Genomic DNA, 144,179 nt, shown 5'->3' with positions numbered 1-144,179 from the left:
AATGGCTTTCCTCCCTTACAGTGCCTGTAACTGCTGTGTGCGGTGCTTTTCTTTCCCTCCGGTGTTGCATCTTAAACTCTCTGGGTCTATACATGTGGAAGAAATGAAGGAGCAGATGGACATGCCTTATAAAAATAGCACTGGGATAATATAATGCAAGCAAACTGACACTGAATGACCCATCTCATAGGCCCACTCTAAGTTTGCTTTTTTTTTTTGTAGTATCTGAGATAATCAACAAAACAAAGGACTTTAAGCAATAATATTGCCTATTCGTGCTTTGCTCATAACAATTGCCTAAGATACAAAGCAAATAAAATCTACCAGATGCAGCAAATTCTCTTGAGCCTAAGAAAGCAAAATTGTAATGTTGCAAATGTAAATGCTGGCATTGCAGCTTAATACACATATAAACCGAGCAATCTATATTGTGCGATCATCATTTTTTAAGAAAGGCTGGAGCCCAGAGACCGGCAAATGTTCTCATCTGCAGTGTATCAGCAGTTCTCAGTCTTCAGCTGCTGTACAGATAATATTTCTAATTGAAGAATCATCACATGAATCCATATGTGAATGATAGATGGGCTATAGCCTTTTGTTCACGATGCTTTAAAAATTGAGTTGCTGGTTTTACTTTTATAAGGCGTGATTAGATTGCCTTTTCCTTCCCCCCTCCTTTTTTTAATGCAACATTTTAATCACCCTGGTCTGACAGGATTTGGAATCTGAAGGGAAAACAATTTCTGTAGCTGACAATTTTTTTAAACAATAGCTATTTAAAGCTTTGAATTGGTTACAAAGTGACTCTCCACAGAGAGAACCTTTGTTCAAATGTTTTTAATTCTGAAACTAGTGCTTGAAAAATTGTGCTTGATGTGCTCTATAATTGTTTTTCATGTATTATACTCTTTTCCTTCAAAGATAACAGCATACACTTTAGTGCAGTTTAATAATCCTTTAAAAAATCATAGTTAAAAAGGCATTTGCTCTGTTACTCATCAAGCATCTGTTGTATCAAAGAACTGGTAATATATTTATCTTGATGGATAAGCTTCAGTGTTCTGGACCAAGTTCAGTGTAACTGGACCAAGCTTCTAATACTCCTTTGGGGATCCTAAAGTCGAGTTCATGATCTAATTAAGATCAGTGTGATAATTATATCTGCTGCTGAACAGGAGTCTTTCATCAAACCACATTTCAACTTAATTCTGTAATGTGACATCAAAGCTGATCCAGTTCAGAAACTGAATTGCTTTCTTAACATGGATGGTGAAATTTAATTTGCCTTTAGATCCTGGATTCAAATCCAGGCTGAGTCAGCTATAGCAAAATTATAACTGCTTGGGTTTTAACCTAATGTGAATAGAAAAAATACAGTGGTTTCAGCTGGGTGCTGCCTTTCCTATTATTTGTTCTCAAAGGGCTGCAAACATTAGGCTCCCATCTTACACCTACTGCAGGTTGGAATGGGGAGTTGGTCATGCACACATAACACGACAGCAACAGAGGTGTGTGTGTTATTGATCTTTTTCTAGACATCCCTAGTAGGAATGCACCACTTGAGAATTCAAGACAAACACGTACTGTTGCTGTTGATTTGTTTTCTCCAAAAACTGTTTCTCAGGTGCATTTCTTTTGATCGACGTGTACCAGAGGAGCACATGCACGAAATACAAGGAAAAGGAGCGAGGTCTCCAATATTTTGGAAGGTTTCTAGATTGGTTATAAGTGTCAGGCTTTTGCAATTAATAAAGCTTATATTATATGTATAAAGCTATGGAAACTCATGAAAAAAATGTTCGCAACCACTCTTGTCTCTTACCAAAGCTGTTTCGGAGCTGAATTCTGTGCCGTGACACCTCTGTAGCCCCTGGGCCAGGGTGTGCTGCTCCAGCACCACAGCTGGCAGATCACTGATGCAACTCTGAGGTCTGGCTGCAGGAGAACTCAGTGCCCAAGCAGGTGAAAGCATTCCTGCTTTGCTTTGTTAGTGGGCTGTCAAGCGGATATGAAGTAGAACTAGTTTGCAAACATGGACACTGTTGAGCAGTTAATCCTGCAACTAGTCTTTCTGGAGTCTGAGGAACTGCAGAGGGGAAGAGAGCTTCATTTGGTCTGTAATATGTCAAATTAAGAAATGTAGCTGTTGAAGGAAAATAATATGTCAAACGTAACTGAGAAGTATCTTTAAAAAAAAATTCCAACATACTATATAAACTCTTGATTAAATACAAGTCTGCTTCCTCCTCTCATTGTCTTCTGGATCTCTCTGTAGTGAAGCTATAATGCAGAGTCTAGCTTCTGGTTCTATACAGCATCTATTTCAAAAGTGGTAGAGGAGTTGCAAATGCTTTAGGGGGTGGAGGGGCCTGGGATACAGTAAAGATACATTTTTAAATGGAAGATGAGGAAAGTGTCTAGGAAGTTCATAAAAATAGAAATAACCTGAAATGCTTACTGTGCAGCTGAGGAGGTGGTGAGTCTCCAGAAAGATTGGAGTATGCATAGTAAAGTCTTGACCTTCTGCACAGTGCAAGCAGCAGAGAATACTATCAAAATGTAGCTCTTGTCATTGCAATGATAGCCTGCTCTCTAATACTGTGCATTTCCAGTACTCTGTCCTCCCCTCACCTCACTGAGTAATTTTGGCTGGGATTTTTTTTTTAGCAGAATCTAGTGTAATAATGCATCAGAAAAAGGATGGGGAGGGGGGGAAGGGTGCCTACCAGTGTATTGCCATCCCCACTGATGCAGAACTTCCTATGCACAAAGTCATCTGGAGCACACAAAGGCAGCAGATGCAAATGCACATGCCACTAGCTTTTTTTGTTAAAGGGTTTATAACCAGTAAATGCATTTCAATTCTTATTTTTTTTTAATAATGATATAACTGATGCCATTAAATCTGACACTCATATCCCATGCAGATGGCACAAGCTGTCACGCTCTGGTTTTCTCTTTGGTTTTGTTTCTAAAAATTTCAGCTGAATGTTAAATCTGTGTCAGGGCAGCACTCCAGGTTTCAGAAAAGACACATGCCATGTCGACCTAGCAGTGGATGGTTTCATTAGACCCCACACAGTTCTTTTCCTGCCTCTGAAGGCATGCTGAGGAGTTTCAACCTCACTGGTCCAGGGCCTTTTGAAGTAAGGTATTTCTCAGTAACTTTTTGTAACCAAGAAAGTGGAGGTCTTTGTAGGCTACAGACACTCTTCACAGTGCCTTGTGGTGACTTCACACACTGACTTCTGGATCCATGTCCTCATTTACAGGTAAATAGCTTTCATCTCTTTTTGCACTGAGATGAGTAGAATAAATGCTTCTTTATTGCTCTTACACTGTTATCGGTATTAAAAGTTATGGTGAATGAAACACTGCTGCCGCCTTCAGCAAGGCTGTAAGGCACGTGGGTATGCTAATGGGAGCAGAACCAGGGATCTTTCAGCTCCAGTGATGGTTTGCCTTGTGCTCTACGTAATGAAACGCCGTTAATGGCTCTGCCAAGTGAGGCAGGGACTGCGGTGGCCTTTCTGCAGGTGTCAGCTGGGCAAAAGTTGAGTGGGGAGCTGGCCTTGGGTTGTCCAGTCTACTGTTTTCTCTTTCCTAGATGTGATGGCTCTGCAGCAGCCTTAGGAAGAAGAGGCAATAACAATGTATTTTTGTCATGGAAGGCAGTAGCTGTGCCTCACAAGACTCCTGGGGCACCACTTAGCAGAGTTAAAAGATGCCCTTTTCATTTAGTCACTATATAACTGCATTTCTGAGTCTCCTGGTTTGCTTTGTTCTTGCATTTTTGAGTCTCCCTGTTTGCTTTGTTCTTGCATAAGCCCCTCTTCCTGCATTTTCAGGCCCTAATTTTCTCCTACCTTGCACTTTCTGTAGGTTTTTACATCTGTGCAAGTGGTAGGAAAACTCAGCTCTTTTGTTGTGAAAGCATTTAGGGTATATGCTGTATTTATTTGGCACAAGCGTAGAAGGCCATAGCAGGGGCAAGGCAGTGGGGAATCAAGCCAGTTGTTTACATCTTCCTCCAGAGGACTGGTAGGTCAAACATCCTTCTCCTGTCCACAATACTCTGCCATTAACAGCTGTTAGTGAGTGTTAGCACATCATATTTTTTTCCCTCGAGGCTGAGCACATTATCTCTACAACACTCCAGCACCTTGCTGGGAACATGCCACAGCTCTGTTTTCAAAGTGTTTTGTTAATGCTAGTGACCTTGGTGGTGTGACCACACCACCTGCTTTACCTGATAAGATCATTAATTTTTTTCTTCTCAGCCTTTGTGTTGAGTGTAAGCAAATCTTCATTTGTACCTGGAAAACACTGCCCGAACATCAGCTTACTGGAGCGCTGACCTGTGTCTCCCGGTATTTTTTAATGTGTTAACAGACAATTAGAAGAAATCACTTCAATAAAAGCAGAGTGAAAACAAGCTTCTCATTAGCTGCAATGGAGCAAGACGCCATTGGAATCAATCACAGGGCTTTTCAACTGTCACTCTGCCGCAGCAACAGCTGTCTGTCAGTTGAGGTGACAGGGGAGAGCTGATCTATTCTCTTCTCTGAGCTACAGAGATAAGCTGCACATGCACAATGAATGTGTTCCCAAAATAAACACATTGGGAAGAGCAGGGTTTTTTCTTCAATGATAAATCTTCGCACTCTTCTAACAGTTCCTCCTTCCTAGTGGATTAAGAACTGCCTGAAGGGCAGATCCCAGAGGGTCCTAATCAGTGGCACAGGATCTAGTTGGAGGCCTGTAACTAGTGCTGTCCCCCAAGGCTCAGTACTGGGCTCAATATTGTTTAACTTATTCATCAGTAACTTGGATAAAGGGGCAGATGCCTCCTCAGCAAAATCACTGACCACACAAAGCTGGGAGGAGTGGCCAATATCCCACAGTGATGTGCAGCCCTTCAGAAGGACCTCAAGAGGCTGGAGAGATGGGCAGAAAAGAACCATCTGAAATTCAACAAAGGCAAATGCAGGGTCTTGCACCTGGAGAAGAGTAACCTCATGCACCAGGACAGGCTGGGGGGCAACCTGCTGGAAAGCAGCTCTGCAGAGAAGGACATGGGGATACTGCTGGACAACAAGCTGTCCATGAGCCAGGAATGTGTCCTTGTGGCCAAGAAGGCCAATGGTATCCTGGGGTGCATTAGGAAGAGCATCACCAGCAGGTCAAGATGATCCTGCCCCCTTGCTCAGCCCTAGTGAGATGCACCTGGAGTGCTGTGTCCAGTTCTGAGCTCCTCAGTACAAAAGAGACATGGAGCTCCTGGAGCAGATCTACTGGAGGGCAACAAAGACAATTAAGGGACTAGAGCATCTCTCTTAAAGGGAAAGGCTGAGGGAACTGGGCCTGTTCAGCCTCAAAAAGAGACAACTAGGAGGGGACGTCATCAATGTCTATAAGTATCTGAAGGGAAGGTGCAAGAGGATGGAGCCAGGCTCTTCTCGGTGGTGCCAAGTAATGGGACAAGAGGCAGTGGGCAGAAACTGATGCACAGGTGTGGAAAGTATTACAGAAATGTGGTTGATAGAAAGAGGACATGAGAAAGATGCTATAGCTCTGGTCCCATGGTAAGGGAAAACTATTAGAAGGTCATTATATCTGTGAAACTGTACGTGACAGAAGAATAGAATAAAGCAGATGGGAAAGCAGAACAAATAGCAAACAAGTAACCATCAGAATGTGAAAGAAACAGCATTTGCACAAATATAACTTAGGTAATCAGAAGCCAATGATGAGCTAGCACTTGTAATATGCATGAGGCTAATTATTAACCTTTATAAGCTCAAAGCCTGCAGCAATAAAGCTGGATAAGTTATGATCAATTCTGTGGTCGTGTATTCTTTTCCCGTCGTCTACAACAAATGGTGACCCCGACTTCTTGATTTAAAGAAACGGGGGAATCACGGTTTTGGATGGCAAGGTGTCGGAGCCTTAGCAGCGAGGCTGGTCGGAAAAAGTCGGCATAAAGAGCGACTTCGGACCTGGAGCGTTGTATACACAAACTCTACCGTACGTGCTGCCGGACCTTGAAGGGCTGCAACAGCGCTGACGTAGGTATGGATAGGCAAGCAGCATATAGTTTATTTTCTGAATTTTTGCAGAAAAAAGAGGTTAAAGATTTAGACTTGAAAAAGGAACTCCCTGGGTTGCTTGATTATGGTTATGAGAAAGGGTGCTTTATTAATCCGCATACAGTACATTCCTTAGAGGAATGGCGTAAATTTGGTGATAAAATATGGGAGGCTGTTTTAGATGATGACAAAGTTGCAAAAAAGCTGGGAAAGCTTTGGAGGGTGGTTTATAATACATTGTTGCAGCATGAGGCAGAACGTCGTGTGGCCGAACAGGCTCAAAATGTGAGACAGCAGAACAAAGAGTATAACAATGCTGATTGGTTCTCTTATAAGCCTTCTCCCCCAGCTATGCAGACAGTTCACCTCCCCGCTGTGCCCCCTGATTTTTCTAAAATAAATACAGACGGGTTGCTGGAATCAGAGACATCTGCAGCTCCTACTGCACCACCTCCCCTGGCCGATGTGCCAAGCGGTCAGACCGACCCTTGGCCCACGCCTCCTCCTCCTGCTCACTCGACCAAAGAGCCTGTCCCCGGGGCATTCGGTGACCTGGTGGAGGCCATGGTGAAAGAGCAGAGAGAAACTTGGGCTGCATTTGCTAAGCACTGTATGGAGCAGGGTGATTCTCATGGGCTGCAGGCTGTAGATTCGCATGCTTTTCCCGCTATATATAATCAGGATGGGCACGGAGGAATGAATGCTGCTATCACTCCATTAGACTGGAAACTTTTGGCACAATTGCGAAGTACAGTCAGTGAGTTTGGATTACACGTGGAACCAACTAAACAAATGTTAGATTATTTTTGGTATACACATCTTTTGCTGCCATCTGATCTCCGATCTATAACTCGTATGATATTGACTGAACATCAAAAGTTGTTATTTAACACACATTGGCAAGCGTTAGTTCATGAAAGTGTAGCAGAACATCGGCCACCCGGAGACCCTTTGCATGGTGTCACTATAGATGAATTAATGGGTATGGGGCCATATATACGCCCTGAGGCACAAGTTTATCTTGGCCCAGATAAGATCAGAGAGGCAATGGATCTCGTTAGAAGGGCTTTGGACAAAGTTAAGGAGCCGGGGGGGTACCTTTATATATGAGCTTAAAACAAGGAAGGAATGAATCATTTGGAGAATATGTTGATAAGTTAACAGCTGCTATCACTCAAGCAGGGGTACCAGATTATATGAAGGGAACTATGTTAAAGCAACGTGTGTTGCAAAATGCTACTTCAACAATTAAACAAATAATAAGTACAATGGGTCCTTATTGGACTATTGAAGAATTGTTAGAAAAAGCATTAGTTGTTCCCACAGGAGAAAATGCATTTCTAGTTAATGCTATTCAAGATTTAGCTAAAGGACTTAAGGAGCAGGCTCAAAGTTCCCAGGCTCAGGTTTTAGCAGCTCTTGCACCCCTTCAAGCAAAGGTACATAATTCTACAGAAGGAAAAGCTCGACTAAGATGTTATCGATGTGGAGCCAGTGGACACATCCGAAAAGAGTGCCAAGCGACAGGAGTTTGGTGCCAACAATGTCAAAGTTCCACTCACAATACTTCTGCTTGCCGAAACCGCTCGGGAAACTTATGATGGAGCGCGAAGAACAACAGTGGCCGCGCAAGGACACAAGTCGTCGCTGCAGCACAGATGACTCCAACCAACAGTTTTTCACCGAACAATACATTTCACGGACAAGAAAACAGTTGCAACCTACCACAGCCAATAGTCTCGGATTGCAACCTGCCACAGCCGGTAGTCTCGGATTGGACTTGGCAACAACAGTAGAAGTCACCTTGCTATCCACCCAACCTCAAAAGATTCCCACCGGAATTTATGGACCTTTAATAATAAATAAACAAGTGTTTGGTGCACTGCTGATAGGAAGATCATCAGCTAGTCTTGCTGGCTTATTTGTAGTGCCTGGACTTATTGATGCTGATTATACTGGGCAGGTAATGGTCATGGCATACACCATTTTTCCACCTTTGAGAATTCCTAAAGGACAACGCATTGCTCAATTAATACCCTCACCCCAGTTAACAAAACCTTTGACCAATGACTGACAATTAATGCAACGTGGAGATTGCGGATTTGGCTCTACAAGAGGACTTACCTTATTGACACTAGATTTAAGCGAACGACCAAAACATAAAGTTACAATTATCTGGAAAGATCAAACAAAAACACTAGATGCTTTACGGATACCTGCCAAGTGGACTCGAACTGCTGTGAATGTTCCGAGCTCCAACCATAACGGAGACAGAAAGGAGGAGAGTGGAGGAGAAGATTCACCTGTTGCTTCTACCACGACTGTATGAAATTAAAGGGTTGCTCAAGAGCTTACGACTAAAGATTCGACAGTGTAGTGGTTATGAGGAGTATATCCAATTACTGAATTCGCTGTATCACTTTTCATTAAGAGATTTTGGTATAGAGCATTGCTTTGCATGCAAAGAGCCAGGTTGCTTGGCCTGGATTGCTTTTAGATGTAAAACCTGTGGAAGCAAATGGTGGCTTGAGCAAATTAATTTGTCAGGTATTTGGTGTAGAAACTGTGCTTTTACATTATCATTAGAGACATGCACACGTGAATTAGAGCAAACAACAGGTTTGCCAATAGCTGAGGCATTACGGTTATTTGAAGCTGAAGAACAAGGGGTATTAGCTTGTTTGCGCTGGGATACTAATCATATTATAAAAAGACTGAGTGTAATCAAAGGTATAAAAATAATAGCGACCCGGTGTGGGAAGGACACACCCCTGACGACAATATTACCTGTCGGTCCCTTTGAAGGCGATCCACAACGATATCTAGATTTTTGTGTAGAGGCACATGGTCGGAGATTTAGAAGAAAATGATGATTTCTTTATGGTTTTGGATTTTGAAGACAATTCTAATAACACAAGGACATCCTAGTATCCCTGTTGGGCCCAGAGAAAACATTTGGGTAACGTTTGCCAACCAAACAGGTCAAATGGACTTGTGTCTAAGTTTAGCCTCAGCGTCAGATCCTTTTCAAACGTGTTTGATTGGCATTCCTTACCTTGATACAAGGGATTTTGCAGGATGGGTTAGCTCTAATCATAACAAAACTGAGGTGCAATTAGCCTGCAATGTAACAAAAGAATGCACAAATGGCACCAAATATGCATGAGGCTAATTATTAACCTTTATAAGCTCAAAGCCTGCAGCAATAAAGTTGGATAAGTTATGATCAATTCCGTGGTCGTGTATTCTTTTCCCGTTGTCTACAACACACAGGAAGTTCCACCTGAATATGAGGAAGAGCTTCTTTACTGTGCAGGTGACCGAACACTAGAACAGACTGCCTAGAGAGGTTGTGTGGTCTCCATCATTGGAGATATTCAAGTACCATCTGGATGCAATCCTGTCCAATGTGCTCTAGGATGGCCCTGCTTGAGCAGGGAGGTTGGACCAGATGATCGCTGTGGTCCCTTCCAACCTGACCCATTCTGTGATTCTGTGATTCCTCCTCCTTTTTTAGTTTACCAGGCTGCTGTCACCCCCTACCTTTTTTCTTACAGTGGTTGTGTGTTCTGTTTTTTATAGATTTGGTTTTCTGTATGCTGCTGCTTTATATTTCTGCGGCTGCATCCGACCTTCTGCTTCATTCCAACTTCTGCTTCATCCCATCTTCTGCTATGTCCCACCTTTGGTCGAGGTAGGGTCTGTTTAAGGAGGATACACAAGTGATGCTGCCTCCTAGGCCACCATGACCATGGCTGGCAGTGCCATGGCTGCAGCTGGTGTCCATAAAATGATGGTTGGAATTGCTTGGATATGTTTTAAGTGGGTCTTAAACTCAGTGTGGAGCAGAGGAGCTGGAAGAGCTTGTGAAGGGACTAGTCCTACTTCAGGCCTTACCTCAGTCCTTTGTAAAGGCAGGCCTACAAGGTTTTTGCATTTGCTTTATTTCTTTATTGATCAAGCATGAGTTTAATAAATGATAAGGAGCCTTCAACTTTCCCCTACCCACTGTTTGCCCCAGTTTTGTTGTTCCTCCACAGCAGTGCTGATATTATTTTCATGTACAGGGCAGTGCTGCACCTCCTTTCTCTCTTCCTCATCCCTACGCTGGATGAAGAGAAACAGATTTCCTTGTCAAAAATCCTGTGCTTTGGGTCTTGCTACATGGCCCCATGCACAAGTATATCCTGGCTGTGTGTCCTGTGTGTCCCTGGTGAGTGCTGGGGTTCCGGGCTGGCTGCGTGTGTGTGGTGGGGTCCTGGCCTAGCTGGAAGTCCCCCCCAGCGCCGCGCGCAGCGATTCAGTCCCCAGGTGTGGCCGCAGCGGGAGAGGGGAGAGAGTGGGGGAGCCTTGCCAGCAGTTGCTGCGTGCCCGTGGAGGAGGAGAGAACAGCTTCGGAGCACACAGAGGTTTGCCGTTCCAAGTTTGGGGAGGGAAGGGGGAGGGGGGTGCAAGGGAAGGGGGTTGGGGGAATAGAGGGGTGGGGTATTCAAGCGGGCCATGGAGGTCCTCTGATTGGCGGGAGGGAGAGTGGGGCACTCCTGTAGGAAGTGTCACAGGTGAGCAGTGCGCCTGAAGATACGTGGTAACACAGTGGAGGAAGGATATGGTCAGGGTGGATAGTGGGATTCCTTTAGAGTGATGGGAGTCCCAGCCAAGCTGGGGCCTTGAAAGGCACCCCAGCCTTGGATGTGTACGGGGGCCAGAACAGTTGGTTGGTTTGTTTGTCTATTTGTTTTTGGCTCACCTGCGGCTACTGCCCAGGTTTGGCATGTTCTAGATATATTTGCTTTGCTCTGTTACGTCCTGAAAGGGTGAGCAGGACAAAGGGTTGTTCCTGGGTATCTCCTTATGATTGTATGTAAATAGGTGATAGTAAAGTAGGAAATGAAAGACTTGCCCAAACCGTTTTAACAGGAACATACCCTGTGTGCCCCTGTGTGGTTGCAAGGTCTGCTGGCAATGGTACATGCCTTTGGTAGGGTCGCCCATGCCAGACAGGTCAAAACCGTAGGGTCGGATACAATACAACCGTGGGCAGGATGAGCTTGTTAACCTTCTGGCAGTCATCCTAGGAGAAGGACAACTCTAATCCCAAACCCAGGCAGATGGAGCTTGCTTAGCCCTGTAGGGCCATCCATCTAACAGAAGGTCACTCTAATCAAACCTACGTCCTGAGGACCTCACTGCCACCATCCAAGCTCACTCGGCCCTGGTAGATGAACCTCAGGATTAAAGGGTGGGTTCAGTTCCGCGCATACTGCATCTCACCTAAAAATCCATTGCGCAGGCTTGAAGGCTTTACCCACAGGCAAAAAGTCCTGTAGCAACGGGCGAGGGTTGAAACAGCAGATGAAAGGTGCACTGGGAGCCGCAGACCCAACTCTGCATGCAGGCGGTTCAGGATATTGGTCATTTGAGACTGACCGGAGACGACAGTCTCTTGGGGCAGCACCCTGAACGACCACGCAGCCTTTTCAAGGACAGCACTGCTTGCTCCACTTGGAGAGGGGCCTAGAAAATGTGACCTAAACAAAGCTCATCTCCACTTTCACCCGGTTGGTTAACCACAGACCAACGGGCATCTTCTTCTAATGCGGTCACACAAAGACCAAAAGACAAAGGTACGCACCTGCCTCCAAAGGTGTACCTAAATTAACTCTAGCATGCTGGAATATCAGAACCATGCTCGATTCTGCGGATAGTGGACGTCCTGAGTGATGTTCTGCCCTAATTGCCCATGAGCTGGCTTGTCTCAACATTGACATTGCCGCTCTCAGTGAAGTTCGCCTTCATGAAGAAGGCCTCAGAGAACATGGTGCTGGTTACACACTCTTTTGGTCAGATAAGCCCAGAACCGAAAAACATCTCTCAGGTGTCAGCTTCATGATTAAAAACTATTCTTCCCAAACTCGAAAATCTGCCGACAGGTCACTCTGACTATCTCCCTACACCTTCCACTCCACAACAACCAACATGTCGTCCTCTTTAGTGTATATGCCCCAACTCTCCAAGCTGACCCTGCCGAAAAAGATAAATTTTACGCTGACCTGGGCCACCTTACCCAAAAGGTACCTGCAGATGATAAGATCATTATCCTTGGTGATTTCAAAGCCAGATTAGGTAAGAATTTTGAAGCATGGAAAGGTATATTAGGCAAGCATGGTGTTGGAAACTGCAATGATAATGGTTGACTTTTGCTAGAATTCTGTGCGGAGCAACAGCTCATCGTCACTAATACTATCTTTCAGCAGAAAAATAGTCTGAAGGCAACCTGGATGCACCCCAGATCTAAGCATTGGCACCTCATTGATTATGTCTTGGTGCGACGGAGAGATGTCCTCGATGTCCTCCATACCCATGTGATGCCCAGCGCAGAATGTCAAACAGACATCGGCTTGTGCACTGTAAACTCAACTTCAATCTTACATTCAAACCCAAAAGGCCCAGTATCCCAAGGAGAAGACTCCAAGTTAACAATCTCCAATCAGCCACAGTAAGAAAGAGATTCCAGGCTAACCTTCAAACTAGGCTCGAAAACCATTCCACAGATTCTGCAGATTCCTCCCCTGAATCAACTTGGCACCATATTAAAAACAGCATCCTGCAGTCCTCCAAAGAATCCTTAGGGTTCTCCCTCAAGAAGAACAAGGACTGGTTTGATGAAAACAATCAAGAAATCCAGGACTTGTTGAGGAAGAAGAGAACCGCCCACCAAGCACACCTTGCACTGCCATCCTGTCATGCAAGAAAAACAACCTTTCGTCTTGCATGCAGCAAGCTCCAACAGAAACTCCGTGACATCCAGAACAAGTGGTGGATTGATCTAGCTGTAAAAACTCAACTATGCGCAGATACAGGTGATCACAAAGGATTCTGTGAGGCCCTGAAAACAGCATATGGACCTACATACCAGGTCCAAAGCCCTCTACTCAGCGCTGATGGGAAAACGCTTCTAACAGATAAAACCTCCATTCTGAATTGATGGTCTGAACACTTTCAGACTCTTTTCAGTACCAACCGTGTAGTCCAAGACACAGCCATTCAGTCCATCACACAACAACCGGTAAAGTATGAATTGGATACTGCCCCCACTTTAGGAGAAACCCTCAAGGCCATACAGCAGGTGAAAATCGGCAAGGTAGCTGGGACTGATGGAATTCCACCCGAAGTCTGGAAACATGGGGGCCTTACACTCCATACCAAATTTCACGAGTGTGTGGTGCGCTGTTGGGAACTAGGCACTAACACATCAGACCTTCATGATGCAGTCATCATCACTTTGTATAAGAAGAAAGGTACTAAATCAGACTGCTCAAATTACCGTGGTATTACTCTGCTCTCCATTGCTGGCAAAATTCTGGCAAGAATACTTTTGAACAGACTAATACCCGTTAGAGCAGAAGGAATTCTACCTGAAAGCCAATGTGGTTTTAGAGCCAACAGAAGTACCACAGACATGGTATTTGTTCTCAGACAACTACAAGAGAAGTGTAGGGAACAGAACAAAGGTCTTTGTCGACCTCACCAAGGTTTTTGATACTGTGAGCAGAAGAGATCTGTGGCAGATTTTGGAACGTTTAGGTTGTCCCCCCAAGTTCCTTAAAATGATCATCTCACTCCACAAGGATCAGCACGGCCAAGTCAGATATGGCAACACACTTTCTGAGCCCTTTCTAATAAAGAATGGCGTGAAACAAGGCTGTGTTCTCGCTCCTACCCTATTCACAGTCTTTTTCAGCATGATGCTCCAAAGGGCCACTGCAGACCTCGAGGATCAGGACAGTATCTACATTCGATACTGTACTGATGGAAGCCTATTCAATCTAAGGTGACTGAAGGCCCACACCAAGACCTTAAACCATCTTGTCCAGGAGCTGCTTTATGCTGATGATGCCACCCTTGTTGCCCACACAGAAGCAGCTCTGCAGCGTTTAACATCCTGCTCTGCAGACACTGCTGAGCTCTTTGGGCTGGAAGTCAGTCTAAAGAAGACAGAAGTTCTCCATCAACCTGCACCTCAGGAAGTCCCCCATCATCCCCACATCACCATTGGCCAATCAGAGCTCAAATCAGTCCAGCAGTTTAATTACCTAGGTAGCCTCATCTCCTCAGATGGTAAGATTGACGGAGAGATAGACAACAGGTTAGCAAAGGCATACAGTGCTTTTGGAAAACTCCACAAAAGAGTATGGTGTAATAAACACTTGAAGAAAAGCACAAAGATCAGTGTTTACAAAGCCATTGTGCTGTCTACTCTCCTATATGGATCTGAATCATGGGCCATCTACCGCCACCACCTGCATCTCCTAGAACGCTTCCATCAACGCTGTCTCCGTACAATCCTAAACATCCACTGGTCAGATTTTGTGACCAATACATCTGTTCTAGAACAAGCAGCAGTCACAAGTATTGAGGCCATGTTGCTGAGAACACAGCTGCATTGGGCAGGGCGCATCTCCAGGATGAAGGACCACAGCCTCTCTAAGATCCTGCTTTATGGTGAACTTGCCACCAGCTGCCACAAGAGAGGAGCCCCGAAGAGAAGATACAAGGACTCCCTAAAACAACATCTCAGCCTTGGCCATATTGATCACCATAACTGGTCTACTCAGGCCTCCAATCGGGAGGCCTGGAGATACGCCACCTATAACGCTGCTGATGCTTTTGAGAAAGCACGCAGGATCACCCTTGAGGAGAAAAGACAACGCAGAAAGAATCGTGCCTTGCAGAATATACCACCTAAGGAGTCTTTCTGCTGTGCCTTTTGCAATCGGATATGTCTGTCTCGTTTGGCCTTTTCAGCCACCAACGCGCTTGCAACAAACGTGGGTAGAGCCCTTCCCAAATCTTTGTTCGCGAAGCCCAGCCATGAATGAATGAATGAATGTCCTGTGTGGCAGGCTGTGCAGGTTGCTTTGCTCTCCAGTCATGCTGGGGTTGAGGTTGCTCCTGGTTTTCTGCCTTACACTACAGTAAATAGGCCTTTGTATTTAGGAGTCTGTGAATCTTGGGTGATCTCACTTCCTCACTAAAATATAGCAGTGTAAGCATTGTGTCATGAAAGTGCAGAGGATGACAGTGACTCAGAAGATTGATCATGTCACTGGTTCAGACTAAGAGCACATACATCATGAGGGACTTGCTTCAAGGCCTTCCAAAAAGACCAGCAGAAACTAGCAACTGGCATTAAAAGAGAAGTGGATCTCAGAAAAACCTTTGCATGTACCAGAAGAAAATCCTAAATATTATAATTAAAAAATTCAGTTTAATTCTTTGTTTTATGATCTTGGTTGTACAACACTTGTGAATATTTTTATTTTTGCCTGAGGTCTACAAAGCATGGAGTTTTCCATCAGTCTGTGAGATGGAGCTGAGTAAGTATCCTTCCTATTTTATAGGTAAGAAAGTAAAGACATCAGGATCACCTCTGAGGATGGATTGCCTTTCATGTAGTTGTGCTGGTTCATGCTGGTTATGCCCTTTGGCTCTGTCTCAGAAGCCAGAAGTAGCAGGTCAAAGTGGGATCCTAGACAGGTAGCTGAGGACACATACTGTCCCTGTCCTTGCATCTCTCACATGCAGATTGCTTCAAGTCTTCCATTTTAAGCTGTTTTCTACTTAAACAAAGATAAATAAATTTTTGCCTGAATAAGGTTTGCTATAGGATTCACAAGACCAAATACCTCATTATGGCATATAGGGGGGTAAAATCAGCAGCTCCCACTTTTTTGCTGTTTTTGACTACGTGGCTCCTTTGATAATGTCAAAGGGCTTAAGATGAAAGGAGCTTAGAAAATACAAAGACCTCTGATTTCCTTCCAGAGGTACAGAGGAATAGCAGGGAAGTGACACTGAGCCATCGTCATTTCTGTAGCTCTCATTTCATTCACTGCATGAATATGCAGTGCAGAAAATGCCAGTTTTCAGGACTATGAATAGATATTTTTCTTAAGTATTTAAAGTTCCTCAGAAATGATAGTTACATGGCCTCTTGCATGCTGCCAATCCTACATTTGAAGTCTATGATTTTAGGAAAGTTTAATACAGCTTGCTGAAAGTTAAGCAAATAACTTATCCAAATGCAATGGAAGTCTGGTCATATTATAAAACATTATTTTTTTTAAACTGTTACTTTTAGTTTTCAAGAAAACAAGGTGTCTAAAATGAGATTTTGTCAGCAAAAATTTCAGTGCTATCAGTTTGAAACATTAATTCTCTTTCCGGTTCTATCTCAGACTAGATCTTTTAATTTTAACAGACAGAGTGCAGAACAGCAGCATCATACACTGCATCTATACACAAAGACTTGGTTTGTTTTCCAATGAGGTTATAATTTTTGTCCAAATTTAGGCTGCTGCTGAACTCTGCTTTCAGTTCTACTGCAAAGTCTCAACAATAAAATAAGTAGAAGACATACAAAAATACCTAAAATTAAAGGTAAAAATTACTGAGAGTGTAGTTGAATAATTAAAATATAGGTGCTATAAATTGTGGTCATCTAAGCCAAATTCATCCATACCTACACAAAAATTCCCTTGTGATTTCACATTTGACATGAAATGCTTTCAGAACACAAATACTTTTCCAAGATTTTTGCAAAATCCAAATAATAATACAGTTAAATAATTTATATCATAGCTATATTAGTTGTAGCTGTATATATAGTTATATAGTATAATAGTTAATAGAACTAACAACTGCATTCAGAAATGTCAAACCTAGAAGAATTAAGTCACTCTTCCTTCTAAGTTATATGCACATGGGGTAGACAGAGACGTGAAGGGTGCCCTCTGTGTCTCAGGCCAGCTTGTGTCTGTGTGAGGGCAGGAGCACCAGCAGGTTCTTGATCACACTGGGCCAAGCACAGGCAGGTACCAGCAGAGCTGCTCTCTCCTGCCTCTGCCTGTCATTTAACCAACTGTTAAACGCATGAAAGATAACTAAGGCAAGACATAAAACAATGCTGTTTGGGAATGCCATTGAACAAATCCAGTTATATGTTAACAGAGCTTGCAGGAGAGGGGCCTGATCCTACCAGCTGCTGACAACCCGCAGATTAACTTCGGGGAAAGATGATACTCTAGCTGGTGCTTGGTGTCAGCCTGGGCAACAGCTCCAGCTCCAGAGAGACCTTAATCAAGTCTCTCTACACAGGCTTTTCCTGCTACTTTTTAACCTCACAAGTCTGGTCCCTATGAGTGGAGGTTTCTAGCTAAAAGGCTAGCAATAAAACAAAAAACCCCACCCAAACCAGAGCTCCTCCCCCCACCACCCCCAAAAAAAAAGGAAAATAAAAGAATATGGGCACAGGGAATAGACAAATTGATGCATTTAAATTGTGGGCTTGCTAGGGCAGCACCTGTACTACACCATGCCCAGGTCACATGTGCCAGGATAGAAACCCCTTTACTGCGAGTAACCCTCCAATAACCACTCCTACAACAATGACAAGTGCTCACTGAGGGCCCCCAGAACAACCCAAGAAGTTCTGGCTTATTTCTAAACAGAGTGCCAATGCTGTGATGGATTGCTTCTTACTTGGAACCTTCTTTCCTGAAAAGCACAAGACTGCCAATATTTGTAAGCTTTACTCACACAGGTCAGCAAATATAATAGGCAAATATGCAGAGCAAAATACATTTTGATTGATTAGATGGTTTGAAAAGAAGGCACCAAATTCTTTATTATAGATATTTATCTTGTAGTCTTTTCCACTCTGCTGCTTGTTAGTGCATATGGAGGGGTTTGCATGTATTTTTAAATACTAATAAGTGTGAGAGACATAGGAAAGGTTTTTCTGTGGATTTTCTCTTATTTGAATTGAAATTAGGTCAGATATAATGCTGGCCTAATCATGTCTTGTTAAGCTCAAACCTATGTATTTTTTGAGTACTTAGGGCATATTGAGAATCTAAACTATGTCACAAGAAGTGCAAGTAAGATTCCTGTCTTCATAAATATTTCAAGTGTCCATTATAAAAACAAACATCACAGTAGCAGTGGCTTTTCTCCTTTATCTGCATAAGCATACTTGGGAATATGCCAGCATTTTCCCACCTAAAATGGTCACCAGTAAGTGGTGCTATCTTTTTGAATTCAGTGCAAGGTTCTTCCTGTTTGTTCCTCAAGCACAATTCTCCTGCCTGCCTCATCTTCCTGGCAGATCTTCCTCAAAGCCTTTTGTTGAAAAATATGCAATTCTCAACAGATTAATCTCATATTTTCATATTCCTTCTTTGCTGCTATGACCTTTAGTTGCTCTTGCATGCTGGTCTTTGGTTTTTCCCTATGCTCCAGTTGGTTGCAGACAGCTGTCAAGCAGGAACCTCTGGGAACGTGATTCCCACACCCAGAACTTTGGCTGCACTCCTGAAGAGCTTACCTTTGTCTTCATCCAAAGTTCTTTTATCATTACTGTATATTTCCATTCTTCCTGGAAATGGGTCTTAACATTGCTCCAAAACAAATGAACCATTTTCATTCAAACTCATATTTAATAGAACTTTCATAAAATTCTGCTTTTGAAAGCAGAATGGTGTACAATAAAGCTGGTGATTTCAGTCTTTTATCTTAATCAAAGATATTCTTTTAGCTCATTGATTCACAATTCAAACTGATAGGTGTTTTCTGTTTTCAGTGACTGTCTAGTTCAGGGTAATACCCTGTAACTCCAGCTAGCAGATACTGTAGTGATGATTCTCCTGATGAAAGCCATGACGTTGGATTTGCATTGATGGGGAGAGCCAGGCTTGTCACTACCCAGCTGTCAGCATTGCATCTTATGTTGCCCTGAGCCCTGTGCAGGAGCTGAGAAATGCCAGTGACTACTGGACCAGAGGGTTTGCATGAGTTAACCTCCCCACTGGAGACCAACAGACCTCCTTTTGTAGCTGTGATGCTCAGGGTATGTATTTGTATTTATAGTGGCTTTGGTAAGCCTCTTTTTTTTCCAGTGTTGCCTCTAAAAAGCAGTAGACTTAACACTGAGCATATGCTGACTGAGGTACTTCTGAGAGCCTGGGTCTGGAGTGGGGCATAATATGTAAGAGAAGGAAAGCTGCCAATTCCAGCACCCTGCAGCACAGTATGGCCAGTCCACATCCCTCAGCTGCCTCTTGATTCCTGTTAGAGGGTATGTCTAGGCCAGAACACTTTTGGTAAGAGACTGTTCCTCCAGAGGCTCAATTCCTAATGGTCAGAAACAAAGACATGAGTACCTCAAATCATAGAACCATAGAATGTTAAGGGGCTGGAAAGGACCTTAAGGATTATCTAGTCCCAACCACACCTGCCAGGGGCAGGAACACCTCCCACTAGACCAGGTTGCTCAAGGCCTTATCCAACCTGGCCTTGAACACTGCCAGGGTCGGGCCATCCACAACCTCCCCAGACAACCCCTTCCAGTATCTCTCCACCCTCACAGTAAAAAATTTCTTCCTAATATGTAACTTAAATTTCAATTTGTACCCATTACTATCATTACAGTTCCTGACAAAGAGTCTCTCTCTGGCTTCTCTGTAGGCCCCCTTCAGATACTGGAAGGTTGCAATGGGGTCTCCATGCAATATTCTCTTCTCCAGGCTGAACAGCCCCAACTTTCTCAGCCTATCTTCGTAAGGTAGGTGCTCCAGTCCTCTTACTAACTTTGTGGCCCTCCTCTGGACTTGCTCCACCAGTTCCATGCCCTTCATATGTTGGGGACACCAAAACTGGATGCAGTACTCTATGTGGGGTCTAACAAGAGCAGAGTAGAGGGGGAGAATCACTTCCTTCAACTTGCTGGCCATGCTCCTTTTGGTGCAGCCCAGGCTTTGGTTGGCTTTCTGGGCTGTGAGTGCACATTGCTGGGTCATAGTGAGTTTTTCATCAACCATCACCCCCAAGTCTTTCATGTGATGCTGTGCTCTGTGACCCCTTTGAATGGCATCCATAGACCCTAGGGTGTATATAAGGAAGCTGCCTGAAGTCCTTTTGACCTAAAAAGTATAGATATTCTGAGCCCTATAACATATCAAAAGGACTGGAGTGCTGTGCTTGGAGATGTGGGCAGCCATGGGAGCTCCCCAGCTGGGCCTCAGCTGGGACACCTACACCACTCACTGGGGAGCGGCAGCATCCTTGGAGCGCTGCCCTTTCCTTCCCCAGGTTATGAGGCCACAGGTTGTCAAGCTATTTGTTCCTTCTGCTCAGCTTAATGAATGTTGGGAGGATTTTTTTTTTCTGTTTGACACACCTGGAAAGATGAAGTACATCTCTCCTCCTCCAGAGGAGAGCGGAGACTCTAAGCCTCAGGCTAAGACTCTACCCTCAAGGCTTAGGGAATCCCTTGGGGCAACACTGAGAATAGATTTGTCCTTTTCTTAATAAATGATGATCAGAAAACTGTTGTGTGAGGGTGGAAGGTGGTGCTTATAACGATATTTTAAGAATAGTGGCTGGAACTGCATAACTGCATTTCATGAAGGCTTTGATCCCTTGTTATGTTAAGGTGCTTTAAGAATATAGTGGCTCAAGGCTTTCATGGGGACAGAGGCAAACAAACGCCCTGTTTCTGTGTCTCCTTTGAATTTAAGCATGCCTGATTTGGAACCCTAAGTCTTGGGCAGTTTGGGGCATGGGCATATTTTGTACTTAGGACCCACCAGAGTTGGGCAACAAACAAACTGTTGAGAGGAGGCCACCTCACTATTAAAAACTGTGTTCTGTACGCGATGCCCAAATTCCCAAGCTATGCAGCCTGTTTGACTAGAGACAAAGCACAAGAAAGAATGCCTTAATCTTGCACCTCTACATTGGGTTTTCTTTTTTTTGTCTCCAGCCTACCCTGAGCTAGTTGTCATTACTGATCTATCCTCCTGCCTGTGGGAAGAAACTGTCTTGTGCCCTCACTCACATGGGCTTCAAGGTTCATCTGATACTTTACTGAGGTTTCAGTGCTCTGCACCCAGACTGTGTACAGAGAGGTATTAGCTTACTTCCCCAGCCTGTCTTTTTTATTTCAACTGAAAAGTACAATTCCTAAACTGCAATTTCTAATGTGTGCATTGCTCCAGATAAGATCTTGCTGACCATGTAGGACACTTCACAATAAAAGGAATTATTTTGTTGCAAGAGTATGATTTATGAGTATTGAAAACTAGCACAGGAAATAGAAATCTGATATGAGGAAAAGAGGTATTGTTTGGGTACACATTGAGAAACATTGACATCCTTGTTACAGCTCTGGAGAAACCGGATCAGTTTAGCCATATGATCCAAAACATAATGGAGCATCCACATTAATTTTAAAGACCTCAGTAAATCAATAAGTGTCTTGAACGGTGAAACAAATGTCCTGAACATGAATATACATCTTTACCTCTGATAAGTTTCATACTAACCTAGCTGTTATAGAAATTGGTGAAGCAACTGTCTTCAACTTAGTATCAGCCCCAGACACAATATATGACATATGTAAATTCACTGAAGAAACAGAATCATCTGGGAAGAGGAACTTTTCTGATCCTTGACTACAGATGTAAAGGAATAGTAGAACATAGAACTGAGCAGCAAGTCAGACCTACTTTAAATAAGTGCGATCCTTAAAAAAAGACGAGAGAGGCAGATTTGGAAATAGGCTGCCTGGAAGAGACTTACTAGAAGCACCGAGACTGTCTTTGTTTTCTTAATCCCTCTAATGCCCAAAGGAACAGGCTCAGAAATTTTGTAAGAAACAGCATTGCATCAATTTCTCCTAAACAGAATAACTTGCAAAGCCTCCATATTTTTGGCCAGAAAGTCTTGGATTTGCTGCTTTGCAGTTGCTTCAGGATCAGCTTTTTAAACATTTCGTAACTGCAACCTTTTTTTCCCCAGTTTATTCCATTTTATCAGGCTTGTCTAGAGCTGGTACATATTGTCACTCCTCTGCCAGGTAGGAACAGATTTGAAGCTTTGCGGGTTGGTGTCCTGCAGAGCAAGAAACCTGTGCTGCAGGAGTACGTTTTTAAAATGTCTTTGCTTTACCTGCAGACACTGTGTGTGAGGATACAGATAAAAATAAATTCAAGAAAATACCCTGTTGAACTATAAGCCATCAACAGCACCTCATGGCTCCTGCTGCACAGCCTCCAGTGCTGTCCAAGCCTTATTTTTCTGTTTATAAATCACTGGCATGTACTGACTGCTATGTGTTTAGTTGCTTATTTAATATTGGTAAAGACTGAAGAGAGCAAAGGTTAAAATAGAGATGTGCAAATGATTACTTAGTACCATTAAATTTATTGTCTTTTCTACTAATAGATAAGACAATTTCTGTCTAAAATATTTTTGACTCAGCTGTATGCTATGGCAACAAAAAGATATTTTTAGGTCTTTCTACTGTTTCCAAGTTCAGATGCTTTTTTCCACTATTTTATTTCTTTACTTCATATTAGACAGTTCCAACATTTTCTCTTGTCTTTCCTGCTTCTCAGTGTTCCTAATGAAAACTGCAGCAATAAAAGACCAATAAAAGGTAAATTCACACTTCGCATGGGATTTTATCATATATTTTTCATGCATTCACAAATTCCTACCCCCAAAATCTACAAAGAGGAAATTGTGATTAAAGCCTAGGTAATATAGCAGAAGATACAGCTGAAGATGTCTCCCAAACTTCACTCACATCTTAGCCAAATAGGAATATCTGCATAGGTGCTTATTTTCTAAGCTTCCTGTAGAAATTGTTGCCTATTTTATTACTTTATTGTGGAATGACTAAACAGCTGTATTTTTGTTCCAGGGCTATTGCATAGGCTTAATGCTACTCATAAGACTATATGAGACACAGGAGGGCTGATGACACATAACAATCAGAGTCTTAAAACCTCACTGATAGACTCAAAAATCAACCATCTACACTTTTAAGTTTTCTATTCCTACCTATTCATTCAAAGGCAGAGAACAAGCTGCTTTGTCACAAGGTGACAGAGGCAGTGTCACAGGTGCTGCACTCGGTGGCTTTAGGGTTGGTGCAGCAACACCAGGCACGGTGGGCAATGGGGGTTTGACCTGACCTGCTTCTCCCTTTGCCAGTGTAGCCCTTTTGACAAAAGTGGGATGAACCCTTCCCTCACTTCCCTTGAGCACAGCTGAAGCATTTTGGCCCAGTTGCCAGGAGCGCCCTTAGCTGGGGCAGCCCTTGTCCCCAGGGCTGTGGTTGGCATCACATCTGGATACAGCAAGGCTTCACCATCCTGAACAGAGCCCACGGCTGATAGGTGCACATGAAGGCAGATGTAGTCATCTGCTTTTCTGATCTGTAACCTCTGTACTTTATGGGCTTCAGCTAATGAAACCAGAGGTCCCAAGGAATTAAACACAGATATAATTCCTTTCCTCATAGCAGGCTGGGGATCTGCAGACAGGGTTCAGCCACAATGCTAAACTTCCATTCCAGCAGAAATGTCATGTTATTTACTTACTAAAACAACACTCTTATTGCAAAGACATGTTAGGAGTGAAAATATGACAGCATCTATTTTAGGTTGTCATTGATCTTTAATTTGCTATGACCTGAAGGTTTTCCATGTAGTCAGTGCTTTTTGGCCAAAATATATGACTGCAGGGAAATGAGTAAATGAGTGCCAGAGATGTTCTTTTTTTCCTATGAAAAGACTGAAATTGCTTTGTGTAAATGTGTGGAAAATGCTGATATTTTGTTTCTATAAATACTTTGCCTCCTGCGTGCTGTATTTCATTTGTGCTGTTTCCTAGGAGTATTTGGCTTCTTATCACTTTTACGCAGGGTGCTGAATACAAATGAGCTACAGTTTACCCAGCAACCAAGCTGTGGAGCATTTGTGGCTGTTGTGCATTTCCTGAGCAAGGGTAACTACTGAATGAAGCAGATTACCCTGTAGCCTTGCAAAACACTGAGGATTATAAAACATGCATTTAGTGGATAAATACACAGAGGAAAATGCACAGACAATCTCTGTTTCTATATATATGGACATGTGTGTACATGGATATAATTGGGAGATGCAAAAAAAACCCTCTGAAGTAATCCATCATTTTATTGACAATTTAAATACAGGAAAGGCAAACTCTCTCAAAGTTGCATTTCTTATTCTCAGTGATACCACCTACATCCAGGCTCCTTGTTTATGAAGTCCATAAACAAGGCTCCATTACCACAGACTCGTATGATCACAGGATGATTCACACTTGAAGGAACCTCAGAAGATGACTAGTTCTACTTCGAGCAGGGCCAGCTCTGAGGTCAGACCAGGTTTGCCAGGGCTTGATACCATTGTCCCTTGAAACCCCTGAGCATAGAGACTGCACAGCCTCTCAGAGCAGCTGTCCCACTGTCTGATCGTCTTCCTGGGGAAAATATTTTTCCACATATCCAATCTGAACCTCTCTTGTTTCATCATCTGTTGTCTCTCATTCTCCTACCATGCACCTCTGTGAGTTAAAACCCTAGCCCTGCCTCCCTGATGACTTCCCCATAGTTGCTGGAGGACTGCTGTTAGGTGCCTCCAAAGCCATCTCTTCTCCAGGCTGTATAAGCCCCGTTTCCTTAGCCTGTCCTCAGAGGGAAGTTCTCTAGGCCCCAGTCAGCCTGGAGGCCCTCACTGAACTCACTCCAGTTCATCATCCTCTTCCTTTTATTTGAAAGGGGCAAAACTGGGCACAGGACTGCAGACATGGTCTCACTACTGCCGAGTAAAGGGATTTAGTTACCCCCCTGACCTCCTGGCCACGCTGTCAGTAGTACAGCCATGGTTACCCCTGGCCACACTTGCTGCCAGGGCATACTGCTAGATCATGCCCACCTCGTACCCACCGACTTCCCCAGGTCCATCTTGGGAGAGCTGCTTCCCAACCAGCTGGGCACCAGTTGTGTTCTCACAGGGGATTCCTCTTTCCCAAGTGCAGGATGTGGCATTCATCTGTGTTGAATTTCAGGAGATTGCTGCTGGCCCATTCCTTCAGCATGTCCAGGTCCCTCTGGATAGCAGACTTGTCCTCCCATTTACTGAACAGTCCCCTCGTTTGGACTAAACTTGATGACAGTGCACTCATGGTGTCATTGATGATGTTAAACTGGACAGGTCCCAGAACATATGCCTGCTGCGCTCCACCTGTTACTGGCCTCCAGGCATAGGATGGTCCATTTACTGCTACCCTTTGAGCCCAGCCAGCCAAGCAGTTTTACAGACCAGTTGCCCACCCATCCACACCATAATATCCTCACTTCAATGCAAGAATATCACAGGAGGTAGTGTCAAAAGCCTCACTAAAGTTCAGACAAATACCATCCATTGAAAACAGGTGTTCCTGGAAAACTCACTCCATGATTTTACCAGTAACCAAAGTTAGGCTAACTGGCTTGTGTTCCCCTGGTTATGCTTTTGGTCTTTTCTGAAGAGGTGCAAAATTTGACCTCCTCCAGTTCTTGGGGATCTCTCCTGCTCCCCAAGAACTTTCAAAGGTGACAGAGAGTGACCTTACAAGGGCAGCAGCCAGCACAGCGAGCAGCCTTGGACGCAGCCCATCAGGTCCCATGGACACCTATGGCCAAGTTCTCTTGAGATTCCTGACTCAGTCCTCATCCACTGCCGGTCTCCTCCTTCTCCTACCCTCTGCACTCCTGATGCATTTTGGCAGTGGGGTGAAACAAGACAGCAGGCCCTCTTTGCTGGGGATGGAACAGCCTAGTAGATCCAAGAAGAAAAATATAAATTTTGTCAAGAACATTTTAGGTGCAAAACAGTGAACAGCTTTTACAAGACTTCTTGAAAAATGTCAGGAGGCTTTCCCCAAACTGGGTAACTAGCCATGGGCAGAGGAGGAACGGAAAAGTGCACTCGGAGTTACACACTTAAAGTCATCATCCAAGTCAGTTTTAGCTTTTCCTCACGCAAAGCCTGAGCAAGGACGTTGTGTTGCTTTTGGAGGCAAATGGCAGTGCAAGTGCTAAGGTTGCCTCAGCCCTTCCCATACGTGTGCCACTTCTTTGATTGCTAAAATGCACACATGTATATGCCTGATCTTATTACACTAGAGCATTTGTGGTGTCTCAAATCAATTTAAATGAGCCTTATTCAACTGGTTGGCAAATGTAATACAGATGCACTTGGCCATTTTTGCCTTTGCTTAAATTAAAATCTAGTCAGTGACATAGTTTGCCAAGTTAGGCACAATGATGTTATGATTACTGTAAGTTCATGGTCTCTGTATCATGACTTCCATCTACTTAATACCTGGGGTTTTAAACCTTTGCTACCATACATTGGGATAAGCTTTTCAGTGCACTGGATTAGGTTGTATGTTGTAGTAAAATAGAAATATATTTTATAAATAAAGAACATATTCTAGCATAATGTAACATTATTGAACACAGAATATACTTAGTGAATATGAATTAGTTAACTAGAACATAATTAGTGAAAATACTACTTGCCCTCTGTAGCAGAGTGGTTACCACACACAGTTTTCATGGGATGGGGGTAAGAGAAAGTGAAGGGAGGGACTCTCACGTGGAAATGAGTATAAACAGTAACAGAGGAGTCTGCTTCCATCCTGATGCTCTCCACGCCAACAAGACAAGTGGGAGAGCATCCAACAATGAGCAACCCACCTTCAGGCAGTTGCATTATGAAGAAAGAGCTGGCAAGAGAGCAGAAACTTCTACAAGTATTTCAGTATATAAACACTGTGGTGGAAACGGAGCAGGATGGGGGAGAAAGGAACAGGCAGAGCTTGACTAAGCTCTAAGAGCCCTTACTGTTTGGTCAGCACTGCCACTGCCCCTTCACACTTCCAGAAGCATTTAGCATGCCCAGGCTGCACAACACACTGAAACCACACAGAAATTAGGTGGAAGACGAGAAAAATCTAACAAAGATAGTACCAAATGCTATACTGACAACACCCAAGCTGCTCTGCATCTCTTTGGGTAATCTTAGATTGTTCTGTCTGTTGTCCTTTGCTGAGAAAATAGAGCTTGACTTTTCTGAAATTCAGAAAATATTGCAACACTTTTTAGCATCACTAAAGATGTGTCAGATTAAGTCTGACTGATGTGTACAACCTACAAGCTAAGCAATGTCTGCCCAGTGATGGACATTATCTTAAGCTTCATCTCAAATGTGCAGAAACCAATTTGGGGTCATTTTCAGGGAAATTTGGACTGCAGAGAATTGATGCTCTTCTAAAATGTAGTGATTGTCTATTCCATGAGGGTGTTGTACCCAGGAATCCTGGTTTGAATGGCAAGGTTGGAAGGAGCTCAGTGCACATGAAATCAACAAGCAGAATTGGGGTGAAATGGTCAAGGAACTGCAGTTGATCAAATGGCAGTTGATAAAATTTGTTATCTGATTGTATAATTTGTCTATAAACAAATATATACAAGGAAAAATCTAGCTTTCTATCTTAATAGTCCCCTGCCATGATTCCCACAAAACCGACTTTCCTTCTTCTATGGCCTTCCTGTCTCTGTTTGTGGGTTATCTGAAATTATGGGGTATCTAAGTATTTATTTTCAAGTGCCTCTGCTTTTGAGGGGCTGCAGATTATCGAACTTTGTCCAAACATGGAAAAAATACACCCAGAGTACCACACTAGTGGTACTTCCAATTTCTTGCCCACCTGAAAAGCACAAAGATGGGGTACTGTTGGAAGGAGGGCAGCCATTGCCTGAGGTCACTGAAACTGGGGTAGTGAGGAAGCACAGATCCCAGGTGGGTGAGAATGCTGCAGAGAGGGAAGGTGCAGAGGGATGTGGATACACAGCCTTCAGTCAGATTCCATTAATTTTGCTCTTCAAGGAACAACTTGCAGATCCTTTGGTGTCTCAGGCATTCACAAGTGAAGACAGACATGTGGGTTGTTATGTTTATTGATTTTTTTATTCCTTACATGCTGCTAATATACTACAAATACCTCTTCTCAAGAAGCCTTATTGCAGGGTAGGACTATAGGTAAGGCTATGTGTGAAAATCTCTGGAGCACCACAACCTGTTCCACCTGTTGCTCTTTCTGCAGTGATTCCTCTCCAGATCTGGGGATTTGGAATCCCTGTTAAAGGGACCTTTGGAAAACATGAAAGCAAGGAGAGTACGTGTGAGCAAGTCCTCTTTTTCTGGTGTAATGTGAATAACCACTTTCACCACACATGGAATGCAGCACACCACTGGTGTAAGAGACCAGGGCTGGGGGGCATGGTGTCACTGCAGAGGACATGCTAGCTCCCACAAAGTAGGATTTGGCAAGCTGTATTTTTGTTTGATTTCTGAGAATATTTTTTTAAATAGTTTTCATGAAAGCCTATCTCGTAGTACTACATTTCAGCAAAGAAAATTGCTTCTGCACTTCCTTAAGGGAAAACTGCAGTAACATACCAGGTGTGTGATCTGGACCAGAAATCTTCAGGAGTCAAAAGCAAAGGACACTTAATCCTGACCAAGCAGACTAAACATTTGGTAAAAAAGCTGGAGTACATTCAAGATAATAATAACGTGCTCTGCATGTTGCAGTACATCTCCTCTAGCAGTTGGAGTCCAAAAAGGTCACACCAACCATGAGTGAAGAAAGAAAAGAAAACACTCAGCAAGATGAATATTGCTCAGAGCATTAATTTTCCCACACCTTCTTCCCCAGCAGGGTCACAAGCAATTAAGAGTGCACATAGTGGGAACACTTCCACTGACACACTTTCCTCTCACCCACAATTTTTTTCAAATCTCTTACTTTGGGCAGGTGGTGGGGCGTGATCCAACAAAACTCATTTTTATTTGCAAATTAAACTAGAAATTAAATTTTCTCAGACAGAAGGTTGAAATATTCTTCCCTTCCATACTTCTCACTTGGTATAGAGTGAGCTGATCAGCAGCTTTCTATCTACTACTGTCCATTTCTGTCAAGTTATAGGAAAAAATATAGTCAAAACCTTTATATTAATATTTATTCAACAGAGCAGGGGTTTATGAAACAGGGATTGAGAATCAAAAATGAGAACATATGAGAAAGACCTTCCTGGTCTTGAAGAAACAGAACAGACAACTTTCCCATCAGGATATTTATTTTAATATTTATGTGCTCCTATATGTTCATCTGATTCCATTTCTCTTTGCAATTCAAGATAAATATCCAAAATTTCAGAAAAGAGATAGAGTCGTTGTGTTAGCAGAAATGTCAGTGATAACATCATAGATCACAGGGGTGAGATGTCTCAGCTGTACTCACCTGGGAACCAGAATATTTTCCATTTAAGATCCACTGGGAAGATCATGTGCACCACTGCACCCATCTGCACTGGGGTACATGTTGTGTCCCTGGGGACACCCATGTTCCTCTGCATACTCAGTTATGGTGACTGTTGAAAGGCATGGCACAGTCTTGACATCTCTCGTTTCTGTTCAGGTTTTTATATCATGTCCATTGACACACTGTCTAAGTGCTTCTTTGCTTGTGTTACCCATCTGAAATGCCATTTTATCTATGGGTATTGGATAGCATAATCCTTCATATGCTGCTGACTGCATTTATTTGTGGCATGACTTGAATGGATGCACCTGCAAGTCTACATAAAAAATCACCTGAACATATGAACTGGAATTTGAAGGAAAGCTACGAAATGCACATTTCAATGTTATTTCTCATTCTTTGATGCTCTATATCAACATCTTTTTTCTTCTCAATAAAGAGAGAGGATTTCATTTTTATTAAAGGCTACTGCATGGATACAGTAGGCATCACTTTTTCAAACAAGCAATTTTTTTAATGTTCTTTTAAGAAAATTTACATGTGCTCATCTATACGCATATTTATATTTCTAACCCCCCAAACACCTGTTTTCTGTCATGTGAATTTTCCAGAACAATCACTCATTTTTAATATCAGCAAGACAGGACCGTCTGCTGCATCCTGCTGGCACTCCAGGCTCTCTCCTCAGCCTCTGATGAAGCCCTCACTCTTCGCACCTGCTCCTTCCTGCGCAGTACCCCAACCCTGCTGCATCTGCCTTTCATTCCTCCTCCGACTCATGAGGAAGGCTCCTTGACACTTTCAAGTCCTCTGGAGAGGGTGGTCCGTGCCTGGCAGCCCCTCACTGAGAGCAGCATGGATGCTGCAGACTAAGCTGCACAGAACACTCCAGGTGGGGAGAGCAGGAGAGAATCCTTCTTCCTCTTCCATGGGGAGGTGGAGGTGATCATCCAATAAATTGCTTTTAAATCAGTTAAATCAGAAAACACCTTGTCTGCAAAACGAATTGTGGGCAGTGCTAGCAGGTAAATAGTTTTCCCTTTTGAAGCGCCCTGAGATTTTTGGATGCCTGCATGAAACACTTTAGCATGAGTGAAAATTGAAGAACCGAGTTGTGGACGCAGGGTCCTAAACTCTTTGAGGTGAAATAGCTGTGTATCTTTTAGAGAAGATACCTTACCTGCCAAAGTGGCATTTGGAGACATTTAAAACCTTGTAGCAATACTGAACCCTGGAACTGTGTTTCTGACAGCATGTTGAGAGTCACTTGCAAAGGGTGAATGCGTAAAAGGCTTCCCCAAGTGGCATCCCTGGATGGCCACAGCAGTCACGCTTCATGGAGAAATCTCTTGTTTGGTTCATGTGAATATCATGACTTCATTGAAGTTTTGGGAAATTATTGTTGGGTCTTTTCTATTTCATAGAATCATAGAATAACTCAAGTTGGAAGGAACCCATAGGGATCATCAAGTCTGACTCCCTGTTCCTCACAGGTCTACCTAACACAAAACCATATGACTAAGTCACATTCAGATGCTCCTTGAACTCTGTCAGGCTTGGAGCCATTACCACTTCCCTGGGGAGACTGTTTCAGTGACTGACCACCCTCTCAGTGAAGAACCTTTTCCTAATGGCCAGCCTGAACTTCCCTTGATGCAGCTTCTTTCCATTTTCTTGCGTCTTATCACTGGACACTAGAAAGAGAAGATTCAGCATCTGCCCCTTTGCTGACACCTTGAGGAAGTTGTAGATTGCAATGAGGTCACTCTTCAGCCTTCTCCGAGCTGAACAATGGACCGCAGCCATTCCTCATAAGTCTTGCCCTCAAGATCTTTCACCATCTTGAGTGCCCTCCTCTGGACACAGTCTAATAGCTTTATATCCTTTGAGCCCAACCCGTCAGTCAGTTGCTTACTCAGTGTATTATGTACTTGTCTAGCTGTGTGCTGGATATTTTGTCCAGGATCATACTGCGAGAGACAGTATAAAAACTTTTTGATTTCTAGTAGTGTTCTTGTGATTTTTTTTTCTGGCACTTACAGTGACTTCAGGATAAAGCAGCAGTGACCCAGATGGACAAGAATGACAGGAAAATCCAGCAGCGTTCACGGTTCACAACAATTTCTGTCTGCTTGCCAATGAAATAAACATACTTAGATTATTGTGGTTGTAGAATTAAGATGCAGATGTAGTGCATAATAGCTCCTGCAAAGAGGTGTATTACACAAATCATTAAAATCACTGGAAAGATAAAACAAGGCAAACAAAACTGGGACTAACAATTTCTCTCCTTTGTTTCTGCCTAATCAGGTGATAAATTAATTAACCCATTATCTCGGGTGTTGCTCATGCTTTCTGAATTTTTGCCTGCTGGAGGGATTGTGTAAGTGGAGATGAAAAGACCTGGATCTGCTCAGCATGAAGGAGTCCCTCTGATGTTTTCAGTCACCTAATGGGAGGCTTTGCTGGAGCTGTGTGGGCAATGGTGAGGGGCAGCAGGCACAAGCTGCAACTGTGAAAATTGTCACGAGATTCTTGCAACTGGGCTGTGCAAGGCAAGGAGAGAGACTTGGAGAATAAAGTTACTGGAGTTACAAAGAGTAATTCTTTGATGTTAAAACACAAGTAACCTGTACCACAAAGTTACAAGAGTAATTCTTTTACTGATGTGAATGATGTGTCCAGTTCAAATTAGGGCCCCCCAAATGCGGTTTTACACACAGTTCTGAAACCTTTCGAGCATTCAGATACAACAAGATTCAATTAATCAGTACTTAACACACACATATTACCACAAAGCAAATGTAATTGTGTGGTGCCATCATCCATCTGCATCTTTCATGACCTAGACATCCCTGGAGTTGATCTTAGAACCACAGAATCACTAAAGTTGGAAAAGACCTCTAAGAGCGTGAAGTCCAGTCATTAACCCAGCACTGCCAGTTCCACCACTAAATCATGTCCTTAAGCACCACACCAACACATTAGGCTGCACAGTGAAGTTATGGATGCCCCATCCCCAGAAGTGTTTAAGGCCAGGCTGGATGGAGCTCTGAGCCATCTGGTGTAGTGAAAGGTATCCCTGTCACTATCAGGGGATTTGGAACTAGATATTTAAGGTCACTTCCAACCCAGGTCATTCCATGATTCTATGATTCCATGATTTTTTGAACACATACAGGGAGTCCACCACTTTCCTGGGCAACCTGTTCCAATGCCTGACCACCCTTTCAGTGAAGAAATTTTTCCTAATATCCACTCTTAACCTCCCCTGGTGCAACTTGAGGCCATTTCCTCTCGTCCTGTCACTTGGTAACTGGGAGAAGAGACTACACCCATCTCACTACAACCTCCTTTCAGGTAGTTGCAGAGAGAGATAAGTCCCTCCCGAGTCTCCTTTTCCCCAGGCTTAACAACCCCCCCAGGTCCCTCAGCCGCTCCCCAGCAGGCTTGTGCTCAAAACCCTTCCCCAGCTTCGTTGCCCTCCTCTGGACACCCTCCAGCACCTCAGTGCTCTCCACCCCTACTTTTTGGGGTAGCATCTCTCGGGAGCCACCAGCGGGGGGCCACCCTCGCTTTGCCGGGAGGCGGAGGGCGAAGGTGTCCCCGGCCGCGCCTCGCCCCGCCCGCCGGGACCCCCCCTCCGCGTCCCGGCGCCGCAGCGGGGCGGCGCCGCGCCTGATGTCAGGGGCGGGCGCGCGGCAGCGGCCGTGCGGGATGGCGGGGCCGCTGCGTTGCTGTCCGCGCTCTGCACCGCCGCGCTCGTCCTGCCGCCCGCCGCCCCGCGCAGGGCCCCGCGCTGCGGGCCGCCCTGCAGCTGCTGGCGGGAGTCCGCGCTGTGCGTGGGGGCCGCGGGGGCGCCGCGCAGCCTGCCCGCCGGCCTGGGCTCCCTGTGAGTGCGGGGTACGCGGGGCGCGGGAGGAGGAGGAGGAGGAGGAGAGATGATGGAGGGGAGCGGGGCAGTCCCGCCTGATGGGTAGCATCTCTTTTTCCAGGAGCCTGGTCAACGGGACCTTCTCCGAAGTCAAGGACAGGATGTTTTCCCACCTGCCCTCCCTGCAGCTGCTGTAAGTATGGCACTGGAAAGGAGCACGGCCAAGTAGCACTTCGCCCGTTTCTCCTAGAGTCCCTTTAAGCATAGAGCCCCCCCGTTTCTCCTAAATAGAGTCCTTTTCCCTTGTGAAAAAGGAGGTAACAGCTAAATCCCCAGCTTGCGCAGCCCCCCGATGTAGCCACCGTTTCATAACAGGGATGCATTTTCCGCTCATAAACTACTTTGTAAAATGTGTATTTAGCTACTGAAGTAGGGCAGAATGTTTTCTGACGCCCTAAGTTTCTCTTTTTTTAACTTCAGCTTTAATTAGTTTAGGGCTGAGTTTTCCTCTCTGGAGTCATGTGGTGGCTCTAACTCCTGTTCACTTTATGCCAGGGAGTCTGACAGTGGCTTTGGGATGTTGCAAGCAGGATGGGGCAAGCAGAGGCTGCCGGGACACACTTCAGAGGGAAGCCTTTGTGTGTGAAGTGCTCGTGTTGTCTGCAGCATGACTCTGCTTCAGTATCCAATTTGGAGGGTGGCCCCTCGGATGCCTTCTGACCCAGTGGTCCACTGTCCCAGGAGACAGTGGTCCTGCTCCCAGCACTCTGCAGCCTTCCCTCCTTCATGTCCTCGGGCAAGTCACTTTGCAGTGCTCAGGTTGTAGTTAGGTGCATGCCTGAAGCTCGAGGAGCTTACCCAAGCTTGCTTAATTTAGCTGTCCTGGGAGGCAGTAGCAGGGAAGGTACAGACACAGACTGCGGTACAAACCCCCTGGGGAGCCTGGGTACTCGTTTCTCTGGTAGTCTGCGGCGAAGCCGAGCTGCAGCCTGTGCCCTGCCTAGCCCAGTGTAGGCTGCCAGGAACGCCTGGATACCAAGCAGACTCTCTATGCCTCCCCCTCCACCCCATAAAGACTGGCTTACCCCCCAGGCAAAGACACGCTGTGAGGAAAAATTCAGCAAAAAGATCTGAAGCCTGCCAGAAACCTAGGCTGAGTGCTTTCCACAGAGTTAGATGTTAAAACTGGTCTTAGCAAGAGGTGCCTAAAGGCATCTGGTAGCATGATGGCCAACCTCCTCTCCTCAGGCACCCCAACTTGTTTGACTCAAAGGCCTATCTCACTACTAGGGGCAGCAGCATCCCTTGCAAAATGCTGGGGAGAAGTGGGCAAAGCAAGGGGTGGAAACTGTCATCTCCTTTATTGTGACATCAGTCCCAAACCCAAGTTTTTGTGAGATTTGGGGATCAGTACAGAGCCCTGAGCAGAGGGCAGGAGGACTTTGCCCATGGGTGAATGGGGGCAAACAAACAGCTGTGCCAGCTGGGAAAGAAAGGGAGGAATCCTAGGGTGAGTTAAGAGAAACTGTGGGTGAAAAATTAGAGATGGGGGAAATCTGGCTTTTTTTGGATGGTGGTATTAGGAAGAAGCAGGAAGAGCAGAAGAAAGTTGTCCCTTTTCCTTAGCTGTAGTAGATTTCCAGGAGAAGATGTTGGGGTGAGGGGAATGGTGGACAGAGGTCAGTTGTTGAGGAAGTCAGAAGTCATGTCACTTTATGCGGTAAGTCAGATGTGGCAGTGAGAGGGTTTTGTCACCGTTGTGACTGCCTTGGGCCCTGACAAATTCTGTCAGTGTAATTTGTGACTATTCCCTTAAACATGAGAAAAAATAATGATTAAATGGCAAAAGAGCTGCATGCATAATTGAGCACTTGGGCACCTCAGGACAATGTCTTCTGTGGCAGCAGTCATGGTAAAATAGTAACGCAAGGATTTATTTTTGATGGCAGTCTGCATCTTTGTCAGATTTCTTTGGGATAATTTAAGGAGCATTTGTCTAGCATTAGCATACTATCCAAGGACCACAGGGAAAGTTTGCATTTCATGTTCATTAGTCTTCTAAATTAATTTTAGTGAAATGCCTAAAACCATACAGAAAGAGGATTAATAAGTTGCTCTAATAAAGCGATTAGTGCAGACATGTTCATTCATAGCAAAAAATTCTTAGATTTTCCAAAAATTATTTGTTTTGAGTAGTGTTCATTTTTTATACCAAATAAGAAGTTTTGCTGTTTTCTTGAAAGGAAATCACTTTCTGTGCCTTTGAACACCAACACTGGAAATAGTCCACTGTTGTACTTTGATACAGCAAGGAAGGAACTTTGCTGACAAAGCCCCTGTAGCATCCTTCTCCCCGATTGCCTTGTCCTGGCTCAGGTGACAGCCACTCTGGTGCAGTTCTAATATGTTTTGCCCCTGAAGTTCACACAGGAGGAGGGCAAGGCAGTGCCTGGAGGAGGCAGCACCACTGCTCCTCCACACCACCTGCAAACACAGGGCTTTGCTTTATCAGGATAGCAGGACTCTCCATCTCTGGTGGTTTGGGTATGTCTCTGTTTCCAGCTGACAAACTGGGTGCTGTCCTCCCACACCGTGGGCTGTACCCCATCTGCAGGTCAGGCTTGGAGCATCTCCCTGGGAGCACAGAATAAGTAAGCACTGACCCACTGCGACTGCTTAGATGAGAGCTGGTGCTTCTGAGCTTATGATTGGTGCTGAGATGATCTTAAAAGTTGTCGTTGGGGCAGGAGGGGTGATAAACAACTGGCGTCCACACTCAGCAGACCTACCATCCCATAATGGCTTGTCCTGCTCAGGGGACAGAATTGAGGACCAGGTTGCATTTAGCCAAGGTCAGTGGCACAACAAGCATTTTCCTGGGGAGTAGTGGACATTAACTGCCATCACATAATGCCTTTGGGTTTTTTTTTTTTAATAGACCATTCCACAATATTTTATGTGTGCTGCATTGGTGGGGCAATATGGGCTCAAGTCAGTAAGATTAGTTTGGTCATGGGCAATAAACACAATAGGCATAATCCAGTGTGTCAGGTTTTAATGTGCTTTCCTAATGCCTGCTCTCCATTTTCAGCTTGCTGAACTCCAACTCCTTCACTATTATACGAGATGATGCCTTTGCTGGTCTCTTCCATCTAGAATACCTGTAAGTTTGGTACTTTATGTCCCCTATAAATAAAGATATTTTGATAAGTTGCCAAGGCTCCTGCTGTGGAGTCTTGGTCTTTACAGTGATTCCCAAGAGCAGGGGAGATGAAGGATTTATGTTTCACTCCTGTGCGAATGTTCTTTACGGTGGCTCACAATCTTTCAAAGGTTACAGTGCATTGTTAAAAGATGCCATGAATGCAAGGTGTCTCTGTGCAATTACAGCACATCAAAAAGGCATTGTTAGCAAGAGCTTGTCTTGGCTTTCCAGAACAGTGTCATCACTGCCAAGGGGATTTGAACCTCAGACAAGAGGTGGGAAAGCCTGTCCTGACCTGCAGGCAGCCTGAAGAGGAATTGCAGAGTATCTGTGTACTGCCCAGAGCAACCTTGATTACCATCCTCTTTCTCTTCCCCCAGCTTTCTTCTCCAACTTCTCCTTTTTTCTGATATCCCATTTAATGCCCATGTCATTTATGTTTGTATATTAATTATAAATACATAAATTATTGTAATTGTTTATATTATTATTTAAATTTGGTTTACATAGTTCACTTACATTTTTTACATTGCTTTCATTTCCTACATTACTTTCATTTCCTGATCCTTATTTTTGGTTTATTTTTAGTTCTTTTAAATACTTTCTTTTAAAAAAAAGTATTAGCCCTGCTACAAGGTTGTCTTCCCTTTGTGCTCCAAAGGACTGGCATTTCTCTGTGTTACTGGATATGAGCTGGTGTGTTTGAAACTATGAATACAACCTCAAAAAAATTCCTCTTTCCACCCACCTTTCCATTTTGAAAGATAGCTGTGGAAAGCATTTGTCCTTTTCTAAAGACAGATCGATGCTGATAAAGCTGACTCTTGCTAAAGTCTTGCAGACAAATAGGTATTAAAGTTAGAAATATTCAGGGTTAATAGTCTGATACCTGCGGAGCAGCCACCAATGGAATTTGCAGACCGAAAACCAGAGGATAATGGCAAATGGTGTATGCTAAAATCCATGATTCAGCTACACCTGGATTTTTCAGATAGGAAGTTATCTAAGTATTCTCTTTTACTTGTGTCTATAGGAAAAAGAATTATTTACTGTATGTTTGTGAAGAGGAAGAATAACATTTTTATGTTGTATCATTAATTACTTATTTTCAAGTGCTGATGAGCTTATCCCTGCAGTTGTGGCCATTGCACTGGTGACTGCAGCCAGATCCCTGTCCAAAAGAAACATCCTACTCTCCTCAGCTGTCCCCAGCCACCAGCTGCAAGCCAGGGAGCAGGATGAAGATTGGTAAAGCCTTACAGTTTCAAATTACTTTAGCAGCGGAACGAGTGGTCTTGGGTACTGGTTGTGGTTGCCCTTCCAGTCCATAGAGCTCTTCCTCTTCCTAGCAAATCTACCCTACACATTTTGGGAACTGGCTGTGAGTAGCCTTTCTCTGTGGTTCGTTTTTTTGGCCGTGCAGCCAGGAAGACTATGACGGCTTCCATAACTCATGTGTCTTAGTTACCAGGGATCAGACTTTATGGAGAACGAGGAAACCTCACTGACAAACAAGAATGACAAGTGTCTTTGTGTACAAAGCAAAGTCTCTGGATGAAGAGCAGCTGGGGAGCACCAGCTGTGTCCTGTTGCACTTGCAGCACTGATAATGACATTCAGTGCACTCTTAAACTAATTGACTCTGTGTACAGAGTCTGGGTAAAACAGGTCTGATAAAGACGGGAGCTTTGCTGGTGAACAGAGTGGTGTTCCCAGGGTAGCACCTCTTGGAGACCAACTTTGGTGACTTATGAATCCGGCAAATTACTGAGCCCAAATTTGCATCATCTGGCTGTGCTGTTTGCAGTGAAGCCTTATGTATTTGCACGGACCGGTGAGCTGGCGCTGTGCAGGGATGCCAGGTGCCAGTGAGGGTGTCAGGAAGCAGTGTGGCTCTCTGCTCTGCAGATTGAATTCATGTCCCCAGACAGCCTTGTAATGGCTGACCCTCTTCTGACACTTTCTACCTAGACACAGCACCTTCTCATCCAGTCAGGGTCCCAGTCACTTTGTGAAGGATCTTGGCTACTTCTAAGCTGCAGAGCCAAGAGCACTTGCCATCTTCTGCATTCCCATCTTGACTCTTGAGAGAGGAGAACTTGTCTCACAGCATTTTTCTTGTAACTTCTCTGGAAGGCAAACCAGGGTGCATAGGAGGAAGGGAGGCATTTTTATCTCATCAAACCTTTTATAAAGTCAGCATGCAGTTGTCTTCATCCAGGTACAGCTGTACCAAGCAATATCTTGATGGCCACCTGGCTGCAATCGCTTTGCTGGGCTGATGGTGTATTTAGGGATGCGTCCTTAAGTGCTTAGGGGTCAAGATGCTCAAATATCAGCTCTTTCTTTAAATGCTGACAGGCAGTCAGGAGGAGCAGCGTGCTCCTGGAATCGATATGTGCCTGTCATTATTCCCCCAGCCCACAGGGCCGTGACTGGTGTGCAGCTGGGCACCCTGCAGAGGTGATGTCCCAGCTGGAGAGAGCTGAACTGTGGCAGCCGGAACAAAACCAAGGCAATGGTCGTGCCGTTTATGCAGACATTGAATGTCTGCAGCTCCAGTCACAGCTGTGTGTGTGTGGAGGTGGCACTGTGCATGCAGCCACGGGAGCTCCCCATCAGTGTTGGTCTGCACCCTGAGCAGCCCTAGCACCTCTGTGCTGCCCCATGGTTTTAAAAGGCAGGTGATTTGTGAGGGGAAGGTAGGACTTCAGCTTCTAAAGCCCATCTCAGGAGCCCCTTCTGTGCAGGTCTCTTGCCTCACACAACACGTCCCAAGAGGATTAACCAGGAGGAATAATTTTTTTTTGCCTTGTTCACTTTGTTCCTTTTCTGTTGGATGTTTTTTGTTATGTGTTGTCCCTTGTGCTGCCTGCTACTTACATCGTTCCTTGCAGTCTGCCCAAGGAAAGAGGATAAGGGAAAGTGAGCAGCTCCACTGAGACTTCCTACCTTTCAGTCTGAAGGAGCTGCCCAGGAACCTGCTGAGTTTGGCAACCTTAGCTTAAAGCACTAGTGATGCTAATAATAATGTCAATTAAAGTATTTTAAAATACTTTTTTCCCCCCTAGATTCATTGAAGGAAACAAAATTGAAACCATTTCAAGAAATGCATTTCGTGGCCTTCGAGACCTGACTCACCTGTAAGTTGTTTAAGACTTGATAGAGTAATTCCTGTTTGAAGGAAACTCCTCTGGGGGACCACTACACTGAAACCTTCTCTTCCCCCTGTGTGTCAGCTTCCTCCTTCTGTCAACAATGTGCCTTTCATAAATTAAGAACTGGCCTTAAAGCAGTTCCTGCTCAGGCAGCACTGCAGCACGTTGGGGTGGGGTGCAGCTGGTACCCCCAGTGCTGCAGCGGTACAGCCACCACACCGTGACTAACATTGCTGCTTCTTTTCAGCATCTCACTGATTGCTCTGTGTGCTACATTTGCATTGCGGCAATAAAAAAGCTTTAAATATTTTACTTTTATGTGATCTTCGAGCAATCCCCATTCTTGAATGGGAATAACTAACACCTGTTCCTGGTAACTACTAACAATGCCAGTGGCAGGACAGTATCAGATAATTAACAACCTGTAAGTGAGCTCAGACTTGGTAAGAGCCACCAGCAAAGAGTTAGCAATGATACTAAGCTCTAACTTTCTTTTCCAGTTCTTTGGCCAATAACCACCTCAAAGCCCTGCCAAAGGATGTCTTCAGTTATTTAGATTCTTTAATTGAACTGTAAGTAATGACAATCTTTCTATTGAATGCCTGCTTTTGTCACTCTCCTGTTCTCTGTTCTAGGTTTCTGGGGGTGTGGTGCTGTATCTGGTAACTACACAGAAGAATAGAAAGTGTATTTTTTTGTTCTACCTTTTTTCATTTCATAATTATTTACTTGATAGACTCCTCTAAAGTAACTCCTTTTTCTTATATCACTCTTGCTCCTCACGATACCGTATACAGCTTGTGTCATTGTACTTCCTTCTGCTATTTCATGTAAATTGTTTTTTAGGGAAAGGGAGACAATGAATTTTAAAACTACAGTTTCTCTGAACAGTTTTCCCTGTTAATATTGCATGCATTCCCTGAGATTATTTTAGTTAAAAGCATTAATTAAAAAAAAGCTGTTTTTCCTTGGTTTTGGGCAGTTGTAGCACATTGCTAATATACTGTCAGCGTTTCCTTGTATAACTGAGCTGCTAGTCGGCTTCCCCTGTTTTTGGCCTGGCTTTCCCAAACAGCAAAGTATAATTGTAAGCCACGAAATTTGCCAAGGGATCAAAGAACAAGTACAATGTTGAAATTGCAAATAGGTTAGTAGAGGGAGGTTAAATTGACTCTACATCAGTAGCAACTTAAACAATACAAGCCTTACATCTGCATTTTAATGTAACTCAGAGATGGTGCCAGCAAGGCCACTCGGTCAACCAGCAGTACTGGAACAGCTTAGTGAAGGAATGGGATTTATCCATGTCAGTGGTAGGTGGTGTGAAGGAGGCTTGCAACAGATAGCCTGACTGTCAGGATTTATTTACATTACAGTCCTAATCCTATAGAAATTTACCAAAAATTACCTTTACACATGAATCACAGTGTTCTATTACTATGATTATAAGTGAGAGTAGACTGTAGCAATTTTTCAAAAAAACTCAGTGAAGAAGAGCCCATATTAAGAGTCCAAATAAAACTTAAGAGACTTCCCTGATCTCAGTTCAGAACAATTCAAGGATACTCAGATATTTTGAAATTCAGCATGTCAAGGTGATAACAGTTCTGTAGTACTCATATTGCTATCAACCTTTTCAAATATGTTTATTTCTGTGTGTTTTTTAGAGATTTAAGGGGAAATAAATTTGAGTGTGACTGCAAAGCCAAGTGGTTGTTTTTGTGGTTAAAGATGACAAATTCCACTGTTTCTGATGTCCTGTGTATTGGTCCAGCAGAATATCAGGATAAGAAGTTAAATGATGTGACAAGTTTTGATTATGAATGCATCACTACAGGTATTCAGAATGTATATTTCTAAGCACACTACAAATGGTTAAAAATATCAGACATTTAGACTATACCCTTTCATTCTGTGAGCATGACCTGGGGGGAGGAAAGGGTTACGTACAAAGCACATCCAAGTACTAGAACAAGTATAAAATGGGAAAATTACATTTCAAAGCCGAAGTAAGTACTGAGTTTTTATTTGGATTAAGTGATACTGGGAAAAGAGCTCTGACAATTTGTATTCCAAAAGACTTGATTATGACTCACTTTGTGGCTTAATTTTCATCACAGAATGCTTTCTATTATCTGGAATGAAGCCATATAGTTATGGCAGATGAGCTTCACAAAATCTCAGTATTTCACAGAAAGCAATAAAAATAAGTTCAAAAATGTGGCTATATCTGTTATATTTATTTAATAAGCCACGACTTATTAGCATCAAATGTGGTGGCAATAGTGCCAGCAGTTCTTCATGGAACTCCATTAAGTTGGAGAGAAATGTCCAATAATACTCTGACTACTGTCTGTTTAGGATCTTCATTTTTTTTGGTAATGTAAAGCATGCTGAAGGAAGTGAAGAGAAAGTTGCATGTGATTATGCTTATATTTTATGACCAAATAGCTACAGTTACCTATCTTTAAATGTAGTCACATCATATAACTGAAAATATCAGCTGCGAGTATTGTTTTTCACCTTTTATGTATAAAATGTCAGCACTCTGCCTTTTTTCACAGTAATATCAGAGATGTTCGAGTTCTCATCTGTCATTGAGTCAGTCATCATTATTAAAAGATAACAGAAAAGTTGATTACTAGTAATGTGAAACAAAGTTTCAGGAAAAGGTATGAAAGGTAATTCCGTGGCAATATGTGAAGGAAAAGAGAATGAACTCAGAATTCAAAATTATGACAGAAGAGCAGCAGAGGTAAAGTGCAATAATCTGCTGCATATAAGGATGTCAAGCACAGGAGAGCAATGAAGCTTAGAATGGTACCACAGTTACATTCCCATGTCTGCCAAATCACTGAGAGGCAACAGTACAAAGTAAAAGCAGGCTTTATTTCGTTGCAGTCTGGTTTAAAAGCACTAACAATGTGCAAGAACAAGCCATACTGATCCTCAGACCTATACTGACCTACCTGCCCTCTTTCACCTTTTCATACCTAGAAACTATGAAGTTGTTACAGGCAAAATTCACTCTTAACATTTGTCCCTTCGTGTGCTCCAAGGGCAATTACACCAAGCACAAATCTAATTTCATGTGCTATAGAGTTTTTGGGGACTGAAAGTGTTCTATGGGGCTAGAATTGCCCAGCTGAATATTTGTTCAAATGCCATTGGAGAAGTGCTTCCACAGCACAGCACAGAGCTGTCACACACTGTTGTGTATGACCCTCATGGTCTGCAATATCAAGCCACTGCTGCTTTTTCCTTCTCTGCCATTGCCTCCCCTAGCTCCAAAGGGAGCCCATATTCAGTGCTTGAGGATTGATTAGTCAGAGGCTCAGGCTTATACCATATTCTGAAGTAAAGCAACATATGCTGTAGGTGTATTTTCCTTTCCCAGTCAGTGACAGGAAGGGCTCTACAAATGTCTTTCATTCGTGCTAGATTTTAGTATAGTGTTTCCCTCCCTTGCCAGGCAGGATCAGACTTTCCATCATTTCTGGTCTCCAGTACTCTGTGTCAAGTAAGACTGGATGTAGGATGTGGTAACAAAGCAGTTTGCTTGATAAATTGTGCATCTTGTCGGCTCAGTCAGTTCATTGCATCAGCTGAACTGCTACAATGGTAACAGGAGGAGAGATGAAAAGAGGTGCTGCCAAATTTAAACAGAAGGAAAGACAAAGAACAAAATGGTCCTGTTGCTTCTTCACAGAGAAAGTGATTCAGTGTTGGTGATCTGCACTTTTAACTCTTTTTGTGATAACATCTATCTTTTCCATTTCTCAGTGCTTGCATCATGGAAGCAGGTTAAGCCATTTCACTTGGTTTCTTGTCTTTCTCCCACAACAGTGTGTTAGGGGGCTGTGCTGTGGCTGTAAGCACCACTTTGCCCAGACCTGCAGGCAGGGATCATCTCACTGAGCTTTGAAAGCTTGTTTTCTCCTTTCTTTAACTAGCTGGGACTGCCTTCTGGAGGTGGTCCTGTCTTTCCCCACTGGCTAGAAGGGAGGTAGGTTGCAAATTAATAGGTACCTGCTCCATAAGTGCTCCTGTGCTGGAAATCTCCTGTGATGGGAGAATGGGAGGGATAGTTAATGCTCCCTGATGCACACCCAGGTCGTGGGTAGCCTCACCTGGAGTAGAAGTTTCCACTGCAGGGAAGAAGGGATGTGAGGAGACTGTGACCAATTCACAGGATGCAGTTTAGAAGCTGCTGCCCAAACATATCATCACTGCCACTTTTCCTTAGTGTCCTCCAGCATCCTACCTGCATTCTCTCCTCTGCCAGCATCCATGCTCCTGTGTGCTGGGATCAGCCAGAGCAGGGTCTGCCGGAAGAGAAATCAGCCCAATAAAAGTATTGGGTCCCTCATCCATGAACTCCTCATGCCAGTTCAACCACAGAGGGAGCAGAGGCAGAGTGGGTGACTGCAGGACAAGGGGACTACCCCAGCCTCAGCCAGCAAAAACCAGCATGAAAACCACGTCTTGAGACAGGGAGAGCAAAACTATGTATGGAGTGGGAGAGAGGGACTGCAGCAATGGGGAAAGTGGGGGCTTCATCCTCTTCCCTCTCCCATGCAGGGGATCCAGCTTAAAAGAGAAAAAGTTGGAAAAGAGCCCCCTCGATCTTGTATTTACTGTACTAGCTCTGTCAAGCATTAAAGCAAGGCATGTAGAACTAAAGCAAGCCCCCAAAGCCTAAATTTTTGGCAAGACTGATGCGGCAGCATCTTTTTACTGTGTAACCCTGTTCTACATTAGAGTCTGGTATTTCCAGAAGGTGCTAAAAATAGTGGGTTTTACTGATTATAACAGATTTTGCTAGCTATTTTTACATACAGATTGGCTTGTTTCAATTCACAGAGTTCTCCAAAGTGTTTCACAACTGTTCGGACTTCAAGACATGTCTTTTTCAGGATTAGTTTTTTATTGTTTTTTTTCTCAAGATTTAAAGATTTTTTTTATTTTCTGTGACTATCTGCTGTTGTTCCATCCTTTATCTATCTTTCATGATTGGTCAGTTAATTTTACTTTCTACATACTTTGGTGTCAGTTTTCTCCAGTCCTTTTAGTTTCTCAGTGGGAATGAAGATAACTTTCCTGTTTGCCTAACAGCATTTATGAACCAAGCCCAAGCTCTATTTATAACAGTCTCTCGAAGAATGAGGACTGTCATTTCTTTCGCAGCTGTAGAATCTGCTCTGTTTGTTTAATGGTAGTCATCTATCTTTATTCTCCAGAAGTGTAACTCCTCAAGGGCAAGGCTTTCAAGCATGCAGAAACAGAGGGTTCTTCATTCAGAACCAATTATTTCATAATGCACCAAAATAAGGGACTCGAGTGAGGACTTAATTACCATTTCACCAAAATCCCTGGATGCTCAGGCCCTTCCAGCATAGGAGTGTGTGATGAAGGCATGTAGCAAATAGAGCTTAAAACAGAGTAGTGTGTGGTTCTGCAGAGAAATGCCATCATAGCAGAAGATGCCTTTCTTTTTCTATGTATCTCTTTGCATACATTACTTCAACACAGGCATCCCACCCCATTCTAGTCCCAAGTGCTGGCTTTTCTTTGCCAGGTCTGCTATACCGTGGGTTTTTTCCTAATGACAATGACATTGCCCAGCTGTCAGGTTAAAGATCAAATTCAGACCCAAGTCTCCTTGCTTTGACCCAGATTGGCTCTGTGCTGACTGCTGACTTACACCAGGGTGACTTTTATAATTAAATCTACAAAGGTACTTAGGTTTTGAGAAAAAAAACCCTTCAGTTTTGGAGTTACACTCCTAATTTTTACAAGTTGCTCCAATTCCTCATTCTAGGATAAGTTTTCCACTGGATAGTAATTCTCAGGTTGGTTGTATTTTATGCCTAAACTACATTAGAATGCCCCATAAAACTTTGTGTTAACTGAGTTTTTGATTACACCACTTTGTCTATGGTCTAGATGAAATGGGGTTATCCCTAGACAAACTGATATCATTTCACTTTCTGTCTGGTTTAGCATATCACAAATTGCTAGTGATTAAATTTGCACGACTTAAGAAGTTATTGGACTTCAGCTGGTAGTTTTCATCTCTCAGCATCAAAGTGATTCTGGCAAGGCCATTTCGCTTGGCGAGAAAGCCACTTCCAGCTGCAGGAAAAGAGACTTTTCTCTCGATATTCTGATTGCTTTGATAGTAGCCAACCTAGCGGGAAAATCTGATTTCTTTCACTATTTACCTATTTGATCTCTTTGGCAACTATATTTTCCTAGGACAGTTTATGATAACTAAAGCAGGAGACACTTTCCCCTGTTGCTGCATGCCTAACATAAGCATTGACACTTCCATTCTAGTGTTATACAAAATCCAGAGTATTTCACTCATTTTTCAGTGTAAATCATTATAATCAGCTATCACTTACTCCGTGTCTCCAGCAAGGATGTAACCTAACTGTTGTAAATGTGTATTTCTAGATTTTGTTGTTCATCAGATTTTGCCCTACCAGTCCGTTTCAGTGGATACGTTCAACTCAAAGAATGATGTGTTCGTAGCCATTGCACAGCCCAGCATGGAGAACTGCATGGTGCTGGAGTGGGATCACATTGAAATGAATTTCAGGAGTTACGACAATATCACAGGTATATGAACACTGGAATTCCAGTCATTGATGAACTGTTGGCATTTCACAAGGATGAGATTCATACATGGGACCGGTTTATTAGGTTTTGTCCTGAATCCCTGTTGAATTTGGCCAATCAAAGTGTGTGATGTCTGGACATGAGTGAGTCCACGGAGTAGTGCATCTTGTTAATACATGCACATTTAATTTCACTGTAGCACACAAACTGGGCTTTTTTTGTCTGATCTTGTAAATTGTTCTGAAGGCACAAACACTTGCTGTGAATGTCACAGCATGGCCCAGCTTAGCACTCACTGCCTCAATCACACAGCAAGTCAAAGTAGAAGTTGAAGGAGCACTCACTCTTGCCAAAGTGCCTGTAAAACAGAATATAAAAATGCTCTATTGCATGTAGAAGAAAATAGGTCTGAAGGATGCTTTTAGGGTGAGTTGGCCAGGAACCCAGCTGAAGAGGGCATAGAAATATTTCAACCATGGTTGTTACCCAAAGAGATGTGCTATAAAGCTTCCATGTTTACTTTCAATTTACAAACATGCTCAATTAGCATCCTGGACATACTACTGATCAAACAAAAAGCTCATGTGAGTGCCATGTGATGTTCTAAAGCTGATTTTCTAACAACTGTTCTGTCCCTAACCAACACTCATTGTGCTCAGTCACACCATGACAGCAGGGACAGAGTTTTTAGAGCTGTTATCCACTGCCTGATTTCCCAGCTGCTTCAAGCTAGTGGTTCTGAAGACTTGGGAGTTAAATTTATCATGGAGCATCCTTTCCTCCTGTTCCCTTGTTATGTGTGATAGATTATTTTTTACCTTACATTTTGGGAAACAAGGAGCACGCTGTGTCCTTATCTGGTGTTGAATTCTACAAAGGCAACAAGCACTTACCTCCTCAGATCAGCTGTGAGCGTCGCTAACAAAAGTTTTCGAGATGCTACCCCTCTGCCAGGAAATGTTGGAAATGAAAAATGTTGCACTTTTGGGTTTCGTTGTGTTTTGGTAGATTAGGGTGAAATATGTACCAGTGGATGTAAATTGAGAAGTCAACAGCCCAGAGAGAGCTAGCTGAGCCTAGAAAAACTCTGGAATTGAGCTTGAGAGTTTGAGTCATTTGCAAAGACAGCTGCCATCCAGGCATATTTCACCTTCCTGTGAATTACTTGATCAACAGACATTTCTGCCAGGGACTCGAGTCCTAACTCCACACCCAGAGTGTGTGCCCAGGCTTGTTTTTCAAACAACCATCCCGTGTTCCTGGAAGGCCTGAGCTCTGAAATGTACATGAGCAAGAGATTTTTGCCAGGGGACACAGGCCCATGAGGAGCCTCTTGCAGAGCCTGAAGAATGTTTGTAGAGCTCTGGAGCCAGCTATGTGCTCCACAGGGAATTCCATTACTATCTGTATGCTTGGCATTCAGATATCTAAATTTAGCCATTTACAACATGGGCTTATGGAGCTGAGCTAGTTGTCAAGGTTGCCTTTATAGCGAACATGCAGAGAAAGACGTTGCTGTCCTCTGCAAGAGGAGACAGGAGACAGCTGAAAGCTCTTCTAGAATTAATTTTGACTAAGGTAGACCAGAAGGAGCCTGGATGATCAGCTCAAGCATTCACGCCTGCACCACAGATACCTTGTGGTATTTGAGATGAAGGGACTCACAGCGCTCCCACAGTGAGTGGGTGGCTGGTCATTCCAGACCAGCTGTGAAAGCCATAGGTAGAGGCACAGCAGAGGAATCAGGACAAGTCTCCTGTTGTGACTGACCAGGCAAACATCAGGAACTCGTGCAGCCACAGTTCTACTTAAACTGTGTGCTTCAGAGAGGAATTCCTCTCTTCCTCCAACAAAATCTGTCATAATAGTCTGGTGGTTACTTTTTTTGATGTGATTCCTCTATAGTATAACTTGACGTTCTCAAAACAGACCATAACCTGATCTGATCTAATCTGGCAACTGCAATATTCCTAAATATTTCTAGTTTAACATAATCTCAGGAATACCTAACAGAAACAACAGAGTTAGATTTATCTTTTTCATCCTGCTGTCAGATGATATACCCACAAGATGCATCAATATTTCTATTTACAGTAGGAAAAAAGCTGACTCCAACTCTTCTGGAGCAAGAAAAATATGCGATATTTCATTCTTCTAGTTAAGCTGGAAAGACAGACTTTCCAAGAATAAGAGAATTTTGGATTTCTGATCGGCAGCAAGACAATAACTCTTTGTTATTTTGAAATAATAAAATTTATCTTTAATAGTTATTTTGGATATTAGGGGCTGTGTGTTTGAACAAACAGAGAAGTAAAAAGTATTGTGGATAAAAAGGAATTAGCATTTTATGATATATAATACTTGCATACCTTGCAGGGTGTGACATTTGAAGTCATCTCTCCAGTTATTGGGAAGAAAAATGCACGAAAAGAAACTGTGATGGCATGTAACAGAAGACCAAATTATGAGATGGTGAAAGTTTAAAAAAGGGGAGGGGTGATTTGATAATCTCTCTGGGGCTTAAAGGGTGCTTTGTACTGTGATAATATACATGCCTTTTTTTTTTCCTTTGGTCAATAGGTCAGTCTATAGTGGGATGTAAAGCCATTCTTGTTGGCGACCAAGTCTTTGTGGTGGTGGCACAGCTCTTTGGTGGCTCACACATTTACAAGTATGATGAAAGCTGGACAAAGTTTGTCAAATTCCAGGATATTGAAGTATCTCGAATTTCCAAGCCAAATGATATAGAGCTTTTTGAGATAGACAGTGAAATGTTTTTTGTCATAGCAGATAGCTCTAAAGCAGGTTTGTCAACAGTGTACAAGTGGAATAACAAAGGATTTTATTCGTATCAGTCCCTTCATGAGTGGTTCAGGGACACTGATGCTGAGTTTCTCGATATAGATGGGAAATCACATTTAATTCTCTCAAGCCGTGCCCAGGTTCCCATTATACTCCAGTGGAACAAAATCTCCAAAAAGTTTGTCCCACACAGTGAAATCCCCAACATGGAAGATGTCCTGGCTGTGAAGAGTTTCAGGATGCAAGATAACCTGTACATCACACTCACGAGATTCATTGGTGACTCCAGAGTTATGAAATGGAATAGCAAACAGTTTGTGGAGATACAGGCTCTTCCATCCCGAGGAGCCATGACACTGCAGCCTTTCTCCTTCAAGAACAATTACTACCTAGCCTTGGGAAGTGACTATACCTTCTCCCAGATTTACCAGTGGGATGGTGAAAAGAAGATATTCAGATTATTTAAAGAAATCTATGTGCAAGCACCACGATCTTTCACAGCTGTGTCAACAGATCGAAGAGATTTTTTCTTTGCCTCTAGTTTTAAAGGAAACACTCAAATATTTGAGCATATCACCATTGACTTGAGTTCATGAAAAGCTGCTGGAGTGAAATTTATGTAGAATGACATTTATGCACAAAATAAACAAAAAGAGACCTTTCCAAAATCAGGGTGCACCTGTGGACTACGATGACATTTTCTGAACTTTTCAAACTTGCATATTAATCAGGGACTGCCTTTACTTGGTTACTGCATGACATGTCCATTTTATCCTTTTTCCAAGACATTTTGCAATCTGCACTCATTCAAAGAGCAGTGCAGTGCATTAGGATTAATATTGACACCTAAGAGAATGATCTAAATTTTGTTCAGAAAACTACTTTGAATTGAACATCTCCTAAAAGAAAGTGAAGAGTAAGCCATACAAAGCATAGAAATTATCTTGACTCCTAAACTAACATGTTAGTAATGATTTTAATACTAGAGCCAGTTCTTCATGGTTATTGATGAATTGTAAAAACAAACAGGAACATTCCAGAATACATTTTATTTTGGTTTCTTGAGGTCTGCCTTTGTGGTTTGTAGTAAATCTGAGGCATTGTTTTAATTCATTGTAGACTAGAGAGTAAGTCAAAATCAATTGCCATTTTTCTTCCATTCACTTTTTCAGCATTAAAATGTGCATAACAAGTAGCCCAGCCCACAGAAGCTGGGTAGCCAGGAAAATAAGAGTGTGTCACTTTCAGACTACAAGGTCTTAACCAGTTAATGCAGACAGAAAATACCAGAGGTCTGCGTGATGCCATGAACGAATCCACTCTCTGTTTTAATAGGTATTCCAGAAATCCATCCTAATTCGTTCTGTCCTAATTTATACTTTTCCCGATGATCCCAATAGATTCTGGGTGTTTTAACATGTTATTCTGTTGTGACCTCTCATTCCAGAAGGCAAACCTTAAGCTTAGCCTGAAACACATATCTACATTTATGCACTCCATGTTGTAGCTCATCTGTGCGCAATGAGATGATTTATTCTCTAGTGTTCTCCCCCCAGCACAGCTCACAAGCAATAAATTCAGATTTGGGTCATCACAAGCTGTATTTGGGGAATCCTCCTTCTGTCTCAACTCTAACTGTGACTTCAGTATTACCAAGTCACTTGAAACTAAGGCAGTTGGAGCTGTTTCAGGCTAGAGCTGACCCTGCCTCTGAGAAGGATTTCCACTTGGTGGGTCCAGCTTTTTGCCAGATTGCCAATTCATTGAAGGTTAAACAGGAGGATGTGGACAGACTCTGCTTCTTTAGTGGTTTGGGTGGTTGCAGACCAAGGCATTCAGTCATTCTAAGTAGGGCAGTCCTGGCACACAGAGTCTCTCTCAGGATAACAGAAGGGGCTGTTGTTCTGGAAAGGCCCTTCACCATCCTGGTCCAACAAAACTGTGTATTGGAGCTCTTGTTCATTCAATTACAAATATGTTTCTTGAAGTTTTCGTACCACTTAGCATTCTGGGTTGTTTCATTGTGTCTTGCTGCTGCGCTGCTGCCTTGGTTTATAGGGAGGCTTTGCCTAAAGCAGGTAGAGCAAAAGAAACTGTCTTTTATTCCTTCATACTCAGGACTATTTCGCTGTCCCTCTGCTGAATGAGCTTCACATTTTCCCCCTGGACATGTGAAACATGGCCTATTATCACCTATAGAGATGTTCTCATAGGCTTTCTGATATCCAAGGCATGAAGTATGCTGCAGAAAGGGATTATGTATAAGGGCTCCTGTGAGGAGTCATAACCTACAAGTGACCTGGCATATTATAGTCCTCCCCAACTTTTGCCTCTCTGCTATGAAATAAAGTTATTAGTGGCCTGTCAGAGACATAACTCATTCTGTTCCTAAATTACCTGCTATTTTTTTTTCCTACAGAGGTGCTCAACCTGGTTTTGTTTTTAACTACACTGGCATCCTAGCCCATCCAGCCCTCTGAAGTATCGAGCGCTGCCCTCCAAATCCCAATGCAGTGTCAGTCCCAGTGGTTCAATCAGACCAGTAGATGCAAACAAACCATTTGCAGTATGTTTTAGCAATACTTCTCCTAGGATTAAGAAACAAAACAAAGAGATTCCCTGCCAGGGAATGCAACTTCTTACCACGTTACCAGTTTACATTTTAAAGTGGATATGACTGGCAAGCAGTGTTTATTTAACCTGTGTTGTGGGAAAGCATTTCGTGTTGCTTTTCTATTGAGCATGCAAGTTTAAATAGAGTTAGATATTCTGACAAGGGGAGCATTTCTCAGTGCACCAGCATTTGCTTTTAGGGCTCACTATGAGTACCAGTCACTCAGCAAAGGGCATCAGAGTGGAAGGCTGGTTCAGAGAAATTGGATCCTGGCATTTTTAACTTGAAGGGTAGCAAGAGGATGGTGGAAAAGGGCTTGTGTATTGAACACCAGTAGATTGTACTCTTTCAAGAGCCAAGGGGATTTTGAGACTTGGTTATCAAGTTGAATTAAATTAAAATGGTCTCTGCAGAGACTGGCTTAATAAAGAGGATAAAGTGATCCACAGGAGTCTAGCTCATTCACATGGGACCAGGAGAAGAGAGTGAGGGAAATAAATTCTGCTGGCAGGCTGCCGCTTCTGCTGAGTAGCTCTGTTGGTTGGTCAGAAAGCCCAGCTCAGCATCCCTCACGGCCCAAGGAAGAGCCTGGAGTCAGACACTGGCCTGCCTGCTCTGCTGAGTTCATGCACAGGAGGTCAAAGAAGCTAAGAGGGAGGACAAAAAGCACCAGTTGATAAAGAAAAGGTTACAGTACTTTTCACAGGATTAAACAAAGGCAGGATCTTAAAAAGAGCCTTGGTCTGCTCTTCCTGCTCCCAAGGAAAAGCTGCAGGATGCAGCCATAACTACAGAAATCACTAATCATCAAAAATACTTTCTGCCTTTCCAGATGCAACAGCAGGATTGTCTCTATGACCTATATCCTGTAATAGAAATTGTTTTGAATAGTAAATAAAATATTCATATCCATAATTCATTTCAACTGTTAGACCATCAAGACGGTGAGAAAAGAAAACAGAACATGCCAACTGACAATTTTTAATATATTCTAAAATACATAAATCTATGTAAAGAACAGTAGTTTATATAAGCATCAATTTAATATGTGCTAGTTACAGCGGGAGCATTTTAAGGCTGTATATACATTGAGCTTTTTTTAGTAAAGAGGAGCTGGTGCAATCTATGCTGCTGACACATGTATGTACTCTTTCAGTATATGAATAAAATGTAGTTAATGAGACTAATTTTGGCGTGTCATGTGTGTTAAAATATCCACGTTGTGAAGATCCACAGTGCCAGAGGAATGGAAAAGGTACAAGCTTCTGCTTCTCTGCCTGAAGTAGTTCAGACCTCAAAGGTTTTGCTGTTCACCAACTTTCCCCTTCACTCTTTCCTTACACCCCATCTAGTGTTAGCAAATATGTAATGCGGCTGTTGCTGAGATTCTGGGTTCATAATAAGCTCGGTTCCTTTCTTTCTTAACACAAAACCGAGATCTTAATTTTCAAAATAACTTTTAAAAATTTTTAAGATACTTAAGTGGGTTTCTTACATGCTGAATGAATAGAAACCAAGTCCTAAAATTAATTCTGAGACATTCTGATCTTTGCTCTGGGGTCTCTTAAGATTTGTTAAATTTTTACTGAATCATTGACATTTACTCTAAAAAAATCTATCAAATGTGAATACATTTTATTTAAAGCAATACTTAAGTGTTATCTACTGATCCTGCTAGTCACTAGTGCAGGGAATAATTCTTTGGTTTCCTCCTAGTTCTTCAGCAATTCTCTATAACTAATTATAGATTTGTGCAATCAAAGACATGTCTGACATACCATAATGGGATGCAGTTGCTGGGATCATTGCTTTCCTTTCGTGTATTTCACCTTTTTATGGGTCAGCAGCCCTTGTGGTGTGGTTCACTGAAACTCCGTCATAGCTCAAACATCAGTTGCAAATCAGCACCATTTCCTCATCTACCATCCCCTGGTTTCTTTGCCCTTGCTAAGTGACCAATTTTTTTCCACCCGTTACCACATTCTTCAAATCTCCCTTGGAAAGTTTCTATTACTCCTTGAAAGTCATAGCAAGATACCAAGAGAAAAGCATTCCCAAAGAGCAATGTGGGGATGGTCACTCCTCTGCAAATTTTCAAGGGGAAGAGAGAGCAGGATCTATTTGAAAGGTCAGGCTAAAGGCATATGTGTAAGAAACAGCTCTAAGAATTCTGCTCGCCCCCTCTTAAGTCCCATTCACTGCTGGCCTACAGAGATGAGCTGATATCACCACTCCTTCCTGGAGCAATACTCACAGCCAGGAATTACTGAGACTTCTTTTTCATACCTTAACCCAGAAGAAAGGGAGTTAAGCTGCTAACAGTGGTTGGGGTTTTTTGTTTTTTCTTCCTAGTATCTGGAATCAGCCTCTTAACAACTCTTTCTCTCCATACAGTCAGCTTCCTTTTTGAGAAACTGCAGCCTTGATGATCTAATGGGCTTCAAAACTGATCTTCAAAATCTGACAAAAACCAGCCAGCTACATGATATTAAATCCTCCACAAAATGAGACAATGATACTGTGAAAGCATTTCAAATGACAGCTGCAAAACCCTAATCTATCTCCCAGTACTAATTTGTGCATAAGCCATTACCATTCTTGCCCTAGCTGTGTGACGAGGTGTCCAACACCCCTACCATGAGAAGGGACATCTTCAACTACGTCAAGTTGCTCAGAGCCCTGTTCAACCTGACCTTGAATGTTTCCAGGGATGGGACATCCACCACCTCCCTGGGCAACCTGGTCTGGTGTTTCACCACCCTTCTCTTAAAAAATTTCTTCCATCTACTCTGAATTTAACCTCCTCTAGTTTAAGACCATTACCCCTTGTCCTGTTGCTACAGGCCCTACTAAGATGTCCCCATCTTTCTTATAGGCCCCCTCGAAGTACTGAAAGGACACAATGAGGTCTCCCTGAAGCCTTCTCTTCTCCAGACTGAACAACCCCAACTCTCTCACTGTCTTCATAGGAAAGGTGCTCTAGCCCTTTGATCATTTTTTTGGCCCTCCTTTGGACTCACTCCAACAGGTCAGTGTCCTTCCTGTGCTGGGGACCACAGAGCTGATGGGGTCTCACCAGAGCAGAGTATCAGCTTCCCCAACCTGCTGGTCACATTTCTTTTGATGCAGCCAAGAATACAATTGGGTTGCAAGCACACACTGTTGGCTCATGTCCAGCTTTTTATCCTCCAGTGTCCCCAAGTCTTTCTCAGCAAGACTGCTCTCAATCTCTTCATCCCACAGCCTGTACTGATTCTGGGGGTTGCCATGACCCAGGTGCAGCACCTTGCACTTGGTCTTGAAACCCCATGGGATTGCCATGGGCCCACTTCTTGAGCTTGTTCAGGTCCCTACAGATGACATCCCATCCTTCAGGTGTGTCAAGTGCACGACTCACCTTGATGTCATCAGCAAATTTGCTGAGGGTGCATTCAATGGCTTTGTCTATGTCATTGGTGAAGATATTAAATAACACTGGTCCCAGTATAGATTCCTGGGGGACACCATTTGTCAGTGATCTTCATCCAGACATTGAGTCATTGACCACTACCTCTGGATGCGATCATCGAACCAATTCCTCATCCACCAAAAAATCCACTCATCGAATCCATCTCTCTCTAATTTAGAGAAGGATGGTGTGGGGGACCACGTCAAAGGCTTTACAGAAGTCCAGACAGATGACATCTGTAGCCCTTCCCTTGTCCATCGATACAATCACTCCATCACAGAAGGCTGCTAGGTTGGTTTTGGGAAGATTGGATGAGAAATTTCTATAGGCATCTCCTTTTTCCAGTTTTGCTACGTCAGTGAGGTAGCCTAGGTGGAATTTGGTGGAAAGCAAGGAAAGCAGGCACCAGAAGTTTAATATAAGTAATATTGAAGTAGAGATTAGAAAACCAGAGGTGGTGAGGCTGTAGACAAATGTTTAGTTACCTTGAGGGAAACAAATCACATTTTCTAAGCACAGAGATAAATCAATGCGAGATCAGGGAATCAGAGAGAACAAAAAATATCTTTCTAAATAAAGGAAAGGAATAGGAGTGACAGCGTATGAAGTGTGAGTTTACTTAATTGCTGTGTAGAGAAAGTATATAAGTACCTTTCCAAGGTCACTCAGAGAATGCAATCCACATAATTTTCCTTTCAAGAGTCACCCTAGTTTATGCTTAATTAAACTATGCAAGCTCTGCACACTCTAGAAAATGCCCTTTTTATTACATTGTAGGCAATTTGCATTTCTGAAGGGCATTTGGGAACCATGACATCACCAGAATGAAGGGCTTCTGGTAGCCTTGCTCCCATCTTTATTCATTTGCAATTGTTGACTTCTACTCCAAAGTTCATTTCTATTTCCTGCTTGGACATTAGCACTGGGTTGTACAAGAATGCTCGTTTTCCAACTTCAGTGGCTGTTTCAGTTCTGACTCAGCAGCCCCTTGGGACTGACTCATCATTCAGCTGTAGGTGTGCCCTGACAGTTAATCCTCCATTTTGGTCCCATGAATGAAAGGCCAGTGGGTCAGGAAAGTACTCACCACCCAGTGCTGATGGGGTCAGTGTGGATGGAGCCTGGGCTGGCACATGGAAGGAGGGAGCAGCACTGCTCTCTGCACATTGATCAATGTCTTCCATTTCTTTCTTTCTGATCTTGCCTGTACAGAAGTAGGTTTTGCCGGAGTTTTATGGAAAGCAAAATACCGATGAGGCCAGGTTTACTTGGGATGCTTCTGACAGCAAGCTGGAAATAGAAAGAGGAAACAGAATTTCAATCAGCAACCCTGGTTAATGGCATCTGCCTACTATTTGTTTGCAAACTCTGAAGTCCAGGGGTCTCCTTGAATCCCCAGCTTCTCCTGGTTCCTGCTGACAGCATTTTCTGACTCTGCTTTGTGCCATTAGCATCTGGGGAGAAAACTGCAGGCCTTTCATTTCAGAGGAAGGCTCATTACAATTATCCGTGCCTCTGTCACCTCGGGATCTGATTATGGTGCTGGGGTTGCACCTTGCAATCGTTACAATTAAGACTTAATGAAGTGAGTAACTACAGAGTCCTGCAGTTACTCCCCACAAACTTACTGCAGCTACCTTTATCAGAGGAATAGCTACCACCCAATTTTTATGATTTTTAAATAGTGAAACCTCATATTTGGAGCTTGTTCTATAAAACCCCACACAGCTGGGACTGTGAAAGCCAAGGCAGCTCACCTTCCCTGTCACAATACAGACTGGATGAGCTTGCTGTTGACTGAAGATGGGTGTAGGTCAAAGAAAAAAAACCGAAACAACAAAATTCAATGCTTTTTGGGCTGGAAAATAAGGAAATCCTGGACAACAACTGTGTGGGGAGGCCTATGCTCCCTTCCATGCTGAATCCCAGTCCCACACTTTATGACAGAGCAAGTATGCAGGTGCAGGCAGCCAGTGTGCCTGAGCCAGCCCACTCCAGCATTGCAGGAGATCCATGGCTACTCCGTGGTTTGTCCCACTGTGCATTAAGGATGTACCTGACCTAAGCCAGAAGAATAAAGTGAAATACGGAACAAACTGACACTTTAATGGCTTCTTGCCACCTTTGCTTAAAATGGAGTGTACATGTGTGCAGACACACTTGCCAATCCTGTGCTGCCTTGCTAGTAACAAATAGTGATTGGTTCCTTTACTTTTCTTAGACATGGATCAAGACAGATTTGGGGGTAAAATGGAAGGTAATAGAGAGTTTATCTGCTTTCAATTTTCTTTCTTTCCCCTTTGCCCCCAATTTATTTACCTCTGTCTTCCTAATCGCTGGGAGATTATTATGTCTGAATCATCAGACTTGAAGAACCATATGCCATTTCCCCTTAAATGACAGATGAGATATTTATCTTTATTGTTGTAGGGAGTCTCCTATCCACATCTGCAGGTCAGTTGAGGATAATTTGTCTTCTGATATTTTTGATAGACTATCAATGCGAGCTGGCTGGAGCCAATCATGGCCCTTTGGTGTCATGGACAGAGGAGAACAAAGAAGTTCTTGTAGCTTGGCACCAGAAGCTCCAGGACTCTTGTCCTCAGTAAAGAGACCAGCTGCCTCATGGAAGGTGTGGAAGAAAATGCTAAAACTGCTTATCCATGAAAGTAATAAACTAAAACCTTTTTTAAAAAGATACTTATTTCAGTGTCCTGCTCTACTCTGAAATATTTTGGCAAATGTGACCATGGCTTTGAACATGGTACTGGTAGCCTCTATGATTTTGCTTGGTACACAGGGGTTGCAGGAAGTATTTCTAAAATGCCTAGTGCTTTAGAAAGACAGAGATTTATAGTAGCAAGAGGCAAGGGGGATGAAGTTAGGAATAAGTTACTTGCTGATGTGCTAACACTGTAGAGGTGGGGGGATGAGAATTAGGTTTTGAATTTGGGAGTTCAAGATGAAGAGGCTGAAAGCTCAAGGCTGCCAAGTGGAGCTGTGCACATTTTTGTCATCTGATTATAGACACTGGGCCTCTTCGGGGAGGTCCACTTCAGTGACTGCTGGGAGAGAAGAATCCATTTGCAGTATGTGGACTGTAGAGAGAGCTGTGCAAGTCAAGGAGAGCTCTCTGCAGTGAGAAATGCCACACATTCGCTGCAGTCATCAGTAGAGACGTGCTAGATTCCTTGGGAAAAAAATGCAGGAATATTCACTTTTACAGTTGTTATTCAATTCCTTTCTGGAATTGTCTTTAGTGTTGTTGTCTTTAGTGTTTGCTTTCCTGAGACTCCTCTCCAGGTTTTAGTTAGTGAGCTGAATATTAATTGTTTTCTACCTTCGTTGTCCATGTTGGTCAGACCTGCAATAGGAAGGATTGTCAGAAACAAGGCATTCAAGTATTGGAATGTCTGTCATGACTGGAGACAAACCAGAAAAAGTCATAAAATCACAGAATGGCTGAGGTGGGAAGGGACCTCTGGAGGTCATCTGGTCCAAACCTCCTGCTGAAGAGTTGGTTGCTCAGGACCACGTTCAGAAGGACCAGGTTTTGATCTCCAAGGATGGAGACTCCACAACCTCTCTGGGCAACCTGTGCCAGTGCTTGGCCACCCTCACAGTGAAAAAGTTTTTCCATTTGTTCATTTTTTGACTTCCACTCAAGTCCTTCCTAGGGAAGGAGAGCAAAGAAGAAATATACTGCTTATAACCACTTTCATAGAAAATCCAGCTATTCTCTGTTCCTCTTATCCTCACAAAAATGTATGTAGATGAAATCACTTCCATGTCATTTGCAGCACCAAAGTGTTCCTAAGTACAGACTTAGCTTGGTGACCTTGTAGTGAATGTCGGCAGTCAGTTAGCACTGGCACTGGAGCTATTTAGGAAGTAATGAGTTGGCACAGCACACTAACTTCTGGAATAACTGGGAGCTTTAATGTCTGCTGCATGCCCCACATTGTGGTATAATTTAGGGAAGAGAGTGAGTCACTCCTACTGCTTCCAAGTGCAGCCCAAGATACGGAGTTTGTCTTCACTAAGAACATCTCAGACTTATCTATGTGTTTCTTCCCTGCTGTGCTTCACCCTCACTTGTCTACACCGACAGATAGCTCAGGATCTACCTCTTCAACTGAAGAAGACCAGCTATCTGTAGTTATACACAAACACTGACACTGAGGTAAACGTTGTAGAAATTATCTAGAGTCATAACAACAGTGGCAAAATGGTATTTCACAAACCCACTGATCTGAAGTAGGTCATGAGTTGCTGACAGTTGTCTCTCCATGAATGGGCTAAGAAGAATGCTTATTGGGCCCTCTTTCTATTTGTAAGAGCCTGAGTGGTAGGAAAGCTCAACCCTCCTCAATTCTGAGGGGACACAGGGTCTGGTATCTCAGTCCTGGGGCTCCCCAGATCCCACACTTGGAAATGAGAATAGATAAGCAACGCCCTTTGTTTCTTGGAAGTGATGCTGGTTATTTGGCACAGACAGCATCCAAAGGTGTCCAGGTCTTTGGGGAAAAGACAGACAGAGTATTATAAGCAGTGGGTTTTAATTCCTCTGAGCAACAGAAAATTGGAATAGGAGTTCCTTGGGGAGCAACTCCTCCCACCTAGGGAAGGCACCAGCATGTGTCAACTGCTCCTGTCACTTATTTTGTACAAAGCAAATTTCAGTCAGAAGCACCTGCTTTACATGAACAATTCAGCAAGAGAAACTGGGAGAAAGTTTGTTTCTGTTCATAAGGATGGGGTTTAGGCCTTCCCTTCCTTTATTTGGTAAAACCTGGCACTTGTCATCAAGAAATGAAGGCACAGAACAGACAAACTGTTTCATGTGGGAAAGCAGAAAGGATGTCTGGATGCTCACAGTTCCTTTCAGCACTCCCCGCTCTTTGCAGCATGACCTTGAGTAGTTACTGGAATGCGCCAGTAACTCAGTGTGTTGGCAACCCTCCAGTTACAGGCACGACCTCCAGTAGGTATCAATCCTGCACAAATCTGTATCTTTGTTTCGTGCTCTCAAATCAAGACCAATCTCCCACCCGATTCCTCTGTGAAGATCCAAATATACACCTGTGAGGAGCACACAGCTTCAGTCTGAGGCAGCTTCTGAGAAAGACAGACTACTTCCTTCACTGACTTTGTTCTCTTGTGTCAACAAATCAAATCTGAATTTGCTCAGTTTAAATATATTTTCAGAAAAATTCACTGTTGGGTACATCCTATTACACAAATGTCTGAAAATCAAAGGAAAAATGATTACAAAAGGCTCCTATCTTCTCATTTTTTTACTGTTGCTTCTCTCTTTGAAATCTTTCACATGCAGATGTTGATGATTTGTCAAGCACACAAAAAACAGCTCTGTTTCTGCAGATGCAGGGAAACAGAATATCTAAGGAAATTGCGGAGAGTGAAGCAAATGAAAGATCTTTTTCAATAACATGCAAGGTTACAGAAAACAAAGATATTCATGAACCTTGTAAAATGGAATGCAAAGAAGTGAGATTGTACTTACTTTAACAAGAGAGCTTTCTTTCCTGTCTTTGTATTTAACCTCAAATTATTTTTGTTGCCTCCCATGGCAACAAATTCAATCCTTTGTAAACATATTTGCCTTTTGTGAGTAATATCTCTTACAGTAAAACATATGACACTTATTGTCAAGACCTGTAAAGGAGATACAGATAAAAATTCAAGGAAGGTAAAAAATAGCTGGTTTATTATACCATGTGTTCAGCACACCAAACTACAAACTGTTTAACCTCTTGTCTCTAGTCTGCTCTTCAGGTCAGCATGCATTTGAAGTGCTGCCAAGATTACATACTCCTTTTGCATGGACTAGAGATTGCTCAGTAGTGACCTCTCTGCCCAGTTACAGACTGGACTGAAAAATGACTGCATGTTGCTAGGGATTTCTACCTCATCCTACTTGGCTGCCTACTAAGAAAGACCATACAGGAAGTGATTACCAAGAGGTTGTTAGATGCCTTTCAAGAAACAGCATGAAAGAACAACTTCAGCTGGTGCAAACTGTGTTTGGTTTACTTCCAGGCAGATGCCTACGTAGGTAAGAGAAACACCAAGAGCAACATGTTTGATCCGTGGGATTGCAGCACTGCTGGGGAACAGGAGGAATGAGACAGCAGGGAAATTTGTCCATCTGACACGGGTGGATGGCTGAGGCAAAGTACTGCATCAACACAGCAGTTCTGGGCTGGTAGATCCTCAGGTCTCCACAGTATGCATGGGTTTTTTGGACTGGGCATCATTGCACCATGCACTGCTGAAGGTGTGCCACTGTGCTTCAGTGGCTGTAAATTTGGTGTCCTTGGCAGAAGCTTCAAAGTAAAGAAGTCCTCCTTTTTGCTTCTGACTCTTTGTGATGAAAAGGTTATTTCGAAGATCTTTCCTTGCTTAGTTCTCAATTCCTCTGTTGACACCTGAGATTTATGATAAGACACATGGGGTCATGAGCAGCTCAGGGAGTAAAAAGAACCCTGTCCTGGCAAGAGAGGTGGTTTCTGACGAGAAAGACCACACATTGTGCTGAGCCCTCTCAGCTCCTCTCCTTGATGCAATCCATGCCCAGAGATAGGATGGAGCAATGATGCAGATCTATACCTCTGCAGTAAGAGATGGTGCTGGCTGTGAGAGGAGCAGAGCTGGACTTCAGTGAGTTCTCACCTGTTTAACTTGCTAATAAATTGTATCATTATGGTGGGCCAAGCAGTGACTTGGAGCCCTGTGGGTAGGAAACAGACCTGCAAATACCAAAGACTACTGCTGCAAATTGTGAGGAGGGAAGAGTGAATGGGGAGGAAAAGTGGCCAAAGAGCTATTCTCTACATGGATGGGAAGGAATCTAAGCCAACTATCAAATTAGAGGAAAGGATGTCTTTCTCTTTATTTATATGTGCTTTCCTGCTGTGTTCTGAGCTTCTGACTGCATTCACTTCCCTCAGGGAAGATATCCCTCTTTGTAAACAACTTCAGGGAATGCAGTCAGATGTTCTGGACACACAGTAGTTGCATTCAGTCTTCTGGGGTCTCAGGATGCAGGTTTAGCCCATTCTATTACTTGTTTGGTTGCTCTAAGAACCCCAAACCATAACCACCTGATAGCATGGCAATGTAGCCAAATATTCCCAAGACAGTAGTGGAATACACAGCGGATTCAGTAAAAACCTTTGCAGAGTTCAGGCACTGCATATTTCCTCATAAGATTTGCATCTTACTCCATTGTGTGGTTGAGGATAATGGAAGTTTGAGACAGTGTTTTCAGGCAGTTTCTGTTCTAGTACTGCTGCGCAGTTCTGAGAGGACTTTTCACTCTGAATCCCACATTATCTATGCCCCTAGAATTGCAAGAAAAATGTGCTTAAGAAAACTGCAAAACAGTAAACATTGGACATTGTCACGTCTGATTTTCCTGACTACTGGTCTAGTTTATGCTCCCAAAGACCAGCCATTTATCTCCTCCTGGCTGTTAAAGCTCCTTTTCTCTCTTGTTCCCTTTTCCCACAGCTCTTTCACCCTACAATTGGTGTGGAGAGCTAAGACGAAAGACAGAAAAAAATGGATGGAAGAGAAAAAGATGAAAGACTTTCACCAGGAATTTCTTGTTGAAAGAAATGTGAGGTATCTCTGTGGTATGAGGGTAAGAAGGTATTTCAAGAAGTCTTCCTGTCTTTGTCTTTATTGTCTGTCATAGGTATTACTTGCAGGTGAGTGAAGCAGAATTATAGTGTTAGTCTGAATTTTTTCCTGGGACTACAACCTTCATGGGGTGGTAGCATTCAAATGGGGCTGACTTTGCTCAGTCTCTGCCAGCCCCACCTCTAGTCCCATTCCAACAGCTGTCTGAGCCATGTGAGTGTTTTTCAGCAAACTAACCCCCACTGGCACTTCTTGCCCCCTCTCTAATGATTTGATTAACAGGCTTGATTGAGCAACATCATCTTCTCAGAGCAGCCTCACATCACTGGGAGGGTGCAATGGCTAGTTTCCAAGCCATGCAGCATGGAGCACTAGGGCATAACAGCCAGCTTACAGAATCGTCCTGATACGCAATGACGAAGGAAGCAGGGACATTAGTCACAAGCAGACCAGGGCTTTGACAGTGACAGCTGATGATCTACAGCAACTGCATTTGGTTTGCAGTCAGTTCATGCTACACTTCAGATGTTTATATGTCTTTTAGAGATTTTTTGTCTTCTTCCTTTTTTTTTTTTTTTAATTATATCCACGGAATTATGCACATTGTTCCAGTTGCTGTGGATATACCAGACTGAAAAATTGTTCTCTTTCAAATCCCCGGTGGCCTGTTAAACCCCCAACAAGCAGCGAGGATTAATTCCTCCCCAGATAAGATTTTCCTAAACCCTAACAGATAATTTGTTTGAAGTTTAATTTTAGTCTGTTATTACACACACAGGGGCCTTATCTTCATGCAGAGTTGTTAACAAAATTAAACAAGACTCTGCAAACAGGAGAGGGAAGCATAGAAGAGCCCTAGCACCTGAGTGAAACTCAGGGTTAATGGAACTAATGGTAGGCTTATGCAGCACTGGCAAGTCCGAGTCCTCAAGGAACCTGTGATTTGTTATGTTCTTGCATGTATGACCCATGCAACTAAGGTACATCCTTAGATGGGATCCCATGATACTCAAGCCACCTCTGCTGTGGTCCATGTCAGGGTACCTATTCCCTGCCCTTCCTTCTAGTTAACAGAATGCCTCACTGCAGGGCTTCCCAACCCTTGCCCATCTCCCTGCATTGCAGCAGCTCTGGGTTTGCTCCCTTAGATGCCAAAGAAGGTATAGCAGCAGTGCACAGTGGAACAAAGAAGAGAAGAAAAGCAAGGCCATGTCACATTTTTTGTAATCCTTTGAAATGTAAACTGTATTAGTGGGACCACTGGTTGAAGTCTATCCTAATTGCTTTGCACTGTGGATCCATATCCCCACTAGTGGGCTGAACTCTTCCCTTCTGTCCACCCTGACACAGGAACTGGGGGACAATGTCACATCCTCATTGCACCGCTCTGTAAATAGGATTTGGGCCTTCACTCTCAAGGTGTCTGAACATTTTAGCACTGCACTCTGCTCCTGGTCAGGGTGATGTTTAAGGGAACATCTAGAATGCTGCCATTTTTATGCTATGTGACCTCAGTCGACAATGTCTGAATCAGAGCTCAGCTGAGAATGTCATATTTTGTATACAGTCTTGTCTTTATAAAATCAAGATTGTTTTTAGGCAGTGCTCTGGAAGCCTCCCTTCCCCAACTGCAGTGTGTGTAAAAATCCCAGATCTAGAAAAGGGAAAAGGGACTACAATTACTAGTGACTTTAATCAAGCTGGAAAAATAACAACACTGCCACTCTCTATCTTTAAATCAGTTCTTTCTTCTTTAGCACCACTAGCACCACCTGGGTCCCTCTTGCAAGTACATGACTAATTCTGCCGCACTGGAGCTGAGGGGGTTACTTGGAGCTCTTCAATTTTGGCATACAGTTAGGCCTCGGGATAGGATGGTGAAGACCTAAGTTGCATTTCCTACTCTTCCCCCATCCTTAGGTCCATGATCAAGTCACTTAGGGCTAAACTGATGGGAACGTCAGAGGGATGCCAATATGTCCCTTGGGCATCCAGCCAAAGAGCCTGGGGGCTGCCCTGACCCCTCACATAGCTCACAGGTAGAAGCAGGCACCTCAGAAGGGATGAGAAATTGTAGTGGCCATCCACAAACCACTCTATGAGGTTTCCACACCCAAGATGCAAAGCAAAGCACTAAGTGTGGATTTTAGCATTAGTCTCACTCTACCTTGGTTCCCAACCTTAACCTTTGATAATTATATTTCCTAATCATCCAGATGTATTAGCAACATAGTCATCTAATTTATTATTTACCTATGGATATAAAAGTAACTATTACTAATAGAATTCCTAATTTTTAAAGAAAAGATCATAATTCAGACTCTCTTTGTAATTCAGTTAAACAAAAATTAAGCAAGTCAGTCTAGAGTAAGATAATGCAGTAGTCTGCCTTCCACACACTCTACCTATATGTTCACTAGTACATTTATAGCTGTTAACTAGCTACTTCAGTGGTTACAGGTCTGCCACATATGTTTTAAGGACAAGGTAAAAAAGAGTGACTATCACTAGTTCCTCATATTTCTCATAAACATGAAAAATCTAGTATATTTCTACCACAGAAATGAAGACTTGTTAATTCTTGTAAAGGAGGAGTCATAAAGCCTCAAGACATGGGAAATCCTGTATCTGAACACCAAGATGATGCATCAATAAAACCTATTGAATTCAGCCATTACTTTTGATAATGGAGAATTGACTGTATAATTTAATTTAGGGCAGCCTGCAAAAAGAAGCTGTAATAGCCAGAAAATGCCTTCATTCTTCTTGCCTTATAATATGGGTAGGTCTGTGTAGGGTTAGATGGAACAGAGAATAATTTTTCTCCTGTTTAAATACTGCACAGCAAAAGAACAAGAGGCAACAGACACGAATTGGTGTAATGGACATTCTGGTTAGATAGAATCACAGAATGGGTAAGGTTGGAAGGGACCACAATGGAAGGGACCATTTTCTTCTCTCAACAGATAGAAGAAAGTAAATCCATTCAGCATGGGGAGACACTGCACTGTGTTGCCCAAGGAGGTTGTGGGATCTCCGTCCTTGGAGACACTCAGAACTAGACCTCACAAAGCCCTGGTAACCTGACCTGACTTTGACATTTGCCATGCTTTGGGCAAGGTGTCGGACTAAATTACCTCCAGAGGTCCCTTTAGCCTCAGTTATTCTATGATGTTATGATAGACACAGAAGTGCCTTTGGCGCATTAATTGACAAGTTTTTATATTACCAAGAGGGAGCAACATGTTTTAATTCATGGACATGAATACACACATATGCTGAAGGTCTAAAGGCAGACAAAACACCACATAGGCTTCAAATATCTACATGCAGTTTCACAATTTCAGAGAGCAGCCTCCTGCTCTGGGTCATGAGTGTAGCTGTTCCCTAGAGGTTAGACCACATCTTTGTAAAGTGTCTCATAGACTGAGTTGTTTAGGTACAAGTAAAATTGGAGGTAAGTTGTTCAAAATTATATTTTCAGGATTTCTGCTTGCACTAATTTGGAGAGCTTTTTTTTTTCCTCTGGAAAGTGTATACTACCTCCAAATAGACTAGACAGTGCTATGTTCCTCTAAGAGGTCATTAAAATTAGGTCAGTTCTTAAGAGGTTATTAGCAGCAGGTCACATTTTCAAATTATTTGTATCATAATATTTTCCACAAATTAATTTTGATTTTTTTCTTTTCATTTACAAAATGACCTATTTTGATACCAAAACTATTTAAAAATTGTGTATATTCGAGTTTCTGTGAAAACATTAAAGCAAATATACCACTGCATGTGTGCTCCTCCTCAGCTTGCACAGTCATGCCAGCTTATTTGCTGTAAACAGTAACAGCATGTTGTAACTTCATACTGCGAAAAGGAAAAAAGCATTTTCAACAGTGGCCTGAGTAAGATTGTAAACAACGTAACAAGCTGTGGAAAAACTAAAGTGATGCTCTTTTGCTGAACAAAGACCTCTAAACACAGATAAACAAGGTGAGGTACCTGGGTATCAATATGTCTAGTGCAGATAGGGATTGAATCTACATTTCTCTGCTATGGAACTACACTTCCCCCATGAGATGCAAAGCATGCCTTTCATAGACTGAAAGCCATTCTGATTCAGACTAAACATTATAACTCATTCTCATTAAAAGTGATTTAGGTAATTTAGATTAGTCTTAGGTAATTTAGATCTCCAAATCCCGAGCAAGGAAAATACTTTCTTCTTTCCACCACCTTGCTTTCATACCACCTCTAAACAGTCAGTAAACGTGAGCTAGTGGAAACTCGTCATTCAGAGACAAGGAGGAAAAAAATCCCTGAATATTGTGACTCTGCTGAGTAGATGACAGGGCAACAGGTAAATTCCAGATAATTGGATTGCCAGTTGTGTTGATATCAAGACTGATTTCTCTTTATTGCAATCACTTGTCATATCATTGAAACTTTTTTTATAATTTATTTTTTACTTCTGCACTAGTCTAAATTTTGGTATTTTTTCACTATTAGACACATAGATTCAGGAATGGAATTATGGGGAACATTCCTTCTCATAGTTCAACTTCACACGTTGTTTAGAGTCATAGCTAAGCAGAAGTGCTGCTAGTTTTTATGAGGAATCTAGTCCTTATGGACTGCACAGTCACTGGACAGTCAACTATGTTTTCCTGAAAGCACACTTCAGTAAATCTTCATGCCAACAGAGCTCTGGGATCAATCATGCTGACCAAATAAACCATATGTACAGATCTTTTGGGTACGATCCAAAAGAACCTTAGACGTTCTGGAAGGTAAGTTCAAAACTCTCACCCTAATGTGGGGTCACCTTTAACAACTTTATTTACGGAAGCAAAATTCTCTCTGATCGAGAGCATGGTCTTGAAATCTATAATGGGATCTGATTTGTGTGGTTTGATTTCATCTGAGGTTTTAAGACTGTTAGTTCTTATTTCTTCTTGCTATTGATTTGTGTTCCCTTACAGAATAAGCAAAAGATTCACTTACATGAATAACCCCTGAGGCTTGAAATGCCCCAATACTCTAATAGAACACCTCATTTCTATTTAGTTTTTGTAGCAATGTTTTTTTCCCCACTGGTTGCTAACTCCTTTCATCCTAACATTATGACAGTGTAAAACTTGGGAGCTGATTCAAAACCCTCCCTTAAAAAAAAGGAAAATGGTAGCTGTACTGGCAGATATGAACTCAACAGGGGATGCAATAGAGGGATTCACTCCCACATTGCCTCTTGCTGGTTTGGTCACACCAATACAGCCCTGCTGCCAACAATATGGCTGTGGAAGAACATCTCAGGTGGAACCTGCATGGGACAGCTCTTTACCACTTATGCAGATAAGCCATAAGGTAAATGCTATCCTGTGGACTCCTCAACTTCATGAAGTTTTTCCTTCTTTTTATCATAAATTACTTTTGCCAATATCATTTGCTAATATGCTTAGTTACTGTAAAATTCAGTAAAAGTATGGTATGTGTTGAACAGATCCTTGAGTGGGGAATGCTTAACAAAACTGCCAATACCACTGCTGCTCACCTGGAGCCCAAAAATTGTGAGTCAGACCCCAGAAAAGTCACAAAACCCTGTCATTTTTCACTTACACATAGGATCAGGTAACACTCCTGATTCTGTGTGTAGTTTGCAGTGTGCAGCTTGCTCTTCCATCCCAGGACCCCTGCACATGGGCTGAGAAGCTTGGTCTCCATTGCTCTCCTGAGAATCTGCCTCTCCTCTCCTGTACTGCTTTCTCCTGTTGCTTTGGAGGTGTTTAGTGCCTGCACTCAGACTTCCTTGCTGGCATGTAATGCCCCATTTCTTTGACTCTGCTTGGGAACACACTTTCAGCCCAGCTTGGTGTTTCTCAAGTTGTTCACGCGCCCTTTGTGAGTTGTTCAGGAGCTGGTTCTTCTACCTCTGATTGGCTGCCTTTTAGTGTTTGAAAGAATTAAATCCACCATCACTCGTCCTCTTCCTCTATATTGTGCCTGTCCTTCATCCCATGTGCTGCTTGGCAAGGAGGCATTCCCCACTGAGCCTTTCTGCATTCTGCAGCTGTGGAGCAGCACCACTACCTGACCTGCTCCATGTGCTTGGACTTGCCAAGCTTTGCATCACATGCTTTAACACACCTCTTGCCACTGTGAATAGAGGGTAGCCCAGCTCCCCGAATCAGAATATAACGCACCACCAGTAGTTCATTCTGGTATATGAAGGCAAGAACCATCCTCTGGCTTTTTCCAAAGGAATAGCTTCCTTTTTTGTTTTCATTTTCCTTTTCTTTTTTTGTCTGTTGAGGTGGAACCAGTATTGTCCTCATATGTTAAACTGTTCCCATTATATTCTCAGATGGATGTTCAATGCACTTGGCTTAGCTCAAGCCTACACCTTTTACATCCTTGACTTTATATGGTTGGTATTTATCTTGTTTGGTCAATTCTTGTCCTGGCATTAGCTGGCATTTTTCAAAATCCTGTCTCACATACCCAACCCACACTCCTGGGGTGAATTCTCTGGGAGAGCCATGGACTGATCTGCTGGACCCAGCTCTTTCGCTCCTGGGAAAGGCAATGGCACACTGACAGATCCATGTTTGTCACACCCAGCCTCTGCTTACACCCTGGTCTGACTGTGTGGCTCAGTCTGCTGCTGGTAGTTACTCTTGTGGTCTGACTTTACCCTTGGCTTGTGTTACTGGAGGCTCATGTTGGGTGTGCTGTAGTTCCTTGCAAGAGCTCTGCAATGGCTTCTGATCCAACTGCAAATGTAGCTCATGCCCAAAAGTAGCTGCCAGATGAAGAGCAGAGACAGCAGTCCTCCTTGACCTCATTTATGAAATGGGAGCCATGGATGGGCCAGATACAGATCTGCGGATTCAGGAGAGGAAAGCCTCTCCAATCTGGATTTTTATCATTGTGAACTAGTCCTTCAATTGGGCCCTGCTCAAAGGCAGAATCACAAAATAAAGTCAGATAGAAAAAGGGCCCACCTAGAGTCAAAAGGTAGAAAGAAAAATAAAATATAAAGAGAAGGAGAAAGATACAATGCAAAAAAATTTGGAAAAATTAGAGTAGATTCATTGTAAAGAGGAAGGTGAAAGGGAAAATTACTCAGTAGGCCAATAAATAGTATGTTCTCAGGTTCTAGTTGTCCTTCAGTTAAACTTTTATGATTTTATTTAGAGTTAAGAGAAGGAAGGTGGACTTGTCGGCACATAACAAGCTACCTTTTTGGATCACAGTGACTTCCTTAGATCTTGCAGCTCTAAGGATAATATTTTCTGTATTACTTCTGGGCTATCTCTATAGTACTCAATTCTGATGTAGCTATGCCACAGCATGCAAAATCTTTAATAACTCCTGTTTCAAAAGGAAGGATTGAAACCTTGGCCTTTCTAAGGTCAATGAAAAAACTCTATTTCACTTCAGTGAGAATTCAGGATTTCATCTCAGACATGGAGTTTGTTCAATACTGAGAGCTCTGTGAACCTCAGGTCATCGCCAAAGCCAAATCTTGGGATTCAGGTGTTTTTTCCCTAGAAACTAATGTAAGTTGGCAGGAGTTTCTCCCATTTCTTATAAGTGGAGAGGCTGCTCCAGGGTTAGTATAAAATAAGCCGCAATTCTTTTTACTTTGAAGAAGAATTTCTCTGTGTGGTGTAGCAGGGGCAGGTTTCACAAAGGTGATTAGAAAACAAGAATTTGTATACAGGACTTTCAATGAGGACGTTATCTCCTCTAATCCGAGAATTCTCTCTTTTTTCCTGGCTTGGGGTGCACAGTGCTTTACAGACAAACACAAAGGCAAAACAGCCATGTGCTCTGAATAACTTACATTCAAATTAGATTGACAACATAATGAAAGCTGAATAATGTTATATTTGGAAGTCATTGATAGAAATCATCCTCAGCTCGTATCTTGAAAGGATAGTAGGATGAGTGGTTATCTATGCCTCTGCTACTCTGCTTCTTTCACAGTCATTTTCTTTTCTCATCTTGCCTGGCACTCTTCAAAAATAGCCTCTTTAAGATATGAAATTTATCTTTATTCTTCAAAAAAAAAAATCCTCCTAACTTTCTGGATGGACTCTTATAATGCTCTGATAATGTTTTAGAGTTGGTGTACTCAAATCCTCACTGATTTCCAGGATGGGTCTTAAATCACACATTATATACCCTTATCCACCAATACTCTGCTTTGGATTTACAGTTCCAGTTAAAGTTAGATCTGTGAAGGAAGATGACATCTTGCTGCTGCCCATCCTTTTAAAACACCAAATCGATTTAAGGTTTTAACTTATTGTTATAGTTTATCCTGAACCTTCTGAATCAGTTCATTGAATTTTAGCTGTAGCTATATAAAATTCTATATAGTGAAATTGTTTGGCCATACTGAGAATGTCTATGTCATGATCCATCACTGACACTAACTGCCAGCAATAAAGAAATCCTCCTTTATTCTCCATTCATTTAAGTGGCTCTCTAATACTACTATTGAATACCAGGAGTATATCTTACTAGGTTTTAATTTTTTTATTCTTCTTTTAAGGAGCACTTAATATTTACCTGAGATGCACTTCATTGTTGAGTGTCTTCTGTAGCTGTCAAAAAGAGGCACTGGAAACACCCAACGAAATACAGACTTGTAAGACTGACTGTAGTGGCGAGCAAGATAATGGAAACATTTATAAGGCAGATTACAATTCAGTTAGAAATGTGATTTAGCAAAGGGAAAGCTGCATGGTTCTACTAAAGAAGATCATGTATGACAAATGTATTAGGGTCATTTCAAGGCATCGCTGAATTGATAAATATGAAATCGTTGACATAATTCATCCAGATTTCAGGAAAGTATTTGTTACAGACTGTACAGGAGATCGATTTACAAGGTCAGAAAGCTGAGCATAGGGGACAATGGAATACAAATCGGTTGAGGCACAAGAAACAGATGGTGTCAGTAAAATGAAACAATTCAGGGTGCGATGAGGTACGGATATGCCTGAATACTGAATACCACATGATTCAGGTCCCAAATCATTTGTTGCACTAGGAATGTGGGCATGGGCAGGTCTTCAATGCTTTGCAATGAAGAGATTTGCAAACCTCTCTGGGGTGATTGATTGAAAACAACCGTGAAAATGCAAATCATCGTGGAGAAACACATGCAGTAATCGCACTTCTGAAGTCCTCTATGGACAGCAGAAAAATGCCTAAAATTCACAGGTGATTAACCACTTCTACCTGCTTTTTAACACCATCTGTGCACCTTGTTAAAAACCAAATTGAAACAGATATATTTTCCTGGTGTCAGAATCTGCCCAACCACTGAAGTTGAAAAAAATGACATTGTGCTGTTAGTAAAACCCATGCAAAGCGCACCAGTGTTCCGAGGCTGGAGAACACACTCTCCATCAGCAGAATGTCCAAGGAAGTGCTTAATAACCAGGCTTGGACTTCTTTGTTCTTACTGTGTGGACTTTTTGTTTCTGGAACAGACTAAAGAACAGAGTAGAACTGAGCACAAATATGACTGAGCACAGCAAGCTCATAGAAAGGTCGTAAAAACTATCAATGTTCCACCAAAATCTCATTACTTGTGTACACAAATTGGCTCAAACACGAAAAAGCAAGAGGCCACATTACTCATAATACTCCGAGAGATGATTGTGTTATTGCTTCTTTTAAAGCAGAAAGGCTAGACATACTAAAGTCTCGATGGGAATTGGGCTCCTCATGGCATTTAAAGTTCCACCATCATCTTCTAGCACTGAAGTTGCTTAAAGCGAGTGATCCTTTTGGACTCCACCTCCAGTGATGAAAGCACCAATTAATTTTATTTATTCCAGTCTTCAAATGTATGTATTTCTGTAAAGCAAAGATGCTTCTACTTAACAAGAATCATGATATAAAACCTTTCAGTCCACAATGGAGATAATCCTTCATGGAGGAAATAATTCTGACAAAAACACATAGAGTCTGACCTATTCAGCTGAGATCTGAGTATTTTTGGCTCCTTATCTTTGGATACAGGTAACCACACCAAATTACTAGTGCACACCCTCAAAACTACACCTTGTGCTCTGCTGGTAGGTTTCAGGAATCTAACTTGCAAAAGCAAGTAGATGTAAAACAGGTGGCTAAAGAAACTACCATAGGTACACATAGCATATACAAATTAATTGAAATCCATTTTCATTCATTTCAGTACAGCTGGCTTAAAATTGTGATTCAGAAGCTGTTTCATAATTTTTATTTGTCCCTACCAGCTGCCTCTAGAGGACAAGGCAAGGGCCAGGGAGAGTACACACTTCAGCCTGTGATTTCTGCCCAGTGCTGAATACAAGTCAGAGCCCCCAGCCCTTATTTGATCTAGTTTTATGGAACTGTGCTTGGTACTGACTGTTTGGTGCTTCCACCATTTGTCAGAGCAAATAAATAAACTTACTATCCACATATGACCTCTCACTAGGAGCAGGAGATTATATTTTAAATTGATTCAGTGACCAATAATCACGAAGAAAAAACACCTTTCTTGGTGAAAGGAGCTTATTTTAAAAATAAACAGTAATGAACCAAAAATAAAATAAAAAGGTATGAAATTCAAAGGTAAAACAAGCAGCAACTAATAAATTAAAGGCATAAATCTACTTTCAGTGGAATACTAACTTAAAAGATCATAATCTAATCAGTTATATGTATAGGCCAAGTGAAATTCTGGAATAACCTTACAATGGTAATAATGACAGAGTTGTGGGTTTGATCCCCATACAGGCTATTCACTTAAGAGTTGGATTCAATGATCTTTTTGGGTCCCTTCCAACTCAGAATATTGTGTAATTCTGTGATTCTGTAATATCTACACCTTGTCCAAAGTAGTTTAAGGGGAAGAATATATTTGCAAAGTGCTCCTAAGCACCCTGGTAGTACTAGATATAAGATCATGTAACATTGAACAATTAGAAGTCACACAAGAAGAGAACCAGGTGTTGTCTCCAATACAAGAAATCAGCAGAGAAAAAGAAAAGAGACAGTCCCTCTAGGACAGTATCTACTTCAATGGCTCCTGTGATAATTACAGAGTTCAGTTTCTTTCCATTTGATTCAAACCCAAAGCATAGAAACAGATGCATAAATTTCTTCTTGTTGTACTTTTGTAACTCGGCATTTATGTGAAGAGGGGGAGGTTATATCCTTTCTGCTACAGTCTTATCTGGGATGTGGAAGTAAAGCTTCAGCTCCTTGATCCAGTTGCTTTTACCAACTGGAAAAGTTTCTAGGTGAGCATTCTTTTATCTCCTAAACTTCACTTAGAAAACGCTGAGGCTGTAGCCCAAAAGTCTGCATAATTTGAGCATAAAACAGAGAAACTTCAGCTCAATGTCTCTGTGTGGTGCCAGTGCCCATTCTAAAGCATGCACTACAGATTTGATGAGATATTTCCTCATGAACCCAGAGAAAATGCACACCAAAGCTGTGTCTACCATCCAATCCATTTTGTTTTTTTCCAGACTGACATTTTCAAATGGAAAATTATTTTCGTATGATATTCTCAACAAGTTCTGTTTCAATTTCATGTTTTTGCTCTTCATCAGTGGGCTTTCTTTCTTTATACCCTCTAAATTGACTAGAAATTACAGGATCAAGGTGGCTGTACTTTATGTTCCCCATCTCGTCCTTTTTTTACAGTCTGCTGAGTATTGACCACATATGTAAAGTGATGGTCTTTGTGCTGAACAGTCTGCTATCGTCACAGCAATAAATGTCTTTGCAATGGTCTGACAGTTTTCAGGGATTTGACATACCCCACCAGTTGAAAAATGAACTTACAAGTCTGAAAAACCACTCATATGTCAGATCTGATGGCAGTACTAGGTCACTCTTCAATTTCATAGTAGCAGAAAGTAATCTGAGTACCCCAGTTGGATTTTTTAGTAAAATTAACTACTTTTTATATTTTTCTAGTGCACTCAGAGGAACAGAAATTGCAGTACATGTTTCCTTAATATCCATCAGTTGTGCCTGTCTGAGCCACTTGACAAAATATTTTCTCTGACCTTATATTGGATTTTTAGTTACATCAATAGCAAGAAAATTTTAAGAAAAATAATAATGATGCAGGAGGGCCGTGAGAGACTTTCCAGTGTCTTGAGAGACTATCTTGACAGGAGGAGTTTGATGCCTCTGGGAAAACAGAATTCATTTACACTAATTCTATATATATAACTGTAATGATAAGGCCTTGAAACAGTCTTTGAGATGTTGCACTTGCTTTCTTTACTGCTGTCTTTTAGTTCCTACTGAGTTGTTCTTATTCTTAGGTTATGGGGAAGAGCCACAGATTCTGCTGGTGAACATTATTCATAATCCCTACACAGTTATCTACTATCTCTATCAGAGACAACAGAGCCAAACTTTTCCAATATAGTCTAGATCAAACCAATTAATTTTATAGATACTTTTAGAGAACTTAAAGACTTCTTATCCAAGTTGGATTTGAACTGTCCCCAGCATCTTCTGGAGCCTCATCCAGCCTGGTGTCCCTGAGGGACTTCACTGAAGACCATGCTCGGTGTCAGGCTAAGTATGTCCAGAAAAGAGAGTGTTTGAACTGAATAGTTCTGTATAATTGGTGTTTGCTAGCAATATCTGAGGGTTGGTTACCTGCTCTAACACCTGTATCTTCCATCCAACCCATTTTTTGAGCATTTCAGCCCTAAGCAATCTAGGAAGAACCCAATCAGCTGTTTTCCAATGAAGATTTCTCTATTGCCTGAGGCTAAAGATTTCTCTACGCAGATATATGCCTAAGAGTTAGATGCTGCAACACCACAGGATTTTGGAGAAACCAGGCTTTAAAACAATATTATTCAAAGCACTTGCATACAATGTTATGCATAATATATTACTCCCAGAAAATCTATGCAACAGAACACTCCTGACTTTGGATTTTCAATCACTCAGAAAACCTCAGTTAGGAGAGGTTTTTTTTGTTATATGTGTTCACTCATTTAAAAATTATTTTGTTTTCAAACTTGCAGTCTCTCCTCTGCCCCACCAACTTACAGCTTTCCCCTCAATGCTTTCCATGAGCATCCTGCCCACCCACTCACTGCACTCCCTCCTCTTGACTGCTGCTTTCCTTTGGTTTTAACCTCCTTTGGCCAGACCTCATTACCAAGCTCCATCCAAGAGCTGGTTTGTGCAGATCACAGTCTGTTCCTGTCTCTTACCCCAAATTCTCTTTTTTCCACTCTCTCTCTGTAAGAGAGACTCTACTCTGACCTCCAGTGTTCGGTTGCACCAGCCAAGTTATAAAATAGCTTTAAAAAACAAAAAGAAAATAATGGCTGTCCCCGATTTTAATATTACAGGCAGCATCTAATACACAAAGGAAAGCAATACATTGAAGGTCCAAACCATTTGAAAAGGAAAAGAGAAACACCAGCACTTTAACGATCTTTGTTGATTGCCTAAGATGCGTCCTTCACGGACTTGACTGGCCACAAAAGGATTCAACATAAATGAATAACTGCTAAACTGCTTCTGATCTGCAGATCATATTGTCCTGCTGACAGATCATGCATGTGAAGTAGAAGAGCTGATACAGGATAGTGAAACCAGCAATGAACCTGAGAAAATTGAGAAGGCGTGGCTGGAATATAAATGGACAAAAAGCAGCCTCTAAAAAAGGAAAGGCAAAAGCAAAGGATAGAAAACAAATAGGGGAACAGATAAAAGCTAAAAGTAATGGTATCCTCCACAAGCATAGTATACTTCCTCCAAAATGTGTGCATGAGGGTTTGAATGTGTGTTTATCATCAGATTAGCACCAACATGAAATAGAATAATGCTAATATAAATTACCAAAAGTACTCAAATGGATGTGTTATGTATGATAGGTTATATCCTCATTCAGAGGTATTCCTTGATTAAATGGAACCCCGAAACATCCGTAGAGAGTCAAACTGAATCATCCTTCAGTGGACAAGCATTACATGTTTTCATTATATTTCAATTATACAGCCTGTCCAGGTCTTAAGGATTTACGCTGGCTTTTTACTCTTACATTTCTTTAGAGTTAGACATGGATGTAATGATGAAGTTAGTGCAGTAGATAGATGCTGACAAAAATAAGGAGCAAAATTTGCAGTGATCCATTCAGTGGCTTACCTATGGATACAAGCTCAGACTGTTTTTTTTCTTAATGTATGACAAAGACACTGATTTCTAAAAGCTGTGTTTTAAAACTATTGATTAAATCTCTTGCAAGTGAAAACTGTTTCTTAAATCTCCTACATATGTCTACCTGAGTAGTTGTATCAACAAGCCACAGTAGCTTGGATCTGACTCTGAATGCATAATTGTCTAGGCCAATAAAAAATGTTTTTTAGAAAGTCTGAATCCTTCTTAATGAAATGTAGAAAATGCTTAGAGAAGTGGAGGGTAATCTGGTGAAAAGACAGATGAACTCAAGATACCAAGGAAAAGATTGATCACAAAGCAGAATTGCAGAGAAGGAAGATGAAACACTAGAAGTAGATAACTTTATCTAGTGAACATATAGAGGAAGAAAGCAAAGATAACAGATCTAGAGACAAAGAGAACGGGATGGTAGCTGGAGAGGAAGGTTGAGATTTTTTTTGTCTCAGATGTTCAATGACAATACTGTACTCTTCTGATGTTGGCAAGGTGATGGTGCAAAAGAAGTTACTGCAGCAGGTAGGAACAGAGCCAAGACATCCTGTTAGTTTTGCAATTAAAACAGTCGACTGGTAGTCCTGAAACCTGCAATTTCACTCCCTGGTTGTGTTTGTAACTTCAGTTTTCCTAGGCAAGTTTCCTATCTATAAACTAGGGTGATAGTACTTCTTTTCTATCGTCTTCTTTACTTGTTTGTCTGAGTTATGACAGTAACTGTATCTCAGTACGTTCCTGCCTAGAGGCTGACAGAGTAACCTGGTCCAGACTGGGACCCTTACACAGGAGCATCTCAGGAACCACTGGTAAGTGAGGCAGAGAGGATCAGGAAAGATGATGAAGCTGCCAAAAGTCTTGATATCAGGCACTAGAAGTGATTACTTAAAAATACATATTTGGGTCCTTTTGTTTCCTTTCTGATCATATCAAGTGTACTCAAGGCACATTTCAGCTTATTTTTTATTTATTCCCTTGAATCTTTCTTTTACTTCAAAAGAAAGCGGTTATTCTCATCCAACAGCTTGGGCTTTCTGAAAAACACCAGCTCTTATCAACCTTTTGATAAAATCATAAGAGCTGGAAACATTGAGAGTTCCTTTTGTTTTAATAACCTCTCTTTCATGAATATTTACTTCTCATTTGAATACTTATCATCAATAAAAATTAAAACCTTATGTTTGTGAGGAGGGTGAGCAGATTTGGGATTAAAATGACTGACATACCTCAATAATAGGAGCTGTTTCTGCAAGAGCATTCTGAGTCCAGAGTGCTACACGACTGAAAAAACAGGAGAGAAATTTGGTTCATCTACACTAGCAGTTGTATAGCTCTAACTATTAACAACACTAAGAAAATGATTGAGTTTCTAAGATCACTAACAATCCTTTTAATCAATGGCTTAAATTATAGTTCTGGCTAATTTAATTTTAATTATTTGCTATTTACCTTTGCAAACATGATGCCGTTTTCAGAAATGGTGTTCTGTGAGGACATGCAGGATTGTGATATATCACACATGTGACAACATAAACCACAAAAAATATGAACAAAGAGGAAAGACAAATGTACTCTCTAGAGCATTAAAGTTACAGAATGCCTAGAGATGAGGAACAGCTAATATAGGAGGATATGGGCTACAAACTGGAGCAAATGTCTGTTTGATTTATAATTTGCAGATAAAATGTATAAACTTTCTAATTATCAAATTGAAGTTCCATACTAAAGCTAGCTGCTCTCCTGGACTTTTTTTTTGGTGTTGTTGTTTTTTTGTTTTAATATGGACATAACCACAGGCATTTATTAAACGTGATAATCTTCCATTCAAAGAGACCTCCTACTGAGTTCAGATGTGACCTATGTTTCTTCCCATATAAGCCGTCAAGTAAGCACCGGGAAAAGAAAAGTTGTCAGTGGCGAGGCCAACATTCCTTGCTCAAAGGGATGCGAAGTTGTCAAAGGAGGCTCTCGAAGCCAGTTTAGAAAACAAAAGGACACTGTGCCTAGATGCCAGAGCACAAACAAATCTTAACAGTGGGTAAATTGTGGTGAGCAATGAGGCATGCATATTTTAACGTGTTGTCTTGTGCTGTTTGTGCTGTTATTTAAAACAAAGAGTACTTGTGAGTTAAACTGCTCAAATGCTCCATGCAATTACACTTGCACTCTGCCTGGAAAACATAAGTCCTGGGGACACTCGCCGTGTTAGTACAATAAAGATCACCTGTTATGTGCCTCAGGGTAGATCTAGTCCGTGGGGATGGACGTTCCTTCAGCTCTGGCTGCAGAGGGTATGGCTTGAGCAGAGGGATCAGGAAGGGGCAGGAGCGCCCTGTGGGTGCCGTGCTTCGGTTTTAGTGCTGATGGGGAGTGAATGTCTGTGGTAGTGGGGTGAAAAAGAAGCTAGATCAAGTCCTGGGACATTACGTTATTTACACCTCCCCGAACTGAGCGAGAACAAAGATCTGTGCCCAACGTGGGCAGTGTTCCACCATCATATTTTGAGAAAATGGTTTTCTATCTCCTTGTCCTGCTGCTATGTCTTACCTTACACACACAACACAAGCGTGTACATAACTTGCAAGGGGTTTGTTACACATATATAGGAATATAGTCTCCCTGATGTCCGCCGCCTCATCGACCAGTCCTGACGGAGGCCTGGCTGCCCAGAGCCTGGGACGGCAGCAGTGCCCAGCTGTTACACTGGAGGAGCACGTCAGGAGAGGAGGGCCCTTCTCTGGGACACGCACCCGGACACTCCCGCACAGCCCTCGGCAGGTGCCGCTCGGGCCCCGCCGCTCTTGCCCCGCGGACCGGCCCTCCTGCCCGGGCACCAGCAGGCCGGTGCTGCCGGTGCTCGGCCGTGCGGAGCTCGGTCCCGGGCGGCCCCGGCGGGCAGGGTCGGTCGCACGGGCGGCCGCAGGCCCCGCCTCTCCCTCGGGCTGCTCGGGAAGGCCGGGGCGGGCGAGACCGGTCGCTGCCGGGGGCCGGCCGGAGCCATGAGCTCCCAGCGCAGCGAGAGCGACTGGCAGGGGCTGCTGAGCGAATGAGGCGGCGGGGCGCCGCGGGCCGGGGCAGAGCGGCGGCAGGGCCCCGCTTGTCCCCGCGCGCTCGGGGGAACTGCCGGGCTCGGGGCTCAGCGGCCCGGAGGAACCGGCCCGGCCCGGGGCGGTGACGGGGGAGCGGCGGGCGGGAGGCACTGGGCTGTGCCGGGCACGGCTGCCGCTGGCCCTGCCCTGCTGCCGTCCCCGCCCCGCACGGCTGTGAGCGCCGGGAGCGAGGGCCTGAGAACCTCTCCGTGTGTTCCCAGCCCTGGGTCTGCGGAGAGCAGGTTTCAGGCGCCGAGGCTGCTGCGGGATTGAAATCGCCGAGGATTCACTGCCCGAGGCCTCGGGCCGGCGCTGCCGCCAGCCCGGGGGAGCAGCGCAGCGCCGGTGCGGCAGCCAGGCTGGGGGGCCGGGCTGTGCCCACTGCCGTGTGCTCGTCTTTACTTGAATCGCATATGGAAGGGTTCTGAGAGCCACGGGGGACGTTTATAAAACGGGACAAAAGAATGTAATAGTACAGTAGCCATCAGCTTCAACAGGTGGAGGATTTTCAGATTACAAGAATAGAAACTTTATTGTCAAAAGGTAATAAAGATTACCAGGTGTTTAACGGGTACACATTTTCATGTAGGATAAGTTACCAAACTCGAAACCGTTTGAGGTCAGTATAATTTAAAGGAGTGTCACCAAAGTCACGTCTATTTAGTAGGAAAACTCATGAAATAGGTTGGTGTGCTGATTTTTACATGGCATGTTGCATTTCATTAATTTTGCATTACTATAAAAATAGTATTTTTGTGTGTACATTAGCAAACAAAACTTTTGTGCCACCAGCATGGGCCTAGATAAACCTGTCTGCTGTCCTAGAGACGCAGGTGAATTCCTGTTTTCAGGAGGGCTTTGCCTCCCTTATATTATGTGAGCATAAGGCTTAAGGCCCTGACCAGTCAGAAAGATGTTTGAGTTTAGGGTCTTGAATCTGTCACCTGTCCCGATGATTTCAGTGGGAGTTTGTGTAGGCCCAGATCTGTGCTAGTACACTGCATCTAGAACTGGAGGCTGCTTATGCAAACACACAAAATGATTCAGAAGAAAGTGAAAGGTGCACTCTTAGCCATATCCTGATTGTGCAGTGTTGCATCTGATGTCTCATTTCTCAAATGGAGTTTTATTTGGGGGTGAGGGTGGTTTCACATGGCAGTGAAGGGTAAGAGATAAAAGACTTTTTATATAGTTCAACCTAAAAACTTCATCCTGAATTTGAACTCTTAGTTTAGGGCTTCCTAATTGTAGCAAAGTTTAATGATTGTGCTAAGCTACAGTATTCTCTCAGATATTTAAGCACACATATAATTTCTTTTTATCTGGAACAATTAGAGGCCTAGTGCTTTATATTCCATTTTTCTACCCTTTTTCTCTGTTCCCACATCAGGTTTACAGCCTGTTTTTCTACTGCTGTCAGATATAGGCTTCTCTCTTTTGCCTTCCTGTTCCCTTGGCTGTTAGTGATTCACTCCATGCAATTTACCCATTAACTCCAACATCCTGATGGGTCTGTGGCTCAAACTTCTAAAGTAACTTGGAATGAGTTTTTCAAATTTTCCATATCCCTGAGCAGTACAGAGCTTCTCAAGATCTCTTAGCTTCAGTGTCTGCTAGGTAATTTTAAGTTTTTTCCCTGTGCATTTCATAAACATATTGAAATGCTTTCAATAAGATAACACAGACAAGAAAAGACATGGTAACTCTAAACAAACCCTCTTCCATTGCTGATGCTGGACAACTAAAACATAAGATGGGGTTAAAAATCTTGGTGTAAAAGGCCAGCAGCTGGTGGGTTCAGATCTGTGGTCACATTCTTTTTCGTTTACACAAGCCCAATCCCCCAAGTTTGAAAGGTAGGAGTAATTTAAATACTTGTCAGAACAACTGTAATTTTTAAAAGTCTGGTATTGCAGGTTTTAAGAAAAATGGTAGGATGTGGTTTTGGTACTTATATCTACTTGCACAAACACTTATACACACAGCATATATTTTTGTAGGTTGTCTTTTCATTTTTCATTAGATAAAAAGAATACCTTTTTTTTGGTCTGTTGCAGTCTTTTTCTATATTTACTCTTCCTTTTGAGTTTTGTTCCATTTCAGTGCTTTTTGATCTGTACCCTTTCATATGTCTTTCTCTGCTTTTATTATGCTCACCACTATCTTCTTGCTTGTTCTTTTGCCTCCATGTTTCTGTATTTTTCCACTTACTGTACAGCCACACACATTTCAGGCCTAGTGTGCACCTGGTACTCTGAAAAATCTTTGTAACACATGTACCTTGAACATTCTTTAAACTAACTCTGAATAGGATGGCGTAGGAAGGAATACTGGGACAAAGCCAACTTAGCAAATACTGAAGGACCAGAAAGAGTCATTGTTTCCACTGATCATTTCACAAGCTGGGTGCAAAAGAACAGGCTTTAAGAGCAAGAACCCACATAAATTTTACCCATTCTTTAGGTGAGTTCATGTACTGGTGATGGATGGATATATATAAAATGTGAAGTACTCTCTTGGGACACCAGGTAATTTTTTGCTTGGTCTCCGGGTTTTTATGTAACATTTATGTCCCTGAATGACCCGTGTTTAGGGTATTTAAAAGATGATGTAAAGTTGCAGGATGAAGACCTGGTCAATAACTGCTTGTTTGACACGAAAGAAACTTGAGTCGTAGCATTTGGAAAAGGAAATGGAAATGCTGAAAGAGTTGACACTGTGACTTACTGCACTCCAGAATTCTCAGGAGCTGTGAGAGAGGTGCTGTGAAGACCTGCATGCTGGGCTTTTGGGCAAAAAAACCAAGTGTTTGCTTTTCATGTTGCCATGTTTCAGTTCGGACTAAGATACCCACAGAGATGTTGTGGAACAAACACAGAGAAATTAATGTAATCCAGTGCACAGCATAAAAAGCTTTTAAGGGCCGGGCCACATCAGAAAGTAGTGTTATTTTAAACAGTAAATTACGGTAATTCCTACATGACCAGTGAAGATGATGTGGTGTAATATTGTCATCAGGGTAAGACATGGTGTTCTGAGGAGCTGCTTATATCATCAGTGAATGATACCATCCTGCTTCGTGTTTGAGCAGCTGGGAGGCAGCTAGTGAAGCAAGAGCTGGGCAGCAGGAAAAGCGGAGTTGATATGGTGGGATAGAATCAAGGTCACTGCATTTTTCTCAGGTTTTATCAGAGATGAGGACATAAAATGGCAGACAAATGGCCAGCAATTGTGTATTTCTCTGGGTTTGAGTGCTTGACTTTCAGATAAGTTGAACAGTTTAATCAGAAGTCAAGGGGAGCAACATTACTGAAACACAATCAACAAACATCCCAAATAATGAGATTGCAATATATTTTGAGACTTTTCAGTTTCCACAACAAAATTGCCTCCAAGAGTATAATGAGGAGAAATGTGATAAAACTTCAGACAATTCAGTAGCAGTTGGATCTCTTGTCCAAAAGGTGGTGAGCAGAGTTTTCCTGGTTTCTCAGCATGGTGGATGATAGGTTTCAAGGCCCAGTGTGGTAGCCCTTCATCATTTAGGAGGACACAAGACCCTGGAGCGTCAAGAGAACACAGAATATGATCCACAGTGATACTTTTAGTCTCAGAAAATTAGATATTTTCCTTGACATTAATTGCCATTAAATACCAAAGTATAGGGCAGTAATTTGTACAAATTAAAAAACAAAATTCTGATGGGTATTCAGTCTGTTTTTTGGTTTAAAAAAAGAAAGTCTAAAACCTTGACAGTGTTCCAGCCTCATCAGATTATTAGACCATGTCTACAACGTCATTAATGAGATCTACCCAGATTTGTCACTAAAAATAGCAATGGACAAATAGTAAGTGTTCAGTGTAGAGGGTCACCTTGGAGCAGTTACACTCTCCTGTAATGTCAGTCTCTTTTTACTCAATTTCACTAAAGTAGGCTGTAAAGCAGTCCAGGCAGTAATGTAGGATGTCATATATATTCCTTTAATTATTATGATCTTCCTCGTAGCAATTATAATTTGCTTTATTGCAGATAACAGCAAATTGGTAGATGAAAGTCACTAGACTGATATGAAAAGTTGTCTATTGTAGCTTTTAGATTGAAAGTACAGCAGCTGGTTCTTGTTTAACCTTGCTTTTTAAATTCATAGATTATTTTGTAACATTAGTTAAAAAGAAATAAAAGACCATTAGAATGTTTCATAGTAACTATAGTGCATAACAGAATTCACTGGTTTGTCTGACTGATAGACAGCACGTGAGAGGTAGGCTTTCCTTCAGTAGCAGAAGAAGAAATCTCTATATGAATGAATGTCAGCAGCATCTACTGAATACTTTTTTCAGACTATTTGAGAAAATTCGCCTTATTCCTTGCATTACTCCAAAAAGACTGTCACACTCCTATATTCCTTTTGACAGCATACCAATTGTGTTGCACTTAGTTGTCCATATAAAGGAAATTGTGTATGGGACTCAGTTGTTTTCCATTTCTGGTGTACAGTCATTAGGTTGGTTTATTGCTATGGTTAGGGCCATTATTGCTACATTTTTTTTTAATACTCAGAAACATACATATTGAATAATCTCTTCGAGGTCTGTCTTTGTAAAATTTGTTTTTCTTTCAAAAATGGTAAGGGGAACTGCAAACATAGCTCTGTTGAATAACCAAGTTCCACAGACATGCGTTGGCTTTTTTTGTTTTTTGTACCATAAGCCCATGGAAAAAAACTATTACAATATTACTACATTTATTTGAGAAAATCAGTATATGCAAAAGGCAAAAATGGCTTCCAAAAGTCTTCTACGGGGTCATTTTTGTAGTAAAATGCAAACAGTACATTGATGGGAGATGCCAAACCCCTTCTGTCTGTATAGCACATCATCAGTATATAATTCATCAAGTTAAAATATAATTTGAACAAGGAGGACATAATTATTCCTTTTCATTTAGACCCTGAATGCAATTGCCCTCACAATCCTTGTATAGTTTGTTATCCACAGCCTAGCAGATAATGGAGAATTCCCTTGGCCCCACCAGTGCTGCTGTGAAAGGTGAAGCGTTCTTTTATGCTCTGAATGTGTCTGTTGTGGAGGGCTGTGACTCATGGCAGAAACAAGATTTGTTTGGTGCTAGGTCTGTATTTCCTGCCTCATAAGTACTGGGTTTTGTAGTCTTATCCATATGCTCTAGTTCACTTGTGACTGCCATACACTCCTTCATACACCAGCAGTGGAGGCACCTGCTGGCACTGTGGGTGTATTAGGTGACATGTTTGGCTTCCTTCCACTCCCATTGTGTACATTGCATAGGTGTTGGCTGATAGGCCAGCTGCATTCTTCCTGCTGGTTAAAGGAACAGGACAGGCTACTTGGTTCAGGGCTTTAGGCTGTTGGGTTTTTTTGAAGTGATTGTGGGGTTTGCTTTTACTTATTTTTATTTGCAATTACTCTATCAGATTGTTAGTATTTTAAAACAATTTAGTGAAGGCATACTTTAGAATTACTAAGACATTGGATGAAACTGGAAATAGAAGAAGAGAGATTGTCAGAGGTAAATATTTCACTGTAAGGGAAGGAATTATTTTATCAAGTTCGAAGCAGTTTACCATGTCACTATATTCACTTGCTGACAATATTAAAGTTTAGCTTCTGATACCTTTCAGTGCTTTATCAGGGGATTTGACATTTGTGTAAGGTATCAGTAAGGACATAAGTACATAGGTACAGTTGCCTTTGTTGATGCCAAGGCATCATAATCCAGAAAATTTATGGCAGGATTTCAACTTCAGTATTGCCAGAAATAAACTTAAGCCAAGGTGGAAGTGTCCTTTTTGAGAGTTCAAATCCTTCTTGGAATTGCTTTTCTCATTCCCTTCCCACTTTTTTGCAACTAAGCATTTACCATTTTTGGAAAAGGTTGGCTGTACTAATATACCAAACTCACTTTTCCCTTTCTCATTGACTTGAAATTGAGGTTAACAAAGTTAATTCCAAGCAAGTAGTACATACAAATAATGATTTCTGTCCCAAAGAACAGCACTGACTTGAAAGTACGGAAGTGCTGATGCTCTTGCTTTGTGCGAGAGCCCATAATGACAAAGTATTCTTGTCAGAGGATATAATGAAACTATAAATTGTTTTCATGACTGCTGTGGTATTTGGTCTCTTGCAGAGCACATTCAGAAAGTATTTAGTGCCACGTTGTATGTCAGTAACATCAGAAATAGAAATAAATGCTTTAGCATGAGCAGTGTCCAGTGATGGGTGAGAATAATCTGCTGATTGAACATCACGTTAGGGGAAAGAAGTTACCTGAAAGTTCTGATAGGTAACATTGAGGATGACATACACGTTACTCTCTTCCTCTCGATGGGGAAAGGCAGTGAAGCACGTCGGACTAATGCAGAACACCTTAGATTTGCAAGTTCTGCTCTGCTTTGTGCATGAACCCTGCACATGAAAGGCGGTGGCTGGAGGGGAAGGTTCACCTCTCCCTTCCCTCCCCATTTAGGTGTTTGCAGCATTCTTCCGTTATTTCCTATTCTTTTGCCTCAGCAAGCACGTGCCTGTAGTATCACACAGTAATTAAGTTTCTTTTACCTGTGTCAATAGGGTGTCACACTGTAATCGTTTCAGACTCAAGGTAAATTTGGTTAATGCTCAAGCTACCCCTTCTCCTGTAACATGGTCCCATTTCAGTGTTCAGAGCCCAAAGGACACTGCTGGTAGTGAGGAAGAGGAGGGCAGTGGGAAGTGAAGTGGGAAGGGCTCGTTGCTACCTGAGAGCTGGGTATTGTGAACACAAGTAGAAAAGGGAGTTTGCAAGTGCTTCTTCCTTCTGGCAGCCTTCCCAGGGCTGCTGGTCAAATTGCAAGGTTCCTCATACTACTGCATGTGAGGAAAAAGAGGAGAAACTCAAATTGCAAAGTTTTTCTAACTCACAGTGGTCAGGTGAATGTGTAGCCTTACAAATTATTTCAGGCTTCCAATACAACAGATATCTTTCCCGTGATTGTTGTTAATAAGCTAAGACGACTTGTGACAGACTTTGATCTTGTGCAGAGTCTTCCTCCATTCTTTTAAGAGAACTTGAGCCTCTTGCATGCAGTACTGACTGGGGTAGAAATGGCTTGTTACATTTATGGTTTTTTTCTCTTTTGCAGTATCTGGTGTGCAAAAGGAAGCTCGAAAGTAAAAAGGAGGCATTGCTAATCCTTTCCAAAGAGCTAGACACCTGTCAACAGGAAAGAGACCAGTACAAGCTTATGGCCAACCAGTTGCGGGAACGACACCAGTCTCTGAAAAAGAAGTATCGGGAGCTGATTGTAGGTTGTTCTTTATGAACACTGTATAATTGGGGGACAAAGTTGAACCTCAAAAAAATGGAAAGAAGTCCATAATAATTGCTGCACAAATTGTTTAGGTACTTGTTTGCAGTAGTCCTGCAGCTGTACAGCCCTGATCATATTATTACTCATTTGTTCTGCATTGATGAGGTAGTGCTTATTATATAAGACACAAAAAGACAGTGCGTGCTCTGAAGAAATTACTTTCAGTCATAATTCTATTTAAAAACTGACTGCATTATTATTATTCCACAGCAACTTAATGTACCATTATGAAAAATAGTTCAACATCAGTTGGTAATGACCTGCTGTTCTAGAAATGTAAACAAATCCTCAACCTTAGAAATCTTTTGGAGTTGAAGTTAGTATTACTGGTATTCATCAGTAGCATTTTAGAAACAATTTTGATAGCATTTTAGTTAAAATACATGTTTTAAAATTTGATCCACAGAGTTAATATAGTTGCTGGTTTGAGAAATAAGTTGCCAATAGAATATGTCCATTTATTTGTAGGATGGGGATCCATCGCTTCCACCTGAAAAGAGGAAACAGGTAAGATTTATTTTTCAGTTGATGTTATTTATCTGCTACAAAAGTACTTCACAAAAGAGTAAAAATATTAACTAAGAAATCTGGTAAATCTGGTAATCTGTCTATTGAAAAGCTTAGTCTTTAAGCTGTGACTTCTATTTTCTCTTCACATTTCACTCTGAAATACCTGAACTATCATTATTTAGAATATATGTCTATTGCTTTCATATTCACCTGAGACTGAAATTGGTCAGTGTACAGAGATTGCTCTCCTTGTTTTTTATCCTTCTGTATTGAGTCCTAAAATGGATTTGTGACAGGACTTTTCATACTGAAAAGTAATCTGGGAATGCATTGTCTGCATTCCATAATTGTTAATTTATTGTTGTGAGTGCTGTTTTCCATTAAGTATTCTCCCAGGCCACTTGGACTCTATGAGTTATAAATGCTAAAACAATGATAATTGCATTTTATGGTTCCCCTGAAAAACTTTTTGCCTGCTCACATGCATTTTTGTTCCTTGAGATTCACGTAGTGTGTCCCTGTTGTGGAATGTTGGTTGTCACACTCTTAAAATTGTCTTAATTTTTAGAGAAAAACACAATGTGTGGAGCAGGGAGATGAGGACAATCTAAAAGAACAAAAGTTGTTGCTGTAATTGCTAGTCCTGAAAGTCTTCTAACTATGTTTAAAACATGGTTATTACATTCTCTTAATGGATCAGTAGCTTTACTTATCATCCTTTTCCTGGGAGTTTGCATATAGTTCTTGCTATTTTCTTCAAATTTAGGGCTTAGGGTTTTGGTTGGTTTAAACTAAACTTCCAGAGGCAATATAATTACTCCTTCAGGCACTTAAACAAATAGCTGCCAAGAAGTCAGTGGCTCAGTGTAGAATCATTTAACTTCCTCATTATTTAGCATAATTTATTTGCAATTCTGGTATTTCAACAGAATTCTAATAAAAGTTTATGACTAGATATGTTTGTGCATTCTAAGTGTTGCTGAGGAATGTACAACTGAAAGGAAGAAAACCAAGGCACTATATGGATCATTACAGAGATAAGTAGGAAGGGAGATTTGCCATTCCATAGATGTTGTTCTAATTAATCTTTCATCTTCCAAAACAAATAAAACTGACACTTGTTTCTAAAATACTAGCCAGATTTGGCCTAAGTTCAGAAGCTGCAATTATATTAAGTGTTGGAAATTTGTTTTACCATGGCGAGTGCCTGGAAAGCGATTTAATAATCTACCTAGGAGTTTTGGTGGGTTTCTTTCTGAGGAAGTTATGTATTCATGCTAGATAGCAGTGAAAGGAAGAAAATCTTGTCTTCAAATGGGGTCATTGATAGATTTCCCCCAGGAACAATATATGCTTTAGGTTGTACAGTAATAGACTGTTAGTGCACTTCCTGAGTTTTCATTTTCCTGAGAAGTGTGTCTGTAGCATACAAGGTGGGTAACCTAGAGTAGTTAGGGCAACTCTTTTGAAGAAGAGTAAGTTTTGCTTTGAAAAATGCATCAGAGAATAATAAAAGAAAGTTATGAATATTTTTCCATTATTACCATACATACATTTTTTAGCATTTTCTCACCTAAGAAAGAGTGAAGTCCTCTTTGCCCTTTTGTGCTTCTTTCATCCCCTTCTTGCCCAGAACCCTAGCTTCCTGCTGGGAGAAGTTTGTCATCTCAGTCAGTTTATGACAAGAGATCTTGATCCTCCAATGAATTTTGTGTGACACAAAGGTGCATGTTTTCATGGTCAGGAATGAGATGAAAACATAATATGCTGACCAATTTGCTATGTGTTGTGTTTGTTTGCCACAGATGAGAAATTATTACTGAAATTTCAATCTAGAACTTAAATGTAATAGGTGGGTTGGAATTGCTACTGCCTTCTCCTTCTTGTTTTTATATTTCACCTTTATTGTCAATTATGCTTTGTGACTGCTTAAAGTGTCTTGTTTTCCACACTGTGCCTTCTCATCCTGTTTTGCAACACTGAATCTTCATCTTTTTTTGCCAACCAGCAAAGAAAATGAGAAACTGTGCTACTGAAATCTCTTTTCCTACAGTAGATGTTTAACCATTACTGTTTTTACCACAGCTTGTGAACTGTCATTGCTTTCCTAGCCCCTTGTGCCAAACACTCTCAATTAAATGCTGTGGTTGAAGGTAGTTTTTTATGTCTTGTGGTGTCAGGTGTAGGGTAATTTTTTGATAAGTAGTGGAGAGGTGAAATGTTTCAGAAAGATAGGAATAACGAAGAGTGTTTTTATGTTAAAATTCACCAGAGATGGTAAACAACAGACACTCCCCATTTTGAATGACATATTAAAATATTGTTCTACCTACATAGCCTCTGTTGAGCATCCTATATAAATAGAAATTCTACCATTTTACCATTCTGCAGTGATATATATTTATATGCATTAGCTGTGATACAGGACATTTTATTGGCAATTTACTAGATGTCTGTTGGCCAGTGTTGCCACACTGGGAAACTTAAAGAAAAAAAACATAGTTAAGATTTCTAACTTGATATATACTGCCTATTATTTTCATCTACATTGCTTAAATTTTCAATATACCTTCAGTTTGGGAGAAGCTTTGCCCTTGGAATAACAGATCAGTGAACCTTTGACCTTCTATATGAAATGGAAGTTCTTTTAATACAAATGAGGTCTTCTGGATAAACAAAGGTGAAATAAAATGCATGTTTAGGAGAATGACTGTGCTGGGCCACAGTCCTAATTATGCTTTGCTTAATTTGATCTCAGTGAGACCACTCAGTTGGAGAAAATGGGCTTGCACTGGGCCTGTGTGTCAAGAATAAAGCTGCAATGCATATGTTCACTGGTGAGGCCTTATATTTGTATTTTAAATGTATAAGGAATCAAATTAAATAGAACTAAACATTTCAAGACCACAGAGTGGTTGAGGTGGGAAAGCAGCTCTTGAGATTAACTAGTCCAATCCTCTTGCTCAAACAGTGCCACCTAGAGCAGGTTGCCCTGGACCATTTTCAGTCTGGTTTAGATTATCTGCGAGGATGGAGACTCTACAGCCTCCCTGAGCAACCTGTTCCAGCATTTGAGCACTCTCACAGAAAAAAGAGGGAGGGGACGGTGTTCACATACCTGCAGGTACTGAAGTAGCTAAAATCGCTCTTGAGGACCAGAGCCTGTGAGTGTGAAGCTTCTTCCAGTTGTGTAAAGAAGGCCTTATCTACTGCTTCCTGATCTAGAGCAGATACCCAGTACAACAGCATATTGATCTGCCCACAAATCTTGACCCAAAAGCTCTCAGCTGACTTCTGACTTGTCCAAAGGCAGGGCTTCATGCATTCCAGCTACTCTCTCAATAAACGGCAACACCCTTTCTCACCTTCTTGCTAAAGAGTCTGTATCCCTCCATCACAGCACTCAGTTTTGTGAGCTGTCACACCATTACTGCATGATCCCAATGAGATTGTAACTCTGTAACTGCACACAGTCTTCCCCATGCTGCATGCATTAGAGACCTCTGAGGGGCATCCAAGTGTGCTGGTTCTGTGCTGCTTGAGAGCTTTCCCACAAGGCTGTTCTATGGGAACTTCCTTCTCTACATGCCTGTGGTCAAAGGAATTACACTTCAGCTCAGTTTCTTTGTGAATTGCTATGTCCCTTCTCTTCCCATCATCCCAGCCTCTTGATTTGTCTACCCTGTCCCAAGTTTCCTTATTCTCTCCCACATAATTTCTAGAGTAAAGCTCTCCATATGAAGTTGGTCGGCCTATCGGCAGAGATCCTTTTGCCTCATGTAGTGAAGTGGATCCTGTGTCTCCCAAGCAGCTGTTGAGCCTTAGAGGGGTCCCATGGTCGTAGAACCATCTTTGAGGCTTCTGGTACTGAGTCTCATAACATAGTGATGACATAGTCCTAGTACAGAGCACAGCTTGATAACTAATCTCTGGTGAGGCAAAAACTCTCACCAGAGAACCTACATGTATCATTCCTGAAGGTCATGATCCTTAATGCTATAGTTATCCATAGGTGTCCCAAGGGGATTCATTCAAAACCAAGACTGACTGCTTCGAGGGGCATTGATATCACAGCAGCATGGTACCCACTCGCTGAGATGTTGGTCACACAGTTTGTTTACTGCTAATGAGTAAGTCCACGAGCATGGCTTTTTGGGGCAAGCACAACATCAGAAGGACCAGAGGTTCCAGACAGGGGTATGTTGTGACATACCGTAAACTGACCCATTTTGATCCTTTTCACTTCCAGATTCTAAGGCACTGTACTCAGCTGTCACAATTCACTTCTAAAAAAACTTCAGGGATTAATTTATCACTTTTCTTCCTTCCTTTTCTTTTTCTTTCTATCACATCATCATAAAAAATTACTAGTGTGACCATTTCTTGTTAATTAATGAATTCAGGAAGTTTTGCTAGCCTTGTGCTAAGGTGCAAAAGCTGCATTCAGAGTTGTATGAGATAAAATTTTCAGATAAAATACACTACAGGGTAAGCAGTCATTTTGTATTTATCTCACAGTTGTGCTGTGATGATTAATGTGATTTCCTCCTCTCTTCAGAGGGATTGAAGATGAAAAACGTTATGCATGTGCCCAGCTTAGACCTATGAGCTTTACTCTGGTTTATAGGTGCATGTGTTTGACTCCCATAGTGAGCAGTTGGAAAACAGACATATTGTTTGCCCTTGCAACACATAGAGCAATATTCTCATGGATTTCAGAATGTGCCTGCTCCAAAAGCATAGCCAGTAGAGAGAGTTTGTTTTCTGGACACTGAAATTTGCTGTTCCATTGATCAGAGCAGGTGGCAGTACGCAAAACCTAGAACTTGTTAGCTACGCTAGCAGTCAGGCTTTGTGAAGTGACACTGTTGTTTCTTCAACAGATAGGTTTTACAATAAACAGAGAATCATAGAATCATTTAGATTGCAAAAGATCTCTTAAGACCATTGAGTCCAACCATTAACCTAACACTGCCAAGTCCATCACTAAAGTCCAGGAGAGAAGGTTAGGAGAGAAGTGCTTATTCTCATAGATGTGATAGTTCCTCGTCAAAATTTGGAGTGCTGTTCAGACCTGATGTGTACAACAACCTCTCCTCTGGTTGCTGGGTCTTATCTTAATGGACCAGAGAGACACTTTTTCACACCCCTACACCTGAGTACTCTCAACAAATATCCTGTTAATTAATCATTCAGAATGTTTAAGGAATTTTGATTCTTATTGTGCATTATCTCAAAGTTTAAGATACCCTGAGGATCTCAAGCAGCTAAAATATCTCTGATAAAACAAGCCAATGATGCGATCTTTTCTTCTATCCTACTGCAGTCTTTTTGTAAGCACAAATTAATAATTTCTCTTTGATCGTGTTTGTCTGCCATCAACAAGAACTTGATGACTATATGAAGTATGAGGGGACAGAAGTATGTTTTTGAACATTCCCAGTGAAGGAGCTTCTGCCAGTTTCTCATGACACTGGTGATTCATACTGACAGCCTGGGTTGCCACTTATGTGTATTAACAAGTTGTTTTGCAAAAACTGGCCTCGTAAAGGACTGTGTAGTTGATGTTATCTTTATTAAGTTTGTCAGGCTCCAGCAAATAGGTCTGTATAGGCAGTGTTTGGCCTTTTACAGCACTATCCTAATCTAACACAGTGAAGACTGGTTGAAAAGGAGGGAAAAGTATTTATTTTATGTGTACTCCTAAAATGGTTTTTTTGGTTCTATTAATTGACGCTACAAAAATTCCACTTGCTGAGTTTCTCGAATGTATGTGAGTGTGAGGAAGTCCTTCTTGTTTTGCAGAGCCTTATCAAGTTTTGACTGGTGTATTTCTATGGTGGGATTTCTGCCAGGTTCTCAGAGCAGCAGATACTCAGAGGAGTGGCTGCTTGGCAAGGCTTTGATTTTTTGCTGTTGTTTTTTGGTGGGAAAATATGAGCCATATCAAGTGTGTTTTGTTTTGTATGCCCAGGACCTGTAATTTCAAAAGTCTTCTTTATGTGGTTTTTCAACTTAAAGAGAAAAATACAACAATTTGGGGATTTTATTGCAAGGAAGCTAGTGCTAGGGCATGTCATCAGTTCCTCTGTCTTGAACAGTTGTAGCTGGTAAGCAAAGCAAGCTTTTCTGTGTTAATTCAGCCATTGCAATCATATGAATGCATTGGAGGAGAAGCTGCACTTAAATTTGCAATAAGCAACACCCATCAGGTGTGCTTAATGTTTCATCAAATTTTTTTTTCTGTCAGCCCTGTAATTCAGTGTTCTTCTTTGTTTGGAGGTGTGGCTGAAACTGTAAACTGCAGTATAGGAATGCTTGTTTATATTTAAAAATACTTTTAAACTGTAAAGGTTGGAAGATCCCCCTCTTCCTTCCCCCTTGCCAAATTGCTTTTTCAGGCAGTACCCTAAAGGCAAAAAGTCCTTTTTTTTTTTTTTTTTTTTTTTAAATGTCGGATAAGATTTATGTGCAAGAGAATTGAGAGCTATATTAAAGACTGTTACTATCCATCATTCTTAAAGTGGTGTGAAGAAAAATAACAGTGTGTATGTATAGCTATATTTGCAAAATTGTTAAAGGAGCCAAATTCAAGTGTAGTGCATAATGCCAGCAATGACTATTTGGAGTTACTTTTTTTTTCTCCTTCTTCTTGAGTCATTGGTCAGTAGTGAGCAAAGATCTGTTGCTGCCTGACAGGTGTTCACTGGCTTATGGTAATAAATATTTATATATTTTTTTTTGTCAGTAGTTTTGGATGCTCATCTGTAGCGAAATGTAAGGTCCTCTTTCACCTTCTATGCCAAAAAATGTTCTTGGAAATTTTAATAAAGTCTGAGTGGAAAAGGATGAGGTCTAGATCCCATCCCACTGAATCTTTCCCTCTGTGGTCTGTTCTGATCTGTGGTGCTTTTTCCCCTATGTAATAAAGGTAGGCACTTCCCACTCAGCATTCTCACATCAATCTTTTTCTCATTTCTTCCTAAGTTCTGGTGGGATTGTTGGCTATGGTTGCACTTGCTTTTGGTCAGAAGAAAAAGGAGTATGGGAACAGTTTCCTATGTCTAGCAGTGCAGTGGAGGTTTGGACTGTGCTCAAATCGTGGTTCACTGGGAGGGTGGTCATGCACTTGAAGAGGCTCCCCAGAGAAGTGACCATGGCACCCAGCTGGGAAGAGTTCAGAGGGCATCTGGACAACACTCTTAGTCATATAGCTTAGTTTTAGGTAGTCCTGTGAGGTGGAGGAAGTTGGACTTGATGATCATTAGGGGTCCCTTCCCAACTGTTCTATGAGCCTATGATACATACAACCTTCCCATGATGGGTGGATGTAAAACAAAATCTTGTCATGCTGCAGAGGCTCCAGAGTACCCGCCAGAAATGGAATGTGGATAGAGCTCTGGAAGGTTGTCTGATACAGGATAGTTAATCAGAGACAGGAATGAAGCAATGTGTAGTGTTTGAAACAGTTGCATTGATAGAGGGTAGGAGAAACAGTTTCCACTGCTGCAGATTGTTGCAGAGGGAAGGCAAGATGAGCTAGCAGAAAGGTGTTCATGTCTGGGTTTTTCCCTGTTTTTACCCAGGGCTCAGAAACCTCTCTTCGTCACTACTTTAGAGTTAGTTTTACATAGTGTGAGTGAAAGAAGTAAAGTCTTTGACAGTTTCAGGAGGTTTTTTTAAGGCTTCACCTTAAATCAAAATAAACTGTTGAAGAAATTGAGTCTAGAGAAGCTGAATTTGGCTAATTTTCAGGGAGTTGTTGTCTGTTGCACAGGCAAATGATATGAGCTTTATTGTCTGCTGAAGTAACTTGTCTTGAATTTCTAAGTGAATTCCATGTTTGTTCTATGAATATTGAAAAGAAGTTGCCAAGTGGAAAAATGAATTGCCTTTGTCCTTGCATAGATTTCTCCCCTTTCCTCAAAAAATAAATAGTTGCAGGTTCACGAAGCCAGTCCTCCATTGTTAGTTTTATCATCTTTCAACCATATGGTATGTTTTCTTATATATGCCAAAGAAATGGTACCAAGTCCAGGTGTTGTTGAACATATCCTCTTGGCTGGCTCTCTTTAAGCCCAGTAGAGCACTTTTGAAAAATCAAATATTTCTCCTTCTATCCACATCTCACCGAGAGCTTTAATGAGGTCTTGCCAAAACCTTTAAAACTCGGAACAGTCTAAATTATACATTGTATGGAACCTCTAAGCCAGAGAAATGAGTAATTGCTGGAGACTACTTCTGTGACATAGCTTGGTTGTTTTAGTTCAACAGAAGTATAATACAAGCCTTGCAGTAAGGAGCCAGTCTATACTTAGCTCATTGTAATGCTCTTGGCATGCTTAAACAAGGCTGGTTTATTTTGGTGTCTAAAATTCTTCATTTAAAGTTTCTTTCAAAATCTCTGTCTCAAGTATAAAGGTTTTTGTCATGTTAAGTCATTTATATGACTGACAAATAAAATTCAGCATAGAATTGCAATCCCAGAGAAATGATTTTAAAGGAAATAAATCAGAGCAGGAAGATTTAGTATAGGCATGGTAATGCCTTTCCTGCAGTTACTGGGAGCCAGGTTTTGACTACAGATGCTAAAATCCTGGTGTTGTGGTTGTAAACACTGATTAGTGAGATTGAGTTCTTTCCAGGTGTTGAAATTACATGTGCTATTGCAGTGTTAGGAGTTGTTCCAATTCATCATAAAAAGGGACTTTATAAATAGAAGTGTTTCAGAGAAGTTTGTGCAAATCATGTTCCTTTTAACTAACTCAGGCTTTATTGAAAGTCAGCTTCCTTAAAAAAAAACCTAAAAAATTGCATCTAAGCAGTAGCCATAGATACTTCAGTTTAAATACAATTTCGTGCAAACATGGGTTCTTTGTCTTCTTTCTTTTAGAGAGCCTTTAAGAAGTACTTCTAAAACCATTGATTGAATGTGTTCTGAAGATCCTTTATTCATTCGTTGTGTAAATGGCTATTACACATTTGTTTATCATGTACAGAAAAAAATCATTCCACTAAAACATACTTGAGAAACCTTTTGCATTGCTTGAATGGTTGTTGTCTTGAAAATAAAATTAGAGGCAGCTTAGTTTTTGTCCTGTAGTTGACTATTTATGGGGGAGGGGCGTTGCCATTACACTCTTTTTCCAAATTATTTATTTACAGTCTTCACATTTGTCAGTAGTTTTAAAAATGCTTTAAACTGTGGGAGATTTACCTTGCTTTCTTCTGAACTTTTGGTCTCAAAGTATTGGAAGTACAGAATTGGAAGTACAGGCTTGTTGTTCATCAAATAGGATGTATCAGTTTCTCAAGTTATTTTTCCTATTTAAAAGTTTGAAGCTATTGCTAATTTAGACCAACTGGAATGTGGAGTTGGCTTCTTCATATAGTAGTGTACAAAAATTGCAGTTGATTATAGTTTAATAGTCTAATCCTGCAAATGGTCAGATGCATGCATGGCTGTGTTCATGTCAATATCCATCTTAATAGATTCATCCTAATATTTCTCTTAAATATAAAGCAAGACGTGGAAATAACAGTTGTTAGTAGACAAGGGGGCAGACTGCAGTAATGGCTATTAGATACCTTGTTGGTTTGATAGTGTATGAGTTGTAAAGATAAAGCTCACAAAAACATCCCAGGAGACTGTCAAGCGGTAGTGAGAATGACTGGGTAAAAGAGCAAGACTGAAAAAGAGAGAGGGTTATCAGAACAGAGAAATGGGGGAGCTGGAAGAGAAGCACAGCAAGTGGGAAATAGGGAATCTAAAACTGAATCTAAAATACCATGAAAGAGCTGGGAACAGCCAGTTGATGCACTGGCCTCAAATCCAGGGAGTACATGGAAGGGTAGCTCAGAGATACTGACTCATGAGACTTTACCAAGTCACGCTTAGAAGATCTAGAAATTCTTTTTTAATTTCTTTTTATACTTTTGAGATTTATGGCAATGGATGACACACAGAGCTGTCCATAGGCAATGTCTTGAAAGGCTGCACCTTAGCCACTATGATTAGAACTCTCTGATGATGACATGTTGTCAGCAGGTTTTTCCTGTCTTGAGTCAATGCTTGTGTATTTGGGAGACATTGTTAGGATAAAATACAATAAATTTATCTGTAGTATTTGCTTATTTTCAGGTATCATAAATAGGAAGGGAAGAGATTGCATTTATTTTTTGGTAGAGATCAAGCTGATGGAATTTAATAGTTAAATTATAGACCAGACTGCTTGCCCTGCTAACTTAGTAGATTAATGCGAATGATAACTTTTGACCTGATTATTTGGAGGATGATGGTGGTGGTGTTTGTTTTTAAGTTTTAGCTTTCACTTCTATTTTTCAAGAATCTGTGCTAGCTAACAACACAAATCAGGTCACATTTGAAGTTTTGTACTACTAGATATCGATGGTAGAGGGGCAGGGACTTCGGCTGACATCCTCTTAACTGGCTAGGAATCTCCTCTAAACACGTAAGGAATTTAATTGTATCATAGTTATTTCTCAGCTGTGCCTTTTGTCTAATTATATGCAAGTTAAAATTATTATTTTGGCAGCTTTGTATAAATATTGTCTAAGTAACTCTGCATTCTGTTCTTCCCACCAGCCAAGATACTGGAACTAGCATAGATGTTTTTGCTCTGTCTTGTTTGGGGTTTGTGTGCTGTGCTGGGAGTCTGTATCTCCACATACTGTTTGTATTTTCTATTAAGGATAAAGGAACCCAGGTGACTTTTGTTGTTTTCTCTCTAATGAAGTATGAAGTCTGGGTACCAACAACAATAAAGTAAAGATTGTTGGCAGTTAAGAAGTAATTCTAGGGTTTCTTTTCAATCACCACTTACACTTCTGACTTATGATTGATATTTACTCCTTTTCTAGGCAAATCTTGCTCAACTACTGAGTGAGGCTCAAGATCGAAATAAACACCTTGGAGAAGAGATTAGAGAGCTTCAGCAGAGACTGGGAGAAGTACAAGGGGACAATAAGGTATTACAAACTTTTTTTACTAGTAAATGGCATGAAATGTGTAAACTGGGCTGGAATTTTGCATTTACTTCTTAGGAAAACAAATAAAACAATGGACTACAGAACTTCTACTTTAATTACAATAAATGCTTAGAACAGTAGAACAAAAGAAGCTTGTATGGGATACCAGTAAGTGCAGCTTATTATATGTTTTTGTATGCTGCTTTTGCTCAGTTGTCCTTAGCTATGTATTTTGTACCTAGCCTTGCTTTAATGCTCTCAGACTTTCTTTTTCCCTTTCTATTTTTTAAAATATATTTTATTAGTGATATTTCCTCTTACAGATAAGTACAGATAAGCATGTCTTCTTCATCATGCGATAATTTTTAATTTTTTGCACTGTAAATGCAAAATTTTAGTAGATGATAAAACCAGAGCAGCCATAATTTTTCCTTTAAAAAATATGGAGGAGTTGATCACAAACATATATATTGAGCTTTGTATTAAGCCCTCATCCCATTACCCTTACATAACCAATTTATTTCATTGCTATATTTAGCAAGTTATATGGAACATTGCTCAAAATCTGCCATTTGGTATTAATCAAGCTCCTGTTGTCTCCATTAATTGAAATATTTAAACTCAAGCCAAATGTGTGTAACATTCACAGCTGGAGCTTAATGCAAAAGTACATTCAGAGATCAAACTAGTGAGAGGTTGAATTGGAGAGTCGAGGTGTTTAACAAAGTAAAAAATTGAAACAAATAATTAGTTATAACTTCTCTCCCTCAACTACAGTTTTAAAATCATAGGATTTTAAAATGTGAATAAAAATGGTGTGACTTTTAATTAGTCAGATGGAGGGGGTTCTTTCCATTTAAGTTTAGTTATTTTCTTTTATACATAAGTATATTGTGATTATGTAGTTTTATTCATTGTTTTTCACAAAGAACTCCCCTGAATGTGTTCAGGGAGCTGGGAAAGGGTCAAGCAAGACCTGAATTTGTAGTGAGCATAGCATTCAGCGTAACTTGCTCAAGTCTTCAAAGACCAGATTTCCCAGTGTTTATTTTCATTTGCATTTTACTGTTTGAACTGTATTATGGTGTAGAAGTCAGTGCCGTGCAATTCCACAGTACCAAAGGTATGCCATATAGCCTTTCCTAAGCCAGTCCTGAATAGATACAAGGGTTTGTAGGTGCAAACAGAACACAAAGGTAGTAAAACTACAGTATATTTAAATATCAAGGTTATGTACCAATTCTAATTCATTATGAGACAATATGATCTTGGTAACATAGAGCCTACTTCTTTGTACTTGAACTGGTGCTGTTTATGTTCACCTTTGTGGGTTAACTTGGTATTAGCTGATCATGCTGGTATTCTCAGCATGAATTTAAATTCATTATACTCAAAACAAATGGAAAAGTACAAAAAGACTTATTCTGCCCAGTGTGCCCCTCTCCGAAAGGTGCAAAACAGTGCATCGCTAAATAAAGTGTCAGAGGAAAGAGCTGCATCAGACACGGATTAATTTAGACTAGGATTTTCATTTTTGGAACACATTATTCACTTTCCTAGTAAATGAGAAATAGAGCTTATTTTAGAATCAGGTTGCTGTTTTTCAAAATGCCTAAAAAAGCATTGCCATCTCTCTGAGGGATTTAACACTCTCCTCCTGTGTCAGATTTCTCTCTCTACAAGCTTCAGTGATAAAATTCTAGTCTTGTTCCCGAAGCCATTCTGTTCTGCTCATCAGTTCTCCTGTACTGGCAGCTGGGCTACTTCAGGCACTGGAGTCCAGATAATGTATGGTATATACAAAAACAAAGAACTATAATAATTTGTTTGTTCTTACATTTTTCCTCTGCATCCTTCTCACTGCTTTTTCCAGAGTGAGGGAGGGCATCCTGCCCAGCTGGTCTACGTCAGCCTTACTTCTGGCAAGAGATGAACAAACAGCTGCTTTTGCAGCAAGTGAAGCTGCTTATGGATGAACAATTCTGCCTGTGTCTGAGCAGAGGTGACTCATGCAGGCTTTGTCACTGAGTGGCAAGAGCTTTGCAGGACTAAAAAAGAAAAAAAACCTCTTTAAATATCACACATCAGCTCTGTTGATAAGGAAATGTTTTCTTGGCTTGACTTGTTTTTCACCACTTTAATTTTTGCTGCAAGTAGGGTGCAGTCACTTGGATTAGGAGGAGACCTTAAACCAGAGACATTTTACTTGTTGAAATCATGTTAAGCACATCATCAGTTAGGCAATAACGAATTGCTTGCATTTGGTTTAACTGGACTAATTTTTTCCTCTAATTTAACTAAAATTTTGTTGGCACAAATAATAGAACTTCTTCAGACAGTCTCTGGGAGGATTTGCTGCTGCAGTTTGAAAAATAGTTAGACTGCAGCGCTCCAGCAACAGATATCTATTTTTATGATTGATCACAATCTCACTAGCTGTGACACGTGAAAACTCTTCTATGTTTGTGATAGTTATTTGTAAATCTTTTTCCTTCCTAATGTCTTGGCAGCAATGCTTGAAAACAATTACTAAAACGTTAGAAGGAGATAGTTAGGAAATCTAATTCTCTCTCGTAAAAGGGAAAAAATGGAAAGCTCAGGAGAAAGTGGAGACTTCTGCAAGACTAGATGACTCAGTTGCCTTCCTTGAATTCCTACCTACACAAAGAATGGCTTTTGTAAGCTGCTGAGAGCAGCGCTGAGCAAGAGGAAGGTGCACAGGAAACAATGGCTGCGGTGTTACTGCCAGTTCCTTATTGCCAGGCAGACAATCATTCATGCAGCAACAGTGGGAAATGTTAAATGTGGCGTGTGTGTTTTGGCAGAACTGGGACTTAAGGTAGCACATTTGCATAGTTTTTGGTCCACTTTTTAAGATTTTGTAGTCAATGTGGTGAAGACAATTGCTGTCAGTGACTGTGGCTAAACATGGTAGTTTCTGCCTTCCACAAAGAATTTAGTGGTTTTGCTTGTTTTCCTCTTCCTTCTGCATGTTTTATTGATAATCAGGAGTGTCCAACTTCAGCGCAGGCATTGTCTGTTGACTCCAAGACTGCACAGCAGCTATCCCAGTGAAGCTTGTTTAGCTGAAAATTATTAAGAAAAAGCTGTGATATTAAAATAAAAAGACCAGTGGCTTGCAGCACTGGATTGTTTTGATTAACAATCTATGGGTTCTTGACAAACAGGAGCTCTCTCTGGTAAGGTGCCATTAATTTAAATCCACTCAGCTGTAAATGCTGTTCACAGAATCCTGAGAGGTAGTGTTCACCTATTCTCTAGGTGCAAAATGAAGTTGAGCGTTCCTTTCCTCAGTGATTTCTGAATGACAGAAATAAAAATACAGCAGCCAGAGGGCAAGTGTATAAAGTTTATAACAGAGCACTAATATGAAATAAACCCTTAAACCTCTGGCATAACAGTGTCTCTTTGGGTCACAGCATTTTCAGGGAAAGATTTTATAGCAGGTGGTGCTGCCTCATGAGACATTCGCAATGCAGAATTAAACGACTCAGCCTGTTCTGCCCTGTCAACTCTCTGATTGGCCAACTGTCTGGAAGAAGCACTCTGTTGTTTTATGGATTGGTATTTTACTTTATTTTATGTATGTTAATAATGTGGCTTTTACTGGCTGAATTTGGAAAACGTTCTTTTCATAAGACTTCATGTTCTTTTTCTTTCTTTTTTTCCCCCCCTCAAAATTAGTAGTAAATAAAGAGTTCTCCTTTTATTGGCAGACTGTTTGACCTTGCAAGTTATAATTGCTTGCAGTTATAATTGCATCTCATGCCTCACCCACTCCTGGGCTGGAGAAAAGTTGGTCATAGTGCATGAGTGACAGCTCTGATCCAGTTCCCAGCCTGGTGTTGAGCATTACACAGAAGTTTTGTTCTGCTGCAGGCACTGGAGGCATTAGTAAAGTGTTATTCCCCTTCCTATTTCCAGTTTTTCTGGACAAGATTGAGACCTCAAAATGTTATTACATTTTTTTTCTTGTGGCCTTTCTCACTAGTGAGAGATTCTAGAAATTAAATTATTGTAGCTGAATTAGATCATGTTACCACACCTTTTGTTCATTAGGCTTTTAGCATTTAAAAAAACCAATCCAGTAGCTATGAAACCATTCCAGGATTTGCTAGTTGCCTTTTTGACTTATTTGATTTGATAAAGAAATTAGTAGGAGTTATATCTCCTAGGATCCATTCAGCCTTACTAACTGTGCAGTGGTTTGGTTTGTATTTTCCCTGTGAGGATAGGGAAATGTAGTTTGCCAAAACAAGTTACTTTTGTGGCCATAGCTTCCCCTGAACAAGTGAACTGCTTATCAGAACATGTTGTACTGCTGGCTTCAGTGACTTGTGCTGAACTGGAGCTGAAATAAGTGAGGAGGATGATTTTGGTAGTCTGTCTTGCATCAGCAGGATTTTAATTGGCACATTGCAGCTATGGTGACTGGCATCCCATAAATACCAAAGACAGATTTTAATGTACAATCTTCTACTTCAGAAGATTGATTTTTTTTCTATTTCTGCAATATAATGATGTACATTAATTCCTTGGTGCAGTCAAAGATACAGGGAAAGTCAGGCTGGTTATTGCAGTGGGTTTCTCTAGTCTCTATGGAGCTCCTACAAATGAGGCCATGGGGAGGCAACACTTTTGCCTAGATGCACTCAGTATAAACAACTGTAAATGCTGAATGCCTTATAGATTGGTATTTAATACTTCATGGGTTTTGAAAGGTCGTTGCTTTTTGCTTTGGATATTGAACATAAATGTGTAGTAATTCAAATTAGGCTGTTTTCAGCAGTCACAAAGCTCATGAGTTCATTAGCTGTTTGAGCATTTTGGCTGAGTCCTTTTGTTGTCCCATTTTTTGTTTTCGACATGAATTAACTTTTGTGAGTAGATTAAAAAACTAATGCATAAGCAAACGTCTTAGCAGCTGTTAATACAAATTTTGCACTAATGTAACATGGAGGGGTTTTTAAGTAAAATGAAGCTGGGCAAGCCACTTCATGCTCTTTTATTAAATAGGAAGAATTCTCTGTTGCAGACAGTTTTAATATTTACATATGAAAAGGGCTTTCTGGTAATTCTCTAGTTTTTGTCTGACTGGAATTAGTTCCTGTCACTCCTAAAATACATTGACCATGTGTCTGTGTTTACTTGGTCTCTCATCATTTGTATACTCTAGTGACTGTTGTTGCAGGGTCTGGTTCAATTCCTGTCAATGCTTTGACCGTTCAACTGGAATTTTTCACTGAGAACAGGATTGAGCCCTCAGCTCAGAAGATTCCCTCTGGTTTAAATTATATCAACTCTTTGGCCTAGAAGAGCTGAAATCTAGGACACCTTTACTCTTTCTAATACAGATGTACTCTGCTGCTGCAGCCTGTGTTCTTTTGCTTACCAAATCCTGGTTTTGTCATGGCAGCTCCTTCGAATGACTATAGCAAAGCAAAGACTTGGAGATGATGAAGTTGGGGCTCGTCACTTCGCAGCACATGAACGGGAAGACCTTGTTCAACAGTTGGAGAAGGCTCGAGAACAGGTAATAATTAAATGGCCATATAGTGTCATGTTTTCCAGAGCTAGTGCAGGAGCAAGTAAATGGCTTCTGTTGTGTTTGAAGGGCTGGTAGCTGATTAACATTGCAAATAGTGGGGAAGGTGTTGGGATTTTTACTTAAATAGTCCTTATTGAGCACTAATTTAAACACGCATACATGGTTAGAGTGAGTACCTAGTCTCAGAAATGCCTTCTCTAGATTATTGATTCTCCTTTTTCATAGTAATGTCCAACGACAATTTGTGACAATTGAATATTGTCAATTAATGTCAGTGAAAGGGACCCCTTAGTGAAAGCTGTTACAAGTATTCAACACACTATGCAGTGGCTGATATATCTCCTAAAGATAGTCTCTGAATCAAATTTTCTGTAGAACTGTTGTTAGTCTCATCTTCTTCCTGCCTCTGAGCTATTTCTTCCCCTCTTTGGAAAAATTCTCACATCAGTCCTCCTCTCCCTGCCTCAAGTCTGTGTTAATACTATGTACCATGCAGCATCCAATTCATCAGACTCTTTCCCTAATATGGATACATAAGTTTCTGGGCAGTTTGGGCGGGTTATATTCTCTGTTGTTCCCACACTCATTCCTACCTATCAGTTCCACCTTGAATGAGCCATTCTGTGATCCAGGAAAGGTTCATATTTCTGATTTTTCAGTCTTCACTGAACTGCAGCACCATTTTGCCTTACCAGAAAGGCTGTTGGGCTTCTTCCAGGGTGATCCTCTCTGCTAACTCTGTTCCCAAGCTCATTCTCTTTCTGTTCATCACCTGGCCTCTTTCCGTATGATGGTCTGTTGTCCTTCCTGGCTTATCCGTGTTTTCTGAGGTGTGGATGGAGACTTCTGAATTCATTGCAGACTTTTCTCACACTCACAGTTTCATCTCCTTGGAAGTTTGAAGCTCTTTGTCCTTGAGTATCTTTCATACTGGACTTCTTCACCCTTCTGCTTGATAGCAGAGCTCACCCTGTTGCCTCCATGCTGGCTTATTTTGTACTTTTTCTGTTCTTCTTCCTATTCTGTGAAACTTCATTGCTCAAGTCCCATATTAGTATAAATTCACACTTACAGACCTTTTTTTCATTTACCAAATTTGACAGATTCTTATTCAGTTGACTTAATTCCTGGAGTCCTAGAAATTATATACTAAGATGAGCTTAATATGTTTGTAGCAGAATTATAGTAGGGATTGATGTTTCTTTTGCTGTTACATTTTAATTGTTTTCTAGAAATTTTGTAAAACAAATCTAACTGGTAAAGTTACTTAAATTAATGAAATACTGCCAAAATAGAGTGAAAGTACCTGAGGTTATGAGCTTTGAAAAGACTTCTGACTGTCCAAAATCAATCCTGTTCAAACATGTGCTTATTGCTGTTTTCAGGCTGGGTGCTATGTAATCTTTTGTTTAAGTTTTAAAAGAGTGATGCAGCTCTTCTTTCTTCTCAGATTGAGACTCTAAGATATGATCTTCAGGCTGCACTGGATGAGTTACATGATGTGAAAGAGGAACGTTCTTTTTACCAAGATAAGTCTGACAGACTAAACCAAGAGCTGAATCATGTCTTAGGAGGGCATGAAAACCGTATCATTGATGTAGATGCTTTATGTATGGAGAACAGGTGAGTGCATTGCAAACCTTACCATTTCCCTAGAAAATACAGTGCATTGCTGTAATAGGAGCATCAGGTAGTCAGTCACAACAAAACTTCAGAGAAAATTTATCCAAGAATACAAGTTAAGAGATTTTGGTAATTGTTGTTGTTTGTACTGTAACTAAGCAGCAAATATTGAGAAAGTTAGGCTGCAGAAAGTTACCAATATTGTATTTGGCTACAGAGATGTCAGTGATGTTCCCAAATAGAGCTAAACATGGAAAAGGAAGAGACGTTCAGACCTTTTTATTCCCGTCACTGTATGGCACCAAAAGAAAGAATATTAAAAATTTGTGTCTTGAGAAACTCCTAGTGAGCTGTAATGGGCTAGTCTTGGATTGAAAACAAGGACTTTGAGTACTCTGAGTTAATACCTTCAGACATAATTTTCACCACAGGGAGAGGTGGTCAGTATGGTTTGCCAACAGAATTTGCTGGTGAAATCACCCACATATTCTTGCCACTTCCTTGGGAAAAGAATATGTTTTATGGTCTCCACTAAGAATGACAGAGAGAAATCACTGACAGAGCCATAGCAGGTACCTCCCTTAATGTCAACAATTACCTTAAAGTGAAATAGAACTTGTAAGACACTTTTCATTTACAAAGACTTATGCTTCAGGTAAGAAAGTCTAATACCAAAGGCATTACTTCTTCCCAGCAGCTTCAGGGTTTTTTTCAGTTTTGTGTGGCCTATGGAATTCTGTATGAATTTAAACCCCCTGCTCCCCTGAAAGTGGCATATTTTTTTTTTTTCTAAAATAATTAAATTGTCACTAACCCTAACACAGCTGCAATTGCACTACGTGAAGGAGAATATTTTATAAATCCTTTATACATAAAAAATGTATTTTCCTATGTGGAAATAACTGTCTAATCCAAGTGCATAAACTGTATTAGGAAGAACTGTACTGTTTAATTTAACTGTGTGCCATTTTTCAACTATATTGTTAAATTTTCTACTTTGTGATTGCCAATGAGAAGTGCCAAGTAAGTGATGGATATTGCAATGCAAAAGTTCTGCACAACTGAGTGTTTTGTTGACATATATACAAATCTTCACGTGTCCATCTCACAGGCCTTCAAGTACAGAGGACACACATAAATGCTTCCTGACTATTTCCTCTAGACGTAAATATATTCTTTTAGCTTTCCTCCCCAGAAACCTGAGGACCAATATAAAATAGTTGTGCAGCATGCTTGACAAATCTAACAGGAGGGCAACCTCCTGTTCTGATGCAATTTTTTTCCGTACTTAAAGTTTTATGGGGTCAAGAGCAGTAAGATTCTGCTATCATATCCCTCACGGAACTGCAGAGGGAAAAGAACTCTCAGTAGTTCAAAGAGAGGACATGCCAAGTAGTAAAGAAGACTGCTTAAGGCGGTCTTGAAGGTAACATGAAGTAAAGGATTACTTCTTTTTCAGGTATCTTCAAGAGAGATTAAAACAACTTCAAGAAGAAGTCAACCTTCTTAAGTCTAGTATTACTAAATATAAGGTAAGATTCTCTCAGTGTATCATCTAAACTGTGCTTCATGGTTCATGGAAGTTATTGTTCATTTTCATTTTATATGTATTTAAAGAGCAAATTTGTGTCTTGCAAGAAAAATCCACCATTGACATTCTGACAATATTATTATGTATATGTATTACGTGCTCAGTCTTCCTCGTAGGCTTTTTAGCTGATGGTAGTACAAAGGGGTACCTATTAACAGCATTTTGAAAAATTAATTAAATACCTTTTTTTAAGTTCTTTGGGGGAACTCTCCTCTTTCCAGGGGCAGGTAATCAGCCTTCCAGCCAATTGGTAGGTGAAAAGTAGCAGATCGTGCAGTGTGTGGTGAATGACTGCAGCTGTGCTGCTGTCACAAGAAAATCTTGTCTCCCTGTCCCCTAATGGCTGTGCTATTTCTTCATGTATCTTAATAATCACTAAGCCTTCATTGTTCTTCTATTCCCGGGTTAAGGTATATGCTGTTTTACATGAAACCTTCAGGACTGAGTTTTGCTCTTCCCTGAAGTTAAGCCCTCTTATTTTCTTCTGATTTTGGGGAGTGGGAGGGGAGGGCTGCTTGTCAGAGCAGAGAAGGATAACCTTAGGATTGTCAATAGGACTTCTTCATTTAGGTCACTGTAAAGCAGTCACAGCACTCACTGCTTTTTGTGCATGAACAAAGCTCCTCAAAGTACCAACTTGATTTCAGCCTCTGTTTGTGCTTACAACTTGGGTCTCTTGGAGTGTGAGTCAGTTTATTGGTGAGAACTGAGCACCTTCGTGGTCTGGTGGGTTTCACTGAACTGTATTTGAAAGAGCTGGACTTCTGTAGCAGGATCATTCTACTTCTGATTCCTGACAGTCAGTATTTGCTGCTAAAAGGGCTTCTAGAAACTCTGATAGAGGAGTTTGAGCTTTCCCTTTGAAGTCTATCCAAAGAAAGATGGGAGAAAGTCTGAGTTTGTTTCCAACCAATATTCTCTACAGGATACTGCAGTATGTTCACTGTTGCTATTATTAAAAAATAGGCAAGTCTTAAAAATACATTGTGGGGAGTGGGTGGGAGAGATTACAGTAAAATGATTGCAATGAAACAGAATGAGTCTTTGTAACATTGCAGAGACTGTTTTGGCTGAAGAATAATTCTCTCTAGGAGAGTCATATGCTTATAGCTTCTATGGGTGTAAGCTCTAGGCCCTGCAGCATTGTTCTGAGACCAAAACCCAAAATTCCAGACTCTTTTCTCCTAATGACAGGATTTGTTGGCTACTGTTTTTCTAAATAAGATATTTATTGTTTCCCTAGAATGCACTAGAGAGACGAAAAAATTCAAAGACTCATAGTAGATCCAGTAGCAGTGCTTTGACTGGAGTCCTTTCTGCAAAGCAAGGTATTGCGTAAATGCAGCATGATGTTGCATATCTCATTGAATTCTTTTCATCTTACCTCCTAATTTCAGTAACTCTTTCCTCACCAATCAAACCAAAAGCTCTCTTCTCTTTCCCTGTTTATTATTATGTGCTAATTCTTGTCCTTCTCTTCATTGAGTTGACAATATAAAATTTGCCTCTTGATTACTACTTCTTCTTTTGTTAATTCTTTTGCCCTTCATTCTCTCCCCATCAGTTTTACCAAATATTTTCTTTACTCTCTAACCCCCTCTGCAGCTTTGACCCTGACAAATCACTTTATTCATCTCTCTGCTTTGGTAACAATGGCAGTCACAATTCACATTCCAAATAAAAATAGACTGGCTGAGGGGCCTAAAGTCAGGTTTTCTGCTACTGTTTTTGGAAGCTTTTACATTTGTATGTTTTATGAGAAATCTTTGTATCCCATGTTTCTTCATGGGTAGCAAAATGGAGTAATCTCTTTTCCCCGTTTAAAAGAAAATACCAAGATTAGGAAAAATGGGGAAGAAAAAATTCTTTGAGCCAAACTATATCTTGTACCCTCCTTTTTAGATGTAGGTATATTCATTCACACACACAAGGTCAGTGGTAAGTGTCATGGTAGGTTTAAACTCATTTTTCTGGTTTTGACTTCTCTTTTGTGCTCTTCTCCATGTACTTGCATACATACATATATATATATAGAGAGAGAGACAGAGCCAGGTTCTAGTTACAGAATTTAACAATACTTGTGAACTTCCTGATGTGTCTGAGAGGTACAGACTCTAAGCTACAGAGGAAGAGTTCATGGGTGACTGTATTTTCACATCACTCTTAAATAACCTGAAGGATATAATAATTCTAAAAAGTAATATAAAAGCTTCCTTGTGGGCTTCAGTTGTAATGTAAGTGGGAAAGAAATGACCAGTTTGGACCAATCTGTAGGGCTGTAAAAGAATGATTTTGTTTCCTTCTGAACACAAATAATTTTCCAAAAGTAGAACTGAGTTAATGTAAGATGTGTCTGCCTATACTTGTTCTGGCTTTTGCTGTGAAATAACAATCAGCTTGGAAAGCCACCATCTTTATGCCAGCTAGAAATTATATTTCTGGCCTTTTTCACTTTGTTAATTGAAAGAAAAATATATGTATTCATTTAAATAATGAGAATAGTTCTTTAATACTAGTCAATGTTTGTGTTGCATCTCTGTGCATAGAGAAGCCAAAACTCATTTGTGTTTTTAACATTATAGTCCAAGAGTTGTTGTCGGAGGATCATGGATGTAGCCTACCAGCCACACCACAGTCCATTTCAGATCTCAAATCACTGGCCACTGCATTGCTGGAAACCATCCATGAAAAAAACATGGTCATACAACATCAAAGACAAACCAACAAGTAGGTGGCATGACTTCTAAGTAAAACAGAACTTACCAAGCTATGGAAAAGTCATAGGTTGGGGGGAAGTTTCAGGGAAAAGGGAAAGAAGATACATTTTCACAGAAAATTCATTGTCGTGGTTAATTGGCGGATTCTTCAGTTTTTAAGACAGGTACGTGATTAGAGAAAAATTACATTTTCAAATTAAAGTCTGAGGTTGACAGAGACATGTCTGCCTCTGCTAGGCAAGGATTGGTTTGCTGCTCAGGTTTAGGATGAACCATAATATCACAGGGGAGACTTCTAGCAGGAAGTCTGTAGGGATGGCTAAAGAAAAGCTGCAGGGAGAAAGAACATCCTTGAACTGGAGAAGATTTGTGATAATTGGTTGTAATGTAGGAATTTTTCAATGAACACTGGTGGGGATAATAAATGTTGCACCTAGAAAAGGGTCCGAAAAGATTAATGTTATATTTGTCTCAAGCTAGCAGCCTATGTGTCCTACAAGTGATAGCTGTTGCTCCTACAGTTATTTAACCAAAAGTTGAAGGAGATAAACACAGTTGGATTGCTACTATGCATATTTTTTTTTTTTAATCTGAACTGAACTTTCAAGGAGAGTTTGTTTACTCTTAGCTCTTCTGCTCATCAACAGAATTCTTTGTGGCTTGTACAGTTCCTATCATGGTAGAATACAATAATTTTTGACACATTTTTTGACATTCTGATATTATTGTCCTTATACAGTATATGAAAATCAGAGCTAGGAAGTGTTCCTTGATTTTGTGCTCAGTTTTCCCCCCTTTCTTCTGTGGTTTTTTTTTTTTTAAACCCTGAGTCACTACTGGTAATCAGGGGTTATTCAGGCTTCTCAAAAGCACATCAGGACCAGATGCCAGCAATAGACAGACATCTTTCATGAAAGGAAGGAGTAGTACTGAAGTAAACTATATTGCACTAGAATAGATGATTCATTTTGAAAATTGATAACTTAGATACTAGATGGACTCCATTGCATAATTCTTAGTGATGTGGCAACAGAAGTAGAGGAGCAGTTTATAGCTACTCTTAATAACCTTGAGACAGCAAATGCCTTATCAGCTAAAGGGATTCTAAAGCGGTGAAAATGTAGCCCAGATCTATCTGATGGTAGCTCAGTCAATTTGTGTCTGTCTGTCCTGTGATGCAAGAGAAGTTCCTGCACAGAGCAGTGCTAAAGAAGGGCTAATCCCTGCTTACTCACTTCTTACTGCTAATGTAACATCAGAAGAAAAACATCCAGAGAAAACTTTTGTTAATTCCAGGTATAACCAATCTTTACCTTTTACGTCCTGATACTTTATCACTTCCTGGTGTTCTATTTTGCGTGCTCTTTCTTTTTTTGCAAAGTTCTTTCATAACTTTGTATTTCTCTTTGATCATGTACAGTCTGTTGCAGCTCTCAAATATCACTGCAATGATGGCTTTGCTTTCTGATGCTAGTCTCTGCTTTCAGCTATTGAGTATGAGCTTTCTTGAGATAAGCCTTCACAAGGAGATACAGTTCTTTTGTCTGCGTGCCCAATGGGTCACATATAACCTCGGGAGTAGCAATTGGATGTATGCACAAACTGGTATTCTCTGCCCAACAGAAGATCAGGTCCCGGAGGGAAGTGACACTCCATGTCTGTCCGAGATCACAAGTGCGCTCAGAACTTTAGTGTCGTAGACAGTTCAAGATACTTTAGAGGAAAAAAAAAAAGAAAGATAAATCCTGGTCAAGTTGAGTGAAGAGCCTCAAAAACACTCCTATGTGGTATGCTCCTTCTTTTTGTCACATTTGGCTTTAGTTGGATTAAAGCTTGTAAGGACCAGGAGGAATGGGAACCACTACAAGTAGAAGCACCTAAGACATACAAAAACTAAGGTGAAAAAGGGAAATGCAGACAGGACATCAAGAAAAGACATCCTTTATTTGAGATGCATTAACTGTTGTTGGGGGCACTTATTTGCCATGTAAAGAGTTAAAACTAAAGACTTCTGACTTCTGAAAATGGGCAAGAAACTACCCATCTGTTGGAGAAGGTTGGAGGTGAGAGCGTGGTCAGTGTACAAGATAAATGGACAGGTTCATAAACCGGTACTAGTATGGATGGGTGCTTTTGTTAAAGACATTTCTCCATTCAAAGTAGGAAGTTGAGAAGGAAGTGGGGCTAGAGAGAATTGTAACAACAAAAACTTTTGTATAAATCACAAGGTAGAAATCTTTCTCTTCACAAAGAGCATGTTTGGAGGACACAGTTAGATTTGAAGATTGTTGTTTGAAGAAAGTGAGATTTGTTGGGTAAAGAACGTGAGATTTTGGGGTAAATGTTTCATTCAGGGAAGAAGTTCTGCTTTTGATATTTGGGAGTTTTTTGACCTAGTGATGATTTTATTATCAGTAAATGAGACTTTCCAGACCATATGAACTTAACTTTCCTCCATACAGTTAACCTACTCTAAAGTCTAAACCTCTTTTGTTGCTTGCAGATTGAGAGTTGACTATATGAGTTTACACAAGCAGAATGGGGGATTTGTTTTCTGATTAACTGAAGCAATAACAAGGCTGTGGATTTTTTTAATGTAGATTAGAATTTGGATGCGCTGTTGAAGTTGACTTTCTGCTGTTACACTGTTGTTAAAAACATCCATTGCCACTTGTTCTTGGAAAAGACACACTATTATTATTGCCACTTTTCTAAAGATGTGGCATGATAAAAGGAGCTGTGGGAGTTTGTGCCGAGGAACAAGTAGACTAAATCCAGCCTTTATCTTTTTAGCCTCAGTTTTCAGGAAAAAAAGTAGTTGTTTGGGAAGAAAACAGATTGTTTTTCCTAGGTGGTTGGTAGCTTCTAATGCTATGTTTAAGGCAGGTCCAGTGTTTTATCTCACAAGTCCATTAGCTTAATTTGAAAAGACAGTTGCAAATTAATTCTGTATGCAGTAGTGTGTTGCAAGATTAAGTAGTTACATAAATGCAAAACCAAACAGTCCTAACCCTATCTAGCAAGTGGATAAAAATCCTTTTTGTTCTGCCAGCAATAAACCATTTATTAGATATTCTTTTTAGTGCAATTTGTTCCTGAAATTCTCAGCACCTATGCAAGCCAGATCAGTGTAGAAGCTGCTCTGCTGGTCAGACACGTTGCACTAATTTTAACGTTTCTAACTTGGGCAAGCTCAGACATCACCAAACTTACAAAAAGGATGGTGTCGGTCTGTAACTTGAGTATGTTTCCGTGTGATGTGTAGAGCTAAATATGTGATTGTGACAGACTCTATTTACAGGCATTTAGGTGATTGTATCTGTATGAGGGTGTATGTCTTCTGTAGCAAGATGTAAATTGAAAGTGAGGTGAATGGAGCTCAGGTGCTGTAAATCACCACAGCTCCCTTCAGATTATGGCCATGTATGTTGGAAACCGTGGGAGAGCCAGAAAGGGTCTTCTAAAGTCAGGTGGGAGCATTGCTGCTTTTTCAAGAACAGTAGATTTCTGTAAAACTTTATCCTGGAGGGAGGCTTAGACTAACTCCTTTGTTGATTAAACATATGACCAGAGGACAGTGGAAATAGCTATGAGAACCTGGGTCCACGACATGATCCTTCTGTTTTAGTTGAAGGATCTGGTCCACTGGGTCTAGAGACAAAAAAAACAGATTAGGGAATTTGATACTACCAGCCCATGCAGCCCCTTTAAAAATACCTACCCAGGTAGGCCTACCCAGCTCAGTCTTCCCACAGCAGATATGGAAGTGGCAAATTATCTGGAGGTCAGAGGAGAAAGAAAGAAATGTGAAAAAGCACCTTGTGTTCAGAATTGCTTACACATTTATCTTTCAAAATATGTTTCTATAAGAACTTACAGCTTTATTTAGGATTTATTTCTCTCATACCTGTCTTGAGATAATGTTTTTTTGAGGCAAACTAGAATCATACTCATCACTGAATGTATTTTGCTCTCTTCCTGAATGAAAGGAGTGGGGTTAAGTATTGTCCTCTGCTTTTGCCAACCATTGTTCCGAGACACAGAATGATCCTTCTATGTGAGAACCTGCAACAAAGGTTAAAAAATAGCTCAGCACCTCTTCTGAGAATTCAGTGGGTATTATCAGGATATATTTTCTCCGAAACCTTTAGAAATAGTGTGGTACAGCTGATAAATGAATTACAAAATTTAAGAGAAGCAAGAGAAAAGTGACTTTGCTCTTGTTGCCTAAATAACAGGAGCAGTAGTAATAACTTGATACAGAGGGTTGAGTTTCCTTCTGTGGTATGGCTAGCTGGCAGGGAGGGTAGCATCCTTCCCCTTTTTTTTTATCCTGGAACTACTGGTGAAATACTTACTAAAATAATAAGGATTTTTTTCTTTTCCTGGCAGAAGTGCTGAACTTCTGACTCATTTGTGGTGACAGTCATTAGCCAAATCAATGTTGTTTTCTCAGCTCCCTGCCTGAGCCAACATGCTGTGAAAGAAGTCTTGCATGATCTCTCTGTTCCCTGCCCCTCTAAGCCTGGGGAACTCCATGTCCTTCAGCTGACCCTTGGTGAGGCCTTAGGCAGGAAGGTGGGAATGGGCTCCCTGTGTGCAAGGTGGAGCTCCCTGAAAGCTGCTCTGTGCCTTTCTCTGTCAGCTGTTGCGCTGTGCTGCAGAGCGCAGTTGCTGGATGTCAGGCCATACTCTGGGATAGGAAAATAGAGTTATTAAGGCTGAATCTTTCATACCAGATGGAAAGCATTCTGAAAGTGAAATCTAGACTTGAATAATTTTGCTTTTTATTGGAGAAGACAGTAATAGATCCATCATAACCTTGGTAACATACTGGATTACTGAGTTTCAGTGGGGAAATAAACACAACTGCTTCCAAATGTCTTCTCTGCTTTTGAATGTGATGAACTGTTTGCTTTTTAGCTGACATACCCCTGTACCTCTCAGTGCTTTCTTTGATGTTTATTATAAGCTTTCTCTTTCTGTTTTATGTTCCGTCTCTCATCTTGATATTTTTGTAATCTTTAAAATACTTATGGGCTTTTGTTGTGTCATTGCATAGCCCTCACAGTAGAGATTTCAAAAATACTTAATCCTTGTTAATCAATTTTTCTAGCCCCTTTGATATTTGCTGGGTTTGCTATTCTTCATGTCCTTCCCAGAATCTGCCATCTTGTCAGTAATGACATTCCCAGTACGCTCAAATGTCTGCACATAAAGCCCTCGCTGGAGAGCTCCAGTGCAGTATTACACAGCTCTGATGTGCATGGGAAGATACTGTTGCCTTGCTGTGTTGTGATATGCTGCTTCTCAGCATTCAGTTCAAATTTAACTGACTTATCCTGTTGCTGTAATTTGATGAGTAAAACCTGCTGTCCATAATCCGTGCTGTCATGTTTAGAATTGCTGCCTCGTCTAGGTTTCTCAGTCTGTTGAGTATTGTTTGGGATTTATTTAAAGACTTCTGACTCCAGGAGACTTGCTGTGCCTGTGAAACACTTTCAAAAATTCATTGGAGAAAAGAGCTTTCTTTGCAAGATAGAAATCTCTCATTTGATCTGGGGAGAGAATTAAGACTAAAAGTTAAATCCTGCAGGAGAGCTAACTGCAAATAGTATTTGTGTATGAAATCAGATACAAAAGAAGAGATGACCCAAGGAATGCAGTGAAAACTAAGAGAGGGTGATAAAGGCACCAAAGGACTTGAAGCTTTTTAGTAAAGGAGAAAACAGTTCAATACTAAAAAAAAGGTATAGTGGAAAAAGTATTCCTTGCCATTTTAAGCAATCTTAGTGATAGAGAAACCTCTCTGAATAAAGTACTAGGCCAAAATTGTGTCTTGGAACCTCAGAATCAATCTAGATGTTGTCTTGAATTTTCCATATTTTGTCTGTGTAGCTTTTACCTTCTGGGTTTAGCTAGAGAGAAAATAAAGTGATATTTGCAGGCAAGGAGGTAGAAATACTGTGAGTTGCTATTCTTTTACTGAATGGCAAAGATTGAAAGTCCAGTACATCCTAGGCCTTTTTTTTTTTTTTTTTTAACCATGGGATAGATTAGACAAATATATTTAATTTTTAACTCTGGGGGAGGTTGTCCATTGCTTTTAGTGAAAAGAGATGACTGTATACAGATTTACTGCACTAGTTAAGTAGCAAATTAAAAATTCAACTGTAAGGTGTAAGCAATTGCACTTTGGTTACCTTGGTATAACAACTATTCTTTTTCTGAAGAATTCTAGGTAATCGAGTGGCAGAACTAGAAAAGAAATTAAGAACTTTGGAAATTGCTGGCTTGTGGAGTCTTCCAGGTTAGTAAAAATTCGAGACAATAGCTTGCATTATATAGTTTTCAAGGGTATGTTTACGTTTAAGAAAAGTTTGGCTATAATTTTTTTTAATGATGGTTATTTTGCAAATGTTCTTTTCAGCACATTTGCAAAATTAGAAATGTCTAATATATATTAAGTTGAAGCCAAAAATCACTAAACTTTTTAACTCTTAATTAAGTGTAATATGCATTGGAAAAAAACTGAAAAATACTGAAAAAAAGGATTTAAATGTTGGGAATAATCAAATTATTTCCATAGACTGCAGACAAAACAAAAGGAAACTATTTTATTTAAACATTGTATAAAATATTACACAGGTTATTGGCCATTATGTTTTTCAACAAATTTTATTTATTAATTTTGTACTTCTTGTAACTTCCATGGATTTTTTCACTGTTTTTAAATTTTTTTTTCTGTAGAATCATAAACTCTTAGAAACTGGAAATGTAAATGGTCCTAAATTTTCCAGTCCATCTCTCCAGAACAGGTTTATTCCCAGTAGTGTCTTAAGTATTCTATTTGGGTTTGAATTACTCAAGTAATGGGAGATTAATCTGCTTCCTAATAGACCTCATTGTTAGGAAAATGTGCAATATTTAATTTACATTTACTTTTTTGCTTCTTTTCTTCCCATTACACCTAATTGTGTCTTCTTTAACCACTGTAAATTATGCTGCTCCATTGTTGGTGTTTGCATCATTAGGCTTTGTTGTTTTTACAGCTTCCTATCAGTGCTGCTGGGGGTGGGAGTGAATGTGGTTTAGGCTTCTAGGTTTTTGACTCTGTGTTTTTTCTACCTAACTTTTACATCTAGAAGAAAACATTTAACAGAGCTGAAGAACCCCTGGGACAAACCTATGCTGTTCATCTGTTTGGGCTGATGTGGTGTGTTTCCACTTCAGCTTGCCCGTTGTGGGCATTCTCAATCACCTCTCTGGAACTGGCTCTCTTCTTGACTCTTTCCAGAACTACAGGTCCCAAATTTGTTTCCATGGATTACTCCTCAGTTAGGCACCTGACAGGCATAGTGTGCTTTAGTGCATTTGTCCCTCCCATATTGTCCAAAAGATGTCAGTGAAATATTTGTCTAAGACGGTGCTAAAGCAGTTTTGTACACTAGTACAGATGTGTATTATAAACTCACTGGTTCAAGGTACCGTAGGGGTTTGTTTGGTTGGTTTTGTTTTTCAAAAATAGTGTTCCATGAAATTTTTACACTAATAAATGCAGCATTTCTAATCTTTGCAAAATGTATTTTAAAAAATGGAAGCGGAAACTTCTTACACCACTGTTGATCTGTGTAGGTAAGAAAAGAAATTAATGTTTATATAATAACTGTCTTTTTCCTTCCTTTCTTTTGCTGCCTGAAGGCCTGAGCTACAATGTCTCAGTGGGATTTGGGAGTAGGTTCTGCTTAACGTATATTTTTAGTGACTGATTTTAGCAGTACGTTAAATATTGTTGCTGCATGTAAATAAATGGAAATGGAAATGTTATCTGAACATTTTTCTATCCAGCAGATTAAGATGTTCAGTCAAATGAGTTAGATGACCACAGGAGAAATAGAGGCTGCTCCACATGACAATTCATTTACATTAAGGAAAATAGTAAGAGAGGATGATCTTAAAAGTTCTAAAGGAATTTTACACTGGATTGCAAGTTCTGTTGAGGCCCAAGGTTTGTTGATTTGTTGCTTGCCTTTTAAATCAGAAGTGCACTTTTATTTCCAAGTGCACACTAATCCCAAGGTGGTCAGAAAGAGCATTGCAACACCTGGTGGGTCACCAGTTTTCTTTTCAGAGCATGTAAAACTTCTGCTCTGTAAAACAGCAGTGCCTAACAAATAGTGTGGGAATACCACAGTGGATTTTGTGGCTGAATGTTGGTTTGGGTGAGGAGCAGAACATGGGGAGTATCTCTTCTAGTTAGTCTTAAATCCAGAGCGAAAAAATATTATTTGGTTGTGATTAGAAGTTTTCATCGTTGAAAAAAAAAATGCAGATAAAAGCTGATGTTCATTCTAGCACTGAAAGAAATGCACATTATAAATTTCAGGTTTTTAATCTGAAGTTAATGTTCCTACTTGGACATCACTGTTCATATAACATTTATAACATCCACTGTCACCATGATAATAATATCTTCCAAATGGTGTTAATATACTCGATCCTATTGAAGAAAGATTTTGAAGGCTTCTGATTTTTTGTTAGGTGACATATTTGTCATCTGCTTTTTGAGAAATGTATGAATGAACTATGGGGAAACTAAATCAAGAGGAAGCACATATTTAATTTTTGAAAAGGTGAAACCAGTATCGTATTTCATTTTCTGTAGAAGTTCTGCCTACCACAGACTTTAGATTCCCCTGCTTGGAAAACGGGCTTTAATTAAATGAATCTCTTATGAGGTTTGTTTTCATTGCTGAAAAGAAAGCAAGCTTGGGCATAGATTTGGCTTTGATTATCTTTTTATGATCCTTCTTACCTTGAGAAGGGAGCAGAGAATGTGATGTTCACAGAAACGTTTAATTCTTTGCTTTGTCTTGGGTACATTGTGGTTCAGATATGCACACATAATATGTTAAATGTATTCAGTAATAGTATATAGTAAACAGCACCTTATTCCTCTCACAATTTGATGTCACTAGACATTCAAATAAGTTATACTGTAATTTTTTTAAATATATCATTTCCAGAAAATTCCAGGTTTTCACTGGAAAAAATTCTTAGAAAAGAACCATCCATGACTCATCCTTTTTCTGTGTGGGATGATAAGAGAGTTTCAGGGCTGCCTCTTGCTCTGCAGTAATCGGCACGGAGCAGGGGCAAGGGAGAGTTAATGGGCTCAGCAGCTGCAGTGGCTGCAGCCACTTATAGTGGTGTGGGGTGCAGCAGAGGCTATAAGAGGATACCCAACCCTGGAGAAGAAAATGAAAAATTTACTACTACTGAAAACTTCTGTGTGTTTTGAAATCAGTATACTTTTCACTAAAGTTCTTGAAAAATTCATTAGAGGAACATGAAGGTTATGAAATTGAGTTTACAGAGCAGATAGTTGAAATTCCTTGTGTGTAATCCAACTTCAGATCATGATTCTCAGAATGCAGTGTAGCAGTACCCCTATGTCCCTCCTTCATGAATGGATATGAGTCGCTGTTAATAAATAAATATGCATCAGACTCTTTGAGCCACATCTATTGTTAAGATGTGTGGATACTGAGCTTAGCTTTATTTTCTGTAACCAGATTGGTTTTCAGAGAAAAATGTGAAAGTAAATGTGTTTACTGTGTAAATGCTGGCTGGAAGTCAAGAAATATCTTTTTTGAAGCTTGTCTTGCAATCTTCAGGAACTTCAGCTCAGGCTTTACTTTTTTTATTAAATTAAAAAAATACTCTGCTTTCTACTTTCCTATTAAAACCTCCCCTCAATATTTTTATTCATCATCTTTATACTTCCTCTGTTGGATTCTTTTGTATCTCTCTGGGTATGTGGCTGCTTTTGACTGGTGTGACTATCTGTTGGGTGTTTTCACTAGTTCTTCCCTGTATGATTTATTTCTTCCAGTACAAAATTCCTTCATTGTTACAGCAAAGTACATTCATCTAGGGGCTTTTGCATTTTGAAATAGCCATCGGATTTGGTTTGCCTTTTTTTTTTGTTTTTAAACAATTTTGCCTTACACTGGGGGGGGGGTTCTCCTCTTTGCTGCTAGTTAATATTGTTTTTTACTACTGACTGTGGCAAAGGCAGAATTCTGGTGCATATGTCAGGGATCAAAGCTTGACAAGATCCATGTTTCAAAAGCATTAATTGCATTCATATTGCTGCAGTGTATTGCCCAACATGAGGATAACGGTATAAAAACATCATTAATACCTTCAGGATCAAGGTATTTGCAGCCAGTGCCTTCAAAAGTAGTTAGGGATTGGGGTCATCCCGTTAGACTCCATGGGAACAGCTTCACTTTTATTATTCCCCAGTAGTTACCAGAACTTTCTCAGAGCTGGATTTATTCCAAGTATCTCCTGACCTGGTGCTCTTTTGAAAGTCTTTGTCTTGGATGGGTGATTAGATTTAGGATGTTGCATTAAGGTGAAAGGTGCAAACAGATTTAGAGGGGAGAAGTGGTTGTTACATAAATGTCCGTTCTCATGGAGATAAATAGGGCAGTAGCTTGCTGCCTCCCCAGCCATTACTTCTGGGTGGCAGTTGTTCTGGAGGCCACACAAACACCACACTTAGCTGATCTTGCACATTTCCTGCTGTTTCCTCTCGAGGTTTAAGGTAGTGTCAGTCGCTAAAAACATGACCATCCTAAGTAGTGTAGTACTTCCTAAAGGATCTGCAGGTGTTGCTGTTTGTATTGCTAGAATATGTAAAGACTAGGCATCTACAGCAGAGTCCTCAGATGAAGAGTATCTTGCATTATTTTGTCTGCAAAACAGCTGGAAAATTGCCCTTTTTCATTTGGTTTAAAACGAAAATGCTCAGAAATGTTTTTGTAATTTTCAGATTAAAATCTCTCCTGTACTTGTTTGCTCCCTCAGTTCTTAGTTATGCTAAGCTTTTAGTATTTATTAAGGGAGTATTGTAGAATAATATGTAAGCCTGAAGTGTAAAACGACATAATTATGAACCTTCTTGTATCACATGATGCAGAGTAATACAGAGTAAAGAGCCAGTGCTGAACACCTGCTGGTAATAGCATGCAAATGATCCATTATTCTTTATAAAACTTTTGGTATGATCTGATTATTAATATTTGTAATGGAATGCTAATTGCTAATAGCATTTGCTGCATACAGCACCTGGTCTTTCAAAATCTGGCCTTTACTCAGTACTGCAGGTAAAAACATACACCTTTTCTGCATTTTACTTGTATGTTCCAGATCCAGTACAGAGGGTTTTTTCCATGCTCTGAAAAGGATCATTTGAGATGCTTCTCCTGTTCTGTACTTTTCTGTAACATTGCTAAAAAATTGTAGGATATGTTTGGATATCATTAGTGCACAATGGATTAATTGGTGGATTGTTGGTTCTAACACTGAGATTGTTCCAGGTGGAAAGGATACGATAACATTCAGTGACCCAACCTTGCCCGTGCTGCAGCGCTCCAGGTCACCATTGTCTTTTACTGATAAGCCACAGAAAGCTGAAGTACGAGGTGAGCACCTGGAACGTAAGGAACATGATGAGAGCTGAGCACTCATTTCTTTCCAAATAAAACGTAATAAATTTTCATGCTGGGATAGCAGAAGGCAAATTTTCAGTGGTCACGGAGATTGAATAAATCATCCAAAAGTAAAACAGCCAGGTGGTCCCAGTGCAAATAGCAAAGACACAATTGAAAAATTACTGTTGAATAGATTGCACAGGACTAGGGATCAGGCCCTACACCTCAAAGAATTTTCCAGCCAGGTAAGCTGATAGTGTGAGAAGTTATTCATGCCATCTGTGTGACAGTTAACTGATTCCTGCGCTTTTTCCTTCAGTTAAAATGCAGTGTAGGAAGCAGTCTGTGGAACTGGCTTAGCGCTTTCCTGCATTATAGGTGATATCTAGATGAATGGGTTCCTGATTGTGCCCAGTAAATTGAAATACCCAACTCATTTTCCTGGAGAAACTGACTGCTTTTTCATAGTCTTGCATGTGTTTTGTTAAAAATCCTTCTCCAATGGTAAGCTTTAACATCGCTCCAAAATCAAGCTTAACTTTAATTTACAGTAGCAGAAGATAGTGTTTTGCTGATAACCTTGATTTTTTTTTTTCCCCTTAGTTTTTCATTATGGATAGGAGATGGATTATTATGCTTGCTTATTGGCGTTTGGATAAGCTCTTTAATGAGCATAACATTTTGGTATGCCCAGATCTTTCTCAGCTAACCATGAAGTATCATAAACAATTTATTTGTTAGTCCTGAAACTAAATAGATTGTGGCTTAATTTTGACTTTATAATCCATATCATCATCTGATAAAATTTGACAGCCAGACTGATCTTTTTTTATGATCTTGATCAGCTGATATTTTTGCTAAAAATAAGAATTGAGACTATAGTGAATATCTCTCTGGTGAGTAATAATAACTCATAAATATTTTTTTTTTACCTACTTAATTGTTGATTTTTAATTAAATCTGCAGTTACTGAAAGTATTTACTTGGTGGCATTAGGCTCTTTCCTTTAGGTATTTGTCCTAGGTGAGGCTGGTACTACAGTTGTGATTACAGGCTGATCAGACAGGCAGTCTGATCTGCCTGTCACATCTCATCAGACCCTGTTGCTGTTGCTTTGTCAAACCTCTGTGCTGAAGCTTTCCATGCTGTGTTTTCTACTTCAGCTGACTTTTTTTTTATGACAGCCAAATGACTTTTTTTGGTGTTAAATACTGATGACCACATGGTTTTGGTGGGCTTTTTTGTCTTTCGTTTGTTTGGAGTTTGGGGGGTTTTTTAAACATGCAAGAATTTAGTGTATCTATAATTGAAAGGAATTTGAAATGTGGGGAAAAGGTTTTCACCCTGAGAAAAAAGGCTGCAGTTTTCACCCCTTTCTAAATGATTCACTTTCAAATCTCATCTGCTAAAAACAATGAAAAACAAACCAATGATTCTGTTGAGCTTTCTTTGTGCTACCAGTGCTGGTAAAACTCTGTATGCAGAGTTCCTTCAAGACAATACAAACTTAGAGGGAACAAAACCTGGAAGAGAGGAAAGACTGAGATCAGGACTCTCGAGTGATTGAAGGACTAGAGTACATGGAGATTGACAGAAAGTCTGAGTGAGGGGGAACCTGCATCTTTCTGAGCAGAGGTCAGAGCACAGGAGTGAGGAACAGGCAGTGAAAGCAAGATGTGATAGAAAGATAGAAAGGTGGATGAGAAATGGGCAGAGTGAGTGTAGGGACTGGATAAACAAAGGGATATAGAGCAGGACCTGAGAGGTAGGGAGGGGAAGAGAAGAGCAGAAGAAAGCAGCCTTAGAGAGGAAAAGGCAGGTAAGGATTAAACCTGTGGCAGTCACAGGAAGAATCAGCTCCCAGTAGGTCGTCACCTTCTTTCCTCCTCTCCGTCTCTTGAGCGTGACAAGAACCAAGGCCGATCACAGAAATTCTGTCATAAAACTGGAGTAGGTTAATAAATTACTGTTCTGCCTGCCCAAACAGCTTGGTTTTTTCCTTGCCTGTGTCCCAGTGTAACTGAGAACCTGCAGTGAGAACTCAGACAAAACTTGCTTCTGTGATAATTAAACTGGGCCAACATTTCTGTGACATAGATGAGCACATATATACTACCAGCCACGTGGGGAAAACCATAGCTTCAAGCAGTAGGTGGAGCAACAGTAACCTGTTCTACTACTCCAGATGCTTTTTCTGAAGGATGTTTGGGGCTGCTATCTTCCCTTAAAAACCTGGAAAGGAAGCAGTGTGTTTTCAGCTGTAGGGCATGTCCTTGTGCTTGGAGTCACACAGCTCTTCTGCATTCAGCATCTATATGGGACTGATGCACTGGTGCCTTTTGTACCACTCTGCATAGAGAATGGCTGCTGTTGAGTTTTAAGAGCTTGGGGCATATTGCAATTTTTCATCTATACCATGTACCTTCAAAATCTGGGGCAGCTTGGCAGCTGGGAAGAACATAGGAATGCGTTTATCTGCCTTCATTTACTAAGCAAGTACGCTCTTGGTTTAAAGTATTACTGAAATAAAAACAAAACTACTTTTATTTTCCTATTATTGAATGATCAGTTGAGTGAAAACAGTTGATAATCAGAATAGCAATGAAATTCTTTTGTATCTGTGTTAGACCTGAAGTCACATTGGTCAGATGCAATCTTTTAAACAGTACCAATGATATTTTGTGTCTGTTTGATCCAAGGAATGTTTTTAGCTTTTGAACAAACATACTATCTTTGTCAGAACTTCTTATAATGCATTAAGTGTTGCCCTAGCTAAATCTGCAGATAATCAAGAGGGCTTTTGCAGGCTTTTTTTATCCAATCTATCCGCTTACCCTGGTCTCATCAAAGCCTCCTTTAGTCTGTACTTGTTATCATTGTTTCTGTTAATCTAGATGGTGGATGTCTGTAGGATATACTGTGCATTTCCTGTGTGAAATTCTGTAATGACATAGTACAGTCATATAAATTAAACACTGTATTTGTCACCAAATCTCACTTTTTCTGATGCCCAGTGTTGTGGGGTAGATTGTACTTGAGTATCATAGATGCTAATGAACAGCTACTCAGGGTTTTTTTCTGCTCCATTGTTGAATGCATTGTCCCTGGGCGCTATTTCAAGCATTCCTGAAGAAAACAGTACTATTTTTCTATGAGCTTTTCTCTGGTGATTTAGTGCTTAGAAACAATTTATCATCAGCAAATTGCAGGAAGGTGATAGGTTGGTGTTATCCTACTGTAAGAGGGAAGAAACTGAGGCATGAAAAGAATAAGGTAGAGTCCCTGCTAATTTCAAGTGCCAGTTTAAGGTACATACATTTTGGCTCTTACTTGAGCAGTTTGATATACAACATGAGCAGAGCAGTCCTGCACATCAAGCTCCTAGGTTTCCAGCTGACTGCTCAGATAATGAGGATTAGATCCAGTGGGTGATCACCTTTTGAAAGTTAATTTATCCCTGCCTTTCCCACAGACTTAAATTCCAGGTCTTCAACACTGCATCCCTAGCTTCCTTAATGGTTGTAAGAGTGTCTGTTCCCTTCATGCCAACCCTTGTCTCACTCACTCAGTAGCTCCCAAATTATAAATGAGACAGGTCTGATAGAGACAGTAGGCTGGTCCTCCCTGCAGCTGGGCTGTCCTGTGCCCTGCATGAGGCAGGATCCCTGTGAGAAAAATAGAGTAATTGCTTACATACTAAAATGTAATGCATCTGCATGACAAGAGTCATTTTAAGCTGTCAATGAAGCCATACTTCTGGCCTTTCCTAATTTTTCTTACTTCACTTTACAAGCTTATTTTCAATGAGGCCTTTTGTTGTCTAATGGTATGAGGACAAATTCTCCCTCTTTCACAAAGTTGTTTGTTTACACATTGCTGTTTTCTCTATTCTGACATTTTGTTCAGTGTTTGCCTTTTGGTATAATGATATATTTAAAATTCTTCCACTACTGCTTTGTTTCATGCTGTTACCCTAATCAAAATAATCTTTTATGTTAGGAGAAACATTGCAGGACCAATAACAAAACTTCATTATTGGATGAAAGCCTGTGAAAAGCTTCAAATAAATGAAGCTTGTGTTAACCCCTGAAAGTGGTAGTGATGTGGGAATTAATTGTAAGCTGTGCCAAAAATTACCATAGCTAAGTGCCTTCCTTGCAGTTGATATTCCTTTGAAAAAATTTGCCTGACCCTGCTGTTCTACGGTATGGTATTGACTGACTCCTAGGATTGTTGGTGTTGGGGAAAGACAGGCTCCAAAACAGGGCCAGATCCAGCAAGAAACTTAGTGCTGATTGCTTATCATCTAAGAAATGGGCCTGGGAGGGGATAGGGAAGAACTCTTAAAAATTCCTTACTAAAGTAAACATCTCTGTGGTCTGGCATTAGTGGTGACACTCTTCAGATCAGATATATAAAAAATACCTGTAACTGTCTCAAGCATTTCACTGTTCCATTTCTCTTTCAGCAGAACAGAAGGGAGAATGTGATGAAACTTGTGCTGTTGCAAGTGATTCTCTGGCTCCAGAGGGAACAAATTTAAATATCAGAAACAAAAATAAACATTTTTATCCTTCGTTGCCCCAGCTACCTTCTGAGGAAGAAGAAATAAACAGGCTTGGAAGTCAGATAATTAAACTGACAGTTGCGGAACTGGAAGGGAAAAGAGCAGGCACTTCTGCAGGGGAGCAGAATGTGGTAGTTGGAGCAGAGCTTAATGGTTCATCAGAGGGAGAGTTCCCACTTTCCAGCCCTGACCCATCCGACCCCACAGATCCCTCAAACTCTGAGAATGAACAAACAGGTGAAACCGAGGCCCTGAAAGACAATGATGAAACCTCAGAGAGCAACTGTGAAATTCCAAATGAAAGAGGGGATCAAAATAGCAGCTCCGTGGATGTGGTGCATGCTGAAGACCCTGGAAGGCATGGAGGGCTCAGTGTTACAACTGCAGACACAAATAACAGCTTTGAGGAGCTCTCTGAATCTGAAAACAAGAAACCATCTGATGCTGCCAAAAACTGTGAATATTTGGATAACAGTTTTGCTTGAGGTACGAAATCCAGGCCCTTGAGCATCTCACTGTAATCCTTTTGCAATGTCTGTGCTGTTGCAAATATGATCAGTGAAACAGTGTGCCGTAGGGTTGATTATTTTACATTGAACTGTTAATATTTTTTTAAAAGATCTCTTTCTGTTAGTTTTGGTTGTAGTGTACCAAAACTGTAAATTACCTAAGGGAAAGAATTAGTGATGAGGTTTAGTCATGTTGGATTTTTGTAATGATTTGAAGTTTCTACATGGATTGATGTAATTTACATTAGTGTAGCAAAGAGGCCAATGATAATGATTTATCATGTTATCACTAGGCTCCTGTAACATGTATGGTCCTAGTGCTGGACTGTGTTTTATGGTTAGAAGTGTCTCTCAAGGGTGATAAATTGAGAAGCATCTTAAGGCTGCAAGGTTTTGCTTCTTTCTCAGACTGCATTCTAGTTCTCTTTACGTATAGTGGCTGTAAAAGTACATCCTTGAAATAAGATCACTGTTCCTCTGCAGGAAGTTTCTGAAAGCTATCCCTGCATGTATATAGTTCTCTAATTACAAACCTTTATACCTTTATGTTTTGTCAACTGTACAAAATTTTTCCTTCCCTCTCCCAGCTCACCTCATGAAAATGAAGGGAGTTATTTCACCAGATACTGAGAACCCAATTTAATGAAGCTCTGAAGGAAATATCATCAGAGAAGCCAGAAGTCTTACTGAGTGAAACAGCATTGCTGTTCCAAAGCAAGGAAAACAGCAAGAGGAGAACCAGTGATGCCCTGTCCACCTACCTGGCTCTCTCAGTTACTGGAATTGCATTCCTCAACTTACAGGAGCTGGAACAGCCCTCAAGCTGAGTTAACAGGTGGTAGATTTCAGCCAACTCCATCTGTGTTCTCCTTTCTAAAGGAATCTGTGTCTTTTTTTTTATTTTCCTATGATTTGGAATTAAGGATAACTCTTCCTTTCCTCCTCATTTCACAAGTCTATCGTATGGTAGAAGGATTATTTGCATTGTTGCCACTTTCTTAAACTTCTTCTTTTGAAGATGTTTAGTCATAGGAAAACATTCCTATAATAACTGGGGAAAAGGGAGGCTGCTGTGTCATTCTCTAGCTCAATCCTGATGCTGGAGCTGTGCCACTGTGCTTCTAGGAAGGCAGCAATGAGGGAATACTTAACGTTGAAGTTAGCAGCTGTTGGAGAAGGGGAGGCAGGTCCTTCCTCTCCTGTTTGTAACACAAGGAATACTCTCAGCAGCTGTGGAGCTTCTATGGGCCAGCAGCCGTCAAGGCAATTTTTCTGCTGGCTTGGGACCTAATTGTCTGTAAATGTTCATTTCTCATTCCTAGAACTTGAAACCAATCAGAGAGAATTAAACCAAATTTAATAAAATACTACTAATAAAAAGGAAAATCCCTCCCAGATTGAGTACTTCTTTGACAAATAACTGCCAGCTGCAAATTTTTACAGCCCACTTGCCAGCTACTGAATAAGGAGAGTTTATATTAGCAGTACTGACAAACTCTTCTGTATGTGGAAGATGAGCTAGCAGGTGTTGCCATAATCAAGGTGTCAGAGTCCATGAACAGTTTGTATTCAGCAGAAGAAAGGCTGTATGTAAATTATTACATATAAATATAAGGGGTGATAGTGGGAAGGTGAAAAATGTGGCTTGTCTCTGTTCTCATGTGTTTTCCCTAGCAGGTGCATTTGTGTAACCCTTTCAGTGTCTGTCTGCAGGATATAAAGCCATACTCCCAGTGCTCCTCAAATATGTTTACTTTCTCCTTAAAGGTTATGGGACATTGCAGCATTCCACTGATGTTAAGCAGCAGCCCTTAGGAACAAAAGCTACCTGTATATTTAGGTGTATTAAGGACATGAAGCAGTAAAAAGTTTTTATTTCATTATCCTCATCACCATTTAAGTTCCTTATTACCTGAAAAAAACCAAGAAGAGTTTAAGTATTTGAAAGACTGTTGGGCTGTTCCCAGTAATTGAAGCTGACTGCATTATTGACTCATTTGTGTGACAGTCAGAAGAGAAATAGCTGAAGAAACTGAAATCTCCAAGAGAATGTGGCAGGATTTTTTCCTTTAGTGCCTGAATGTCATGTTACGTAGCATTTTATTCAAGATGTGTTCTTTTCCATCTTTCACAGAGCTAAATATCAATACTCAATATCAATGCTAAATATCAATCAGTCAGAACTGAGGCAAGCAAATAAGGTCAAGATTTCACGTAGTTGAGCTCAGAAATCTTTTACTTGTTCCCTGTCCTGTGTCTTTCCTGACCCAGAGATGGTGAATGAACATTTTACTCCTGGTCCCTTAACGGCCAGTTAATGCTATTAGTTAGTGAAGAATTTGGTGTAAAAATTTGAGCAGGTAGAAGCAGTGCTAGACCAACAGCTTTTTAATGCCTCATTTGTTGACTCTTTTCACTATGTCTTTTCTGTGAGAGCATAGTCATGTACCAGCCCAACAATTAGGACATCTTGGTAATTGTCCTCATACCATTCTTTCTCTTAGATGCCATTTTTATCTTTGCAATCACTGAATTCCAGTAAGATACCTAGATCTCTGAAAACCTCATTTTCAGTGCGATGTCACTGCTGCAACACTGCTCCTCTCCTTCCTGTCCTAGCAAATGTGTATCTTAGCTACATTTTTAGCCTCCTCCCAGGAACACAAGACTTCAAAGCCAGGACACTTGGAAAAGTGAGATGCTGTTGCTGCTCTAGGTAATTAAATATTCTTGTCAGTAACTTCCTCGGATATTGCTTTAATTGATATCATTGTGCTATTAGAACAATGCGGGTTTTTTTTCCCCAGTAAATTTAATTAGTGTTTTGTTGTGGAATGAACATACCTTAGGTTTGAGGGGAGTGGTTTTGTTTGTTTTGCTTTGGGGGTTTTTTTAGACCTGTGTTCCCTGTTTCTAGTTCTTTAGAAGCGAAGAAATCACAACCACACATATAAGCCTTTTTGGTGTTGGGCTTTGGGGAAGCAAAGTGGGAAGGGACTGTTGTGGCAGGGATATGGCGAAGGTACATTTCACAAACTGATTTTAAGGAGATTGTCTCACCTAAAAGTGAATTCATGCATTATCTCTGGGAAGGATTTCATCTGAAAATATCATGTTGTGGTTATTGGAAAAACAATGTTCACTGAATTTGTAAAATAAGTGTGTGAAAATGACAGATTAAGAAGCATTCTTTTAGAATGCTGCTTCTTTTGTAAGTAAGACTATTTTTAAGCATATGGGAATTTGTATAATAAAGACTGGAATTTCTTTAATCCCTATGAGCTCAGGAATGTATTTCAAAATCTTAACTGCGATTAAGCTGAAAGTCTGCTACCTTTCTAAAAGATAGCATTTTGTTTACCAGCTTCTGTTTTGCAGTTTGCTTTCTAAATTATGCAGTTTAATTTATTTGCAAACCTCTTTTTTGTTGCTGTGTGGATTAACAGCACAACATGGTTAAACTGTATTAATACATTTTGTCATCTTTAATAAAAACATTTCCCGATATGCTTGTTCTACCTGCTTGGTTCCTTTTCTCAGTATCAGATGATTCATAGCCATGGGATGGTGTTTTAATATTCTTACTGAGTTGTGTTACATTAAAAAAATAAAGCCTTATTGAGTGAGAGTTTTAAGTCTGAAAATTATGCAACAAATCTTTTCACTGTCACTTCTCCCAACCTAAACTGACTGATTTACTTCCTACATATTTGTATGAAGTAAAACACTTGGTATTTTTTGGCTTTGAAAATATTATTTCTCTCTGATCTGCTAACTTTGTCCTTGTCTAAGCAGCATTAAAACTTTTGTATACAACTTGGTTACAAACAGGCACAAACTAGAGGCTTATACAACTGGAATAACAAAATGGATCTAAAGTTCAACACAGAAGTGTCTGTACTTTCCCTCATTTCTAAGGGAAGTCCATTACCAAGGTCTTGCAGCACAACACCCAACACTGTTAAAAGCATAAAGACCATTTTTCTTTTCAGGTTTGCAGCTAAATACAGAATAGCATCTAATGAGAGGCAAATTCTTACTTAGTAACTTTTTTTCCTTTAGAATCCCTTAGGAGCCCCTTACAGCACAGACTCTTTAGTCTGTCGACCATATCCATCAGCGCTCTTACTTACATGCATTCAACTCCCAAACTGCATAAAATAAAATCTTTTGTCTTCAAGAAAACACATCACAATGTTGAGTTGATGCTGTTTTTATTGATAGGCTTACAGAAAGGACGCTCTACAAAGTGATATGCATTTCATAGAGGAGCAAGCAGATGGAAACAGGAATCCTTTAGCCATATATCTTAGTGATCAGCGGTGCAGCCTGAGTCACCTTGTGCTGCCCAGGCTGTAGCGGACTTTTAGTCTTCACTTAAGCCTGGTTCTGTGTACGTTTGTTGAGCCCTCTCTTCTTCTTGTCTGTAACCTCAGGCAGTTTCTCTTCCCACAAGTTCTTGTTGCATATCCCAATCACACAGCAAGCCAGACGTTTGCCAGCATTTCCATTTTCCAAACTGGCCTTATTATTGCCCTTGCCCATGTCGTCTTCCTGCTCATGGATCACAACAGATCTGCCCATGATGGAATATGGGCCAAAGATCGTGGCAAAGAGATTTGTTTTGTATTTTCTGATTTTGCCTTCCTTAGGAAGAAAGTTGCCAAAATCCCCTGGGTGACGGGGGTGATTCACTCTGAAAGGGTTATAGTGTCCTCCTGTAGAATCACAGCCATTGCTGAGGTCTCCAAGCTCATGGATGTGTATAGCTCTGCTAGATTGATTGTTATCCAGTGGAAACCCATCCAAGTAAAAAATAGCTTCCAATCTTCCATATGAGTAATACTGCCTGAATAAGACTTGTCCAGTCACCTGTGGCTTGTCGGCATCTATTTTGGAGCTGGGCTTCATTTCACAAGTGGCATAAACCATCCCATCAGTCTCATTACCACGTGTTACCGGATAGAGCAAACTCTGCCAGAGGTCATTCACCTGTTTCTGTATCTCCTGCAATGACTCTTGGCGTGGATCAGTTTCCTTGTCTGTCGGGACACCGGAAGCAGACAGGGCGAGCCCAGTGACCAGAGAAAGAATCAGAAACATCTTGGCAATTTAGAGCCTGCAAAACGTACAGGAAGGTACAAAGAATTCAGGATGTTTTGCAGCAGTATGGCTGGAGAGAAAGATACGCAGCCAGTGGGGAGCTGAGTGAAACAGCTGGAACATGGTCCCGGGGGACTGCTGCTCGCCAGATCTGTCTAATGTGATGAACTGAAACTAAATCAGAATGCATGTGTGTTTAAACACCTATAACTTACACCAATGACTAAAAGAAATAGTAGTGATTTTTTAGTTTACATTAGATCTTGATCTTAAAAACTGCCTCTGTTTCCCTGCAGGAAGCAAGCAAGCCAAAATGTTCTTAAATCTGTCTCTGAGTTTGTACTGAGACTTTTCTCCTCTGACAAATTCCAGCAAGACGGTTTGCCAGGAGTTTTTTCTTGGTCCATCTACTTAACCACTAGTTAGGCATTACAAACAAAAAGTAAAAATTCAACGAGTTGATTACCTTGCAGAACCCCTCAGTAGTAGCTCTTCGCCTCTGCTCCCCTAAACCGAGGTGTGATCAGACAGCCAGAGCTGCTTGAAGGTGATGCTTATAGGAACTGCGTGTTTGTGTAGAAATTAGGTAACGCTGGCTCAGGGGAGGCGTCACCAGGAGAACCGTGGGAGGGGAGGGAGGCGGGAAAGGAGGGAGGAAGGGAGGGGGAAAAGTTGTAGGCATTTTTGTTTTGGGCAGGGTGAACAGTTTATCCTTTCTTGGTGAGTTTGTTAGTCTGGCTCTCGGTCCTCACCGACATTTCAAAAAAACAAAAGGAAAAAGGAAGGCCATGAAGTTTTGAAATTAATCTGCCTTTTGGTGACTTCATGCACTTCTAAAACAAGTGAACTTCGGCAGGCAGGGAGGGGAGAGGAAGGAGCTTTATTAAGGCACAGTTGGGCAGTTTCCTCACTTGTGTGCTGGTCGTCATGGAACTGGTTTACATTTTTAGTTCTTCGTTAGTCAAAAGTGGTGCTTGAGCAACATAGACTGTTCTACATGGATGAACAAAAAAATTTCCGTGTTTTTAAAACCCGAGTTTAAACTGTAGATATTGAGGTACATGCCAATGATGCCTCTCTGTGAAGTTTTAGGGCTAGTTAGTGTCTGCTGCTTTATTTGCCAAGTTAGCTTTTTCCCTGAGGCCTTTTTTCTTCTTTTCTTTTGGAAACAGCAGTGATTTCTTTCCTCAGAGAGAAGTGAGCAGTACTGAGGCAGTGCAACATCAGACTGAGGTGCAGAGAAATTGCTCAGAAACTGGCTGGAGCGCAGAGAGTTCACGGGTGTTTCCTCATCACATGAACTGAGAAATGCTCTCCTCTGGAGGACATCGCCCTGCCTACAGCACTTCCCTCTGTTGTAGCTGAAATGTGGATTCTGCTGTCACAAGAGCGATTTAACAGGCTGAGGTTTCTGTAGAGAGAAAAGAGTAGTTCTTATTACTCTGGAACAATTCTCAATGCAAGAAATTTGCAAAGAAAATCCTTTTTCCAAGTTCACATCTCCTGCCAGCTGGGTAAGGAATAGGGCTGTCAGCTTCTGGATTGGTAAAATTGTATCTGATAATCTTACTGGTATCATATACTACAACAGATCCAAGATACTCAGTTGTCTGAGAGCCAATTTTTTTTCTTTCTCTCTGATAGAGTAGAGCTAAAGCAATGTCAACTACCTGGATCATTAGCCAGGGACTAGAAATACAGAGTTAACTTTGTCTTGGGATATTGGGATATTGAATGTGTTACTTTGTCTCTGGGCATCAGTTCCTAGTCTGTGAAACAGGACAACTGGTATTTCTTTTCTTCAAAGTATTTATGGGTTGTTCAGATTACTGTGCTCCTGGGCACCATGCAGGGGTCACTGGAAGTGGAACTCTCAGGCCGAGTGCCAGGATTGCCCATTCCCCCAAGCCTAAGGCTGCCTCCTTTGCAGCTTTTCCCAAGTTCAATCTCTGGCAGTATCTGAGCTGGGGAAATCCATACTTGCAGCATGGTAATATTGTGAAATTACTTCGTTTTAAAGAATTTGAAAGTTTTGTAATCAGATTTTATAAACAGATTCAAAAAATGTTCAGCCACATGCAAAGGCGGATGGTTTAAGTCTGTAAAGTGCAGGAAGCAAGGGTCCAGTCAAGGTACTATTAGAAAAGCTATCTCTTAGCATCATAAACCAATTTTTAAGGAGACACAACACATGGAAGGAAGAAAGGAGCATTGTTCATTGTTTACTCTTTGAGTCCCAAAGTAGTGAACTGCAATTGAGTTTAACACTTCTACAAGGAAATTTCCAAGCCAGCAGTCAGCAATCCAAGAGAATTGTAAAGCTTTAGTTGAAATATAATGCATTTTGAGGTAAGAATTAGGGTCAGAATTTTAGCTGGCTAAAATACAGTAATGTTGCTGACTTCAGTGGCATTTGTGCTGTTTTACATCAACTGGGATTCTGTCCCAGGAAAAAACCACTTGCTGCAAAGCTCTTTTTTGATGTACTGCACACACCGACTGAAACAGAAATGCAGAAGGTGTAAAGGAGATGATCAAAGGGACAGAAAGGACTGCAGCAAAGCTAAATGATGTATTTGTAGTGCTCTGCACTTCAGAGAAAGAAAAGCAAATAGTAACTGTGAGCTGCTGTCAGAAAGATGTATTTTAAAAGGGAGAAGGACTGATAACTACAAAAAATGCAATTGCCAGAGTGATTTGCTGTTCAGTCTGGGTCTGAAAGATGGTCGCTAAGTACTAACCAGATGCATCATTAAAGTCTGTTGTTACCTACTGCCTCTGTTTTAATTTTCTTGTTACAAAGAGGAGCAAATAATGGGCTTAGCAACCTTTAAAGCAGACACCAGTTACTGGGAAGAAAGGCCACAGTAACCTGACCATGCACTTGTGTTACAATCACTGCTTAAAAAATAGACATCTGCTTTTGTTCCAGTTCTACAGGATCTTTTGTATCCTGAGTTTCAAACAATGTCCTGGGCTATAAACAAAGTTTCCTGGGCTATACAAGACAGAGTCATCAAAACAACTTCTGCAAGGCTCTCTAGACCACGTAGGAAAAAATTGGCTTTACTCATGGGCTTTACAGTGGACTTTATACCAGACTGCTCACAAGCTCTCCTTCCATGCTATGACCTTCAGGGTTGGTTGGTTGGTTTGTTTTGCAGTGACATCATCCTACTGCATTACGCTGCTGTTTGACTTAACATCATTTGATTTGTCCAGCACAGAGTTAAACATGATGAAGAAAACACTGTGTAGGAAAGCGTCCTTTTATAGCAAGCCGTAGCCTTTTTCGTGTCTCCTGCACTTGGATCTGCTCCCAGGGGATTTTTGATAGAATGAGTTTCCATAAAAACAACACCCAGAGAAGGAAGCTTTTATGTCTTCAGGAGTGGGTGATGGAGGTGACTGCTTTTCTCCACATATGGTTGAGGCTGGAGCAGCTGAAAGAAAGGGGACATTTGTTACCTGAGGGAAACAGAACCGAGACCTTTGGGCACCTGATCTGCTTCTTCAGCTCATTTCTGGGAACCAGTTATGCTGGTGGGTCCTCAGGCAGCAGCAGGAGCCTCCAGCATTTGTTGGTGTGTGAGTTAGAGACTGCAGGGCACCAAAACTTCCATGCACTGAGTTTGGCGTGGTATCATATGTGCTCTGTGCACCAGCCCTGTGTGATGGCTGGCATGTCCTGGTACCTGCCTGAGGGTCTGCAGGCAAAGCCTGCAGGGATGGGGTTTGTCTGTAGTGCTATGAGCAGTGCTGCCAAGCTGGGCAGGATTTAGGGAGCAGCAGTGCTGTCAGGGTGGCCATGAAGGTGCAGTGGCTTTGGATATTTACTGCCCGTTGTGTTGTCCAACACAGCCTGTTAATGTTGTGGATCTCCACTGCTTACAAAGGGCTCCATCCTGGACTGAGCAGTTTTAGAATTTTAGCCTGCATGGTGAGCACAGGGCTGGCACTGGACCATGAGCAGCACCACATCCTGCAAAAATCACAGTGGAGGAACTTATTTGCCATTGCTATATGGAGAAAAAAAAAGAGAAAAAAGAGAAGAAAAGAAAAGAAAAGAAAAGAAAAGAAAAGAAAAGAAAAGAAAAGAAAAGAAAAGAAAAGAAAAGAAAAGAAAAGAAAAGAAAAGAAAAGAAAAGAAAAGAAAAGAAAAGAAAAGAAAAGAAAAGAAAAGAAAAGAAAAGAAAAGAAAAGAAAAGAAAAGAAAAGAAAAGAAAAGAAAAGAAAAGAAAAGAGAAAAAGAAAAAGGAAAAGAAAAAGAAAAAGAAAAAGAAAAAGAAAAAGAAAAAGAAAAAGAAAAGAAAAAAGAGAAAAAAATTTTGCTGTAGCAAATGGAAAATCTGTTGCTGTTGTAGCTTACTCTTCTTGTTTATTCCCATTCCTTGACTTGGTATTTCTATTTAAAGAAATAAGATATCTAGTGCCTGAGATAAGCATCCATTTATAACATTCTTGCAAAAGAGCTATAAGCATTTCCAACTTTTCAGGGCATTACCCATAAAAAAAAAATAAGTTAATATACCAAAGGGAAACAACACTGTTCTCTCTGGGGAATAATTTCTCTTGAAAATAGAAGCTATGCAACTGTCAAAGTACTTTGCATCAACCAATTTGAAAAATTCTTGAAATTCTTCCTCTTTAATAGCTTGCAAAGAAGTTAGTTTATGAGAGCGAGGGAAAGATGATCTGTAAGTAAGCTTTTAGAAAAAGCTGCATTCAGAAGCTCGTTCTAAGTCTGTCAACCTAATTTAACAGAATTTAATCTTCACACGTGAATACAAAATATAAATGTGTAATCTAAAAGGTAGGGATGGAAGCCAGCTATTAGATATTAGACTATTTAGGTTATTATTTGTGTTTACATTTATTCCCTGATCCTTCTCAAAATGTTTATCCTTTCCAGTGCATAGCATTAATTTGATGAGGGGTTTGCTGTTTGGGAGGAGACAGTAAATAAACACAAGACTTTCCTCGAGTTCAGTGCCCAATGGCCATAAATGGAAATACCTTGATTCTTTTGTAACTTCGAAGTGCACATTCCACAAATTGTGCATATTTGCACAGCTTCAACTCTGTGCATAGCTTCAAGTTGCAGCTCAGGAGATGCAGGAAGGCTGCACCAGTAGGTCAGGTATATGAGCAGTGATTACCTACAAATAACTAAATACAAATCGATTTCTCTTTTTATGACACTTAATAGCAACTGTCTCAGAAGTCTAATGATCATCACAGATGAACCAAGCATGATTCCATATATTTCTATCCTTAGTGTACTAAAAAGACTAAACCATTGATAACAGGCCAAGTCCTGCCTTCTGCTTGTGTGTGCTTCCATGTTTTTGTTGTCCCTGCCTGGGCTGCTGGGGCAGGAGGTGGCTTTGTGGGTCTAACAACTGCCAGGTCTTCTTGGGAGCACTCAACTGAAAACCTCCTACTCAAGGAGGAGGCAGCAGGACTTTCCAGGACCATAGAGGGGAAGCTTGGTCCCTTCCTACAGAAACAAGCCCAACCCTGGCCCAGGCTCATCCCTGCCCTCAGGAGCACGTCAGCAAGGTGAGAGAGGGCAGGTAAGAGCCACTGCAAGAAGCAGGGATGGACACAGGCTGGAAAGGAGGAATTACAGATACTTCTACAGGCAAAAAGTTTGAGTCACAAAGTGGCCTAGTCCTTTTTCACCTATTTCAGTTCAACTTCTATTAGGATTATATGTAAAGGATTAGTCCAGTTTCACTTAAAGAGCAGACAGTATTCCAGAATAAGAGAGTTTAAACTCTTTTGATTTACATATTGCAATACAGATGCACTTTGCTTTATTTCAACAATAGCCTATCCACTATCATGGATACCCAGTGCTGTGGAAGAGTAGGAGGAAAACAAACTGTGCAAAGAAATACAAGTTGTTTTAAAGAATGCTAGGAAAGCAGTGCTGTGTCCACCCTTTCATCACCCTTTGTCTTGTATCTGTGCTACGGTCTGAAAGGGATTTAGAGACACTGTATCAAACCATACCAATGTGAATCATGATTAAGCTTGTCTATCCTTTAAAACACTGTAGTGGGTTTTCTTTCGTCTCCCCTTTGGGGAGGGCAAGGGGGGTGGTGAACCTGCGAAGGCTCGGTGGACACCTGGCGTTCAGCCAAAGTAAACAGCCACAAACACGTCATTGCTGAAGAATCTGCCACCACCCATGGCTTGACTATCCTTTCTCTTACAGGTTTTCCAGCTCTCTAGCCTAATTCTCACTGCAGATTAGACCCACTGATTTGGTTGTACCCACTACAGACACGGCAGACAGATTATTCTCTTCTTTACATCAGCCTCATTCAGACTTGAGAGTTTAACTCTGAAGTGGCTTTTCCATATTTCAGCTAAACATTTCCAATTCTTTTAAGCTTTCCTCCTAAAATTTGTAGGCTCCTCTGTTGAGTAGATCACCTTTTCCTATGGATTGTGCACCTCTTTCTGGATGAGAAGTGCACTAACATCTCGGTGCACCAGCCAACTAGCAAGGACTACCATCATGCTTGTCATGCAGACTGTATTATTCTCTATATCATAATGTGATCTGTGCCTGAGCCTTTCTGCTGTCTATGCAATTGTTTCCATTTTATATTTCATTAGTTACTATTATTGCCGTGTATGGAATTTTACCATTGTCTTAATGGAGTTACCTCCCTTTTTTTTTTAATTTCCCCCACCCCTTATTGTTTCTCCAGCTTGTCACAAACATTTTGAATTCTAATCCTCCCCCACAGTGTATTTACAGCACTTCCAGATTGGTGTCAGCTGTGAATTTAATCAGTTTACTTTTTGTTCTGTCATTTGAGTCATTAACAGAAGGGCTGAATAAAGCTGAATAAAGACAAACTTCTGCACTCGAGGCAGGCTGCTCTTCCCATTGGGAACTGACTGGTTTCCAGACTGGGTGCAGATTTCCCATCATCTCTGTACCTGTTTTATACAAGTGTGATCTAGGTTTTTTATCCCAGCTTGTGTGTAAGAATATCATGTGAGATAGTAGTTAAGATATTTAGCAAAGTAAGTGAAGTTCAGATAATCACCTATTTCTTGTCTTCTCTATATACAAGAGTGATTATTCTTCTGTAGAAAGAAAATAAAAACTTCCTGATGTCTTTTATTCATTTCCCTTTCTGGCTTTCAGGTGAATGCAAGAAGTTTGCCTCTTTTAGTGGTTTTTCTGTGGCTGTGACTCCTGGATTAAGCCTCACCTGTCCTCCCAGAATTTTCAGGCTTCATAGGAACCAAAATCATTTACTGGCTCTATCTCAAAGTATCTGCATTACCATTATTCCCCTGGGAGAAGCAAAGTGTCTTTGAAGAGCTGCCTGGCATTAAGTGGTGTCTGAAACCTTATGCCTACAAAAACTAATGAAAAGCCACCTTTTAAGTGCACATCCCCACATTGCTCTTTCCCTTCTGCCAAAAGAGTGGATGGGATCCCTTGGATTTTAATGTTACACCAGCTATGGAAGCAAAGATTAGGTTAGTTCATACTAACTAGACTAAATAAATTTCCAAAGGTTCCCATTTCTGACCCTCTTACTTCTTGCAAGCAGCACCTGTTTGTGAAAGTCTCCCAGTTTGTCCACATTCCCCACCACTTCATTACAATTGCCAATACCAAAGGCACACCTTGCCAAAACCAGGGAAGTTATACCATTCCTAAGTTTGCATTTTAATGTAGAATCATAGGTGCATGCGAAGTTACTAAATAAAGTGAAAAATGTTGACACTTTATTTACACATTCAGGAGGATCTTGGTACTCCCATGCCACAGACCAGAAGTCCCATTAGCACTTAAATCCTTGCTGACACCTGCAGTCACTGAAGGCTCTGCTCTGCACTAGAGTGAGCTGGAGCTCAGCAGAAGCCGAGGGCAGTCGTGTTCCATGAGGACAAAAGCCCACCTGGCTTTAACAGCAGAGAGCAGGTCCTGCTCTGATGAGAGCCCACACGTGGGTGTTGTGTGTGGAGGCAGATGCTGTTGACTGGCACTTGTGAGTGGTGACAGCCCTGGGCTTTTGATGCAGTTGACACTGAGCAACATCTGGGAGGCTCCTCATCCTTGAACGGTGCAGGAGAGCGTTTGATTTCCTGGAGGCTTTCTTAGAGTGGGTATTTCACCACAGATGATGTGGTATGCTGCAATAAAATGAAATAATAAAAAAAATATGGCTTACAGTTTGATATCTATCTTCTTTGAAAATTATGGGGAGCAATTCAGGACCAGAGCATCTGACTACTTATCAAAGCAGTTTGTGGTAAAACTGTTGCATTTGTATCTTTTAGAACAGGAGAAACAGTAAAATTTCAAAAATGCAACTTTTTACAGAGTAAAAATAGTCTTAGTGGTAAAGTGGCTCCCCACCTTTTTAGCCATATTTATCCTTCTGGGTTGATTTTTGTAAGCATAATTGAAACACTGGGAGACAGATGAATTTTAACAATGTGTGTTAATTATATCCAGTTTTGTTGTCTCAGTGAAAACGCAGACTCCTAAATCCTATTTGCACTCTGAAATTTCATAGGTTCCAGCCCTCATCTGACCTTAACACCTTTTAGTTTTGTGTAGCTTTTGTAAGCCTGTGCACATGTTTAAATTCTCCTGTGGAGACTGGGTTCGGATATCAGATGTTCAGGGATTAGGAACACAAGCATTTTTTACCTCGTTTAAAATCATTTTGACATTCTAGTGGAAGTCATTAAGATTGTTTTCTTGAACTCTCAAGTGGGCCACAGTATGGGTACACCATTTTTTAGGAAAATTAAATAAAAACATTTTAATTGCTAAATTACCTTTGAGAATGTTAACATAAATATTTTGCACACTCTGAAGTTTCTATCTGAGGTAAATATTTTCACCTGAATTTCTCCCCTGAGAAGATTAGCTCCTAAATAAATAAATAAATAAACAAATAAATAAACTCAGGGGCCATCCTGAGGGAAAGCAAGTAAGGATAGTCATTCCTCTAGAGCACTTCACTGAAGATGGTCTTAGTATTGTTTATATTTACATTTGCTTTATTTTTTTTCTTTCTTTTAACTGTGTAGTGGAAGAAAACTCTCCCCACGTGGTACTAGGTTTGAGGATCTCCACTGAGGTGCAGTGTGGATCTGTGGGTTCTGATTTCTGACCAGGTGAATCTCATTAATTCCAGCCCAGCAGCACAAAGGATTTGAGCGTCTCTGAAGCTGGATGTTTGGCTCTAGAAAAGAAGAAGATAGATAGGAGGCAAAACACATGAAGGCACTATGTTTTTACCAGCTCCAATGTATGCATTAAGGAGCAAGACTGAGAATGCCACCTGCTTACAGGAAGACTTTCAACTCATAGGGCATGGAGTTCTTAATAGTATTCCATTAGATATAATGAGGTATGCCGGTGCAGATTTCCCCCATGAAGTTTGTACACATTTGTACAAAATAAGGCTCCTGCTGGGGTGTTTTATGAATGCAGAGTCTTTCAGTTCTGTTAAATAGGATAACCAGCTGTTTTCCAGGGCATGTGGAGAAATCCTTGGATTTGTTGTTCCTACTCTCAGCATTAGCATGCCTGCAAAAAAAGGAATAAAACCAGAAATATTTTACTGTGGTCTTCTTGAAGGGAAGACAATCCTTTGAATGCATGAGAAACTGCACTAATAGGTGCAGGGGGAGAAAAAAGAGAAAAATCCATCTCTTTGTCCTTTGATTTTGTTACAAACCTTTCTTCCATCTTCAGCCTCCAAGTTTCCCTCCTATGAGTTGTCATCTGTGTTGTCACTTGCAAGACTTTATTCCCAAAACCTGTGGATGTTATTAAATTTGAGGATTATAAGGTTATGTAGTATGTGGTAGAAGCCAGATACAGATTGCATGTTTTTATTAGAGGATTATCAAATTTTGTTAACAGGAGTGCGCCTGAGTAACTCCAGTGGAAACTCTGCTGTGCTTGTTATGAAACATTTGGTCCTGAAGCAGATGCAGAGTTGCACCTTAGCAAGGTCCAAGTCTGTAACCATGCCAAGGACAGTTCATGTTCATGATGTGTAAAGCTGGATCATTGCAAGTGATGTATAATGCTTTCACTGGGAAAAGTGTAGTGGTTGTGGCAGAAGTATCTCACCATAAAATCCCAAATATCCCAATGGCAGAAGTATCTCACCATAAAATCCCAAACATCCCAATGCCTTATTTACTTCAAAATCCTTTTCCACTGCTGGTACGCCTTATAGGAAACAAAATAAAATCATCATACAAGATGTGTACTTCAATGTTAGTTTCAAATACAGTGAAAATATCTGATGCTTTTTGTAGCTTTTTATAAGTTGCCTATCCCTGCTACATGACACCAGAATCTTAAGCAGATTTGTTGCTCCTAAGATATGAGATTATGATGACATGTAACTAACTCTCTAAATGTCAATACCTTAGTGTGCTTGTGAGTGAGGGGCTAACTCAAGCTAGTGAGCTTAAAGCAAGAAATCAGGAGAACACTGACACCAAAGAAAATTAGATAATCTGACCCTAGAGTCACCCTTTTCTCACAGTGGTGAACTTGTCTAACTAAGGCCACCCAAGAGCTGCTAAGCAGGTAATTTCTACAGGTTCTTCTTTTAAGAGGAAGGTGAGTCAGGAAGTTTTCATAAGCTCTGAACATTTTGCATAAAAGGTTGTACCCTTCTGCGATGGGTTTGCACCAGTGGGCAGCTCAGACCCACCCAGCCACTCGCTACACCTCTAACAGGATGGCAGAGATGGCTGGAAGGGCAAAAGCAAGAAAATCCATGGGTTGACATAAAGACAGTTAATGGGAGGTGGGGAGTGGGGACAAAGACAACCTGTGATGAAAAAGCAGTCACTGCTCACCAGCTGACCATTGCCCAGCACTGCCTGTAACAGCATCTTTGGAAAATCTTCTCTCTCTCAGTTTATTGCTGAACGTGATGCCATATGGTATGGAATATCTCTTGGGTCAGTTGGCATCAGTTGTCCTGGCTGTGTCCTCTCCAACTCCTTGTGCACTCCCAGCCTCCTCACTGGAGGAGTGGAGTGAGGCAGAGGAGGTCTTAACTTTGTGTCAACACCTCTCAGCAACAGCTAAACCATCCCTGTGTTACCAAGAGTGTTTCAGTCACAAATCCAAACTAAAGGACCAAAAGAGCTACTTTGAGGAAAATTAGCTCCATCCCAGCCAGGCCCAATATGCCAGCAAGGCTGGATGCTGGCATAGCCCTGTACTGGAAGGGAAAAAAGAAAACAGGTTTTTGAGTCACAGCTAACGTGGTCTGCAATTCCAAGAGGAAAGTGAAGGGTATTGACTAAGGAATTTGTTTTGTACTTTCAGGTACACCTTTCCTTCTGCTACAGAGCAGAATTATTGGTGCTGGGATAATGAAGTCCACTTGATTTGTCTGAGTAGACTCCTAATCACTTAATAAATCACTCAAAAAGTTTTTTGGTAGAGTGGCAAATTATTAACTGGCTGGAGATCCAGCAAGCAGCAGCTGTTTCATAGTAGAAATTTGACTGGGAGAATTGGCCCAAGAATGCCCACATTCAATGCCAGAAAATTATTTTTCCTAAAGTTTAAAGTTATTCCCCATTTGGATCCACAAGGAAAGGGAAAATCCAGGTCCATGTATATAATTTTAAAGTGTAATTAGTGACATAAATGAACATTTGGTATTTATACTATATTTATGTATTTCCTAGCTGTGGATGTTCCACTCTGAAACCAATCATCAGTTTGAGTTGTTCATAGAATTATAGAATATCCTGAGTTGGAAGGGATCCACTAGGATCGTCAAAGTTCAACACCTGGCCCTGCACAGGACCATCCCCAAGAGTCACATCCTGTGCCTGAGGGTATTGTCCAAACACTTCTTGAACTCTGTCAGGCTTGGTACTGTGACCACTGCCCTGGGGAGCCTGTCCCAGTGCCCAAACACCCTCTGGGTGAAGAACCTTTTCCTAATATCCAAGTTAAACCTCTTGTGAGGAAGTTGTAGACAGCTATGAGGTCTCCACTCAGTGAGGCTATTCAGTTCTCTATAATCCAGTTGTCTGTTTCTGTGGGAAGGATGAGTATC

General features: G+C 41.0%; 3 protein-coding genes and 1 long non-coding RNA gene across 7 annotated transcripts; 2 read left to right on the top strand and 2 right to left on the bottom strand.

The window, feature by feature from the left end:
* The first annotated feature begins 33,050 nt into the window (after positions 1 to 33,050).
* LGI2 (leucine rich repeat LGI family member 2) lies at positions 33,051 to 52,791 on the top strand. The gene is given in 9 exon segments (XM_018067945.3): positions 33,051 to 33,068; positions 33,071 to 33,225; positions 33,329 to 33,400; positions 36,299 to 36,370; positions 39,484 to 39,555; positions 40,071 to 40,142; positions 41,238 to 41,407; positions 46,030 to 46,194; positions 48,775 to 52,791. Coding segments are annotated over 9 exon segments (1,614 nt in total). The 3' UTR covers positions 49,593 to 52,791.
* Positions 52,792 to 60,640: 7,849 nt separating this feature from the next.
* Positions 60,641 to 79,293, bottom strand: LOC108638807. Its single transcript, XR_001920079.1, has 3 exons — positions 79,144 to 79,293; positions 78,146 to 78,200; positions 60,641 to 60,734 (listed from the first exon to the last, which is right to left on the bottom strand). It is a non-coding gene; the product is annotated as an uncharacterized LOC108638807 (long non-coding RNA).
* Positions 79,294 to 79,906: 613 nt separating this feature from the next.
* On the top strand, positions 79,907 to 133,291 carry CCDC149 (coiled-coil domain containing 149). 4 transcript variants are annotated; one of them, XR_001920072.2, is made up of 14 exons: positions 79,907 to 79,964; positions 87,167 to 87,330; positions 87,865 to 87,903; positions 98,788 to 98,895; positions 104,333 to 104,449; positions 105,915 to 106,087; positions 107,547 to 107,619; positions 108,922 to 109,006; positions 110,261 to 110,405; positions 116,629 to 116,705; positions 121,786 to 121,890; positions 126,368 to 126,952; positions 127,563 to 127,810; positions 133,251 to 133,291. XR_001920072.2 is itself a non-coding variant. In XM_018067921.2 (13 exons), exons 1-12 carry the CDS (start codon positions 79,919 to 79,921, stop codon positions 126,949 to 126,951), a joined length of 1,713 nt encoding a protein of 570 aa, XP_017923410.1. In that variant the 5' UTR covers positions 79,907 to 79,918; the 3' UTR covers position 126,952; positions 127,563 to 130,475. The 4 variants fall into 4 exon arrangements, 3 of the variants coding, with proteins under 3 accessions (XP_017923410.1, XP_017923423.1, XP_017923416.1); XM_018067921.2 differs by lacking the exon at positions 133,251 to 133,291 and having other exon boundaries at positions 126,371 to 126,952; positions 127,563 to 130,475; XM_018067934.3 differs by lacking the exon at positions 133,251 to 133,291 and having other exon boundaries at positions 127,563 to 130,475.
* SOD3 (superoxide dismutase 3) lies at positions 131,173 to 132,684 on the bottom strand. The gene is made up of 2 exons (XM_008930329.3): positions 132,545 to 132,684; positions 131,173 to 132,094 (listed from the first exon to the last, which is right to left on the bottom strand). Exon 2 carries the CDS (start codon positions 132,076 to 132,078, stop codon positions 131,353 to 131,355), a length of 726 nt encoding a protein of 241 aa, XP_008928577.1. The 5' UTR covers positions 132,079 to 132,094; positions 132,545 to 132,684; the 3' UTR covers positions 131,173 to 131,352.
* Positions 133,292 to 144,179: the final 10,888 nt, after the last annotated feature.

The sequence above is a fragment of the Manacus vitellinus genome, unplaced genomic scaffold (genome assembly GCF_001715985.3).
Source record: "Manacus vitellinus isolate BGI_N305 unplaced genomic scaffold, ASM171598v3 scaffold_0_pilon, whole genome shotgun sequence".
NCBI classification, from domain to species: Eukaryota; Metazoa; Chordata; class Aves; order Passeriformes; family Pipridae; genus Manacus; species Manacus vitellinus.
The sequence above is the reverse complement of the archived record's forward strand: the minus strand, read 5'-3'. Positions and strand labels throughout refer to the sequence as shown.

Coding starts and splice junctions, on each gene's coding strand:
- CCDC149 (XM_018067934.3), top strand. CDS start 79,919: ATGAGCTCCCAGCGCAGCGAGAGCGACTGGCAGGGGCTGCTGAGCG. Junction 79,965..87,166: donor CTGGCAGGGGCTGCTGAGCG/AATGAGGCGGCG, acceptor TTTCTCTTTTGC/AGTATCTGGTGTGCAAAAGG. Junction 107,620..108,921: donor CTAGTATTACTAAATATAAG/GTAAGATTCTCT, acceptor TTGTTTCCCTAG/AATGCACTAGAGAGACGAAA.
- SOD3 (XM_008930329.3), bottom strand. CDS start 132,078: ATGTTTCTGATTCTTTCTCTGGTCACTGGGCTCGCCCTGTCTGCTTCC.